General features: G+C 40.2%; 1 protein-coding gene across 3 annotated transcripts; it reads left to right on the forward strand.

The window, feature by feature from the left end:
* Positions 1-30,310: 30,310 nt before the first annotated feature.
* gramd2b (GRAM domain-containing protein 2B) lies at positions 30,311-84,376 on the forward strand. 3 transcript variants are annotated; one of them, XM_072281490.1, is made up of 14 exons: positions 44,714-45,064; positions 59,849-59,977; positions 62,501-62,579; positions 64,815-64,884; positions 65,671-65,774; positions 66,600-66,695; positions 67,318-67,389; positions 69,267-69,347; positions 70,807-70,915; positions 74,054-74,167; positions 76,454-76,547; positions 78,639-78,749; positions 83,070-83,163; positions 83,550-84,376. In XM_072281490.1, exons 1-14 carry the CDS (start codon positions 44,967-44,969, stop codon positions 83,589-83,591), a joined length of 1,293 nt encoding a protein of 430 aa, XP_072137591.1. In that variant the 5' UTR covers positions 44,714-44,966; the 3' UTR covers positions 83,592-84,376. The 3 variants fall into 3 exon arrangements, with proteins under 3 accessions (XP_072137590.1, XP_072137589.1, XP_072137591.1); XM_072281489.1 differs by lacking the exons at positions 44,714-45,064; positions 83,070-83,163; positions 83,550-84,376 and adding exons at positions 30,311-30,772; positions 79,501-81,288; XM_072281488.1 differs by lacking the exons at positions 83,070-83,163; positions 83,550-84,376 and adding an exon at positions 79,501-81,286 and having other exon boundaries at positions 44,708-45,064.
* Positions 84,377-138,565: the final 54,189 nt, after the last annotated feature.

Raw genomic sequence — 138,565 nt, forward strand, 5'->3', positions numbered from 1 at the left:
AAAACGCTCATAGGTGAATTATTAACTGACAGCTAAAATTATACCCCAAATATCTTGCACAGGCAAAGAAGCATTATTCCCCTTTCCCCTTTCCTCATGTACCATTGTTGAGTTCAGTGACTGACTATTTTAGATGACAACACAGAGTTTGGGGGAATTGTACTGGGATTATAGAGAGGTATTAATGGTTGGATCATATAAATACCCTGATAATTGATGTGTTGCGTCGTAATGAGAACTTCTGACAAGGCAATGATAATCTTAAAAGCTGACAGAAAATCACAATAGGAAGCTCACATCATATAAACTAAAACATGGACTAAGGCATAAATCTGTGTTAGATCTCTGTTCAGATTTACTGTATTTAGCACTAACATTTGTCAGTCCAATGGGCAATAGTATTTATTAATAAACATTTCACAGTTTTCCTCCCAACATCACTATGCATCTGGCAAGTACTCCTGACACACTCACTTACAATGTCCTGCATTAGCTATTTTCTTCCCATGACTTTCCATAATACAATCTTAATTTTTTTTTTGCTTTCTCTTCTTCCAATACTCTATAATCATTTGACTCCTTGGTATGTTATTCCATTGCATTCTTGTGCTTGGACAGCCCTTGCTTTAAGTACATAGTTACGCTTCAAAATGTTTTTCTTTAAACTGTAAAAAGTGCAGAAAATGTAGCAAACATTCAGTAATTTGGGCAACATCTGTGGAGAAAAGTTAACTCTGGGCTTTCAGACGAATGACTTTCTCGGAAGTATACTCCTTAACATCTTGCATGTATTAACAGCTTTTCAGCAAATACAAAGACAGAAAATATCTAAACCGTTAGTCTGTGATAGGGTGGAGGACAGATGTGACTCAGTGACAAAAGGGAGTAATAATAGAGAAAAAATATAAAGGGGTCAAGGCAAGGAGTAAATGGTTACAAAAGAAACCACAGAAATCTGGCAGTGATGAAGTTTCCATGGCCTAATGACGTGACAGTGGAAGGAGAGGTAAATCCCAGTAGTATGCTCCACGCTGTGTTGATTAATGATTCCAACCCCAAAGACAACTCACTCCAATCGCACTTTCAATGGCTCTGCAGAAATCAGTCTCCATTACCACTATCCAAGAAAAAAAATTAAGGTCAAAAGACATCCATATTCATTTTCTGTGCCCAATTTAAAAAAAGAATAATTAAGACGAGGACATGTCTGGGACAGATCCGGCTGTGCTCCTTAAAAATCCTTGGAAACCTAAAAACTGGAGTTTGAAAATAACTAACTATTCAACGATTTTTCTCATCAAGAATTTGTAGGTGATAGGCAATCCCTGAATCTTTTCTTCACCTTGAATACCTTTTGGTTCCAATATTTAAGATGCTTAGGTTCAATACTGAAGATGTTTATTTGATTGCCATCTGTTCACAGACTGGATTAGTCCACCTCGATGATCATAGTGGTTATCCAGAGTCATTAGTATCAGGGGGTATCAATCACTCTCAATGGTTATTTAGACAGTTCAATGAGGATTGAATTACATTGTGTGCAAACTTGATTGTCATCTTAATTGGACATTAATATCTCTTCAACTGTTTTCTCTCCCATGCTGTTTTGTCACTGGAATTGTTAGTATGCATAGTGAAAGAATTACGCTATTGCGATTATTTTTCCTCTTGCATGTTCTAAGTCAACAAGATAAAGTTGAATATATATTGGAAAAAAGGTTAGGTTTCCACTTTTTAAATTGAGACTTCAGTGATTAATTGTCTAAGTTGAGAAATAGACAACTGTTCATTGCAAAACTGATTAGTTACACTTAACAATAGAACTGATTGAATAGTGCAATAAAGTAATTATTTTTCCACTCCACATTGGTTATCTCAATGACTGTGAGATTTTTAATGCCCTTTTAAATATCTCAATCTTATATTCTGCCTTTTTAATGAGAGCAAATTAGGCTCTTCTTTGCTCCAGTTCTATCATTTGAGCCTAACACCCCATTAAGAGTGTATTGTACTATCACTGCCCTGGATCTGAACTGACCAAGGACATTCTTTGATCCTAAATTTAGAGCTCTGACAATGTTGATAATAGAACACATACTGTATTTGTTTTTTGGTCACATGATGTCATTGCCATGAATGGAATCAAATATAATTCTTCAGTGTTTCACTTGGCTTTCAGTCAGCATCTGAATAATTTAAGCAGTATCTCAAGTAAAATTCCACCAGAGGGTATCTAATTTAAAATATATTTGCAAATAAATCATGTTAAAGATCTGGGTGTCACTGCCATAACCAACGTTTAGGATACATCACAAATAACTGCAGATGCTGGAAATCCTGGGTGACACACATAATGTTGGTGGAACTCAGCAGGCCAGGCAGCATCTATGGAAAAGAGTAAACAGTCAATGTTCCAGATCATCAGGACTGAAAAGGAAGGAGGGAAGTAAACTCCTCACTTAGTATACATCCCTGAATTGCCATTTGGCAATTTTAAGAGGGCACTTAGGTGGTAAAAAATTTATCAATCAACAGTTTCAAAGGTTTCAAAGGTACATTTATTGTCAGAGAAATGTATACAACATACATCCTGGTTGCTGAAATGGAACCATCCATGAAAACAGAGGAGTGCACCTTAAGAACGAACGACAGTTAAATGATAGAACCCCAAAGGCCCCCCTCCCAGCTCCCCTCCCTTCTACGCGTAAGCGGCAGCAAGCAACAATTCCCCCTACCCCCATTAGCAAAAAGACGCAACGGCACCTACCACTGAGCACTCGAGCGCTCAAGCATGAGCAAAGCAACAGCAAAGACACCGACTTGCAGTACTCCAAAGACTACATTGTTCACCCAGCATTCAACATACCACAGGCTCTCTCTCTGTCTCTCTCTCTACCTAATAAAGGAGAAAGGGGTGTCTCCGTTTCACAGTGAGGGGAGACATAACAAACAACTTGCTGGTTTACGATGTTAAAAGTCCATTGCGTCGCTTTTTCCGAGCTCTGTGCCCAAAGATCTCGGGTCTCTGAGCACACAGCCTTAGATCTTCCATCTCCCACGACACACCGGTCTTCTGCTTGGACACCGACTTCCAATCCCCCCGTCTCCAGAGCCACAAAGACTCCATCCTCCGAAGGTGAGCGGAGCCCTTAGGCCGAGCCCTTGGCGTGCCGAACAACGGCCAGTTTGTGAAACCCCGAGAGCGGGTCCCATTCCCGTAAAGAACCGTAGTCAGCGTGTAACTCCAGGTCAGGGTCTACAAAAAGAACACTGGAAGGGAAAAATAGAGATATTAAAGATGGAAATAGATCTGTTTCCAAAGATGCAAGCAAAGGGGTTGCCATTAGGTGCCATTAACCCTCCTAAACTCCGTTTTACAACAAAATGGACCTCATGGCCAACGCTATCTTTTTAAAGCACTTTAATTTAAATTACTCAAATGCCTTAAGGGATTCTAATTTTGAATCAGGTCAGCCAGAATCTATGGAAGGGAATTACGAATCAATAGTCCAGTCCTCTAGATGCTAGTCCAGAACCTTAAAAATAATTCTTCTGTACATAAACGTATGATTTTTTTGGAAAAAGTTACATTTATTTTCAATAATCAATAAAACAAGTACAGTTCTCCTGAGTTCAATTTAAATATATGGTGAGTATTTCAATATGGACTACCTTGTGCAACCAAATGAAAATGACCTGTTTTTCACACTTTAGGAGAGCATTTAATATTTCATTACCAAAACACAGGATTTAGAAGCTCATCAAAAAACAAGAAATTAAGCACAATGCAAAATTAATCTTCTGAACCAATGAGGGTAGATCATTAATAATCATCAAACTGTGTCTCAGTTCGTGGTGAAATAAATTAAATCTTTCTCACAAATATCACTTTTGTTGATGTTCAGTGTTAAATATACCAATGTGACAATCAATGACCAGCTCTTTTGTTTTGTTGCTATGGCTTCATGCCACTAGACTCTCTACCTCCCTCCTGTTCTCCAGCTCATCAGTATCTTACATAAGGCCCACTGCGATGGTATCACGTATCCTGTAGATGGAGTTACTGCAGAATCTGGCCACGCAGTTGTGAGTGTATAGGCAGTAGAGTGGTGGGCTGCAGATTCAACCCTGTGGAACACCAGTGTTAAAAATACTCAAGGCAGAAACATTGCTGCCTATCCTTATTGGCTGCAGTCTGTTGATCAGGAAGTCAAGGATCTGGCTGCAAAAGGAGGTGTTGGGTCCAGGCTTTAGGAGTTTGGAGATGTTTGCGAATTATAGTACTTGAAGCAGGGCTGTAGTCAATAAGTAGTCTAACAAGGATGTCTTTACTATCCAGAAGCTCCTGAAACAATAGCATAACTGTTAGCGCGACACCATTTTTGTTTGGGGTGCCGGAGTTCAGAATTCAATTCTGGCACCGTCTTTAATGAGTTTGCATTAAACAGGTGGGTTACTAGGAAACACGGCTGGTTCGGCTGGAAGGGCCTGTTCTGTGCTATATCTCTAAATAAATAAATGAGTGCAGATCAGGGAGATGTTATCTCCCATAGATCTTTTCCAGTGGCAGGCGAATTGCAGTGGGTGAAGGTTGGCTGGAAGGCTGGAGTTAAAGTGAGCCATGACCTGTCTCTTGAAGCACTTCACGATGGTGGATTTCAGAGCAACTAAGCAATAGTCATTAAGACTCATTAACTTGTTTTTCTCAGGTACTAGGATGATAATGCTCTTCTGAAAGCAGGTCAAGACCTTAGATTGGAGCAGGGAAAGGTTAAAGATGTCTGCAAAGATATGCAAAGCAAGTTTTTCACTGTACCTCAGTAACAATAATAATAATAAATCAAAAAAAATCAATAAATACAAAGCATCTCATTAGTTTCTAATAAGAGATTCAGTAATAAAAGGTCTAACTACAAACCCCATTTCCAGAAAAGTTGAGATATTTTCCAAAATGCAATAAAAACAAATATCTGTAATATGTTAATTCACGTGAACCTTTATTTAACTGAAAAAAGTACAAAGAAAAGATTTTCAATAGTTTTACTGACCAACTTAATTGTATTTTGTAAACATACACAAATTTAGAATTAGATGGCTGCAACACACTCAACAAAAGTTGGGACAGAGGCATGTTTACCATTGTGTTACATCACCTTTCCTTTTAATAACACTTTTTAATTGTTTTGGAACTAAGGATACTAATTGTAGTAGATTTCCAATTGGAAATTTTGTCCATTCTTGCTTGATATAAGACTTCAGCTGCTCAACAGTCCGTGGTCTCCGTTGTCTGATTCTCCTCTTCATGATGCGCCATACATTTTCAATAGGAGACAGATCTGGACTGGAAGCAGGCCAGTCAAGCACATGCACTCTGTGTCTACAAAGCCACGCTGTTGTAGCCCATGCAGAATGTGGTCTGGCATTGTCCTGTTGAAATAAGCATGGACGTCCCGGGAAGAGACGTCACCTTGATGGCAACATATGTCTCTTTAAAATCCTAATATACGCCTCAGAGTCAGTGGTACCTTCACATACATGCAACTCACCCATGCCGCGGGCACTGATGCACCCCCATACCATCACAGATGCTGGCTTTTGCACCTTTCACTGATAACAATCTGGATGGTCATTTTCATCTTTGGCACGAAGAACTCGACGCCCGTTTTTTCCAAAAACTAGCTGAAATGTGGACTCATCCGACCACAGCACACGGTTCCACAGTCTTTCGGTCCATCTGAGATGAGCTCAGGCCCAGAGAACTCGCCGGTGTTTCTGCATAGAGTTGATGTATGGCTTCCTCCTTGCGTAATAGTTTCAAGTTGCATTTCTGGATGCAGCGATGGACTGTGTTGAGTGACAATGGTTTTCCGAAGTACTCCCGAGCCCAGGTGGCTATAATTGTCACAGTAGCATGACAGTTTCTTAGGCAGTGCCGCCTGAGGGCTCGAAGATCACGCACATTCAACAGTGGTTTCCGACCTTGCCCTTTACGCACTGAGATGTCTCTGAATTCTCTGAATCTTTTCACAATATTATGTACTGTAGATGTTGAAAGACCTAAATTCTCTACAATCTTGCATTGAGAAATGTTCCTTTTGAACTAACTAACAATTCTCTCATGAATTTTGGCACAAAGGGGTGAGCCACGACCCATCCTTGCTTGCAAAGACAGAGCCTTTGATGGACGCTACTTTTATACCCAGTCGTGATACCTCACCTGCTACCAATTAGCCTGCTTAATGTGGAGTCTTCCAAACCGGTGTTACTCGAATATTCTGTGCACTTTTCAATCTTATTTTAACTCTGTCCCAACTTTTGTTGAGTGTGTTGCAGCCATCAAATTCTAAATTTGTGTATATTTACAAAATACAATTAAGTTGGTCAGTAAAACTATTGAAAATCTTTTCTTTGTACTTTTGTCAGTTAAATAAAGGTTCACGTGAATTAACATATCACACATTTTTGTTCTTATTGCATTTTGGAAAATATCCCAATTTTTCTGGAAATGGGGTTTGTAGAATCAGGGTAGCTTGGACAAAATAGGTGGTGAAGAGTGTTATAGCAATTTTAATAAGGAGCAAGGAGCATCAATGTATGCCAAATTTTAATCATTATTAATACAATGGACAACAAAGGTGTTAAAAGCAAAGCCTAAAATTATACTGGAAACCTTAAACAAAAACAGTGAATATGAGATTTTTTCAGAAGATCATATAGTGCTGTGAAGAAAGAAACAGTTGATGCCACAATTAAATGACCTTTCATCAGAACTGAAAAAAATAGAAATTACACTCATATCGAGGTCTAAATAGTCTAATTTTTTTTCGGTTTCAATGAATGGACCTTGACCAAAACATTAACTTTTACTTTTCTTTCCTTAGGTAATGCCTGACTTGCTAAAGATTTTGTAGCACTTTTTTTTACGAGGGCACTCTGATAAAACATTCAGGAGGGATTAAAGGGCCACAATTTTGATCTGCTAATAGAATCCAAAGGGACCTGGGTAAATGAACTGAGAGACTGATGACAAAACACAATTAAATGCATTAAACAGAATGGGCAAAATTAATGAAGGATGGGCCAGAACTTGATAGCTTTGGCAAATTGCCTCCATTTGATGTTGTCCTACATGCCAAATACGAACTTACCTTTCTGATGAAGTGTCTCACGCATGGTAACTACTTTTCTCTACAGAGGTGCTGCATAGCCTCCAATTTTTCCAAGTAATGTCTAGTTTTTATTTCAGATTTCCAGAACCTGCAGTCTTTTGATGTTTATGAACTTATCTTTCGAATCCACTAGTGTCCACATGTTGCCAATTGCTGTCCTGACCTTGCATGTTGTTAAGACCTTGCTTGAAGCATTACGTTCACATGCATGAACCAGAAACATCCCTGACTACAAAACAACAAGACAGGCAGAAAGATCAAACCCCTGTTTACTCATAAGTGCACTCCAGAATTATCCAGTAAACTATTCAGTTCACGCACAAATAGAGATGAGCAACAAAAGCTGGCCTTGACCTCCACCTCTCAGTTCACATATTCTAATTGTCCTACAACCATCCCCAGATAGAGACTATCACAGACAACAGAGTACAAAGGGAGAATGTCGAATGAAGTGAGCATGGGTGAAGACAATTGATGTCACAAAAGTATTTGTAACATTTGCCCAAACAGGTGCACAGGCAGAATTGTGAAGAAGATTTGGTGTGGCTCTGCAAAAGGAGATAGTGAAACCTGGTAGAATAAAATCTGACAAGATTGATATCAATTTAGATCTGGCAATGTTAGGAAGGGGTAACTAACCACTTGGTCAAATACCAAAGGTCTTTTAAGAAGAAGTTTATGGAGTTATTTCTTGAATTTCACACTTTTATTGCTGAAAATATGGTCAGAGACACAAGAAAGACTGGATGTTAGAAATCCAGAGCAATGCACACAAAATGCTGGAGGAACTCAGTGGGTCATGCAGCATTTACAAAGGCTTGGTTAGATTAACCCAGCGCGTAAATCGGTTGCCGCTCCCCGAGCATACCCTCGGCCAGCGCACAGTCACTGGACAACAAGCTATGTGAGCTGAGAACCAGGGTATCCTACCAACAGGAAACAAAGCACTGTAACATCCTATGCTTTACAGAAACCTGGTTGCCAGAGGAAATACCAGATTGGGCTCTGTGTGTTCCGAATAGACAGGTCTAAAGACCTCTCTGGGAAAAGTAAAGGTGGGAGAGTATGTTTCATGGTGAACAATGCTTGCTGCGACCCACGTTGCGTGCACACCCTCAAATCCTTTTGCTCCCCGGATCTGGAGTACCTTGTGCTGCTATATCGACCTTTCTGGCTGCCTAGAGAATTCACATCTGTTACTATTACAGCTGTGTACATCACACTACAGGCCAATACCAACCTGGCTCTCAATGAACTATGTGAAGCCGTCGATATCCATGAAACCACACACCGAGAGGCTGCTTTCATCATCACTGAGGACTTTAAGCAAGTGTCGCTGACCACAACTTACCCGAAGTTCTGCCAACACATCGAGATAAACACATGGGGAGGAAGCACACTCGACTACTGCTACTCTCCCTTCCGCAATGCCAACAAAGCACCTCTCTGCCCCCCGTTTAGAAAGTCTGACCATTCCTCCATCTTGTTCCTAACCGCCTACAGGCAGAAATTGAAGCAGGAAGCGGCCATATAGAAAACTATCCACTGCTGGTCCAACCAATCAGACTTAATGTTACAAGACTGTTTTGATAGCATCACCTGGGAGGTATTTTGAGCTAAGAACATCTCTGTGTACATGGAGGTGGTCTCAAGCTTCATTCAGATGTGCATTGAAGCCACTCATCCTCAAAAATCAGTCCGGGTCTACCCAAACCAGAAGTTCAGTGCGTGTTGCTCTCAGTGCAAGCGATAAAGTCTTCGCCTCCAGAGACCAACAGGAGTTCAAGAGATGTCATCATTATGTTACACAGAGCCATCAAGGTGGCAAAATGGCAACACAGGGACAAAATCCAATCACAACTTTGTGACAATGGCACACACCGCGTATGGCAAGGGCTGCACACCATCGCGGACTTCGAGAGGAAACGCAGTAGTACACCCTGCTCCTGGACGAGTTAAGTGTTTTTTACGCTCGATTTGAGGTTGATAGGACTGAACCCCAAGGAGAGCCGCCAATGAGTTCTGCACCTTGGTCATCTCTGAGCCTGAGGTATGTAGAACTTCCCAACGTGTCAACAGCCACAAGGCAGTGGGGCTGGACGGCATCCCAGGGCACGTCCTCAAAGTGTGTGCAGAACAGCTGGCTGGTGTGTTTACGGATATTTTTAATCTCTCCCTCTCCCAGTGTGTAGTGCCCTCCTGTTTCAAATTGTCCATCATTGTCCCTGTACCTAAGAAAACCAAAGGAGCATGCCTGAACGATTGGTACCCTGTCGCACTCACCTCAATTGTAAGCAAATGCTTTGAGAGGCTGGTCAAGGACTACATCTGCAGCTTGCTACCATCCACACTGGACCCCCTACAATTCACCTACTGATGGAACCAGTCTACCGATGACGTCGTAGCCACAGCACCACACACCACCCTCACTCACCTGGAGAAGAGGGATGCATACGTTAGAATGCTGTTCCTGGATTACAGTTCAGCATTCAGCACCATAATTCCCTCCAGACTTGACAGAAAGCTCAGAGACCTCGGCCTGCACCCCACCTTGTGCAGCTGGATCCTAGACTTCCTATCGGATCACCTACAGGTAGTAAGGATGGGCTCCCTTACCTTTGCCCCTTTGACCCTCTACCCAGGGTTGTGTTCTGAGTCCCCTTGTCTACTCCCTTTACTTCCACAACTGTACTGCCACACACAGCTCCAATCTGATCAAATTCGCAGGTGACACTGCTTTGATTGGCCTTATTTCTAGCGGTAATGAGACAGCCTACAGAGGAGAGGTTGACACCCTTACACAGTGGTGCTAGGATAACAACCTCTTGCTCAATGTCCAAAAAACAAAAGAGCTGATTGTGGATTACAGGAGGAACAGAGACGGGCTCCGCCCGATCGACGTCAATGGGTCTGCAGTTGAGAGGGTGAGTAGTTTCACATTCCTCGGTGTACACATCACCGAAGACCTCACCTGGACTGTACACACAAAAAAAGCACAACAGCACCTCTTCCACCTCAGGTGACTGAAGAAGTTCAGCATGGGCCCTCAAATCCTGAAGACCTTCTACAGGGGCACCACTGAGAGTATACTGACTGGCTGTATCACTGCCTGGTACGGGAACTGCACCGACCTTGATAGCTGGGCACTGCAGAGAGTGGGATGGACAGTCCAGCGTATCTTTGGATGTGAACATCCCTCCATTGAGGACATTTATAGCAGCAGATGCAGAAAGAGGGCCTAGAAGGTCATCAGGGACACCAGTCACCCCAACCGCAAACTGTTTCAGCTGCCTCTGTCTGGGAAACACTATCACAGCATTGAAGCCAGGATCAACAGGCCACAGGACAGCTTCTTTCTACAAGCCATTAGGCTTATAAATTCACATGTCTGTACATTGCAATGGAGTCATAACACAAAGAGTTTTACTCCCTCATGTCATGGGATGGATGTAAGATTTAAATGAATTCTAAAAGGGAAACAAGCAGTTAATGTTTCAAACTGACACCCTTCATTAGGACTGGAATGGAAGAGGGCAGAAGCCAGAGTAAAAGGGTATGGGTAGTGGGATTGGAGGAGTACAAGCTGGTTGGTGATAGGTGAATCCAGGTGAGGGGGGAAAGGCAGGAAGGTGGGATAAGGTAAAAAGGGAAGAGAGCAGGTTTTTCTAAAGAGACCAAAGTGAGGGGTTCCAGATTTCCAAAGACATGTTGAACTAGCAGGCATTAACACCCGAATGAGTTATTTTAAAACTAGAAATTGTTGATCTGAATCTTCAGGGGTCAGCATGCTGAACACTACTAACTGGTGCACGTTAGGTTAACAGCTAGTAGTTTCAGATGATGATAAACTTATCCACATGCACTTGAACCAGAGTAATTTAGATCAGGGAGGGTGAGGGAAACGTCGACTCAGACCAAGAGAGGCCTGCATCAGGCATTTTTATGCCTTATAAGGCGCAGATTGGAAGTCTCTGTGGGGCACCACTCCTCGCACAGACTAGAGCAATGTGTGATTAAGTGCCTTGCTCAAGGGCACAAACACGATGCCACAGCTGAGGCTCGAACTAGCGACCTTGAGGTCACTAGCCGAATGCCTTAACCACTCGGTCACGTGCCCAACACTAAGTTAGATCAGATTGCCAGGAAGCTTTGATTTTACAGTGTGAGGATCCATTAACATACAACTTGCAGATACAAGCTGGGGCAGCAGAGTAGAATAACAGTTAGCATAATGCTTTTGCAGCACCAGGGACCTCGGTGAAGTTCCACTGCTGTCTGTAAGGAGTGTGTATGTTCTCACTATGACAACGTGAGCTTCCTTCGAGTGGTTCAGTGTCCTTCCACCCTCCATAAAGGTTAAAGATTAATTTGACACATGGATATAATGGGGCAGCTGGGCTCCTTGGCCAGGAGGGCCTGTTATATGCTGTATATCTAAACATAAATAAATAAAATGATTTTTAAAACTAGGAAGGGTGAGTAACTAGCTGCTAAAAAAGTAGAACCAGACAAATGAAAAGGACTGAGTAACTCCACTAAACCTAAATAATTATTAATGGAAAGTCTGAATTCACAGAAAGTTGGACTGAAACTCCCTTTCAGTAAATACAGCCCAGTAATAAACATCCAGCTTTTAATTATCATTCCTTTTCTCGACACATGGTTACTTGCATAGTAACTTTTAGTAAGTAGCAAGGTCACATTGGATGTGTCCGCAATTAAATTAGGAAAATGACATCAAAGCATTATGCAAAATTCAGGCATTAGGTCTGAGCAACAAATTCCTATGCACAGACGATGAGCCCCAGTACCCTACGCACAACTAATGGAATTGAAATAGAAAATGGAGGAAATTTGAAGCAGGGTAGTCATCATCTACAAAAAGGAAATACACACACAGGTTATTTGGGAAGTTTAGAAAAAAGTTATATAAAATGGATGGAATAATGAAGAAAAAGGGAAGTCATAAATAGATGCAACAAATCATCAATGAAAACTAATGGACTGAATAACATGTAAACTATCGGGAACGTGAGGGTGACAGGAATGGTGGGGTGGGAGGGGTGTCTCTGACTTCCCATACACTCTGTGGTGACTGGGCAATCAATATACAGAAGACTTCAAAAACCCATATCTGTCTCGGTCAAATGTTCACATCAAACGCACATATACACTTACAGTATCAGAGTGAATGGGCATCTTTCAGTAGGAGAATATTATGTTCCTTTTGGCCTCCAGTGGCCCAGAGTTTGTTCCAAGATCTCAGAAGCCTGTTAATTTCCATAAACTCAGAAAGTGCCCATGTGTGGCAGTTAAACAGAGAAACAGACTCCCTCACCCAATCTGTCTGACTGTACTTTTAAAAAGGCCAGCCAGGTGCTTTCCAAATATGCAAAATAGACTCAAATTATATAATTGGACTCTAATTGCAATTTTAACCTGAAGTGGTTCACCACTGTGGCAAACATATCACAAGTTAAATTGAGGGCTAGGAAACACCAAGCATGATAATTATTGGACAACATACCTTCAAACAGTTTTAAATATTCTTGTAAGGACCCAGGTGTGTTACCAATGTGGTACTATTGTTTACAAGGCATAGCAAAAACAAGTCAGAAAACTACAGAGCAGAGAGTCTGACAAAGGTGGGTGAATTGTTAGAGGGGATGATGAGGGACAGGATCTACCAATGTATGGAGAGGCAGGATCTATTATTGATAGTCAACACAACTTTGTGTAAGGGAAGCTGCGTCTGATGAGCCTTTTGGAATTCTTCAGGAAACCAGGAGGGTATATGAGGGTAGGCTATGGATTTTGTCTACATGGACCTTAGCAAGGCCTTTCAGAAGGTACCTTCATGGCAAGCTAGTCTGAAAGGTTAGATCACATGGGATGCAGGGGAGATGGCAGATTAGATTGGTGGGAAGCATGGGGTGATAATTGAGGGTCGTGTTTCATTCTGAAGGCCTATGTCTAGTGGTATCCCACAGGGGTGAATGCTGGCCCTTTCTGGTTTAAAATTTATATAAATTATTTGGATTTTAATGTACAAGTCATGGTTAATAAGTTTGCAACTTACATTAAAATAAGTGGTGTTGTAGATAGTGTTGAATATGAAAAATACAGGGAAATCTTGATCAGCTAGGTATGGGGCTGAAGGTTGAGAAATGCCTTTCATCCAGGTGAATGTGAGGTGTTGCATTTTCAGAGATCAAACCAGAGAAGGACATACAGTGAATGGTAGGGCCCTGGGGAGTGTTATGGAACAGAGGGATCTGGAATAGCATAGTTCACTGAAAGCAGAGGCACTGGTAGTCAGTATGGTGAAGAAGGCCTCTGGAATGCTGGGCTTCATTAGTCAAGGCATTGGCATTGGGTATAGGAGTTGAGAAGTTATGTTGCAATTATGTAAGATTTTGGTGACACTGCACTTGGAAAATTGCCCACGGTTTTGGTCATTCTGTTATAGGAGAGATGTTATTAAACTGGAAAGACTTACTAGGATGTTGCATGAACTTGGGGGCCTGAGTTACAAAGACAGGTTGTGTAGATAGGACTGGAATGTAGAAAATTAAGGGGTGACCTAGTGGAGAAATACACTCAATGGCCACTTTATTAGGTACACTTGTACATCTGCTCATTAGTGCCAATATCTAATCAGTCAATCATGAGGCAACAATTCAATGCATAAAAGCATGCAGACATAGTGAAGAAAATCAGTTATTGTTCAGCCCAAACATCAGGATGAGGAAGAAATGTGTGCTGAGGGACTTTAACCATGGAATGGTTATTGGTGATAGATGGGGTGGTTTGAGTATCTCAGAAACTGCTGATCTGTGATTGTCATGCACACAGTTTCTACAGTTGATAGAGAATAGTGCAAAAAACAAAAAATAAGCATCCATTGAGCCGCAGTTCTGTGGACGAAAATGCCATATTAATGAGGGAGGTCAGAGGAGAATGGCCGGACTGGTTCAAGCTGACCGAAAGGTGACAATAACTCAAATAATATCACAGTACAACAATATATAAGATCATGAGAGGCATAGACAGAGTGAAAGCACATTGTCTTTTTTCCCCAGGAAAAGGTTACTAAAAACAAAATAGCATTGGTTTAAAGTCAGAAGCAAAAGATCTAAAAGGGACATTAGGGGCAGTTTCTTCACACAAAGTGTGGTACATATTTGGAATGTGCTACCAGAAATAGTGGTTAAGGTGGGCACATTAGTAATACTTAAAATCCATCCAGATAAATACATGGATAAGAGAGGGTAAAGAGAGCTATGGGCCAAATGTGGACAGGTAGAATTAGTTCACTGAGCAACACAATTGGCATGGACTTGGAGACACATGATAAAATAGGATAAAGTCAGTATGGTTTCCTTAAGGGAAAATATGGCCTAACATCTACTGGAATTCTTTGGGAAAATAATAAGCAAGACAGACCAAGAAGAGTCGGTGAATGTTGCTTACTTGCATTTTCTGACGGTGCTGCACATGAAGCTGCTTACGAGAGCCCATGGTATTACAGGAAAGATATTAGCATGGGTAGATGATTGGCTGACAGGCAGGAGGCAAAGAGTGGGATTAAAGGGGGCCTTTTCTGGTTGGCAGCTAGTGATCAGTGGTGTTTTGCAAGGATTGGTGTTCCTTTCACGTTATACGTCAATGATTTGGATTTTGGAATTTATGGCTTTGTGGACAATACAAAGATAGGTGGAGGAATAGGCAGTGTTGAGGAAATATGGAGTCTGTGGAAGGATTTAGATAGATTAGGAAAATGGGCAAAGAAGTAGCAAATGAAATATAGTGTAGGGATGTGTATGGCCATGCATTTTGGCAGAAGAAGGAAAAGCATAGACTATTTTCTAAATGAGGAAAAAAATTCAAATATCAGAGGTTCAAAGGGACTTGGGAGTCCTCATGCAGGATTCCCCAAAGGTTAGCTTCCAGGTTGAGTCAGTGGTAAGAAAGGCAAATGCACTGTTAACATTCATTTTGAGAGGATTAGAATATAAAAACAAGAATGTAATGCTGAGGCTTTATAAGGCATCATCAGCATACTGTGAGCAGATTTGGATTCTTTGTTACAATGTGGTGACTTGTGTCTTTACTTCCAGGTCACCACTGAGATGTTCCATTCTTCAGGTTTCATGGTCCCAATAGACAAAGCTGGTGTGGTTTACAGAGACAGATGGTGCGCTTGTACAGGTTGACCTTCACTAATCCGACTACCTGTAATCCACGTGGCCAAGTGGTTAAGGCGTTCGCCTAGTTACCTCAAGGTCGCTAGTTCAAGCCTCAGCTGTGGCATCGTGTTTGTGCCCTTGAGCAAGGTACTTAATCACACATCGCTCTAGTCTGTGCAAGGAGTGGCGCCCCACACAGACTTCCAATCTGCGCCTTGTAAGGCATGAAAATGCCTGACGCAGGCATCTCATGGTCTGAGTTGACGTTCCCTCCCCTGTAATCCGGTTCCTTCAATAATCCGGCACTGATTATGCTCAATGTGATCCTTCTGTAATTCGGCATTTTCACTAATCCAGCACTCCTCAGGTCCCAACGGTGCCAGATTAGTGAAGGTCGACCTGTATTAATTACTTACCCCTCTTTGTGATTCAATTTTTACGAAAAAAATCATGGTCATACAGCGCAGACACATGAAAATAATGTCTTCTATACTGAGGAGTCTAGGACCAGAGGGGACAACCTCAGAACAGGATATACCTTTACAGGCGAGATGAAGAGGAATTTCTTTAGCCAGGGCATAGTGAATCTGTGGAATTCATTGCCATGGATGACTGTGGAGGCCAGGTCATTGGTCGTATTTAAAGCGGAGTTTGATAGGTTCTTGATTAGTAAGGGGTCAAATGTTACAGGGAGAAGACAGGAGAATGGAGTTGAGAGGGAAAATAAATTAGCCATGATCAAATGGAGAAGCAAACTCAATGGGACGAATGATCCAATTCCGCTCCTGTGTCCGGGGGGGCCTTGCACCCACCCCATGTCCATTTTTGCCCATCTACACTAATCATGTTTGCCTGCATTAAGCTCATATTCTTCTATGGTAACACACACAAGATGCTGGAGGAACTCAGGAGGTCAGGCAGCATCTAGGGAAATGAATAAACAGTCAATGTTTCAGGCCAAGACCCTTCTTCAGGACATTTTCTTCTATGCCTGCCTACTCAAGTGCCAGTCTAATGTGCCTTAAGCATAGTAATTGTATTTGATTCCACCAGAGAATTCCTGATATTAACCATTCTGTGTGTAAAAGAAAACTTGCTCCTCAAAACACCTTTAAGACTTTCTCTCACCTTAAACACGTCTTTTTGTTTTTTTATTCATAGTGGGAAAATACCCTAACTACCCATTTTTACCTCTTGAAATTTACTTTATTACTTTATATGCTTTATTGTCACCAAACAATTGACACTAGAGCGCACAATCATCACAGTGATATTTGATTCTGCACTTTGCGCTCCCTGGAGTACAAATCGATAGTAAATATTAAAAATTTAAATTATAAATCATAAATAGAAAGTAGAAAAGGGAAAGTAAGGTAGTGCAAAAAAACCGAGAGGCAGGTCTGGATATTTGGAGGGTACGGCCCAGATCTGGATCATATATCTATTAGGTATCCCCTCAACCCTTCCCCACCCGGGAGAACAAGCCCAGCTAATCCAATTTCTCCCCAATACAAAGTCCTCCAATCCAAATACCTTCCTGGTGAATCTCCTCTGCACACCCTCAGTGCTACCATATCTAACCAATAGAGTGGCAGTCATAAATGAACACATTAAATTTAAACTCATGAAATTGCTGATTGAGTTTAACCATTCTTCTTCACTCTGGATTTCAATGAATCAGTTCCCTGGTGATGTGTTAAAAAGTTCTGCAAAAAGACCAGGAAACCAGAATGATCCCAGTGTGACGTGCTGAAAAATTAATTCCAGCAACTTGTGACCCTAAACTAGCATTTAAAATAAATTGTAAAAATGTGTCCTTCAGCCATAGGAACCTGCAAGCTTTCACCCAGTTTAGTGTGCTCAAGATTCCAGTCCTGCTCCTTGTTACTTTCTACAAATGATCAGCATGCAAAGATCTCCCTTCAGAACAGAGAAGAGGAGGAATTTCTTTAGCCAGAGGGTTGGTGAATCTGTGGAATTTAATGCCACAGATGGCTTGGAGGCCAAGTCATTATGAATATTTAAAGAAGAAGTGATAGGTTCTTGATTAGTAAAAGCATCAAAGGTTACGGGGAGAAGGCGGGAGAAAGGAGCTCAGAAGGATAATAAATCAGCCATGATGGAATGGTGGAGAACACTTGATGGGCCAAATAGCTTAATTCTGCCCCTGCGTTTTATAGTCTTATTGTTTTACGGTCTTATCTAAGAAAAGATGTGCTGGCAATTGGTCCTGAAGACAGTCACGAGATCATTCTGGAAATGAAAGGGTTAAATTTGAGGAGCGTTTGTTGGCTCTGGGCCTGTACTCACTGGTGTTCGGAAGAATGAGTAGGGGATCTCACTGAAACCTATCGAATATTGAAGGACCTAGATAGTGTGGATTTTAAGAGGATGTATCCTAAAATGAGGAGTCTAGGAACAGAGGGCACAGCCTGAGAATAGAGGGACGTCCATTTAAAGCAGAGATGAGAGGGGAATTTCTTTTGCCAAAGGGTAATGAATCTGAGGACTTCATTGCCACAGATAGCTGTGAAGGTCAAGCCATCGGGTATATTTAAAGTGGAGGTTGATAGGTTCTTGATTAGTCAGGGTGTCAAAGGTTCCAGGGGGAGGGCAGGAGAATGAGGCTGAGAAGGATAATAAATCAGCCATGATGGAATGGCAGAGCAGACTCAGTGGGCCGAATTCTGCCCCTATGTCTTATGGTCCTGTGGTCTTATGGGCGTGTTGGGACAACTCTATGACTAGTCGGATGATTGGTTCAGCTGATAGCCTATCAAGCCCAATGTAAATGAAGTGCAGTAGTTTGGAAAAGCTAACTTTGCACAGACTTTACAATTTATTTGTTTTGTTTCTGTATACCAGTCAAATTAACCCTGTTGACATTCCTGAGGGCAGCAGGATATGCAGACGGACATGTCTGAACACGTACAAGATACTGTGCCCACATAACTGCAAGAGAAATGGATCTACTCATTAACCTGACTGCAAGACCAAGGAGCTGATTACTGACTTCAGGAGGAAGAAAGCAGAGGTCCATGAACCAGTCCTCATTGGAGGATCAGAGGTAGAGAGGGTCAGCAACTTTAAGTTCCTCAGTGTTATTATTTCAAAGGACCTATACTGGGCCCAGCATGTAAGTGCAATCACAAAGAAAGCATAGCAGTGCCACTACTTCCTTAGGAGATTACAAAGATTGAGGATAACATCTAATACTTTGACAAACTTCTGTAGATGTGCCGTGGAGAGTAGATTGACTAGCTGCATCAAAGCCTGGTATGGAAACATCAATGCCCTTAAACAAAAAATCCTACAAAAAGTAATGGAATTAGCCAGAGGGTTGGTGAATCTGTAGAATTTAATGCCACAGAAGGCTTGGAGGCCAAATCATTATGAATATTTAAAGGAAAAGTTGATAGGTTCTTGATTAGTAAAAGCATCAAAGGTTACGGGGAGAAGGTCTAGTCCATCATGGGTACAGCACTCTCCAGACTAAACACATCTACACAGAACGTTGCCGCAGGAAAGCAACATCCATCACCAACAACTCCATCACCCAGCTCATGCTCTTTTCTCACTGCTGCCATCAGGAAGAAGATTTCAGGAACCTCAGGTCACACTCCACCAGGTTCAGGAACAGTTATTACCCCTTAGTCATTTGGCTCTTGAACCAAAGAGGATAGCTTCACATGGCCCATCACTAAAATATTCCCACAACCTATGGACTTCAAGGACTCTTTATCTCATGTACTCCATATTTATTGCTTATTTATTTATTATTATTATTTCTTCCTTTTTCTACTTGCACAGTTTGTTGTCTTTTGCACACTGGTTGAATGCCCAAGCTGGTGCAGTCTTTCATTGATTCTATGATTGTTATTATTCTTTTATGGATTTATTGAGGATGCCTGCAAGAAAATAAATTTCAGGGTTCTAAATGGTGACATATATGTACTTCAGTAATAAATTTACTTTGAACTTTGGACTGACGATTATATTGCGGTTACGGTTCTAATTCCTGGAGCTCAATCCTCAGCAATGCCACGGTAGCATAGCAGTTAGTGCGACGGTATTACAGCTCTGGAGTTTGGAGTTCAATTCCAGCGCCGTTCATACATTCACCAGTGAACCATGTGGGCTATCTCCAGGTGCTCTGGTTTCCTCCCACAGTCCAAAGATGCACCAGTTAGCAGGTTAGTTGGTCACTGTACATTGCCCTGTGATGAGGCCTGTGTTGAATAGGAGGGTTGCTGGGCAGTACAGCTCATTGGGCCGGAAGGGCCTGTTTGGCCCTGTATCTCTAAACAAGAAAATAAGTAAGTGTCATTAATGCACCTTCAGCAGAAAGACTGTAGGGGCATAAGGAGGCAGCTCATGGACAAAGTGAGAAGTGCAGGTCTTGCTTCTGATCTCATTCTGTAAAATTATTGTTTTTTAATTAAATAGGAGACTGGTGGGAAAATAATATGATACAAACTCACTTGAAATATCAGAGAAACAAAGAATGCAGACAAGTGTGAAGTGTTCACATTGGGAAATTAAACATACGTCTCTCCCCACGGATCTCCCACCCGGCACTCATCCCTGTAAGCGTAAGTGCTACACCTGACCCTACACCTCCTCTCTTGCCACCATTCAGGGCCCCAAACAGTCCTTCCAGGTGAGACAACACTTCACTTGTGAGTCTGTTGGGGTCACCTATTGCATCCGGTGCCCCTGGTGCGGCCTCCGCTACATCGGTGAAACCCGACGCAGATTGGGGGACCGCTTTGTCGAGCACCCCCGCTCCGTCCGCCACAATAGACAGGATCTCCTGGTTGCCACCCACTTCAACTCTGCTTCACATTCCCATTCAGATATGTCCATACTTGGCCTCCTCTACTGCCATGATGAGGCTAAACTCAGGTTGGAGGAGCAACACCTCATACACCGTCTAGGTAGTCTCCAACCCCTTGGTGTGAACATAGAATTCTCCAACTTCTGGTAATTCCCTCCCTTCCCCTCCCCCAGTTGCCTATCATCTCCCTCATGGTTCCACCTCCTTCTACTACCCATTGTGTTTTCCCCTATTGCTTCTGCACCTTTCCTGCCTATCCCCTCCCCCACTCCTTTATCTTTCCCCTTACTGGTTTTTCCACCTGGAACCTACCAGCTTTCTCCTTCCCACCCTACCCCCACCTTCTTTATAGAGCCTCTGCCCCTTCCCTCTACAGTCCTGACGAAGGGTTCCGTCACGAAACATTGACTGATCATTTCCACGGATGCTGCCTGACCTGCTGAGTTCCCCTAGAGGTACAAGAATGTAGTTCATTCAAAGTGGCAACAAAGATATACAGCGTGGAGAAGGCATTTGTCATGTTTACCTTCATCGGCCAAGGCAGTGAGTACAAGAGTTGGGGCATTATGTTTGGTGACTTGGTGAGATGGTGTTACAGCATCATGTATAGTTATAATTGCCTAGTTATAAAAATGTGATTAAGTTGGAAAGCGTGCAGAAAAGATTTACAAGGATATTCTGGGTCCAAGGGCTTGAGTTTTAAGGAGAGACTGGATAAGCAAATGAAATTTTCCTTGGAGCATAGAGGGCTGAAGGATGATTTTACAGAGGTATGTAAAATCATGAAGTGTATAGCTAAAGTGAATGGTCAGTCTTTTTACCTAAAAGTAGAGGAGTCTAAAACTAGATGGCATAGTTTTAAGGTTAGAGGGGAAAGATTGGATGGGATCATCAGAGGCAAACGTTTCTTACCAGAAGACATCGGAACAGATTCAGCCCATCGAGTCTGCTCCGCCATTCAATCATGGGCTGACCAATTCTTCCACTCATCCCCACTCTCCTGCCTTCTCCCCATACCCTTTGATGCCCTGGCTAATCAAGATCCTACCTATCTCTGCCTTAAATACACCCAATGACTTGGCCTCCACAGTCGCTTCAGGCAACAAATTCCACAGATTTACCACCCTCTGACTAAAGTAATTTCTCCACATCTCTGTTCTAAATGGACGTCCTTCAATCCTGAAGTCATGCCATATCTAATCTGTTCAGGCCTTTTAACATCTTAGATTAGATTATGAGGACACACAGTCCTTTTTTATTGTCATTTAATAACGCATGCATTAAGAAATGATACAATGTTTCTCCAGAACGATATCACAGAAACACATGACAAACCGACTGAAAAACTGACAAAAAACACATAATTATACTATATAGTTACAACATTGCAAAGCAATACCATAATTTGATAAGAACAGACCATGGCCAGTAAAAAGTCTCAAAGTCTCTCGAAAGTCCCATCATCTCAGGCAGACGATGAACCTCCAGCGCCGCAAACTTGCCGATGCAGCATCCTGGAGCATCCGACCGCAGTCTGACTCCGAGTCCGCCTGAAAACTCCGAGCCTCCGACCAGCTCTCCGACACCGAGCACCATCTCTGCCGAGCACTTCGACCCCAGCCCTGGCAACAGGCGATAGGCAAAGCCGAGGATTTGGGGCCTTCCCCTCCGGAGATTGTCGATCGCACAGTAGCAGCAGCAGCGAAGCGGGCATTTCAGAAGTTTCTCCAGGTGTTCCTCCATGCTTCTCATGGCTGTCTCCATCAAATCAGGATTGTGCACGGCCCCTAGTCATACATACAATATCATTCGGAACGGCTGCGTGCGCTGCGTCGCGCTGCCATCTTCTCCTCCCTCCTCCTTTTGGAATGTTTCTAACATTCTAACATTTGGAATGTTTCTATGAGATCTTCCCTCATTCTCCTGAACTCCAGGGAATAAGCCCAAGAGCTCCCAGACAGTCCTCACACGGCAACTCTTTCATTCTTGTGAATCTTCTCTGAACCCCCTGCAATGTCAATATATCCTTTCTAAAATAAGGAGCCCAAAACTGCATGCAATACTCCAAGTATGGTCTCACGAGTGCCTTATAGAGCCTCAACATCACATCCCTGCTCCTATACTCTATTCCTCTAGAAATGAATGCCAACATTGCATTTGCCTTCTTCACAACCAACTCAACCTGGAGGTTAACCTTTAGGGTATCCTGCACAAGGACTTCCAAGTCCATTTGCACCTCTGCATTTTGAATTATCTCCCCATCTAAATAATAATAATTTATTTCTTCCACCAAAGTGCATGACCATACACTTTCCAACATTGTATTTCATTTTCCACTTCTTTGACCATTCCCCTAAACTAACTAAGTCTCTCTGGAGGTTCTCCGTTTCCTCAACACTATCCACTCCTCCACCTATCTTTGTATCATTGCCAAACTTAGCCACAAATCCATTAATCCCATAGTCCAAATCATTGACATATATCATAAAAAGCAGCAGTCCCAACACCAACTCTTGTGGAACTCCACTGGTAACTGGCAGCAGCCAGAATAGAATCCCTTTATTCCCACTCTCTTTTTTCTGTTGATCAGCCAATGCTCCACCCATGCTGTTAACTCCCCTGTAATTCCTTGGGCTCTTATCTTGCTAAGCAGCCTCATGTGCGGCACCTTGTCAAAGGCCTTCTGAAAATCCAAGTACACCACATTTACTGCATCTCCTTTGTCTACCCTGCTTGTAATTTCCTCAAAAAATTGCAGTAGGTTAGTCAGGCAGGATTTTCCTTTAAGGAAACCTTGCTAGCTTTGCCTATCTTGTCATGTGCCTCCAGGTATTCCGTAATCTCATCCCTAACAATCGATTCCAACAACTTCCCAACCACTGATATCAGACTAACAGGTCTATAGCTTCCTTTCTGCTGCCTTCCACCCTTCATAAATAGCGGAGTAACATTTGCAATTTTCCAGTCATCCAGTACAATGCCAGAATCTATCAATTCTTGGAAGATCATTGCTAATGCCCCCGTAGTCTCTCCAGCTACTTCCTTCAGAACCCGAGGGTGAATTCCATCAGGTCCAGAAGAATTGTCCAGCCTCAGACAATTAAGCTTTCTGAGCACCTTCTCAGTTGTCATTTTCACTGCACATTGACTCTGTTCTACCATTCTATCATGCGATTTATTATCCCTCTCAACCCAGTTCTCCTATCTTCTCCCCATAAACTTTGAGTCCCTGGCTATGCAAGAACTTATCAAACTCTACTTTAAATATACCCAATGACTTGGCCTACACAGCTGTCTGTGGCAATGAATTCAGCACTCTCTATCTAAAGAAATTTTCCTCATCATACAGTATCTGAAATACTTCTTATGGAAATGTTTGTTTGATGATGAAATTCAATAAAAAATAAATTACAAAAAAAAATTTTCCTCATCTCTGTTCTAAATGGACATTCTTCAATTCTGAGGCTGTGCCCTCTGATCCTAGACTCCAACACTATAGGAAATATCCTTTCTGCATCTACTCTATCTAGGTCTTTCAATATTCGATAGGTTTCAATAAGATCCTCTTCTAAATTCCAGCGAGTACAGGCCCAGAGCCTTCAAATACTCCTCATATGGTAAGCCTTTCATTCCCAGAATCATTCTCCTGAACCTGCTCTTCAATGCTCTCCAATGCCAGCACATCTTTACTTAGATCAGAGGCCCAAAACTGCTCACAATATTCCAAGTGCAGTCTGACAACTGCCTTATAAAGCTTCAGCATTACATCCTTGCCTTTGTATTCTAGTCATCTCAAAATTAATGCTAAGATTACATTTGCCTGCCTTACAACCATCTCAACCTGCAGGTTAACCTTTGGGGAATCCTGCACGATGACTCCCAAGTACCTTTGCACATCTGAGTTTTGAATTTTCTCCCCATTTAGAAAATAATACACACCTTTATTCCTTCTATCAAAGTACATGATCATGCACTTTCCTACACCATATTCCATCTGCCACTTCTTTGCCCATTCTCCTAATCTAAGTCCTTCTGCTAAGGCCCTGCTTCCTCAACACCACCTGCTGCTCCACCTGTTTTAGTATCATCTGCAAACTCTGCCACAAATCCATCAGTTGCTTCTTCCAAATCATTTACATATAATGTGAAAAGAAGTGGTCCTAACACCAACCCCTGTGGCATACCATGAGTCACTGGCAGCCAACCAAAAAAAGGTCCACTTTATTTCCACTCTGTCTCCTGCCAGTCAGCCAATCTTCTATCCACGCTAATATCTTCCTGTAATATCTGGGACCTTATTTTGTTAGCAGCATCATGTGCGGCACCTTATCAAAGGCCTTCTGAAAATCCAAATAAACAACATCCATTGACTCTCCTTTGTGTATCCCGCCTGTTATTCCCTCAAAAAATTCCAAAAGATTTGTCAGAGAAGATTTTCCCTTTAGGCTTATTTTATTATGTGCCTCCAAGTATTCATCTTTAATAATAGACTCCAACGTCTTTCCAACCACTGAAATCAGGCTAACTGGTCTACAACTTCCTTTCTTCTTCCTCTCTCCCTTCTTAAAGAGTGGAGTGACATTTGTAACTTTCCAGTCCTCAGGAATATTCCAGAATCTAGTAATTCTTCAAAGATCATCACTAATGCCTCCACAATCTCTTCAGCCACCTCATTCAAAACCCTAAGTGTAGTCCTGACGAAGGGTCTCGGCCTGAAACGTCGAGTGCACCTCTTCCTACAGATGCTGCCTGGCCTGCTGCGTTCACCAGCAACTTTGATGTGTGTTGCTTGAATTTTCAGCATCTGCAGAATTCCTGTTGCCTAAGTGTAGTCCATTTGGTCAAGGTGGCTCATCTACCTTCAGCCTTTTCAGTTTCCCAAGCACCTTCTCCTTAGTAATAGCACCAACACTGACACCTGCGACTAACACTTTTAGATTTCTGACATTCATCAAGTGTCTTCCTCAGTGAAGACTGATGCAAAATACTTATTCAGTTCATAAGCCAATTCTTTGTCCCCATTACTAGCTCTGCAGCATCATTTTCCAGTGGTCTGATATCCATTCTCACCTCTCTTTTACTCTTCACATTTCTGAAAAAAAACTTTTTATATCCTATTTGATATTATTGGCTAGCTTACAGTGGGTGGAGGGCGCATGCAATGGTCTCCCAGAGGAAGTGGTAGAGATGGGTGCAATTACACTATTTAGAAGACATTTAGAAGTGTACAAGGATAGAAACAGCTTAGAGAAATGTGAGCCAAAGGCAGACAAATAGGACTAACTCATATAAGCAACTTGGCCAACTGGCGTTTGGGCTAAAGGTCCCATTTCTATACTGTATAAATCAATGAAGCTAATGCAATCAGATGTTTAAGTTTTGAAGAAGATACTGATCTTTATATTAGATGCTAAAGAATAATTTATCATGACATGATTGAAAAAGTTCTAAACCGGTTCTAATATTTCTCTCACCAATTCTAAAAAGACCCAACAAATGCAATTACAAATTGAAATGGCACATTTACCTGCATTTGCACAAGTTTATATGATGGCAATGCTTCTAACATTAAAAAGATTTTGACCAAAACTTTCATTATAAGTTAAAAAAAAAGTAATTGATGAAGCCGCAAACACAGAAATATTTAAGCAATCTATTGTCATTCCTAGTGGGAACAAATCAGTATACATACACACTAATACACTAATGTTATCTGACTTCATGAATGTTTCCAGAATTTTCTGTTTTTAACTTCAGATATCCAGCATCTGTTTGTTTTTTGTGCTTTTGACATTTAGTCAGTTGTCATTTTGTTTTTGAGAATTATCATTTTTCTATTGTTTGACATCAGATTAAATGCATCTTCAGTTTGTATTAGTAGTTGAACTATGCTGTAATAATGTGTTGTATGTGAAAATTACCTGTTGGGCCTGGAAATTGACCACGACATCAGGTACTGTGTCTTCCCAAGTCCTCGAAATGACAGATAGAAAAGACGTAACTTGCTTCTGACCAAAGATGTGCCAGCCACCTCGCTGGGCAGGAGAAACATGAGGAATCCATTGCCACTTACTTAGGCAATTTACATAATGCATAGTTAAGCTTCCTGCAGCATTGCGCTCAGGGTGCCAGAAGCAAGTGCAATTCACAATATTACTTCAAAGCAGTTGGAAAATATGCTACTTCTGAAGCTTTCATACTTTAAGCTTACTATCAGAAATTGCTTCATGTTTATATAAAAGTACAATTTTCAAAAGTCAGAACAGACTCCTTACCCAAAGTGAAGTGGGACTCATTCCTTTGGAAAGTCTTACCATGCCTCATTCTGTTATCAGACTTTATCTAATACTGGATATAGATAGTATTTATACTATAACAACATGTGAATATACAACAAAATCCCCCTACGTGTGTCTTGAAGCATGCTGAAGTACAAAGCTGTCATAACATCCAGACATTTTCCAGTAACTGTAAATTTAAAAAATAATACTCTCACAGGATCTTTACACGGACAACCACAGGCTATCGATTAGTAATTAACCAAATAAGAACTTTAACTTTGTGATTGTAATGCTGACACAGGTTGCAGTAATCATTATTACTTCTTGTAACATTGACAAGAATTTCTGATATTTGCACATGCATAATCAAATCCAAAAATGCAAAGGTTGCTATCAGTGACTGTCTAGTCTTTCACAGGACACATTCTTGCAGTTTTACAAATGGAATCAATTAAATGGTTTGACATGGACTTAATTCTGTTTTTTAAAAATTAGTGCTATTCTCACTACAAATCTGTAGGAGTTTTAAGCTCATTACAAAAGACATTAATGAGGTTTCAAACCATATACTAAATAATAATTACTGAATGACCTCTCTGACTCGGAAAGCAGATGTAAGATATGCATCATTTATTTTTTGAAATTGATTGAAAAGTTAATTATTATCCATGATTTTTCCTGGAGGTTTGCCATCTGATAACTTCACAGTACCAACATTTCACAGTTTTATTGTTGACAGTATTAGACTGAATATCATGTCAAAATTGGGGAAAAACTGTCAGCAAGCCCATCATCTTTGTGGGTGGCTTCTGTAAGTTCAAGGGTCCTTTTCCACAAGTTATCAGATCAAGTTTATTTTTATCCTAAGATAACCACTTGTCAAAGAAGTATTTACTTAGGTACGATTTCACGTAAGCATCTGAGAGTTCATTTCTTAATTACCTTTCCCTTTTGGAAAGGCACTACAATGAAATTCATTTGAAATTACACAAAGTCAAACAAAATACAATTCTGGAACCTGATGCTACATTGAATGGGTCACAGAGAGCTCAGGAATATTTGTGAATGTCCCAAGGAGGAAACCCAAGAAAGAACTTAAGAAGCAACGAGTCCAACAGCCTGATGAGTGGACCAAATGATGGCCAACTCGGTTAGGCCCAGAAGTGGCTGCATTAGGAGTTCCACAGATTTTCTTACAGTACTTTACACCAAATGGCCAATGAACCAGTGTTTCAGGTTCAAGGATGATCCTGCAATACCCAATGCTTAATTTTACTATGTATTTACACCATTGGTTACAATATGATCCATTTGTGATCAGCACTGAATATCACAAATGGATCATTTTGCACATACATTTGTTCTATTTTAGTGAAGATGAAGCAATCAAATATTTTGGAAAGCTAAGTCAGTACATTCAAATCAGGCCCACTAACAAATTGAGCACTATCCGGCAGCATTTTCAAAAACCTGCCTTACTGCTTCCAACTCTGATGCCAATCTGAATGTGGTTTTATTCAGGTAAGCACTGGGTAAAACATGCATGGCATCTGGCCAGTTTTGTTCAGCTGAGGACCTGGTCTCTGCTTTATAACATGGGCACTGAGCTGTCAGCATGAAACATGCTCCCAGATTGCCACTGTGAATTGGAATTCAGCCAAACCCAATAAACTTACAGCAGCACCTTAAAAACAAGGTAGTTGAGTGCAAAAACAAGCTGTATCTCCACGACGGAAAAATACATTACATCTTGAAGCATTTGAAAAGCCAAACCCCAAAGTATCAGCCATGAAAACATGTTCTAAGCTTCCATTCATTTCAAGATCATTTCAATTTATTCTCTCAATGTCTGCCTCTTAAATTAACCCACCCTCATCTGAAAGGCAGGAACATTAGCAATGCAGTCATCTGATTTCTTAACCTGACCTGAATATTACATAGTTCTACCACCAGGAAAATGGTCATACAGGAACCTAACATTAAATTAATGTTCATATGCCACAGTCCATTTTGGCACAGCTGGAAGATGTTTTCAAAAGCTGCTTTTTTCCTCTCATGCAGCAGAAGTGGAATGTTTATTAAGTGACAAGTCAGGCAATTGCTGCTATTGAAAATGATGAGTACCAACTCAGTCCTTACACTATCTTGAAGGCAGTACTCTTGGAGGCAGATGCACTGAACAAGACAGACATTGTCATCTGATCATGGAGGAGTCTTACGACAGTGATAAAATTATTTGGACAGTCAAATCCCCAACACCTACTCATTGTCAGAAGCGTTATTATTTTGAAGCCTGGAGCAGAAAGGTCGGATTATCTTTCCTCCCTGAGGTTAATTATAACATTACCTTGAGGTCGCGATTAACCAGCTCAGCATATACAAAGACAATGATTTAGCTTGACTGGTTCCAGCAGCTCCTTTAAATTTTAGGTGTCTGGTCTTTCTTTAAATGATTTGTTAATATTAATACAGAACAAGTTTATCAATATAAACAAATGCACTCAGGAATAGATCAGAATCAACCTGGAACCAACCTGAGGTTTTTAATCCTGAACCCTGTTTAATAAAGCCATCTGGTTTTCTTCACACCCACTCCCAGTCCCAATGCAGGTGTCAAGTCGAAACAACTATCCCTTTCCCTCCACAAATATTGCCTGACCTGCTGAGTTCCTCCAACCCCTTGTTTCTAACTCTAGCTCCCAGCATCCGCAATCTCCTGTGTCACCAGTTCCCTGGACCTGGTCTGTAATGACAGGAGTCATCTTCTTTCAAATCATAACCAATATCAGAAATGGAACTGAAAATGTTAATTTATGTATTATAATTTGTGCATTTTATGCTCATCCAAATGAGATATATATTTTACTGGGAAATGAATCAGCTTTGATTTCAGACACCTAGATTAATAAATGTTCTTAAAAAATGTACCAGCAGAGTAATGTCACTTAGATAGCCTTTATTTAATCAGCGGTACATCTTTGACGTTACTCAAACCACACATTCAAAGGTTTCTGACTGAAAATAACTAATTTTGTCAAACTTTACACAATTGCCCTACACTAGAACATACTTGAGGATTACTCCAGTACTGGGGTTTCCACCCTTTATTATAGCATGAACCCCATTAATCAAGGGGTCCGTGGACCCCAGGTTGGGAACCCTAGCTCCAGTGTAAACATCAAAGTTTTATAATACACAACCTTCAACAATCAGGGTCAAGTGTGATGAAAGCCTATAATGGAAACAGGCAGAAAAGTTTAAGACCATCCTACGAATTCAAATACATATTCCCGTGAGAGGACAGACAGCACTATAGATACAGGAATCTGGAGCAAAAAGAAGCAACCTTTCTGAGAAACTCAGCGGGTAGAGTAGCATCTGTAGGAAGAAAGCAACTGTTACGTTTGGGGTCGACATGCTTACATCAGTTCTTCCAGCAGTTTCCATATAGGCCCTCCCCAAATGCTCAATTTATAAACTCAAGTCCATGGGAATGAGCTCCTATCAATAGTTTTCAAGTCAGAAGTCCGTCATTATGAACGAGAACACGAAGAGAGGATTAAATACCCTTCAGCGCCCAACTTTACGGATGCTTAATGAAAAGCGAAAATCATCATTCAAATATAGGAGTTTACGTTTGAGTTCGGCCTCTGTGAAGGTCCAGCAGTAAAAGGTTTGCTTTTAATAGTGTGCGTCACTTGACATCTTATAATCAACTGCAATCGAGTTGTAACTAAACATTAAATATATCACTTGCCGTATTGATTGTCGTGAGACTGGAGTGTTTTGCGCATATCCTGTGCGCACGGAAAACTACCGATGGTTGTGTTTACAATTCGATAAGGGCTCCGTGCGGGAGGAAGGCACTGAAATAATGCTAAGTCTCTGCAGGTGTTCCTCCTGAGAGATTCGCGGGTTGCTCAGGAAAAATACGGCATAAAGTTTCCACTAGTGGTCAGAGAACACTCGCAACGGCTGCTTTTACGACGAAGTTTTCCTTGGAGTTTGTTGAGCATTTTATTTTTCATTGGCTTTTACTTAAGGAAGGTTGCTTTCAGCTTTTGGGCTGGGCCCGGTGGTACGGGTTCAAGGAAGTCTGCGTCTGCCAGAAACACAGAGCCTTCCCTATCTCACTTTACTCACGTTCAGAGAATCTCATCCTTTGCTGAAGATAACTTGATGGGAGTTTAATAAATCAGTCTCAATGACTGAACAAAGCCTAAATTCTATAACTGAGGATGAACAGAAGACTACAAGAACTCATAATAAAAAAGATTCTAAAAATGTTTATCTTAAGTAAGTATCATTTTTACTCCAACACATATGATTTTTGGATGTTGTTACTGAGGTCTAAATTGTGTATCCACAAACATCTGATTTTGCATCTTGATATTCTGTTTCAGCCTAAGGTTTGTAATGTGTACAGTGTGCAGTCAGCTGTGTATTTAAGTGAATATTTTGAAATAGTGATTTGTGTTCATAAATCAAAGTCAAGTTTATTGTCATATTATTCGGTTCCTAATAAGGAGTCACTCAACTTCAGTTGTCCCATCACTGAACTGTTCTGACAAACATAGACACAGTTTCAAGGACTTTTCATCTCATGTTCTTGATATTTATTGTTTGTTTATTTATTGTTATTTTCTCTTTTGTATTTACACAGTTTGTTGTCCTTTTTCTCATTGGTTGTTTGTCCTGTTGGGTGCAGTCCTTCATTGATTCTATTCTGTTTCTTGGATTTACTGTATATGCCTGCAGGAAAATGGATCTCAGGGTTTTATATGGTGACATATATGTACTTTGATAATAAATTTACTTTGAACTTTAAGGTACTATTCACTCACAGCTTTTCCAAAGAAATATTGTTATTCAAGACGTCCTTGAAGTCCTCAAATTGGAACTTCTCTAGTTCAGAAACCCCAGACTGGTGAACATTGTCAGGCCCAGTCTGACCTCTGGGCTGGAGTTTAAATTTAAGCCATCCTCCAGCCTTTGACTTGGTTGTAATGGGTTTTAGTCTGTTACTATAACAAGGACTAAATATGTTGTAACACTCGATGACAGTCATGGTGACCACATCTGCTGCTGTGAAATGTGGGTGTATTATTGGTTGACACTATTATGTAATTGCATGATACACAGGTATATTAATGATGAGTGCATTTCTGTCTGATACTAACAGCACTTTCAAAGAGCCTTCTTTAAAGATAGCAAATGACCTGACTCCAGGTTTTAATCTTGTTAGAGAGGGATCTGTGGAAGTGAACTTCAGGGAGTTTCAAATAAAGCTATTTTTTTTCAAAAATATTTTATTAATTTGCAAATACAATCCTAACTTGGTCACTATTCACAAGCAAAGCTTTATTCCATTTGCTTACAAGATTTATACCATTGGATGACATTCCTTGTATATATTCCAGACAGAAGTCTGAAAGGATATTGTATGTCCCTCTGTGTGAATAACAAGTAGACCTTGAACTGTGGCCTTTTCCTATAGGGCCTTTCTTATGGCTGCACCAAACTTGAAAGCATCTCTCAAGATTCAGTCCTATGCCTTTAGTACTGTATTTGCCACTCTGCAACATTAGATGTGGACAGCTTGCACTGGAAACCAATCAGATTTTGTGCAGATCAACGCGCATCATTCATTTAGTTTTTGAGCACTCAGCCAAAGCTAATATTTGTCTCATTGCATGTCCTGGGTCATAGAGCACAGTCTCTTATTGTGTAGTTACATATTAACATAAATTATAACGTTTTCCTGATCTCCTTGGCAAACACGTGTTCCAGAAGGAAATTCAGTGAATTCCAGTTAGCTGGGATACATCCGGACCAGTATATTTTGGCCCAATTACAGTAGCCGGTTTCTTTGAAATAGATTTTAACAACAAGCTAATATTTAACTGAGTAATAAATCATGCATTTAAATGAAGTACAGAACAAATTAGAACACTACTACAGTACTATAACTATGTATTAGTTCCTAATAGTTATCAACAGAGGAATTAGTTCAGTGAATGCTGCCATGTTCTTTAGCTTGTAAATGAACAAAATCTGCACAGGCACCTAATGCAAATAGTAGACTGCTTTCTTGTAGTGCTTTCAATGATTACATCCTTCAAATTTTCATTTTCATTGTAACATTCAAGATGATTGTTAATACCTTCAAATTCTTCATAGTTTCTAACTTGTTGAAGTAGTGAAATTGTTTCATTTTCACTCTCAGCCTGTTCTGGTTATCTCCAACCCTGAATGCTTGAAACAGTAGTGAGCAAAACAGTTCTGAATTGCTTTAGGCACGCTTCTCGCTGTCATTGTTTTTTGCACACGAAAACACGTAACTGACACTATTTAAAAACTTCGCTCTAAGCGTTGGGTGGCGTCAAACGTCCACACAAGTGCATGCAATTGATGCTAGTTATAAACAGACAACAATCTCCTGTCCCAATTAACCAGCATAGTGTCCCAAATATATGAAGGGAATCCCAGCTATTTTCTCAATTAGTTTTTGTTCTTTAAGAGTTGTCCCAAATAAGTGGGTGTCCCAATTAACTGGAATCCACTGTAATTGAGACCATAAGACATAGGAGCTGAATTAGGTAGTAGTCATAGTCATACTTTAATAATCCCGGGGGAAATTGGTTTTCGTTACAGATGCTCCATAAATAATAAATAGTAATAGAACCATAAATATTTAAATAGTAATATGCCTATACAGCCTATTGAGTCCACTCCGCCATTCCATCATGGTTGATCCTGGATCCCGTTCAACCCCATACACCTGCCCTTTCACCATATCGCTTGAAGCCCTGACCAATCAGGAATCTATCAACTTCTGCTTTGAATATACCCACGGAACTGGCCTCCACCACAGTCTGTGGCAGAGCATTCCACAGATTCGCCACTCGTTGGCTAAGACATTCCTTATTTCTGTTCTAAAAGATTGCCCTTTAATTTTGAGGCTGTGCCCTCTAGTTCCGGATACCCCCACCGGAGGAAACATCCTCTCCACATTCACCTTATCTACTTATTTCAACATTCGGTAAGTTTTAGAGATCTCTATGCAGTCTTCCATTAAGTACGGGCCCAAAGCTGTCAAATGTTCCTCATATGTTAACCCCTTCGATCCTGAACTGTTGGTAATACTCCAAGTGTGGCCCGACTAGTGTTTTATAAAGCCTCAGCAATATCTCCTTGCTTTTATACTCCCTTGAAGTAAATGCCAACATTGTATTTGCCTTCTTTACCACAGACTCAGCCTGTGAATGAACCATCTGGGAGTCTTGCATGAGAACTCCTAAGTCCCTTTGCACTTCTGATGTTTGAATTTTCTCCTTATTTAGACAATAGTCTGCACTATTATTCCTTTTAGCAAAATGCATCATCATACATTTCCTAACACTGTATTCCATTTGTCACTTTTTTGCCCATTCTTCCAATTTGTCTAAGTCCTGCTGCAATCGCATAGCTTACTCAGCACTACCTACCTCTCCACCTATCTTCGTATCATCAGCAAACTTTGCCACAGACCCATCAATTCTAAAATCATTGACAAACAATGTCCCAAAACTGACCTCTGAGGAACACCTGTAGTCACTGGCAGCCAATCAGAAAAGTCCTCCTTTATTCCCACTTGCTGTCTCCTGCCTGTCAGCCATTTCTCTATCCATGCCAGCATATTTTCTGTAACACCATAGGATTTTATCTTGTTAAGCAGCCTCATGTGAGGCACCCTATCAAATACCTTCTGAAAATCCAAGTAAATGACATCCACTGCCTGTCTTTTGTCCACCCTGCTTGTTAATTTCTTGAAGAATTCTAACAGATTTGTCAGGCAATATTTCCCTTGACAGAAACCATGCTGACTTTAACTTATTTTATCATTAGTCTCCAAGTATCCCAAAACCTCATCCTTAATAATAGACTCCAACACTTCCCCAATCACTGAGATTAGGCTAACTGGTCTATAATTTCCTCCTTTGTCTTCCTCCCTTCATAAAGAGTGGAGTGACATTTGCAATTATCCAGTCCTCCGGGACCATACTAGAATCAACTGATTCTTAAAAGATCATGACCAATGCATCCGTTATCTCTTCAGCAACCTCTTTCAGGACTCTGGGATGTAGTCCATCCAGCCCAGGTGACTTGAGACCTTTCAGTTTGCTCAGCACGTTTTCCTTTGTAATAGCAATGGCACTCACTCCTGCTCCCTGCCACTCATGGACCTCTGGTATACAGCTAGTGTCTTCCACAGCAAAGACGGAAGCAAACGACTTATTAAGTTCATCTGCTATTTCTTTGTCCCCCATTACTACCTCATCAGAATCATTTTCCAGTGGTCCAATATCAACTCCCACCTTTTTATTCTTCATAAAACTGAAAAAAACTTTTAATATCCTGCTTTATATTATCAGCGTTTGCGTAGATATTTCATCTTTTCCCTTATAGGTTTTTTGTTGCTTTTTGTTGGATTTTAAAAGCTTCCCAATCACCCGACTTCCCACTCACTTTTGTGACCTTATATGCCCTTTCCTTGACTTTTATGCAGTCCTTAACTTCCGTTGTCAGCCACGGTTGCCTAGCCCTGCCATTTGAGAACTACTACTCCTGTGGACAAGTCAATCCTGCGCCTTGTGAATTATTCCCGGAAACTTCAGCCACCTCCGTTCTGCCTTCTTTCCCACCAGTATCTTCCTCCAATCCACCTGGATAAGCTCCTCTTTTATGCCTCTGTAATTCTCTTTATTCCATTGCAATACTGATACATGTGACTTGTGCTTCTCCCTCTCAAATTGCAGTATGAATTCAATCATGTTATGATCACTGCTTCCTAAGAGTTCCTTTACTTTAAGTTGACTAATAAGATCTTGGTTATTACACAACATCCAATCTAAGATAGCCTTTCCCCTTGTAGGCTCTAGAAAGCCATCTCATAGGCATTCAACAAATTCCCTCTTTTGCACCAACCTGATTTTCCCAATCCCCTTGCATATTGAAGTCCCCCATTACAATTGTGACTTTACTCTTATTACATGCCCTTTCCAGCTCCCTTTGCAATCTCAACCCCACATCTTGGCCTAAATATGATTCCCATGATGTTTTTTTCCCACTCTTGCAGTTTCTTAACTCCACCAACATACTCTGACCCCATGTCACCTCTTTCTAAAGATGTAATTCCATCTCTTGCCAATGGAGCTACACTAGCTGTATGCCAGAGGTCCGTGAGTGTCAGGGAGCAGGAGTGAGTACCATTGCTATTACAAAGGAAAAAGTGCTAGGCAAAAAAGATAAAGAAAAGCAATGTACTGCAGATGATGGAAGTTAAGAAAAAAAAACATTCTGGCAGTAATTGAGAAAAACAGTTAATAGTTCAGATTGATGACCATTCGTCAGTTCTGATGAAATGATGTCCTACTTTTTATTCCACCATATTCTCAATCTCCCTTGTCATCCATGGAGCCCTGGCTTCTGTTGTGGAAGTGTGTTGACCCTGTCCTGTAATCTCCTTTAAGACCTCTCCACTTTTTTTTTCTTGCCATTTTTGTAGTCAATTTTTAGTTGCATTACACCTTGGCTGGATCCTTCTTTTATCCTGTTGGAGTTATCCCACTTCCAGTTTAAAGATTGTACTTTGGTTTTTTGTTGCATTTCTCCATTACCGTTCTAAATTTGAGCATATGATGATCACTGCCGTCCAAGTGATTTCTCGTGTGCACTCAGCCAACCTTATTCCCTAATAGCAGAATCTGCAATGCCTGCTTAGCTGGACCAAGAACATGTTGGTGAGGACAGTCTCCTGAACACATTTCGGAAATTCCTTCTCATCCTTTCCCTTCACTCTGATGATATTCCAATCAAAATTTCGATAATTATAATCTCTAAAATTGCCAGTCTATAATTCTCCTTTTTCTTCCTTAATTTCTCCAGGCTGTGATATAACCATGATCTAAATGTTAGCTGAAAACCCTGACACCATAATGTCTAATGATTTCCCCTTTTCTCCCCTATCCCACTGTGAGCCAACTCCATCGCATTAGGCTCTGACCACCCGATTGAGACTATCATTTTGATCTTCTAAATTCTTAAGATTAGGTAAAGATGCAGGTTCGCCTTATTTGTCACATGCACATTGACACATGCAGCGAAGTGCATTATTTGGATCAAATCAAGTCAGCGAGGATTGAGTTGGGGGAGTGTTGCCACTCTTCCAGCACCAGCAAAGCCTGCCCACAACGTACTAACCCTAACCATATGTCTTTGGCATGTGGGAGAAAATCTGAGCCCCCAGAAGAAGCCCACGCAATAACAGGGCGAATGTACAAACTCCTTTCAGTGGTGGTAATTGAACCCCAGTCTTCAAGCTGACACTGTGAAGAGCTGTGATAACTACTACACCACTGTGCCAACCCTTTTGTGATGTATGGACAGCAGCTGACGGTTACATTTCAAATGCGCCTGAAATTAGATAAAAAGCTACATAAAAACTTGTATGATTACATTTACAAGTGCCCCACCTCAAAATGTATTTCTCAAAGATCACAATACTTTTTCTTAGAACTCATTGTGAATAGCTTTATTTACACTGGTACAGAAGTTTTTTACATACCTCATTTTATCTTGAATAGCAAGGGAATTTGTTTATATTAGATGTGGCTTTACACAATACCAAGTACTGATCGAAGGTTAAGTAAATTTTCTGAGTCAGTGTTATGATTGCTTACTAAGTTGTTTATTTAGGAACAAAGGAAAAAATGTGATCGTGGCATATGGAACTGCACATGTTGTTTGGCAGGGGGAAAAGCTTCAATTAAGATTTCATTTAGGACCCTTTCATAAAATGAGAAACATGAAAACACTGTCTGGGTACGGACATGTAGGCTTTCATTGTCACTGGGTTGTAGGTAGCATCTAACTACACTGTTTCAGTGGTGGTGGCATCCGTTAGTCTCGCGAGACCATGGATCTGCGCCTGGAAGGTCTTGCTTCAGTCTGTGTTAGAGCAGCATCTGTTGTGGCTGTTTCACTGTTTCAGTAGTTCTTTAATTACATAAACCGGGATGATTCAACAAGATCTACTGGCACTTTTGACAATTACTGGAAATACCAACTTTGCCAATGATGCCCACATTCAGGCAATTAATCAAAAGTGTAGATTAAAATTCCAAGAAACTAACAAATCCACTACTGTACAAGTTTAAAACCCCACTAAGGCGACAGTGGGCCTAGAGAATAGAATCAACAGTAGTGGCAAACCATAACAATGATAAAATGCTTCAGGTTCTACCTCTGTTCGTTGGCCTAGAGAAGATCTAACTTTTGAAGGAATTTGTAAAAAAAATTGACTACATTCTTTTAACATTATTACATCTTTTCAAGAAGTTGAATAAATATTTTAAAAGGCACACATAATATTACATATTTTTGAAGTTATTCTTGCCATTGCAAAGAACTAGTGTATATAAAATGCAGGTATAAAAATATTTATTAACCATGAAGTCATCTTATGAGCCAGGGTTAAGGTTGTGTGGTCATCTTTAAAATTTCAGTAAATGGATTCTACATATTGGTTAAAACTAAGCTTGTATACTGTATTTTCTGGATGACCTTTAAAAAAATTATAGAGAGATGCAGTGCAGAACAGGCCCCTTGATCCATTTGTCCATGCCAAACATCAAACACCTACTTACACAAATCCTGCATTAATTCCACTTGCTAAATCTCCCCACATTCTTACTGTCTCCCCCTGATTATAGTTTATGGTGACCTGATACTGTATCTTGGAATGTGGGAGACACCCAGAGGGAACCCATGGGATCACAGAGAGGGTAGGTATCTCTGGTGCTGTGAGGCAGCAGCTCTTCTAGCTGTACAACTGTGTCACACATGTTAAGCAACCATTAAAATGTCAATATAAATTATGGTCAGCTGCACTTGCTTTTTTTGTTTATTTGCCATTTTGGGTGAACCTGAGTTTGCATAGACATGGTATTCAAAACATGTCCCAAAGTCATTTCCCAATCTTTGAATTGTGAACACTATCACTAGGTACTGATAAGGTCTTGTTGATGCAACAACAGTCCGATTGAGGCACTGACGTTCTAATAGATATTCTGCCAAGAACCTCAGCTGATCTCATAACAATTACAAATACTCTTTATACTTAAAGGAAAACTGCCTTAGTTTGTGAATCAAGTTGAATCTAGAAGTATCCCCGTTATCAAAGACTACTGGAGTGGGATACACAATGCCCTACAAGACATTTTTAAGAAATACCCTTAGAAAGTAAGACCATATATTTTGGGTATGTACCTCAAGAATGATTGAAAAGAGATAAATATTTAATGAATATACTGCTGGTGGCTGGTAAAAAGACTCTTACCAGGAAATGGTTATCACAGGGGAGACCAACTTTAAACGCATGAATGGAAATTACAAAGGACATTTACAAAATGGAGAAGATAACAGCATCTGTTAATCATAAGTTGGAACAGTTTGATTTGTACTGGGAAAAATGGTTCAACTACATAACACCTCATAGGCTTGATCTTATTCTCACAAATCATGTATGAACATGTTGTAAAAAAAGATCACTCCCCACTTGTACATAGTTTTCTCCTTTTGCTTGTTCTTTCTTTCCTCTCTTCTATAGGTGTATACCTCAGATAAATATTATGTGGAGATTTGTGGCAAATATGACTATATGATATATATGTACAATATCTGAAATGCATCTTATGGAAATGTTTGTTTGATGATGAACTTCAATAAAAAATAAATTACAAAAAAAAAGAAATTACTTTTACAATACGCAATTGCCAAAGCGCAGCAAGTATGGTTTGATGACCTTTAGTCATCTGTCCTTAGCACATCAGCAGAGGTGCCAAAGAAAATCCTTGTTCAATAGCGCAAACATGAGAAAATCTGCAGATGCTGGAAATTCAAACAACACACACAAAATGCTGGTGGAATGCAGCAGGCCAGGGAGCATCTATAGGAGGAAGTACAGTTGACGTTTTGGGTCGAGACGAAGGCGAATTCCACCAGCATTTTTTGTGTGTTCCTTGTGCAGTAGGCTTGTTCAAAGTAATTACACTGAAGTTGTCTTTGGCCTTTCTCCAGAGATCTGGTTTATGGTTTCTTCGGCAATACACTGACTTGGTAATACTGTGAGATCCGATGGAAACTATAATCTCCATGTTAATATTTGTAGGGTTGTAATCAGTAGTACCAGAAAACATTGTAGTACTTATATGTATAAAACTCTGTTCCTGAGGCTTTTCCTCATTGTGAAATAGTATTTGACCAGACATAGCATTAAGTTGACTTGATAAAGCCTAGAGAACTGGAATTGAGGAGAGTTCTCTTCACAGATTGAAGTCATATCTACAATAAAAGATGTTGGTTTTGGTTATTAGAAGCCAGACTTTATGTATTCCCGGATATCACTACAAAGTACTCCACTAAGCATTGTCGTAAGTGTGGTGCTTTACCATTCACCTTCCCTTTGTCAGCTATTAAGGCTGATTTATACTTCTGCGTCAACTCGACGCCGTAACCTACGCAAGTGACCTACACACGTTGTGAGCATTTACACTTGTGCGTTGGTGTATCTGCGTCACTCTGCAATTTGGGCACGTCACGCACGCGCACACGCCTGCGCAAGGCTTCATGGTCATGGTAGTCTTTCTCGGGGTAAACAAGTTTAAAGCGAGAGTCTTTTTTCATAAAAGCGAAATGTCCTCCATAATTTCGAAGGTCTGTAAAGCTTTATGGAAAGCATTGTAGACAGACTTCCTTCCCTGCCCTTCAGTCACCCAATGGGAAGCTATTGCAGCGTAGGAGGAAATGCGATGCTACCAAGCGGACCAATCACAGCTGTTGCGGTCTGCGTTACCGCGACACGTAGTTACATTTTGGGAGAGGTGCGCGTCAGGCTACGGCGTAGGGATTGGCGTAGGCTCTGCGTAGGGTTCGTGGCTATGCTGTACCTACAGCATCGAGTTGACGCAGAAGTATAAATGAGCCTTTAGAGCCGGTGATTATTGCAGATTATACAATGGTCAGTTTCCTTCACATTTTCAGATAAGGAAACAGTCCCTGCCTGCATATAATAGGCTAGTAATCGGCGATAGCATACATACCAGTAACAGCAGTTGCCAATAGGACAGCATGTAACCATCTGCCTTTCAACTTCCATGCCATTCCCTGATCTTCACACAAATACTGTGACTCTGACCAGAGAGGTAGCGGATTATTCTGTGGGGAGTGAATCCCCAGTTAACATATGACTTATGAGCGCTTTGAGGACTGACATAGTTCATTTGCCTGGATGGGTCCAACTACAACCACACATTTGCTGTCTCCATCCCGTTGCAATGTGTGCAATCTACAAAATGCTCTACAAAAGCACAAATCCACAGCCTCAGCCATTTAGGGCCTGGGTGATTGGGTGAAAACTCAATTGCATAATTTTCAGGGTTCTGGACCAAGAACTGTGAAGTGGAGAAAAATTTAATACCATGCTTGCTCTGTACAATTTTGATGGGCAGAATGGTTTCCTGTGCTGTAAATTCCCGTGAGGCAGGAAGCAGGCAGATTAGAATATTGCCATTGAGAAAGTTCCCTGAAATCTTCATATTTAAAATGTACTCTTATGCTAGCAGCATTAGAGACCATCTTCACCATACAAGAAACAGTTGAAGAAGGAAGTCTGCAGCCCCTCCTGAAGGACCATTTGATGTTTGGTGTTTAAGTGTGTATCATGCCAGTGATGCTCCCATCACTTGTGCCCAATCTCGTAAGACTTGACCCATACACTGTATATGACATTCATAGCACATTGAATGTTTGCTCCTGAAAAGTAACATCTATGGCAATAAGCAACTGATCAGATAATTTTCAGTCTCTCATTGGTACAGTCAGAAGTGCCCATTTGCTTCAAAAGGGCAACAAACATACCAGTTCCCAGTGAAAACAGGGTGAGCTGCCTTAACAATTATTGTCCAGTAACACTCACATCTACACGATGAAATGCTTGGAGAGGTTGGTTATGGCTAGAATTAACTCCTGTCTCAGCAAGGACCTGGACCCACTGCAGTTTGCCTATCATCACAATAGGTCTACAGCAGATGCGATCTCATTGGATCTTCATGTGACCTTGGGTCACCTGGACTTGCGTCAGAATGCTATCTATTTCCTTCAGCTCAGTGTTTAAAATAACCATTCCCACACTTCTGATCGAAAAGCTCCAAACCTAGGCCTTTGTACCTTCCTCTAAAAATGGATCCTCTGCTTTTTCACTGGAAGACCACAGTCTGTGTGGATTGGAAATAACATCTCCACCTCACTGACAATCAATACTGGTGCACCTCAAGGATGTGTGCTCAGCCCACTGCTCTACTCTATACACCCATGACAGCGTGGCTGGGCACAGCTGAAATGCCATCTATAAATTTGATGCCAACACAACTATTGTTGGAAGCATTTCCGATGGTGATGAGAAGGCACACAGGAGCAAGATATATCAGCTAGTTGAGTGGTGTCGCAACAACTTTGCACTCCATATCAGTAAGACCAAAGAACTGATTTTGGACTTCAAAAAGTGTAAGATGAGGGAACACACACCAGTTCTCATAGAGGGATCAAAAGTGTAAAGGGTGAGCAATTTCAGGTTCCTGGGTGTCAACATCTCTAAGGATCTGTTCTGTGTCCAACATATCAATACATTTACAAAGAAGGCATGACGGTGCCTATATTTCATTGAGCTTGAAGAGATTTCGTATGTCACCAAAGAAACTCTCAAATTTCTACAGATGTACCATGGAGAGCATTGTAGCTGGCTGCATCACAGTCTGGTATGGAAGGAGGGGCTGCTGCATAGGATCAGAAGCTGCAAAAAGTCCTGACCTTGGCCAGCTCCATCATGGGCACCAGCCTCCGTAGCATCCAGGACATCAAGGAGCGATGCCTCAGAAGGGTGGCATCCATCATTAAGGCCCCCATCACCCAACACATGCCCTCTTCTCATTGTGACCATCAGGGAGGAGGTACAGGAGCCTGAATAATATTAAATCTGAGTTAATTTTGTAAAATTAATTTTGGCATAAAAGGCTGACTTGGGTGAACTCTTGGTAAGCGGTTTAAATTTGATAATTCCAGACACTGAGTCACTTTGTAGTTTTGCACAAACAGAAGCCAATCCTTCAGCAGAGAAACTGGTTTAAATATACAAGTTTATTGTCATATGCACAAGTACAGTGAGGTTCCAGATACAATGAAAAACTTGCAACATGGAGATTCTGATGACAGTTTATGTACAATTTAACACTGTATGCAAAAACAAAGTGTTAATACATAATTAAAAACATGTCCACGGTTGTGCAAGTGGTGGTCTGTGGTGTTCTGTTGTTGAAGTAGGATTGGGATTGTGCAGGTCATTTCAAAACTCTGATGGTTGTGGAAAGTAGCTGTTCCTGAAACTGATGGTGTTACCCTTCAGGCTGTTGCACCTCTTACCTGATGGTAGCAGTAGATACAAGACCATAAGATATAGGAGCAGAATTAGACAACTTGGCCCATTGTGGCCACTCCACAATTTCATCATGGCTGATCCAATTTTCCTCTCCGCCTCAATCTCCTGCCTTCTCCCCTGCCTTCTCCCCGTATCCCCTCATTACCTGACCAATCAAGAATCTATCAACCTCTGCCTTGAATATACATAAACACTTGGCCTCCACTGCTGCTTGTGGAAAAGAATTCCACAGATTCACCATTCTCTGGCTAAAGAAATTCCTCCTCATCTCCATTCAAGAAGGACCCCCCTCTATTCTGAGGCTGTGTCCTCTGATCTTAGACTCTCCCACCATAGGAAACATCCTCTCCATATCCACTCTATAAGGGCATTAATTCTATTTGGAAAATATATTTTTAAAAAATTGAATGCAATGATTTCTTATAAAAATCCCAATAAACTATTTGTACTTTGAGGAGAAATGGTTTGTCAACTAAAACACTCAAGCTTCTACAAATGTGCAATGGAGAGCATTCTGACTGGCTGCATCACTCTCTGGTATGGGGTGGGCTACTTCACAATATCAAAGACAGTTGCAGAAACTTGTGAAATTAGTCAGCCTCCATAGTATCCAAGACATCTTCAAGGAGTGGTGTTGTAGGAAGGCAGTGTCCATTATTAAGGATCCCTACCACCCAGGACATGCTCTCTTCACACTGTTACCCTCAGGAAGGAGGCACAGAAGCCTAAAGGTGCACACTCAGCAATTCAGAAACAGCTTCTTCCCCTCTGCCAACCAATTTCTAAATGGACATTGAACCCATGAACACTACCTCACTAATTTTTATTCTTTTTGCACTACTGTACTTATTTTAACTTCACCATTTAATAGACATATGTATACTTAATGTAATCCAGTTTTATATTTCTATCTATTTATCATTTGTTTCATTGTACTGCTGCTGCAAAGTTAACATTTCATGACATATGCCAGTGATATTAAATCTGATTCTGTACTACTTGAATGTAAACACAAGTTGTTTTTAATGACTCCTGTGCCTAACTCTGAGAGGAAAAGAACTGTATTGTTGTTTAAGCATGTGTAGAATATTAATTTTAGTCCAGGTGGTCAAAATACCCATTTAAAAAAAAATCCTCTTTTTCCCCCACGACCCTTACAAAATATATAGACATGATTAAAGGTGATGCTAAATATTTTTCGGTTCCCCCCACCCCCACGATGATTGAAAGTCTCCTTTCACACGCACAAAATGCTGTAGGGTCTCAGCGGCTCATCAGTAGAGGAAAATAAACAGTCCACGTTTCGGGCCCGTGTTGGAATGTGTTCAAATCCCACTTCCAACATTACTGCATAATAATGAGGGAATACCTCAGTTCGGGCTGAGATGTTAATCCAAGGCCCTTCTGGCCTTCAATGGAAGATCCCACTACTAACCATGGTTTATTTACTCTTTAGCTGGTTAGGCATTGCACTGCGGGCCGAAGGGCCTGTTCCTTGCTATACAGTTCTATCTATCTAATCACTGCCAAACAGCAGAACTATTCCTTGTGTCCCGGTCTACATTTGTCTTTCAGCTCGCTGTCATTGCCATAAATCTGCAGTCTGTGGGAGCTGCTTGTGTACTAATTGGCTGCCATTTTCCACGTGAGGAAACGTCCAAACAGTTTCGACTTCAAAAGAATTTCGTCAATGTAGGATACTTTTTCCGAGGTCAGAGCAGCATCAAGGTCAGGAAATAAGTGTATCTGAGATTACTGCCGAAGTGCTGCGATCGGAATAAGAACTTGGAGTTATCCCAGGCGGGAAATGCTGCTCTCTTGATGTTTTGTCCGAGAGTTTTTCCGTTGACTTGATGTGGCGTGAGAACTTGCATTAGTTCCACCTCGTGTTGCTACTTCCCTCATCCTCTCGCAACCCGGACTGCGGATCAGCTGGTCTCAAGTTTCAACTCCGATGTGATGCAACAGAGCCTGATATGCAGACGGAAGTCGGCTGAAATTTTAAAACTTGCTTCCAAAAGCCCTCGGATCGGAGAAACTTCAATGAACGCGGGGAGGTGGGTGGGAGCGCGTCGTTTATTCTTGCTCGCAATGAAAAGTTTTTGAAAGGTCCGACTTGTTCCGGTGTGTGGAGCCGGGCCTTTCAGTTTGCGTGTCGCGAATTCAGCTGAAGCCGGGTAGCCGCCTCGGCGCATCTCCGGGGGTGAGAGAAGGTAGCTTCTGTGTACGCTTTAAAGGAAGCAATTGAGTTTCGCGCCAGCTGGTTAAAGTTAGTTGTCGTGCTTTTGAATTAAAATTAAGTAATTTGCTGAAGTTGTAGCGTCCGCGTGCACTTTTAGAAAAGCTACTTAGAAATTGAGCGGTTGGTAATTGCGTTTCTGAACAACTTTTACATTGGCTTAAGTTTTGATTTTTTTTCTCTCGTAACTCACTCCCCCATCCCCACACACACACCAATATTGTGGCATATTTCTGTAAACATCAGATATTAGGAGCACATCTTCAAAATGGAGCTGTCATTTGATTGAATGACAATTGCCAGCATCTGGGATGTAGAAGGCGCATGGTAAAATATTATTTTGCACCCTTTTGTTTCACTGGGGCGTGATGGAGGTACAGCATTGCAACTTAAGTTTGTGTAGGAACAGTTAATGTCAGCTGCCGCGCACATTCACCTTTTAAGCTTTTGATTATACTTTGTCAATTGATTTACATAAACCGGACAAAGGGGCTTGTATTCAGTTGAAGGGTTGGGGGAAGAACCGGAAGAAAGTAAATCATCAGAACGGGGATTTTGTTTAGACTTGTTGATGTAAGGAATTGTTTAGATGAAACACGTTTGAAGGCGCTGTCAAATTGAGCAAGTCGATGTGTACTTTAAGTTATTTTTAGTTTGGGTTCATTTTCTACCGACGCCGACTGCAATTTACATATACTGTAAAGTTAATCCAACATTATCCAAATTCTTTCTCAACATGGTGATGGTGCACTTAAAAAAATTTTGAATTTCTACAGATTAGAATATTTGAATCTTCTTGCTAAAAAAGGAAGCCATGCATGTCCACACTAGTTAAAACGAGAGCTAACTTGCCTAGTCCCGCTTTATATATTTGATTTTTCTATCCTTTCAGATCGTGAGATAAAGGCTCCTCCAACTTTCTGGGCAGAAAAATTTATCTTTCCTGTAATCGTTCTCCAATTTAAATTTATAATCCTTCCTTCTGTTCAGGGGAAAGAGTCCTCTACTTTATCTAGGCCTCTCAAATTTTTAGTTTACAGCTTCCTGCGTCTGTCCTCAGCTTTTGTTCCAAAGAAATCAGCTGCAGTCTATTCAGTCTTCACTTTTAAGTAAAGTTTTTCTAATCATGGCAACAACCTTGTTTAAAAAAACTCTTCCATTTCCCTTCTATAATGGAACATGTTTGCTATAATGTGACAACCAGGAATGTATGCAATGCTAAAGCAGTGACGCAACAGAGGTTTACACAATTGTACTGTAATGTAACTACTTTGTTCTTATGTTCTGTGTCGTGACTAAGCAAAAAAAATCACACGTCATTTTATCTATGACTTGCTGCCTTTTTAAGGATTTCTGAAAGTGCATGCCAAAGTTGTTTTTCTCATCAATCTCCTTGCATTTAATGGGTATTCGCTTACCTTGTTGCACTATCTGAATTAAGTTCCATTGTTACTTTTCTGACCAACCAACCTTCTTTATTCTCTTGAAGTTTCAAGTTTTCCTCGTCTGTCAGGCACAGGGACAACCTGTATGCCATCTGCACCTTCTCCACCGCTATTAGATCCACCCCAGTGGACCTCCACTGCTGTCACATCCAAACCAGTGAAACTCCTCTGAACCTACTCCACCACCATCACAACCGAACCGAGTGACCTCTGTACCTTCTCCACCATTTGTGAAAGATGTAGAGAGTACATATCTAGAAAATGCTCAAACTCAGAAGGGTAAAGAGAAACAAATTCTCTAGAACAAGAATCAGCTAGAACAATGGCTCCCAACCTGAAACGTGGACAATCCATTTTCCTCCATATCTGCTGCCTGACCCGCTGCAGACCTCCAGATTTCCAGCATCTGCAGTCTCTGTATCTCCATTTAGGGTCATTCAGATTATTTATCACATGTACATCAAAACATATGTACAGTGTTGTGCTTCACTTGTGTTAACAACCAAAACACCTAAGGGTGTGCTGGGGGCAGCCAGAAAGGTTGCCACACTTTCCAGTGCAAATATAGCACGCGGATAGTTTCCACTAAGCAACACAAGCAATGACCTTACTGATCAAAAATGAGGCTACAACAGCAAAAGCACCTCTTTTCCCAGCCTTCCAACCCAACTACTGACACACCCAGAGAAGCTTCCGGTCCCCAGGGTGGGCTCCCTCCAGGCTTTCAGTCCTTGTTCCCCAATTCTCAGACTCTCAGTTATCTGGCCTCCAACTTCAACCCAGGATGCCAATCACAGGTTCGAACTTCCAGACTTGCAAGGATCTTCAACCCTAGTGACCCGGGCTTTCATGTCTCCTTTGAGCCTCTACCTTCAGGCTTCTACCTCTGGACTCGCTACGCTCTGGGCTTCACCATTTGGCTTTGCCTTCCGGACATAGTTATGTTTGACCAGCAGGCCTCTGTTTCTGGACTTGCCTGGACCTAGATTTGCACAGACCTCCAACCTGGGGGTATTACAAGCCTCTTGACTCCCACCTGTACGTGGAACTGGACACCCAATCTGGAACCTGTTTCTGACCTAGAGGTGGCTGGTCTCCTTAGTAGCCATAACACAACTTTTGGGATCACTGATGCTTGACCTGGACTTGGACTCATCCCTATCCCTATCCCTAAACCCTAAAAGCTTGAAAGCACATACCACCAGGCTCAAGGACAGCTTCTATCCTGCTGTTATAACACTATTGCATGTTTCATAGTATAATAAGATGAACATTTGACCGCACAATTTAACTTATGATCTTGCACCTTATTGTCCATCTGCATTGGAATTTATTTGTAGTTGTTACATTTTATTCTGCATATTATTATTATTATTATTACTTTACAAAGTACTACCTTGATGTATTGTAATGAATTGATTTGTATGACCATTACATATGGAAAACTTTTTCACTAACTTCAGGATTTGTGACAATAACATACCAACTCTATTTGCAAATATGAAAAAGGATTTGCTGTGTTGTCCATTCATCTTGTGTTTGCCAGTAAGTCAAAATATTGTATTTATTTAACTACCTTTTAAATTTGCATCATTTTGATTTTGCTGACTCTCAATTGAATAGAAAACTTATTAAATGTAGTTCCTTGCTTTAATATCTAATGTAACGTGCAAGTAACCAACAATGGAAGCATTACAGATGTATTTCTATTAAGAAGCTGGTGATGAATCAGCCTCTTAAACCTTTGGGAATTTTGTAGAAGAGATCACCCACTGCTTTTCTCATTCTGAGTAACAAATTTCAGGAAGTGCTGTGGATAAAGGATAAAGCCTTAGCAAGTTACTGAAGTTTAATGTGATGGTGCAGGTTCTACCTGTGCTGGAGTGAATGTTCGGGATGATGGTTCAGGTGCGAATTAAGTAAGTTGTTTTTTTGTCATTGATGTTGACAGGCTCATTGTTATTGGAGTTGAATTCATCCAGGCAAAAGGACAATATTCCATAACAGTCTTGGGCTGTTGTATATAAAGGAAAGGCTTTGGGAAGACAGGAGGTGATTTGCTTTCCACAGAAGATGCAAAAGACATTAGTAATTGATCCTCATTGGATTCTGCCGTGTCTTAGCTTTGCCATTATGAACAGTGAAAGGGACTCTTGTGATAGTAATGTGTCAAGGGACTTTGCTGATCATTGGTTGAGTTTGTTAATACTGTCAGTGTTGTCCTGATCTTGCTGAGTATGGACATGAACTACTTTGTTAACTGAGCGAAGGTAAACACAAGTGAACCCGAAGGAATTGACAGCAAAGAGCACCACTTGTGACATTTGGTGATGGTTGAAGCAGCTGAATATGTTTGGGTGTGGGATTGTACTGAAGAGCTCCTGCTACAATGTCCCATGACTCAGATGACAGACTTCGCAACAAGCCAAAACAATCACCCTTCATGCAGAGTTTGGTCCATGTGCCTCAAACTTTCCTATTCATATGGAAATTATGAAAAATCCAATTGTGGAAGCATTGCTTTGATATCAAGACAGTTGTTCTTGTCTTTATTCTTTTTATTTGAAGGAGCAACTGTCTTAATATCAAGGTTAAATGTCAGGTTATCTGATTGGCATTCCAGCTGATCTTCAGTTATTTGTATGTGGCACTTCAGTACATTTGATACTTTGTCAGTTTTCTAAGGAAGGATTCCAGAATGGAATAGTAAGATTGCAATACATCATTTTAAAAAAAACTATAAATTGCAATGAGAAAGAAGTAGTGCAAAAAAAGAAAAAGGGTAAGGTTGTGGTCATGGGTTCATTGTCCATTCAGAAATCTGATTGCAAAGGGAAGAAGCTGTTGCTGCAACTATTGAGCGTGTGTTTTCAGGTGCCTGTAACATCACCTTAATGGTAGCAGACAGAGGGAAGGGGGCATGCCCTGGGTGAATAGAGGTCCTTAATGACAGACGCTGCCTCGTTGATACATCACCTTTTGAAGATATCTTTGATGCTGGGTACGATAGTGCCCATGATGAGCTTGCTGAGTTTGCAGCTTTTTCAGATCCTGTGCAGTGGCTCCTCCACACTAGATGATGATGCAGTTAGAATGCTCTCCATGGTACATCTGAGAGTGTCTTTATTGACACTCTTAAGTCTTCTCAAACTCCTAATGGAATATAGCTGCTGTCATGTCTTCTTTGTAATTGCATCAATATGTTAGAGTCAGAATAGGTCTTTAGAGATGTTAACACTCAGGAAACTGAAACTGCTTACATTTTCCACTGCTGGTCCCTCAGAGTGAGTGTAAGTGTGTGTGTGTGTGTGTCCGTCCCTCAAGCTCTCATTCCTAGTTCCACAATCAAGTCCTTGGTCTTCCTGATGTTGAGTGCAAGGTTGTTGCAACACCACCTGATCTATCTCACTCCTGTATGCCTCCTCATCACCACTGAAATTCTGTCACAATAGTCGTGCCATTGGTACATTTCGGAAATGCCAATGGGTCTTGGCCCTAAATGTCAACTGTACTTTTTTCCATTGATGGTGCCTGACCTGCTGAGTTCCTCCAGCATCTTATGTCTGCTACTTTCATTTCCAGCATCTGCAGGTTCTCTCTTGTTAGGGAATTTCTCTGTTATGATTAGAGCACGTTAATTCAAAGTGTTGCTACTTCTCGAAAAACCACAACTAAGAGGTTTTTGGAGATCTGAAGACTTCGTTACATTCCATGTGCGCAGTTTTGTAGTAGAGAATTGAATGAAATATTTTAAGCTGCTTTCCTCAGTTGGGAGCAGATTGTGATTCATTGCTGGGCACTTGAGTCTATAACCAAGGATTGAAAGGAGTTGGATATATTCTGAAGTTCCTTCCAGGTAAATGTGAATGTAATTTTTTTCAGTCCCTTAACTCTCACTCATACAGTATTCTGGATAATGTAGGGTCATATGTAAAAATGAAGACACTATCAAGACATTTTGTATATATTAAAATACCTATTCACAAAAACAAATGGTATATTAAAGTGTTGCTACTGAATTGGTCTTTAAAATATTTGACTGCTCAGTTGCTTCTGCAAACTTTCCAATAAGAACTTGCTTTTGGGTTACTGACATTTTTAAAATGTAATTTCGAGAATACTGATTTTATTAGCAATGTTGGTTTAGCAGCAAATGTTTTGTTTACACCTGTTGTGATTCCTTATTTCTGTTTCCTCTTTCTGGCCTTGCTGACCTTAACAAAAGTGGGTTCCAGAGGAATTTGTTTATCATGGTCTGTCAGCAGTTTTTTGATTCATTTGCTGAGGACCTGACTGTCAACCATGATGCTCAAAAGGATTTGACTTTTTTTTATTAAATGTAGGAATGAAGAGAAATCTACTCTTTGTTGTGCCTCCATGCCCTGGAGCATTGAGACCAGCTTATGGCACACACTGCGACTGTCCACAGTAAAACGAGGAAAGGCATGCAGTTTTCTTGGATGTGCTTAAGGGGGCCAATCTTCGTTCCATCTCATTTTGCACTGTTGTGACTGTGAGTGAAGTCACCAGAGAGACACTGAAGTTGGTGATATAGAAGTCTTTATTCATCACAACAACCTGGCGTCACTCTGGAGACACTCTCAGTAGAGGCTCACAAACTCAGAAATACTTCACATTTTTATACCCTTAAGATCAAAGGTAACAGCAGGTGATTCAATACAATTTCAATGATTACAATGACATTTACTTCAATACTTTGGGTTGACAAATGGTTTTATTGAGATGCATAGTGGAAGCACATGGTAATTGATAAGACAACTCTGAAGGTCCAAATGCCTTGGGAGAAGCTAATGAACACAAATATTCTAAAAACCTCTAATGATACAGTGCCAAAATACCACAAGTACACAAAAAATATTGATTGCTTATACCTGTGACCATGTTTGATATACTAAGTGACAACATCCATCTGGTCTGCCAGCTTGAACTCAGTCATAGTGGTATAAATAACTTGGCCTAACTTAATCCAACCAATTAACACAAACCAATGATGTAATGTTGGCTGTTGTATATGCAATCTCTTAGTCTGCGGGCAAATTTAACTTCAATTTAATGCTTGCAATTTACACAGAGAACTGAAGGCTAATTGCAAGTGTTCTGAACTTATTTACATTTACATTACTAGTTCTTGTTTGAATTAATACCATTACTCCATAATACTCATTTAATACATTGCACAGTTTCCCTCTGTGTCATCCAAGCACATGGCGCCTGTCTCCATATTTACAACTTTGGATCATCACAGCCTTTAATGAAGACATAGTTTGCAAATTATTTGAGATCCAGTTCTGAATTTCCTTCAATAAAAATATTGGGAAGCTGGATACCAACGCCATCAGTTTCAGTCGCAAAACCTAGCCATGGTCTCTATCCACTTTCTTTAGATGCACTTGAAACTGAACCATTGTGGTTCCAAGTGTTAAATATACCTCAGATAAGCTTGCACAAGATTGCTCATTTCAACCATTTATAACTTTTATTAACAAATAATTCCTAAATTAATTGTTTAAAATTGTGGTACAAAGGTTATTGGACATTCAGTTTTGTATGAAGGATTGGAATAAATGTCCAGGATACTTGGGATTAAGGGAGGTGTGGGTACTAAATCGTATCACAGCCAAGCTAAACTATTCCTCAGTACCTAACTGTGTTTTGAGCAGTTTAGGACTCCACATTGAAGTGAAAGAGCGCAGTGTACATTCACTAGAATGGTGGAACCCAAGGATTAAAATTCAGGAAAATGTTATACAAACTTGTTGGAATGTAAAAAGTTAGGATGTGGCTCGATTAATTTTTTTTTAATGAGATGTCATGTTTAGTGACTTTATCCTGAAGAAGAGCCAACCCTTTTAGGAGTGAAATTATAATTTGTATAACATATCATCTGCTGAAATCTTTACTCTATTATCTTTGATAGCTCTTGCAGATGAAATTTCTACCTGGTCTCACTCATCCTAACCTCTCAATCTAACTTCTACATGTGATATGAATTGGGGCTGATATAAAGTCACTCATTATTAAAACATTGGTTTTGAAATTTTTTGCTAAATTTTTGCATCCCTCACTATGTAATCTTCCAGGAATATTCCCAAAATTAATACGTCCACAAATCCAGGCTATTGATAAAAAGTAAATAATCTTGTGGAGGTTGTGTTTTCAGTTGCCCAAGGCCCTAAGGAGTGGAATTCCCTCTATATGTTTTCCCCACACACACCACTTTATGCTTTTTAATACATTTCCAATAAACTAAAATTTGGTCATTTGCCAAGCTTGTCCTGTTCGTAAGACTCGGTGGCAGCTGTTGTTTACTTGTGTTTCTGTGAAGTTCTTAGAGGTACGCAGTGAGATCAGTGCAAGCCGTTCTTGTACAGTGTGGGAAGATAAAAGTATGAGGATGTGGAGTTTGAACCAGGCTTAGCCTTGATAAATAGCAAGTAATATAGGATTCATAAAAGGCTGCTAAAAGCAGAGGTGTTCTTGCTTCATAAATATAAAATAAAAGCATTTGGAAATTCTGTATTAGGATCTAAATAGTTCTAGGCATATCAAACCTACTGTAAGTACATTAGGTGTGAATCATATACATTAGAATTTTACTTTTATAAATTACATGGAATATTCCAATGGAAATGACTGCAAACAGTACTGACCTTTTTAAAATGCTTTACTACCAAAAAAAATGAAGTAGAAAGAGATGGTCATAGAAAAACTTAATTTAAAAATATCTTGCTAAATTTTACTATGTAAGAAGGAATAGAGCATTTAAAAAATCATAGTCGTAGAACATTACAACACAGAAATGGGTCCTTTGGCCTATCTAGTCCATGCCGAACTATTATTCTGCCCCATCCCATTTACCTGCACCATACTCCTCCCATCCGAGTTTCTCAAATGTTGAAGTAAATCCTGCGTCAACCACTTCAGCTGGCACCTCCCTCTATGCGAACAAGCTCACCCTCGTGTTTCCTTTAAACATTTCACCTTTCACTCTGAAGTCATGACCTCTAGTTCAAGCCTCACCCAACCTTTTACATTTGTCATATTTATACTTCTGGGAACTTTAAAGACAATGAGAAGGTCGTTATTAGGAGAGTAAATAATTAACTGGAATTTAAAGGTAATTAATATCAATAAAAAGTGAAAATGAAGAAACATTAGAGCCAGACAAATCCATTGAAACTCGTATCTTGATTTACAGCATTCTAAAAAAGTTAGCTACTTCAAAAACGGAGAAATTAATGATGAACTTTTTTAATTATCTGATTTCTGCAACAGTGTCAGCAGATTGGGAGGTAGCACCACAGCTCGTTTTCTGTCCACCCTTCAAATAATTGGTTATTTTTGACATCTATTTTGGCAAAGTGCTGGAATCCATAATTAGTGAATCAATGTGGTCTTTTAAGAGGGAAATGCTGTTTGACATTCTTTTTGAAGCTGTCACGGGGGTGGGTGGGAAAGAGAGTGAAGGTAGGGACACCTGGTTTTTGAAAGAAAGTTTGATGAAGGTGCTGCTTAAAGGTTGTTCGCTAAAATAAGAGCTCATGGTATTAGAGGAAATGTCATGGAAAGATGGTTGATTAAAGGATGGAATAAATGGGTAATTTCTTGGCAGTTTGATGGCTGTGAGATGCCACAGGGAACAACAGTCCTGATCCCTGAACTAGTCATTTTATATTAGTAACTTGGATGAGAAGATGGCATAGTGTGTCAGAGTTCATTGTCGAAAATAAAATTAGGTGGCAAAATAAATTGAGGAGGATGCCAATTGTCTGCAAAAGATGTTAAGTGGTTAGATGAGTGGACTGAGGTGGTAGATATTTGACGTCATGCACCTCAAAATGAAAAGTTTGAAGCTTAAGCAGTGAAGGACTGGTAAATGTGTACCAGGGATGTTGGTATGCTACTTAAATTTTTTGATATGAAATTTTGGTATTTTTATTTGGAAATGTTTATTTCAAATATCACAATAAAATGGATCTTTAAACAAAAAGAGGAAATGCTGACAGCACTCGCCAGGTTAGGCAGCACCTGAGAAGAGAAACCATTAAACTTTCAGGTCCAGGACCCTGCATCAGAACTGGAAAGGAGAGGAAGCAAGTTAGTTTTGAGTAGCAAAAGGAGATTTTTTTATAAAACTGAACAGACCAAGTACAAGTTACCTGAAGTTAGAGGGTTTGATGTCAAGTCTAGAATGCTGCAACAGTCCCAGAGCTGAGAACAGGACAGTGCAGGAACAGGCCCTCAGGCAGATGACGTTTTGCCAAATACCGAACTAAACTAATCCCTTAAGCCAATAGGGTGTCCATAACCTTCCACTTCCTCCACCTTAATGTGCATATCTAAGAGCCGCTTCACTACCAGTATTGTATTTCACTACCACCTCAGTAGAGCATTCCAAACACCCATCAGTCTTTTTTAAAACAAAATTGGTCCTCGTGTCCCTTTTTAAACTTGCTGCCTTTTGTCTTAAGTACATGCCCTCTGGTATTAATCATTTCGGCCTTTTGTTGGGGGGGGAGGGGAGGCACCAGCTATCTACTTGTATTTCTACCTCTCAAACTTATGAACCTCTATCAGATCTCCCTCAGACGCCGCTGCTCCAGAGAAATCAACCCAGGTCTGTCCAATGTCTCCTTAAGACACATACTTCTAATCTCGGCATTATCCTCGTAAACCTCTTTTGCACCCTCTCCATAGCCTCGACATCTTTCCTGTAATGCAGTGGTCCCCATCCACCGGGCCACAACGCATGTGCTACCAGACCGCGAGGAAACAATATGATTTGGCGATATGAAACCATATGAGTCAGCTGCACCTTTCCTCATTCCCTGTCACGCCCACTGTTGAACGCACGCGAGGTCACCAGTCGGTCACTAACCTGCAACTACTCGATGAGTAAAAAACAAACGTTGCTTGAGAGTTTCTTTGGAAGAGATGGTAGGGTACATAAAAGGCCTAACGATGATGATAACGCAGAGACAGCTGAGGCCGAGATTGCAAAAAAAAAGAAAGCTTCCTTCAACAGAAAATACGACGAGTCGTACATAAAATATGGCTTTATTGCAACCGGTGACTCGCACGCTCCAAGCCCGCTGTGTGTGGTATGTGGAGATAAACTGTCTAATGAGGCAATGAAGCCCTCAAAACTGCTTCGGAACCTTGAGTCTAAGCACCCTGCACTGAAAGACAAACCCGTTGAGTTTTTTTGAGCGGAAAATACGTGAGCAAGCAGAACAGAAGCGAGTGCTGAAAGCCACCACCTCCACAAACGCTGCTGCTCTGAGAGCGTCGTATTTAGTGGCTAGCCTTATCGCTAAGGCTAAGAAGCCTTTCACTGTTGGTGAAGAATTGATTCTGCTGCTGCCAAGGACATGTGCCGTGAACTGTTGGGAGAAGCTGCAGCTAGCAAGATGGCACAGGTTTCTCTTTCAGCTACCACAGTTTCAAGGAGAATCAACGACATAGCGGAGGATATTGAAGCACAGCTGTTGGAACGGCTTAAGGAGTCTGGTTTCACTACCCGAGTCAAAGAGGTTGCTCCTGAATGCCAGTCTACACACTGTGTCATACACAGGGAAATGCTGGCTAGCCGAAAAATGTCACCTGATCTTAACAGTGTATTGAATGACGTTGAAGTTATCAATCACATCAAAGCAAAAGCCCTTAACTCACGTCTGTTTGAGCAGCTTTGCGAGGAAATGGATGCAGAGCACTAACGCCTTCTCTTACACACTGAGGTCAGGTGGCTGTCAAGGGGAAGAGCCCTGGCCAGGGTTTTTGAGATAAGTGAGCAGCTACAGAAATTCCTTCCAAGAAAAAAGTCACTACTAACAGCACACTTCAGTGACGAGGAGTGGATAGCAAAACTCGCTCATCTGTGTGGCATATTCAACCTGCTCAGTAAACTCAATTTGTCACTTTAGGGGAGAATGACAACTGTCTTCAAGTTGGCAAATAAAGTGTCTGCTTTCAAAGCCAAACTGGAACTGTGGGGATGGCGAGTGGACAGGGGCATATTTGACATGTTCCCAACATTAGTTGGGATTTTGGGAGAGACTGAGGCTGTACCGTCCTTCTCACAGCTGGTAAGCGAACACCTATCTTCGCTGTCGACAGAATTCGAGTGTTACTCCCCAACCACAAAGGACTGGGTCCGTGACCATTTGTGAATGTCCCCGGTGAATCATCCATGTCAGCGCGAGGAGATGATCAACTCCTCGAGCTTGCAAATGACGGTGGGCTGAAAGTATGTTTGACGTAACATCTCTGCCAGCATTCTGGATCAAAGTCAAAGCTGAATATCATGAGATAGCCACGAAGGCACTGAAAACATTGCTTCCATTTCCAATATCATATCTCTGTGAAGCGGAGTTTTCTGCAATGAATGCAACGAAAACTAAATTGCGGAATAGACTGGACATAAGGAACCCCCTTATAATTGACTTACCACTATATTCATGCGAGGAAAATATGCGCTGTGTGTTCAATATTAAATTCGTTAGATAAACCCTTTTAGAAACGAAATTGAGTGTATTAGGTGTATTAGCCACTGATAAGTGACTTATAGTTGACTTATCACCTATATTCCGGTCGGGATTAACACCCCACCTCCTGTCGGCCGGTCCACAAGAATATTGTCTATATGGACTTCAGTAAGGCCTTTGACAAGGTTCCACATGGAAGGTTAGTTAGGGAGGTTCAATCATTAGGCATTAATATGGAAGTAGTAAAATGGATTCAGCAGTGGCTAGATGGGAGACGCCAGAGAGTAGTGGTGGGTAACTGTGTGTCAGATTGGAGGACGGTGTGTAGCGGTGTGCCTCAGGGATCTGTACTGGGTCCAATGTTGTTTGTAATATATACTAATGATCTAGATGATGGGGTGGTAAATTGGATTAGTAAGTATGCAGATGATACTAAGATAAGTGGTGTTGTGGATGATGAGGTAGGTTTTCAAAACTTGCAGAGAGATTTAGGACAGTTAGAAGAGTGGGCTGAAAGATGGCAGATGGAGTTTAATGCTGAAAAATGTGAGGTGCTACATTTTGGTAGAACTAATCAAAATAGGACATACATGGTAAATGATAGGGAATTAAAGAATGCTGTAGAACAGAGGGATCTAGGAATAATGGTGCATAGTTCCCTGAAGATGGAATCTCATGTGGATAGGGTGGTGAAGAAAGCTTTTGGTTTACTAAAATGTTGCCTGGGTTTCATCTCCTAGGTTACAGAGAAAGGTTGAACAAGTTAGGTCTTTATTCTTTGGAGCGTAGAAGGTTGAGGGGAGACTTGATAGAGGTGTTTAAAATTATGAGGGGGATTGATAGAGTTGACGTGGTTAGACTTTTTCCATTGAGAGTGGGGAAGATTCAAACGAGGGTATGGGTTGAGAATTAGAGGACAAAAGTTTAGGGGTAACATGAGGGAGAACTTCTTTACTCTGAGAGTGGTAGCTGTGTGGAATGAGCTTCCAGCAGAAGTGGTTGAGGCAGGTTCTATGTTGTCGTTTAAAGTTAAATTGGATAGATATATGGACAGGAAAGGAATGGAGGGTTATGGGCTGAGTGCAGGTCGGTGGGAATAGGATAGGGTAAGAGTTTGGCACGGACTAGAAGGGCCGAGATGGCCTGTTTCCGTGCTGTAATTGTTATATGGTTAATATTAAACCAGTCCACAATGCAAAAAAAGGTTGGGGACCCCTGTTGTAATGGGTGACCAGAACTGAATGTATCATTCTGGATTTTGCCCAACTAGTTTTCTAAGGTACAACATGCAACTCATTTCTTCAGCTAATAAGGGCAAGCATGCCATGCGCCACCTCAAACCTCACTGCCACTTAATGTTTGCTCCTGTCTCGAAGACTATTTCCTTGACCAAGCTTTTGCTTGCCTGCTTTAGTATTTCCTTGCCTGGATCAGTGCCAAAAATTATGTGTTAATCATACCATTGGGAATCTTTTGTTCAGTTAAATATATTTTATAAATTGGTTGTTAGCACAGGGCATAAATCATTAAAGTCTGCTCTATTGATTTAGCGTGCAATTTACCTACTAAATCACTGAGGTTTTACAATATATGATTCAATAACTTTATGAATACATCAGGGAGTATTTTGTGTGGTACTTTTATTTATCTTTCTATTTTCTTGCTGTTTAAATATTAACTGGATTATAGTTTGAAGCTACGACTAGACTGCTTATGAAAATCAGCTATGATTTTTGAAAACTTTTTTCAGGCCCAATTTTTTTAAAATTTTAAATGTCTTTTTTATTTTCTAAAGCTAGTCAACTGTGTCACCTTGATGCAAATTGTGAAACTTGTTAGGAAATATTCTGATTGAGTAGGAGTGAAATCTGTAGTTGGAGAGCTAGGTTTCAGCCTGGAACATTGACAGTTCTTTCTACCATCGCCCCCCCCCCCCAAAAATGGTGCTTGCTTCACCCACTAAGCTCTTCCAACAAATTGTGTGTTGTTCCAGGAATCTGCAGTTTCCCTTTATACCTAATTAAGTGCAGATAATTGCACATAAATGTTACGATTCAAATGTGGACCTGCGCTGAGTTTGCTGATTTCAGCCCAGAAACCTGTTGGGATATCGCAAATGTGTTCAACGTATCTGGTGTAAGGAAAGGAAAGCCACCAAAGGAGCACATTGCCCATCATTATCTGGCAAGCACTGTTGAAGCATTTTAGGATGAAGGTATTCAGGTTGCAGCTGGCTGCCCAAGATCCACATATCAACGCTTGTACTATTGGTGTAGGTCTGGTGTAGTATAAAACCAATTTGTAAGTCTGCTTCTGAAATGAGAGAGCAAGATTTGTTGGGATACGTGCCAAAAGCTAGTTCACAGATGTTGGCCTCTTGGATTGAAATGAAAATGAAGGCAGTATAAAGCAGCTGTGTTGTGGCTCATCTTGTTATAATAGTGCACACCACTGTTCAGAAAATCAATGGATGCCATTATATAACAGGATAGTTGTGGACCGTGAACCCTCAGCTTAGTGAACCTTATTAAAATTCGCCAGTGTAATAACAAAATTGCCATGGTAACCTGCTCGGAACTGGATTGTCTTTATTATATTCTCGTAGAATGTTCCTTTTGTGTTGGGTTGATCTATCTATAAATCTGTCTGCAGCTCAGAGCCGGAAAATGCAGGGTTGGAAGAGAAGACGAAGAAAAGTGGCAAGTCGCTTAATCAACAGTTACAGTCTCTGAACCTGGATGCAGAAATCTTTGAAACTAAAAAGAAAACTGGTCTAACCAGGTAAGGTCAACTTGACAGCTTCCAATGAAGCTCACAGAACAGTTCACTGTATTCAGTATTTTAATTCTCTGTAATTTTGTTTGCATTGAGGCATCTGTTCCAGAAATATTTGTTGTTTTGAAGCTTTAACCTTGTCCACTACCCATCCCTGAAAGATCAAAATTGTATCTATTTCTCTCACTCCAATCGCCAGTACAAAACTTAAGAATGGCAAATAAAACATTTGATTTTTGGTTTCTACTATCAAACAAAACTATGTGTAATCCATCTGAAAACTTGAATAGAAGTGGTCACTACCAACGCAAAAACCCCCTTTCAATAAAAGGCAACGTACATCCTAACCATGTTGATTTTAATTAAATGAAAGCCACAAGTGTTCTAATGAAGACTCTTGGCCCAAAATGTCACCAGTTTATTCATTTTCATAGATGCTGCCTGACCTGATATCCTCCAGTGTTTTGTGTCTGTTGCTCTGGATTTCCAGCATCTGCAGTCTTTTGTGCTTATGAAGTGTATAATATTTCTGAAGAACAAATCTTGACAGTGTAAAAGCAAAGTAGTCAATTGTGATACTAAATTTTATAATGCAGCATGAAGAAGTTAGTGACAGGGATGTATTAGTACATATTTCATGTGAATACGCCTATATTTTGACATTTAACTTTTCCTGTTGTCAAATTAAATTTTGCAATACCAGTGAAACTTGGTCTTGTATTGTTCCTCAGAAAATCGAACAGTTTTATTAAGTTATTTGCTTAAGTTCCCATTTGTATGATCATTGAAAGAAAACACAAACTCCGCTCACAGTAATGGAGGTCTGCGTTGAACCTGGGTCACTGGACCTATGAGGCAGTATCTCTGTTAGTCGGGCCTTTTGCCTTTGAGTGGAAACTGCCTTATTGGCTGAAGAATGGAGAAGCGAACTGAATTATGCAATCATCAGAGACCGTCTTCATTTTGTGTTCTGAAGATCGACAGAAATAACTGAATTTATTTGGGTTTAAGATACTGCTTTAAGGATTGAGGTGATTTGCATTCTCGTCTGCCACAGGAAATGTCCTTTTGGCTGAGCAGTACCTTGGATTTGGCTGTCTTTTTCCCTGAAGAAATGATACCAAGCTTACCGTAATTCTGGCTGTCTCCTCTATTGGTCTCTTTCCCCTTCAGCTTCATAATGCTTTTGGATCTTTAAAATAGTGATCTGGCAAATTGATATAATTTGGTAAGCTGAGCTCGTCAGAACCACAGATTCCTTGGTTGCTTCACCAAGTATATTGTGTTCTTTTCCTGATCATAATATCAGGATCCCGTTGTTGTGTTCACCAAATTCCCTACAATTGCCTAAAGTTCTGTTATCTTGAATCAGATGCTCTATTTGTATTTTAAGCACCATGAACCTGACTTGTCTTAATTGAATGTTCCCCATTTGTCATCTTAATCATGAATGGTTCTCTGAGTTACTGTGTAAATAAACCTGGTTGCTAAATTCTACTGTATAATTCCTCCCTCCCTATCTTGTGGACCATATTTACCATTTGCAGTTTTTCCACCTTACTGCACTGAGTTAGCTTTCTTCAGTATAATCTCCAGCAAAGGCTTCAGAGGGTTTGGGGAAAGGGAATTTGCACTGTTAGTCTGGCTTTACTGCTTTGAAATTTAGGTTGTATCTGCGTATTCTGCAGACATCTGAGTGCCACTGTTGTGCCAGTCTTCACATTCATCACTAAATGGATAACTGTTGTTTATCAGAGAATCATGACACAGAAAAAGGCTTTTTCAGCCTAGCTCAACCATGTGAACCATAATGCCCATTTACACCAATCTCTTTTGTCTGCTTTAGGCCTGTATCTCTCTACAGCTTTCCTATCAAGGTACCTGTCTGAATGCCTTTTAAATATCGTAATTGTGTCTGCCTGTTACACTGCCTGTTCATTCCAGGTAATTACCACCCTCTTTAGGAAAGCTTACCCCCTCAGATCTCTTAAATTCTCTCATCTCATTTTAAACCTGCGTCCTCCTGTTCTAGACGACCCTGCCATAGGGGAAAAGACTCTATCCATCCTATGTATGTGGCTTATAATTTTATGAACATATATAATAGCACCCTTCATCTTCTGGCATTGCAGCCTATGCAATCTTATAACTACAGTCCTCCATTACCTGGAATGGAGGACCAGCTAATCTCTCTTCTGTACTATATTCCCAGCAAGTCCTTCCTGTATGATGGCCACCAGAACTGTACGCAATATATGAAAGTGTGCTCTAACAATGATTTATACAGCTGTAACGTGATATCCTAACAGACACTGCCTTCACTACCTTCTCCACCTGTGTTACCACTTTCATTGAGCTATGGACTTAACACCCCAAGGTCTTTCTGTACATAAGGTCTGTAATTTAGACCCTCCTAAGGTCGCTGCCATTTCCAGTTTAGAACTGGTAGAAAAACTGTGTTTATTTTGGACAAAAACACCCGTCAATGCTCATCACCTGTAGAAATAATTAAAAATATTTGGTTTTCAGATCAAAGACTTATGATGCAGTCTTTCCATCCGGTCCCACAGACTATGAAACAAAGCTTGAAAGAAAAAAACATTCCAATGTGAGTAATTTACTACACCCTAGTTTCTCCAGATCATATAACCCCCATAATAAAGTAATTAACCAGCTTAAGTGCTGCAGACATTTTCGTGTGTATTTCTGGCCTGGAAATTGTTAGTTTAGTATGGCCTTTTGCATGTTGTGAAGAGATTAATATTAAAAGTGATGGACCTTAATTGGCTATACATATTTTTAAATTCCTCTTTTTGAGCTGCAATTTCTTTAACTGAACTATTCTACTTCACACAAGGTTACAGAAATATTGAGTCCTGGAAGTCAAAATACACCTGGAAATGGTTCTGAAAATGTGGAGGCTTTGGTTAGACCACACTTGGTGTATTGTAAGGGTTGCGAGCAGTCTGGACCCCAAATCTAAGAAAGGATGTGCTGACATTGGAGAGGGCCCAGAGGAAGTATACAGGAATGATCCCGGGAGTGAAAGGGTTAACGTATGAGAAGTGTATCATGGCTCTGAGCCAGTACTCACTAGAGTTTAGAAGAATGAGGGGTAATCTCATTGAAATGTAGCAGATATTGGAAGAACTAGATGGAGTGTGCACAGAGATGTTTTCATTAATAGGAGAGTCTGGGACCAGTGGGCACAACCTCCGAAAAGGAGGACATTTCTTTAGCACGGAGATGAGGAATTTCTTCAGCCAGAGGGTGGGAATTCTGTGGAATTTATTGCCACAGATAACTGTGGAAGTCAAATCACTCAGTATATTAAAAGTGGAGATTGATAGGTTCTTGATTAGTAAGGGCATCAAAGGTTACAGGGAAAGACAGAAGAATGGATTTGAGAGAGAAGATAAATCAACAATGATCGAATAGTGGAGCAGACTCGATGAGGCAAATGGCCTAATTCTGCTTCTGTGTCTACTGGGTTTTTATTGTAGTCTGAATATTTTGTTACAATGGTAATACTTCTAAGCATCTCTCTGAATATTTTTCCATTAAGCTTTTAAGGGAGTTTTGCTCAAAGAGCAATGCTGTGTACACTAGTCATTTACAATATTTCTGTCAATAGGTATTGTTTAGTGAATTCTAGTCTGTTTTAATCATTGTGAATTTAAAAATATGGATTGTAAGAATAAAGACCGATTTATTTTTTATTTCTCCCCCCCCCCCCCGGCACCCCTTCTTTCACATCTCCTCCAAAGCAAGTGTGGTTTCAACTGACAGTCCAAGGCTTCCACAGATTCTACTTAGCTGGTGGTGGCAGGGATGGGTCATATATAGTTTGTGGGTCACAGTCCAGTTTATTTGGATCATTCAGTATACTGACTAATACACAATACCCTATCGTGTTACTTTCATACTGCTTGTATTTATGAGGTATGCAATTCAACCCATCAAGTTTCTGTCTGCTCTTGGACATATCCCGCTCCTCTTATTTTCCTGTAACATTCTTTCTAACATACCCATTAACAATTCCTGATTGTCCCACAAGACAACGATGCTGAAGGTAATTTACAGCAGCCATCGTCATAACAACCAGCAAGTGTAAGGAATGTGGGAGGAAACCAGAGCACCAAGGGAAATGCATATGGTCACAGGTAAAGCATGCAGACTGTACACAATACCAGAAATCCTGGCTGAATCAGAGCTCCTGGACCTGTGTGAATGTGACAGCATCATTAGCAGAATATGATGATACATGATCGCTTCAGCATCAAACTGGTATCGTGCAAATGGATTATAAATGTTCAAAAGAATTCTTAAAATTTTGAGGAAACAGCTCCTGTGTGGCAAAATATAACGGTTGTTAAGCAGCAGTATGGAAATATCTGAAATTTGGTGACCTTTTCAAATAATTGTTAAGTTCAGAACCTTGGAAATTGTCTTGCTTGCACTGGTTCCAGGGTTTCTCAGGTCCCTTTGCATGTACAAAGATCTGCATTTGCATATTTAATGAGTATTTCATTAATGACAATACTTGAATAAGGATGACTTTGTTGCCCATTGCCCAATTTGTAAATGAAGTGCACTTGAGATGTTGCATATTGCACTAAGAAAATTGTTGATATCTTGGACAAAACCCAGGATATAGTTATGAGTAGCTCTGGTTATTTGATAGATAGAAAACTAGGATACATTGGAAACTGCTGCAACCCCATTTTTTTTTATCATCTCTCGCGCTTTCTCATGCTTGCACACATATTTCTCTCCAGAAATTTATATTGTACAGGAACAACTGATTATTTACTTTTTTTAAATCTCATTGATTTTCCTCCAGCCTTCGAAGACAAATGCAACCTATCATAAGATCTTTAAAGACATTGAAAAGGATGAATCATTAAAACAGAGTAAGCAACATTGTGGGTTACATCTTGTGAGTTTGATGTTGTAAGTGAGCCTAATAAGTATAATTGATAGAACGGTGTTTCGTATCACTCCTGCATTCTAAATGAATTTGGTTGAGTCGGGAGCTGCCCACTGTATATCCTAAATGTGCAATGTAATAACACGTGTGTTGAGCTCTACTTCTGAAAGTTTTGCTTCCATGAGCTATGATGCAACAAAATTTAGTATGTTTTGTATGCATACAACAAAAACACAATTTTCTTACATGATAAAAGAAAATCAAAATTAACAATATTCACATTTTCCTGTATTTTGTGTGGAGTTTGGCTTTCTAGCATATCTATACACAGTTAGCCAGCACCTGCTGCTGTCTTCTTGACCATTGTGAACGTACAGTGGTTGAAATGGTTGCTGTTTCGGGTGCACACCTGCATGTAACCTTGCCTTTCATTGCTGACACTAGTCACTTAGTCAGTTGGAATCATTTGTTTTGGTTATAGCTTGGTTTCCCCTTCCCAAACATAAATGTTGCATCAATTTTTTTAAACTCTTTTCACTCCAACTGAGAACTCTAACTTGCCCAAAGCCAGAATTGTGCTTTACAGTTCAGCAGTGTTAGGTAGTTGTTCTTCAGTTGATGTTGCCCTATTTTTCAACAGCAAAGTATTGGGGGGAAAATAAGCTATTAAAGCACAATATATTGTTGGCCTAAAAACAAGGAAGACAAAAGTAAATAGTTTTATTGCTTAAGGAATAAACTCTGCTCTAAATTTTATTTTATTTTCTAGGTTTTACTTGTGCTTTACAAAAGGACATTCTATACCAAGGGAAATTGTTTGTGTCTGAAAACTGGATTTGCTTTAATTCCAAAGTCTTTGGAAGAGATATAAAGGTTTAAAGCTTTTAATGTTTTCTTTGTAAGGGGAGAGAGGACGTCTTTGCTAAAACTGGCTGTTATCGAGATTCAAAATTGTTTAATGTCACTTCCTGTACACAAGAATAAAGGCGCTTAATGAGAAATGTCCATTGAGAAATCTACCACACTTATTGTATTAATAAGTGAATTATTAAGTGTCATTTATAGATATATGAAGTAATAATTATGCATTATAACTTGCTCCCTTTGTATCCATCCTCAACAACGGTCTCAGAATCAGCTAGCATATATTGTGAAATTTGTTAACTAGCAGCAGCAATAGATAATAATATATACTTTTTTAAAAAGTCAATCAATTACTATATATATAGTGCCAAAACAGAAATAATAAATTGAGGTAGTGTTCATGGGTTCAATGCCCATTTAGGAATCCTATGGCAGAGGGGAAGAAACTGTTCTTTGATCATTGAGTGTCTGCCTTCAGGCTTCTGGACCTCAGTCCTGACGGTAACAATGAGAAGAGAACAAGTCCTGGGTGATGGGAGTCCTTAATAATGGACACCACCTTTCTGAGGCACAGCTTCTTGAAGATGTCTTAGATACGATGGAGGCTAGTATTCAGCCTTGCCCTTCATCTTTTGGAATTATCTTCGATGGGCAGCCACTGGGTATGAAACCTTATAAGGTGGATGCAGAGGTCGGAGATGAGCTTTCCAAACTTTACCTGTCAAGCGAAAGAGAAATTAAAATGTAACTCAGCATAATTTACAATGATGGCAGAAAGTTGATAGCTGACAATTGTGCCATTGTAACTTTCTGTGTTGCTTTTCCCCACGTCAGATTACAATACCTACCTTTTCTGTGACTCAGATTAAGAAACACAAAACTGCTTTGCTGGTGCCAAATGCCCTGTGCATATCAACTGAATTTGAAAAGGTAAGTCTCCAGTTGTATGGCAGCATTCCACAGAATGCTTCAACTTGTTGGATAAGATTTACCACTTGTGTTCAAATCTTCCTTTGTTATTGAGTCAGGGTTATTATCATTGATGTATGTCATGAAATTTGTTGTTCTTGTGGCGGTGATACAGAGCAAGATACGGAAAAGGTACAAAAAAGATAATGCAAAAGAAGAATAGCAAGATAGTACCATTCAGGAATCTGATGGCAGAGCGGAAAAAGCTGTTCCTAAAGTATTGAGTGTGGGTCTTCAGGCTCCTGTACTTCCTTCCTGATGGTGGTACTGAGAATCGGACATATTCAGGTGGTGAGAGTCCTTAATGATGGATTCCCCTTTCTTGAGACACTGCCTTTGGAAGATGTCCTCAATGGTGGGGAGGCTGGTGCCCCTGATGGAGCAGGCTAAGAGTACACCGGCCTGCAGCCTCCATCCCAGGCGGTGATGCCACCAGTCACAATATCTCCACTGTAATTCTACAGAATTAAAATGGAAATTCTAGAGTTTTAATGAAATACCAAATCCCCTCAGACTCCTGATCAGCTATAGTCACCTCATCATGATTGCATCAACATCACCATGTTGAACTTTTTTATTGCAGTTTATGTTTGTTTCATTGCTGTCCAGGGATGCAACCTACAAGCTTCTGAAATCTGTTTGTTTACATCTGGAGGTGAGTATAGATGATCGAATATGTAAAGGTTAGGTTATTGTAGTTTGAAGAGATTTTTTTCAATGAAGCACAACATGTGACTTTGTTCACTATTATGGCAAAGGATTTGGGATGGAGATAACTTGTGCATGTCCATTGATCATCTTCCTGACTTGATCAAACTTTACTACAGTGTGAAATTGGTCCATCCTGCCCTTTGAGTCATGCCACCCAGCAACCCCTGATTTAACCTTAGCCTAATCACAGAGCAATTTACAATGACCAGTTAACCTATTGATCAACCAATTAGCCAATCTTTGAACTGTGGGAGGAAACCTGAGCACCTGGAGGAAACCCATGTGGTCAAGGGGAGAATGTACAAACTCCTTACAGATAGCAGTTGTCAGGTCAACTTGTATGCCCTGAGTAAGCATTTTACTTTTTGTTTGTTTGTTTGTTCATATTTAACCATCCCTAATTTTGATTTATCTCGAAGAGGAGAACCAACAGACACCATTACATCAAAATTGCAAAACAAAAATGCATAATGAAACTAAATAGCAGAAGCATTGTCAGAAAAAAAAAGTAGATCATTAGTAAAATACCCTTCAGTGGACATTTTCCCTATTTTCCAACAATTGGAGGAAATGAGCCAACATTTTGTTGGCTTAATCACTTGCCTTAATAGTCATGGGTTTGCCTTCCCGCTAGTGCAGTGTTCAAATCCCATTCTTTGAGTATCCATGTGTTTTTGCTGGATTATGTCACTGCAGCAATCTGCATCTCCACGTGTCAACATATATCCACAGCTTTAGGTTTGAATTCAGTAGAACTCTGTTTTCCATCAGGTTTCATCATCAGAAGTTGTGATCCGTGCACTGGATTGCTTCTATTTTTAACTTAAGAGGAGAGAAGCAAACCGTTTATCTTGCCTTTCCTTAAACATGTCTCCAGCCCTTCAGTGGAGCATATCTTTAACAAAATCATGAGTCATCTGCACCTGAACTGTGCTTTTTTTTTTCTGCTGTGATCCCAGGCATGATGTTGTGCAGGGCGGTTAGATTCCAGTATATTGACATGCGCCTTTGCTGCATAATGTAGTGGAGAGCCACTCCAAACAAGCAATTCTGTGTTGGCTGAATAGCTTTAATACATCAGTAAAGGCCCCATCTCCAGAATTGCCATCTACCAAAGCTGTCGCTGGAATTAAATGATTGCTTTTAACACTTGCGAAGGATTATCAATAAATATTTCAACCTATACAATATACTTAGATACTTTGTCTAATACTACTGTTTACTTGTCATTCTTACCATTTCTTTCCAGGAGGTCGCTGTATTTGAACTGGTTTAAGCTGTATAGTTCCATTATTATTCCTATTACAAGATTCAAGCCATTGAATTTCAATTCCTCATTTGAATTTCTTGTTGGTTAAAATGTTTATTTCTTGTTTATTTCTTTAAACTGGCCATTAAAGATAGCAGGCATGGCCATTGTAAATGTAGTATGCAAGGTTTTGAATAAATAAGCCTGTGTAGGGCATAGGACATTGTAGTTACACATATATAACTCATGACCCTTTGAATGCACCTCATTTTTTTTCAAGCCATAGTTTTCCATGCACTGCCGTAGTACTGTGAGTAAGTATAATGGCTTGGTATTCACAGATCTGAGGCATAGAATTTTTGGGGTTTGTACTCCCCCTAAGGATTTCCTTTTTGTCTCAATCTTAAATGGGTGATTCTTTATCCAGAAGCAGTATCCCCTACTTCTGGGCCTCTTATCTGTTGAAGCTTCACTTTCGTCTAGCCCTTCAAAATCCTGTATGAACTATACATTTTGAACAAAGTTTCATACTAAATCCAATATTCTAATTTTGATTTGTACATTGACCTTAGGAGCGATCTGATGATATCAGTCCAAATCCACCCCTTACTGAAAATAATCTCAGAGCTGAGCGCCCAACATCTTTGCCTATAGTAAGTGGAAATTTACTGTAATCTCTATCACACCTATCTTGTGATCTGCAGCAGAATGACTGATTCAAGGGGCTGGTTACTATAGTTATTGTGTTTTTCAGTCTTCGTGGAGATCCTTATTTCCATTTCAATGTATTTGTTTTATAATAGGTTTCCTAAAAATATTTTAGGTTAAAGTTGTTTTGAAGACTGATTTAGAAATCACTTTAAACCCGATTCTACTGAAGTGTAAACCTGACATGTGCCTGTGATTCATTGTTCAGGTGAAGGTTATTCCAATCACTTCATATAGCTATTTTCAAAGTGTTTCAGCAATCAAAAATAATATAATGTGTATCATATGCTAATGTTTTCCTCTGGTTTGTGTTGGACTCAGAACTAAATTTTTCAATGATGCAGACTCTAGACATTTAAACTACTTCACAATTCCTTATAGGATGAACTTATAGCAGTAAACTCGAAGGATTAAAGATATGTAACATAGGCTTTTTCTCTGAAAGGCTCTGATCAGAGCTATTCTTTCTTTGGTTTTTTGAGTGCTTTGGTAATATCAGAACCAAAAAAAAATCATTTGTACTTTTTTGTTAAACTTGTTACTTTAAAGATACTTCTCTATGTTATGCATTTTAATTATGAGAACAAGAAGAATGGAAGTCTTTCATAATGTGTTTTCCTTTCCTCAAGATAAGGGAGTGAAAAATATTTCTTGATCCCAAAAACTACATCAAATGGCAATCTCCACAGCAGTTCTGTGTACTTCATTTGTAGAGAAAAGCAACATGCATAAATTGAAATTAGTTTCAGATGGAGACATTTTTAAATGAAGTTAACCAGGCATATTCTCTGTACATTGTACTGTGCAAACATTGAAACAGCACACAGCAATAAGTGTTCTAAAGTCTTTTTTTTAAATCCTACTGAAGGAAACAAAACTTGTTAAAGCAACTTCTTCCCTTAAAAGAGGTGTAATTTTTCCCAGCTTTCAACAAATTTTAGTTAGAAATGTTGCATTAAGTTTGTGCTTTTGATATCAATTGTGCGTTCCTTCTGTGAACTCTCCCTGGCAATAATAGGTGGTGTCAATGTGTGCAGGTGGCTTCTAAGCTGTGCAGTTCAAGTAATCTGATGAATGGGGTAATTTCAAGATGCTGGTCGCTAGTTTGACTGTGAACATAGATATACTTGCACAATGAGACTGCAGTAAATTTCTAATGATCTACTATGTGCTTGTTTGGAAATCCTGAATCTGCATTTGGAAGAGTTTTTAATTTAAGGAAAAGTTTTCTGAAAGAGTGTTGGATTATTAATTAAAATAACATCCAGTTCAATGGAAACTGTCAGCCAGATTAATGATTTTACTGTACCTGGGATGCATATTATGCTTGGATTAATTTTTGTTAATAGATCTATGTAACTTCACAAGGAATCTAATGGAAATTATCCTTTTTTTTGGGGAAAGGATTTCAATATAGAAGATTTGACAGACTTTCCAACAGTATGCAGAAGACGGGAATTGGAGCAATTCAGCAGTTCTGGTTCTCAGACTCCAGAGTCTGAAAATTCCCAAGGTTCATTGCATTTATTATTTAAGGCAATTCTTAATAAGATGCTATTTTTGGCTGTAATAAGATCACATCAAATTCCATAAAGCCAGCAGACAAAAGGTAATACAGAAGATTCTGGTTAATTGGGACACATCGGGACCAGTACCTACCCAATTATTGAAGTTTCATGGAAATAGTTAAAAAGGACAGGCCACCATTTAACTGAGTAAAAATGATGTGTTTAAGTGAAAAACAGAACAAATTAGAACACTACAAATATAGCTACAGTACTTAAAACTGTGTATTAATTCCTAATAATTATTGACAGAGGAATTATTCCTGTGTACACTGCTGTGTTCTTTTGATTGACAGTAACTGAACACAATTAGTGCTGACATCTAGTACAGATAATGGACTTCCTTCTCATAATGCATCCTCCAAATTTTCATTGTAACATTCAAGATGATTATTGATACCTTCAAATTCCTCATGGATCCTAACTTGTTGAAGTAGTGAAATCATTTCATTTTCACTCACAGCTGTTTCTAGCATCTCCAGGTCTGAGTGCTTGAACCTGCAGTAAGTGAAATAGTTCTGAATTGTCTTGCTGCTTACTTCTCGCCAACTATCAGTGAGAAAAATTACTGCTTTTTGAACATAAACACACAGAACTGACACAATTTTAAACATTTTGCACAGTATAGTGTTTAATAGCCACAGAAGTTTCCGCAGCTGACGCTGGTTAGAAACTGTTCAGCAACAGTCTCCTGACCCAATCAAGCAGTATAGTGTCCAAATAAATGAAGGGAATCCTGGCTATTTTATAGATTTGTTTTGTTCCTTCAAAGTTGTCCCAAATATGCAGCTGCCCCAATTAACCAATGGCCCAGTTAACTGGAATCTACTGCATTTTGAATGCATATACTTCTGAAAAATGGCTAAAACAATAAAATCAAGTTGGCAAAGTATCGGATAGAATTTCAGATTATCCTACACCACCTCAATACAAAAAAAAAGACAATTGAAAGGTTCGAAAGTTGTGATGAACCAAAAAAATTAATTTAACTTAAAATGTTAGAATCTTGTGGTATATGCATTATTTTAAAAGCTTAGGAATAAAACCATAAGGATGGGAGCAGAAGTAAGTCATTCGGCCCATCAAGTCTGCTCTGCCATTCTATAATAGCTGATTTATTATTCTTCTCAATTCTATTCTCCTGTCTTCTCCCCATAGCCTTTGACACCCTCTGAGTTTGTGCCTTCTGATCCTAGACTCCTCCAGTATAGGAAATATCCTCTGCATGTCCGGTCTATCCAGGTCTTTCAATATGCAATTAGTTTCAATGAAATCTCTCACAACTGAAGGTACGAGCAGTCGTGATGCCTCCTGCAGTAGAGCAGCCCTTTATCTGATGTTAAGACTCACAAAAGCAGCCTATAGGCAAAATATTACAGATGGACGGCTTCACTATGCCAATATGTTCAGAGGCCAGCAAGGTTTGATTAACCGGAACATTTTGTTTTGAGTGGTTATGTTTGTGATTGTTGAGCATAATTAAAAAAGAAGAACCTTGTGTGTTGAAAATTAAGATAGGCAGTCATGAGCGGATATCCTGAAATCTGTGCTGCAGGTGGGCACCTCTCACCTACTTCCAAAATAGAACTCCTTTGAGGTTACTGCATATGGGTCACAGTAAAAAAAAGACTTGAATGTAATGAAGTGATCATTTCACAGAAGGGAGAGCTCAGTGAGGAGCTGTTCAACTCGGCTGATGCTACATAAGTTCTTAGAAAGTAATGATTGAATTTTGCTATTAAATGTGCTTTACCTTAAAAAAAATTATGCTAAAGCAAGAATTTTGAAGCTGCCCTATTAGCAATCGGGGGGGGGGGGTGGGTGCGCGCGGTGGTGGGAATAGCCTTAAGTCAGCCCCGGACTTGGTTCCCCATGTGCTTTGAATTAGTTAAAGTTAACTCAGAGTAGTAGATGCACAATAGGGCAAAGCATTCACTCACACCAGGCTGTAATTTGCACCTCAATCCAAAGACCTACGAAGTTCACAGATCAGAATGACCTCAAAACCACTGTAAAGGAGAGGGAGCACAAAGAGTGACAACTGATGTGGCCTCCCAAAACCATCTGAAGGTTTAACCAAATAGATGACTTTACAAAGTTCTTGGTTCACCAGTTTTGCCCGCACGGTGATCGAGATGGGTAAATATAATTGATTAGAGGAGGGAGGTGTCTGGAAAGAGGGTCATAATCTCAGGATATGGGACAAAACATTTCTGAGTGAGATGAGGAGATCTTCAAAAGATGAAGATGTGGAACTGTCTACCACAGAAGGTAGCTTATGCCAAGTTTGAGGTAGGCTGATTTGTAGACAAAAGATACTACTGATATTGGGGAGAGATATTCAGAATATAACAAATATAGAATAGAAACCACACTAAACATCACAGTAAATTCAAAGAGCTGAATGCCCAACTTCTGCTCATATGTAACATAAATGTCAAAGAGCAGATGGGTGGTCTGAAGTAAAACTACGAATGCAGTCTATGTATAAAAAAAAATTCAAAAGATGAATATTGGTTCTTCTACTTTTAATATTTCTTGTACACAATTTAACTTTAATACAGTACTCAGTGTTCACTTCTAGCAGTACAGTAAAACTAATAATCCACTGCCCAATTATTCAGAAATCCCTATGGTTTGACATTTGCCTCACTGGTTTCTTGTGTTCCTTTCAACTCATCAGTTACCCACTCCCCATGCTCCCCTTACACTGACCAGGAGCCATGCTCCCCTCACACCCTTTAAACTTGCCTGGTTCACTGGAAATGTTGTTATTACTCTGCATAACATTAGAAAAGTGAATTAAGAGTAATGGCATTTTAATAGGAAACAATATCATATATATATATATATATATATATATATATATTTTTTTTTTTTTTTTTTTAATTGAAAATTAGTGCCTAACTTGATCTGCTCCCCACAGGTTTAAAAATAATTGGCAACTTATTAAAATGCTTCATTTTAACTTTGTTTTAAGAATATTTATAATATTGAATACATAGATTCATGACATTTTCTATGAGCTTAGAATAATGCTTCTTTTGCAAAATGTTGAACTGCAAATAACTAATTTGCCTATTAAGAATTTAACAGTGCAACCCAAGCATTATTGAAAGTGGAAAAGAATGCCATTCCTGTGCGTGCTGACGTTCACGTGAAAGAAATGTCTGATGTGAGGAGAAGCTATCATGAGAGCAGTAAGTATTTGTATCTGATTTTTTTTGTATAGGAAAAGCTTTCCACAAAATGTTTTCTTCACAAATTCCTGAGTTTTTTTCCTCCTCAGAGAAGCAATTGGTTTATTGTTGTCACATGTTCTGAGAAATAGTGGAAAAACTCTGTTTTGTATGCCTTTCTCAGAGATCATTTCAAAACACAAGTTCTTCAATGTAGTGCAAAGGGAAGAACAATAACAAAATGCAGAATATAGTGTTAAGTTGGAGAAAGCACAGTGCAGGTTGATGTATCTGGATAGAATAATTTGAATGATGCATCCATAAAAACTGGGGTGTGCCAGATTTCTGTGGCCTTCTGAAGAAGTAGAGGCACTGGTGTGCTTTCTTAGCCATAGTGTCTATGTGATTTGAACAGGATAAGCTATTGGTGAAGTTTACACCTAGGAACCTGAAGCTCTCAGCCATCTCCACCTCAGCACCATTGATACATACAGGGTATGTGTTCCAGCCTGCTGCCTGAAGTCGGTGACCAGTTCTTTTGCTTTGCTAACATTTAAAGGAAAGTTTTGTGTCTCGAAACCATGCCACTAGGTGCTCTATCTCCTTCCTGTATTCTGTCACCTGGTTATTTGAAGTTTGGCCCTGTATGGTGATATAATCTAGGAACGTGTCAATGGACTTGGATCAGAATCTGGCTATACAGTAATGAGTGTATACGGAGTAAAGTAAGGGAAGAGCAATCCAACAGCAGTCGTGTTGCTAGATATCCATTCACCACAAACTTTGCAATACAACCAACTAGCTTTTGTAAAAGTAGTTGATATCTAGGTTTTTTTTTCTCACTGGATGTAGGCATTTTTGTCAAGTCAGCATTTAATGGCTGTCCTTAATTGCCCTTTAAAATGGTGATGAGCTGCCTTCCATTATGGTATATTGTATGGGAAGCAGGTCACTTGGTATAAAGCTATGACAAATTTCCAGGCTATTTAACAGTGACTAAGAGCTACCATCTTGCCTTGAATATAGTGACGATACAGTCGGGCTTCCTTCTCTGAAGGACATGAAGTTCAAGTTTATTGTCATTTGACTGTACTTTCATATAACCAAACAAAACAACGTTCCTCCAGACCATGGTGCACCCACATAGCATACAAAACAAACTATTACCACAAATAAGTTAATAAAACTAACTCTAAATGCATGTGAAGTGTGTAGCAGAAATAAACAGTACAGTAAATAGCTCGCTGTCCTAATAATGGGACTTCAGTAGTGTCAGGGTATTCATTAGTTTCATAGCTTGGGGGAGAAAGCTGTCACCCAATCTGTCTTTCCTAGTCCTGATGTTTCTGTATCTCTTTTCAGACAGTAGTGAGTCAAAGGTGTGGGATAGCTGGTAGTGAGCCTCAATAATGCTTTGTATACAATGCTCCCAATGATCCTCTCTGCAGTTTTTACCCTGTTCTGTAGGGTCTTGTGATCAATGCCTTGAAAATACCGTACAATGACGCAGCCAGACAAGATGCTCAATGGTGCTCCTGTAAAAGGTTGTTAGAATAGGGGTGGGGAGCTTTGTACACCTCATTCTCCTGAGAAAGTGTAGATGCTGCTGTGGCTTCTTGACTAACGAGGAGGTGTGTGGGTCCAAGTTAGATCGTCCATATGTGCACAGCAAGGATGTCTGTGCTCTTCACTCTCTCCACAGCAGCGCCATTGATGTGCAATGGAAAGTAGTCGACCTGCACCTTCCAGAGGTCCACAATCATCTCTTGTCTTGTTCGTTGAGATTCCGGTTGCTGTTCTTCACACCATCTGGCAAGCCTCTCTACCTCCTCTCTATATGCCAACCCATCGTTGTTGGTGATGAGGCCAGCCATAGTTGTATCGTCAGCAAGCTTGATGATGCAGTTTGAGCTGGATCTGGCAGTGCAATCATCTGCCTTCCATTATGGTATGCAGTACTGTATGTGAAACAGGCCACTTGGGGTAGAGCTATGACAGTTTTCAGGGTATTTAACAAAATAGTAAAGAGCAACCATTTTGCCTTGAACTGGTGTCCATACAGTCAGACTTCCTTCCCTGAAGGACATTTGGTTACAATTACTGAAACTAGATTCAGTTAATTAGCTGAATTTGAGATGTGGTGAGATTCAAACTGGTGTCAATAGATAATCTTGTCAAGACCTTTGCTTACAGATCAATAGCTATCATGCTGCCACACAGTGTATCCTTTGCTTTCTGCAGAGAAGTTAGTAACTGACTTTGCATTGTTGAGATGCTTTTGTACTGATATCTGTTGTATACTTGCAGGACATTCGGTGGTGTGGGGTCTATTACACAAAGTAAGAGTGAATGGTGAACAGCATCTGTCAGTAACTACCTTACTGGTGCTTTATCTGGTCATGTGAGTATTGTTTTTAATTACAAGATAAATTAGTAAGTGTTTTTAACTCTGTATATGGCTTTGAATCTATTCTGGACTAGTGCATTATGTATTTGTGGAACTCACAATGATGGGTTAAATGCATCTACTCGGTCCCAATCCAGGTTATGGCAGATTTGAATCCCAGCACCAAGATGCCCACAAAATGTGAGGCTTTTTGTCTGAAAGACTATTTGATGCAAGTCGTTACTAGCCTGTTAGTGGATAATTGTGTGGAGTTGAAATCAAGTTTCACTGAAGTAGATCATTTTAAGATGTAATAGAATTAGTCCAGTCGGCCCATGGAGTCTGCTCCGCCATTCCATCATGATTTATTATCCCTCTCAACCCCATTCTCCTGTCTTCTCCCCATAAACATTTGATGCCCTAAGCAAGCATCAATCAAACTCTGCTTTAAATATACCCATTGACATGGCCTCAGCCATCTGTGACGATGAATTTCACAATTCAGCAGCCATCTAACTAAAGAAATTCCTCCTCATCTCTGTTCTAAATGGACTTCCTTCTATTCTGAAGTTGTGCCCTCTGAACTTTGACTTCTCCACTCTAGGAACCATCCTCTCCACAGTCACTCTATCTAGGCCTTTCAATATTTGATAGTTTCAATAGATTTCCGACCAACTACCCACACCCCACCCAGCCCCCCCATGCTTCTAAACTCCATCGAGTACAGGCCCTGGGCTGTGAAGCATTCATCGTACATTAATCCTTTCATTCCCATAATTATTCTCTTGAAGTTCCTAGACCCTCTCCAAAGCCAGCATGACCTTTCTTAGAACAAACTTGAGAAAATCTGCAGATGCTGGAAATGCAAGTAACACACACAAAATGCAGGAGGAACTCGGCAGGTAAGGCAGCATCTATGGAAAAGAGTAAACAGTCGATATTCTGAGCGGAGACCTTTATCAGCACTGGAACAAAAGATGAGGTCAGGACAATAAGGTGAGCAAGAGAGGAAGAAGTACAAAGTAGTAGGTAATAGGTGAAACTGGGAGAGGAGAAGGGGTGAAGTAAAGAGCTGGGAAATTGATTAGTGAAAGAGATAAAGGCTGGAGGAGGGGGAATCTGATAGGAGAGGGTAGAAGACCATGGATGAAAGGGAATGGGGAAGAGCACCAGAGGGAGGTGATGGACAGGTGTCAATCAGTGGAGTTCCTGCAACATCTGATCATGAATGCTTTTTCCTGAGACTCGGTGACCATGGTGAGATTGGCGCTTTACATTATCCAAACATTTAATTTGCAAATGAATGGAATAATTCTTTCAGAAACAGCACATCTGTCAGTTCTTAAAATTGCCTATGTTTCTTCTGTTTGGTTTTGTAGTCTCATAGCAGTAAGGTGAAAACCTACACCATGTGTAGGACATTTCAATATGGGAAACAACAGGGATTCAGATAGAATATGGGTAACATTATACACTAGTCATTTTTTTTATCCTACTAGAATGAACACACACACACACACATCTCCTCGTATTATAGCCTCTGTACCTTCACTTAAAGTCGGTCTTTAACCTAAACCACTTGGAGTACAGAGGCTGGACGATTGTAGAACCATGAGTCACAGGATTAGGCCGAAACACAATGAAGGAATTGAATACAAAAAAAAATTGGCATTTAACTGTCAGTTATTAATGAGAGAATTTTCCATTGACCCATTCAAAATATTACTGTTCTATTAACAGTATAATTAAAACTTACTAATCTTTGTAATTGTATAATTCTTTGATTATTTTGTTTAATGTTAAGAATAATATGGCAAATTATGAAACTTCAACAGCATGTTAGTAAGCCAGTTAAGTGTTTTAATGGTTACTTTAAAAGTTGCAGTACATTACTTAAAATGTCCAGTTGTTGATTCCACTGATTACTGCCCTATACCTATGAACACTGAAGTTCAACTTGAATACAAATACATAGTCTTTGACAAAAAAAAATTGAACAGGTCAGAGAGCAAAATATAAAACCATTAAAAATTCTTTATTGCAACATTAAATGTAACTGTACCAAGATACTGTGAATGCTTGCTAAAGAACTGTTTTGTTTTGCAGAGTCATCGTGTTAGTCCTTTCATCTTTCTATATGGGCATAAAAATCTGTGCGTTGGAGCAGCGCCTAGCATCACTGGGAGCACTGCCAGAATATCAGGCACACCACAAAGGGTGAGTATGTGTGTTCAGTTTGCTTATCGATGGTCTAGAAATTGGCACAGGGAAACATGCTAAATAGTTGAGTAACATGCAAACAGTCTTTGTGTGGGTTCTAGTGCTCTTCGAATTGCTGCCAAAGACAGGATTCCATTGTCCATTGCTAATGACCCCTGAGGTGAGGAGGCAATTGGGAGTCAATCACATTGAGTCTGGAGTCATAAAGGTGGCAGGTTACTTTTCCAGAATGACATCAGAATCAGTTGGGTTTTAATAACTTTCAGAGAAATAGATAACATGGAGACAAGCCTTTTTTTTGGCCCAGCCGATCTGTGCTGACTTTCAGGCAGCTGCTTACATCAAACCTACACTAATCCTACACCACAGTTTCCTTTACTGTCCGCCTCAGCGCCACTCCTCCATGTTCACATCAAAGTCTATCAGTCCCAAGAACATCGGCAACAATGTTCAATGGCCCATTAACTCAACCAACATGTGTCCCTGGGATTTGGGAGGAAAATTAAGCACCCAGCGGAGGCACACACGGTCACAGGAATAACATGTATACACCACGTAGACACAGCTGTTGTCAAGTTTGTATCTAGGTCACTAGAACTATGGAGCCTCAGCACCTCAGAAATGAAACCACTTGAATTTCAACCTTATTTCATTACTTGGAATTTAAACTTGCATGTCTGCAACAATGATCCAGAATTCTAAAACTTAATCGCTATGGTACTGATTATTAATTCCAATTATGTTGCAGCCCAGAAGGATACAACAGCATTAAGCACTACTACAAGGTCCTTACTCACTGTACATGCTCAGCATACGAAGCGAAGACCAGTCACCAAATGTGTTGTGAAGCCAGGAGCTGCACAGACACCACTAAGAGCAATCAGGTGCTAGAGATTAGTGGGCGTACAGTGTGTTCCTGAAGGAGAGGAAGCTACCAAAGTGGGTTCCTTAATGGCCCGAGCTCGAGAGGTGCTGGGGGAGTGTCACTTTTAACAGGTGGTTGGTCTGAGAATGCCCAATGTTAAACACACTTCTGCAGTGCACCCCAAATTTTTAAAAGTTGTCTGATGCAGAAATTTGTATTATTGTGGGAACATGTTTCACCACTTTTAGTGCTATTAATCAAATTAAGTTTAATTATCATTCCAAGCATATATACGTACAGCTGAAAGAGACAGCGTTCCTCTGGGGGCCAAGATGCAAAATATTCAAAATAGCCAGCAAAGAAGCATATTCACTTGGGGGGAGGGGGAGAAAAACTATATATATATCCCAAGACCCTGGGCGACAATGTCTGTCAATCAGTGGTACAGCATCCCAGCAGTGTGCAGACGTATGCAATCCAGTATGTCATTCCACTGCTCAAACACTTGAGGGCAGCACCAATGGGGAAAGGCCAGCCCACAGCCAAGCATGGACGCCACGCTGTAAGACTTCCATGTCTTCTCACCTGGTCTGCAGCAGCAGGCAAATCAGAGGCTTGAAGTCTAATTCTCACTACATCCAAGGCTACACGGCTGCTATGTCATCTGCCCCTCCACCAGACAAGGGCAACAGACCTGCAGCAACTTATATTATCGCTGTCCAACAGAGTTTTGCGAGCGCCACTGAAATGTCTGAGACGATCTCCCATGGTTGTACTGCACCAGCTTTGATGCTTGTAAGTAGCGGGCAGCAACACGGTCTGCAGCCAGGTAGGCTCCTCCGAACACAAACCGGCACCTCCTTTTTCCTGGCAGATTGCTTTCCCGATGTCCCGACTGGCTCCGTCAACACCTCGGCTGTTCCACTGCCAGCACTGGTCCAGCAACTCCGATCAACGAGCAGCTCGCTGATGGAGTAGCCCTGCGGTACTCAAAGTTCTTGAAGCAGAGTTGTCGTCGGATGGTTAAAAAAAAAACTAATTTTACAAAGGGAAAAAAAAAGCACCTTTGGTTGGCCCCTGAGAGGCCCTGTGTTTGCAAGTGCTGTCATCTTACTGGTAGTTCTTCAACTTATGAGGGGCACAGTTTAATGCAGGAATAGACAACATTGCATTTCACTCTCAGGGTCTTTGATTTTCATTGGGTTTTCTGCTGGAAACAAAAACAGCACTTAATAATATGAATTTTACAGCTACTTGCCATGAACTTCATAATAACTAATGGAAAAGTTGGTCAACTTTACTGTTGACCATGTTGCAAGTGATTATGTATGGTACCATGTTTTCAGAAGGGATGAATATGACCTATCCACAAAAGTTAAACTGAAGAAATTTTTTCAAATTCTTATTTGTTTCCTTGGTTTATTCTTAAATGCTTAGCGAGCAGTAAACATTACAACTGAGAAGAAGAAGAATATCTTTATTGTCGTTGTTGTGGAGCAATGAAACACAGTTTAGCAGCTCAACATTTTGCAGCATGACAAAGAATACATACATAAAATAAGCTCTAAAACCTCAGGAGTGCAGTCCAAAGTTAATAATATATGGATGGGGGTGGGGGGTAGGACTATTGCACGCCTGCCATCCCTGGAAGTGTGATGCATTTTGCTGCTGCTGTCTTAGGAGGGGGGCAGGAGAAGGGAAGGGGGTGTTGTACATTTCACTGCTTGTGGGTAGAAGCTGTTAAGGAGCTAGCTTACTGGAAATATTAGTACCTCAGACTTTTTCCAGTCAATGGTTGACTGTGTCATAAACACAAGAGATTCTGCAGATGCTGGAAATCCAGAGCAACACCCACACACCCACCCCTCAGCAGGTCAGACTGCATCAGTGGAACTGAAAAAGCAGTTGGTGTTTTGGGCTGAGACCTTTCAACAGGACTGGAAAGGAAGGGAGCAGTAACAAGAATAAAACGGAGGGAGGAGCGGAAGGGTTACAAGCTAGAAGGTGATGGGTGAAGACAGATGGGCGGATGAGGGGGAATAAAGTAAAAAGCTAGGAGCTTCCCAGGATGAGGTTTACTTTCTGGGGCATAGAGATGTCATCCTCCTTCAAAGAATGGGGTTTCCCTTCCTCCTCCATTGATGTTGCCCTCACCCATATTCCTCCATTTCCTGGGCGTCTACCGTCATGCCATCTTCCTGTCACCTTGACAAGAATAGAGAGTTCATCGTGTCCTCAGCTACCACCCTATGAGTCTCCACAGCCAGCGCATCATTCTCCACAACTTCCACCATCTTCAGTGGGACTCTACCACCAAAAAGGCGCTATACCTGCCCATTCACCTCCTGCCACACCTCCGCTCGGGGCCCCAAACAATCCTGATGAAGTAGCACTTCACCTGGGAATCTGCTGGATCCAGTACTCCCGATGTGGTCTCCTCTACATTGGTGAGACCTGACGTAGATTGGGGACTGCTTTGTCAAGTAACCTTCACTCTATCCACAAAAAGTAGGATTTCCCAGTGGCCAACCATTTTAATTCCACTTCCCATTCTCACATGTTGGTCCATGGCCACCTCTGCTGTTATGATGAGGCCACTTTTGTATTCTATCTGGGTAACCGCCAAGCTGATGGCATGAACATCGATTTCTCTAACTTCCAGTAATTTTCCCATCCCCCTTCCCTTTTCTATTCCCCACTCCTCTTACCTTTTCGCTTCTTATCTGCCTATCACCTCCCCCAGTGACCCCCTTCCCTTTCTCCAATAGTCCACTCTGATCTGTCTGATTCTTCACCTCCTAGCTTCTCACTTTTTCCACACTCCTCCACCTAGCTTTTTCACATATCAATCACCTAGCTTGTCCTCCTTCCCCTGCCCCTACCTTGTTCTGCTTTCTTTCGCTCTTCCTTTCCAGTCCTGATGAAAGGTCTTGGCCTGAAACGTCGACTGTTTATTCCCCTCCATGGATGCTGCCTGACCTGCTGAGTTCCTCCAGCATTTTGTTTGAGAGTGTCAAGCTACATTCTCTGACTCTAGAACCTGGATCATTATTGATTCTGAAAAACAGCACATCTGGTAGATCAGCCATACAACAATATGGGTTATAGAATGGATTATTCAGTCAGGTTAGCAGCTTGAGATTTGCAATATAGGGAAAGTCATTATTTCTTTTGCCTCTTCAACTCCCAAACCCAGTTAGGTTTAGCTCTATCTATAGAAAGATCTGTTTTGGCAATGTGCTGGTTAGTGGGCAATATTGGGCAAGAAATAAAGGGATATTATAATTGATACAATGCATTTTATTTCCTTGCTGTACCATTCAGTTATTGATTTTTTAAAATTTGTGTATAATAATGAATGACAGAAGATCTAATGTTTAACTTTGTATTCAGTTATGACTGTTGCATTAGTAATACGTAGAATTTATTGCATTCCCCTTTCTTTTCCATAGTCCCTTCATTCAGCACAACATGGGTTTACCATACCATGTCAATACTGATGTAATCTATGATGAATTAAATGAAAATCTTGCAAAGCTGGAAAAGGTGAGCAAAAAATTATTCAAATGCCATTATATTATTGTGTCAAAGCTTTTTCTTGAGTGAAAAAATGTTATAGATGAGTTCAGTGTATGAAGTAAAGTTTCAAGTGTAGAATGGGTCAAGATAATGCGGAGTTTTCTAAATGAGGAGGAGGGTTCAAAATGCAACTGAGTCCACGGCATCATTTTGGAAAGTAGCACGTATCATTTGACACCCATTGCAAAGACATGTGAAAATAGTGTACTTGTGTTCATGTGAAGAGATTAAATTTAAATGTTTATTTTAAAATCTGAATTCCATTTCTTTTGATTATATTGGTGGAAAATTTTGCAAAAAAAAGTAAATGTGTGGCTATATTTCCCATCTTGACTCTCTCCCTGTACTTTCAGATACAGAAGAATCTGCAAAAGCTCCTTGAAGGAACTGAATGAACTTCTGTGCTTACAGCCATCGGTACATTTTGTGCCCAGCCAGGCCATAAATCTCTGGAATGTAACGTGAACTGTGCAGGACAGAGTGATGATTGTTCAGCTACGGTCCTGTATTTAATGGAATTTAGCATTGCCTTTCGAAGGAAATATGCAAGTTATTTTCCCTTGCATGTGCAAAGAAAAAAATTCCATTGACCAGCAAGTCCTTCATTTAGAAATTAAACTTTTGCAAAGCAATACTCAAAGTTGAAGGCCTTTATGTACTTCCACTGTAATGTATTTTACAAATGCCAACTAGCTAAAAGTAGTTGAGCCTTTGGCTATGACCCTCCATTGGGGTTATTATGAATAAAGTACAATATATGCAATATCCCTTTGTCTAATGATACAAAATGAACTTTGGACAAGTTAGAAACTGCTTTTGTAGCGCAGCTTTTTCCAAGAACACAAAATATTTTTTTATCTTTGGTGTCTGAGCATTGAATGGATGATCACATTAGCAATGTGGAGGGAAGAGAATCACACAGACAGGCATGGGAAGACAAAATCCTCCCTGTCTGATTTCCACCTTGACACTATGCAGATAATGCTTGGGATCTAAGGATTAAAATCCACCCCAGTGCTTCAGATTAGTAGGTGCCTTGCAGAGTGGTATTAAAAGCACTATAGACATTACTGAGTAAATGTACAACTATTGCAATCTGCTATTTATACATTGTAACTGAGATCTTACAATCTTAGATTGGATTTCACTTGTTTACAAATAAAGTTTTAGCATATAAAAATTTGTACTATTCTTTCAAGAGGTAGGTAGGCAGAAAAATGGGTCATTATAGTACTCTGTACATAGAAATGACATTCATCAAGTTTATACATTAATCATTTGAAAACCAATGTTGAATACAAGTTTGAGGAGTGAGCTGGATTGATGTGTCATGAGCAGAGGTAAATATCTTAAGGAAAAGCTGATTTAAATTTGTATTTAATTAATATAGGGTTGTCATGTAATAAGATTATGTCCAAATCTTTTGTTTTAATGATGAGTTAATTTTGAGTTAATATTGGGATCTGGGCAATGCCACTATTATAAACCAAGGCAAATTTCAGTAATATTAATGTAGAAGGACATTTACTTCTGAGTAACAACCATGGATTCCCAAACACAATTTTTTTGGGCCTATGTAAACAGTTTTTTTCCTTCACTTGCTTTAAGTTTATCCAGACCAGTTTAACCTGAGAAATTTGGTCCCATTTTTGTTCTTTTCATGGAAACACAGTCCAAGGATAAAGCAGGAAACATTTTTCGTATTGGAAAAACCTTTAATTCTGGACATGAAGGTCTCTAGGTTTTCAAAAAGAGCACGTAACCAAAACTTTAAAATTTTTCAAATTGGATTCCATTATTTAATTGGTTAATATGAAGAATTGAACCAATTTATTCCTGAATTTGTTAAATCCTTCAAGTTCTTCTCCCAAGAATAGTTTCCTAGTCAGCATAACAAATTTTCCCAACCTCACAAATCATAATCCATATATAACCTGCATTCTTCAGCCTATTTTCTTTTAATACTTGAAGGCAATTAGTGATTTAGGCCTTTAGTTTAAATGGCTAGATATGGCACACGTATTTATTTATGCTGTGACGTTCTATGATTCCCCACAGATCTGTTCTCTAATCTGCACCAACCTGCAAGTAATGGAAACTGGAGCCCTCCCTGAAGCACTGTCCCTGTTGACAGATTTCACATTTTTTTTAAATCAATATTCAAGCAATATCTTAAAAGTTTAAACAAGTTTTTAAATATACTATAAAGTGAATGTTTAATTTATTACTAATGAAACTCCCTAACCCTACTTAAATAAATATGGTCAACGTTTGTCAGCCGTAGATGACATAAAACCAGGGGCTAAGTTTGTGGTGCATCCAGCCCAGTATGATGTGGAACTGCTTTAGAACTCAGAGATTCCAGAAGCAGAGTGCAAGGTCATGTATCATCTGGTCTTGGCATCTTGTCTGCTCTGTGTCAGAAAGCTACAAACAGAGTTGCTGCCCACACAGGAGCACAGCCTAGCACAATGTGTTCAAATCATGCAATTTGTATCACGTATCATCTACATAAAGGAGGTCTAATTCCAATATAGCGTCCTCTGTTATAAGGAAAAGCTACAAATTGTTTGAAGGATTTTGATTTCAAAACTTTAACTGGAGTCTTAAAATTAACTTGACTAATTCTCAATTAGGTTTATTATCACTGACATATGACATGAAAATTGTTTTTTTGCAGCAGCAGTACAGTGCAAGGACTAGGATCTATAAAATACAGAAGTAAATATAGTGCCAAAAAAAATGACGTGTTAATAGACTGTTCGAAAATCTGATGGTGGAGGGGAAGAAGCTGTTACTAAACCATTGAGTGTGTGTCTTTAAATTTCTGTACCTTCTCCCTGATGGTTGTAATGAGAAGAGGACATGTCCCAGATTTTGAAGGTCCTTCAAGATGGCTGGCACCTTCTTATGGCTCTGGTTCTTGATGTGTTCAATGGTGGAGAGGGTTCTGCTCGAGACAGATTTGAATCTACCACCTCCTTAATATCCTGTGCACTTCAGCCTCCTTACAAGTCTGTGATGCAACTAGTCACTGTTCTCCTTTCTCTATCTATAGAAATTTGCAAGAGATTTTGTTGTCATACCCAATTTCCTCAAACTCCTAATGAAGTAGAACTGATGACTTGTATTTCTCATGATTGCATCAATGTGTTGAGCCCAGGAACTTGAAGCTGCTCGCCCTTTCCATTGCTGACGCCTCAATGAAGACTGCGTACACTCTCTTGACTTCCCCTTCTGGAAATGCACAGCTGCTTGATCTCGCTGATGTGTGCAAGGTTATTGTGGCACCACTTGATTAGCTTTATTTGTCACACATATATCGAAGCATACTGTGAGATGCATTATTTGCATCAAATCAAAGCAGTGAGAATTGTGTTGGGCGGCCTGCAAGTGTCCACAAAGCCTTAGCAGAATTAGGCCATTCAGCCCATTAAGTCTGCTTCACCATTCCGTTATGGTTGAAGTGTCGCCATCCTTCCAGTGCCAACAGTGCATATCCACAACTTGTTAATTTAACCTGCGAGTCTTTGGAATGTGGGAGGAAACCGGAGCATGTGGCGGAATCCCACTTGATCACAGGGAGAAACTATAAATTTCCTCCAGTGGGAACTGAACCCTGATCTTGCACCATTGCTGCTAAGTATTACACTAACCACTACAATACCATGCCACCCCAACCAGTCAATCTATCTTATTCTTGTATGCCATATTCTTTGTCACCATTTGACATTTCACCAACAAATAATGTCATCTGTTAACTTTCAGCATTTTAACTGTACTTTGCCTCACAGTCATGAATGTAGAGAGAGTACAGCAGAGGGCTACGTACACATCCTTGAGGTGTGCCTGTGCTGACTGTCAGCCTGAAGGAGATGTTATTACCTACCTGTACTGACTGGTCTTCCAATAAGGAAGTCAAGGATCCAGTTACAGAGAGAGGTACAGAGGCTGAGGTTGTGAAGCTTCACTATTAGCACTGATGTATGTATTGCTGTTGCCCAGGTGCTCTAAAGTAGAGTGAAAAGCCAGTGAGATTGCGTCTGCTGTTGACCTGTTGTGGTGGTAGGCAAATTGCAGTGGGTCCAGGGCCTTGGTCAAGCAGGAGTTAATTCTAATCAACCGCTCAAAGCACTTCATTATGGTAGATTTTAGTGCTATTGGGCAATTGTCATTGAGGCACCCTGCACTTCCCAGGCATTGGGATGATTGCTGCCCTTTTGAATCGGGTGGGAAGCTCAGAGTGCAGCAGTGAGAGAAGTTGAAGATGTTCCTAAATACTCCAGTCAGTTGGTCAGCACAGATTTTCAGTTCTCTGCCAGTTACATTGTCGGGGCCTAATGTCTTGAGGGTTCACCTTGGAAGATGTTCAGACGTTGGACTCCCAAGACTGAGATCATAGGGTCACCTGATGCTGTGGGGATCATAGGGTCACCTGATGCGTAGTGTCATTCTCCCTTTCCAAGTGTGCATGAAAGGCATTGAGCTCATCAAAAAGTGATCTATCACTGCCATTTATGCCTTCTCGGAATAATAGCATGTAAACCCTGCGACAGCCGAAATGCAACTGATTCTGTCTCTAGCTTCAGTCAGAGTTGTCCTTTTGCTCTTACGATGCTATCCAAAAGTTCTACCACAACTTATAGCATTCTGGATTAATAGTCTTGAATGGCACAAATCTAGCTCTCAGCAGACTGCAAATCTCCTGGTTCATCCTAGGCTTCTGGTTTGGGAAGACACAGTATGATTTTGATGAAGGATCTTAGAGCTGAAATGTTATTTTTTTTTCTTTCTACAAATGATGCCTGACCTACTGTTTCTAGAATCCCCTGTTTTTATTTCAGTTTTCCAGTATCTGCAGTTTTCTGATTTTCTTTTTTAAGAAATCTCAGCTTCTGTTTATCTCCTGACAATAGTAATTTTGACAGCATATCATTAATGAGCAGTTAATATTAGTTTTTGACTCATCCTGCCAGATAGCGATACATTTCACTATTAGGATTACATGTGTTCAGAAACAGGTGTTTAATTGAAGAATACCTGATTAGGATTTCATTTTCATTAATTACTCTTAACAGATATCCTACAAAGAGAAAATGGGAAAACAGCCATCTGTTGGCACGTATCACTTTGTGAGATGCACTTGGCTGTACTAGCAGTGTGTGTTCATAAACACCTGTTATACCATCTGTTTGAAATAACTCTAGGCATACATGTTAACAGTCAAGAAGCGTTTTGCTTATCAAGTTCAGTGTAAATTAAAATCATTTCTCCCTTTGCTTTAAATTGTTGAATACTACATCAGAACTCAAGCAATCAAATATACAACAAACAAATGGGATTTTCACATTGTATTGATTAACAATCAGGTTGGACTGTTGTGATTAATAATTCATTAATTAGACCTGTGTATTAGTGCCTCAAAGTGGTTCCAAAAGGATGCCATGCCCATTGTGATTTTCTCTTCTAATAGGAAGATACAAAAAAATCTTTGTTGGGATCCAAACTGAAGTTGGTTATGCTCCATTCACTGGAATTTACACATAGGTTTAAGGACACTGACAAAATATCAAATTTTAGCATTTTTTTAAGTAATAGATCTTGAATGTAAGGAATCTTTCACATAGCAGTACAAATGTGCATGCATTAGTTCCTGCAGGTTTGCTTTTCTATCCATTATTATTTGGCTCCTATTACAGTTTATTTTAAGTATCATATTCCATAGAGAATTTCTGGCTCCTTAGTGACTACAATCACTAATGTTTCATTTTTATGCTAAGCTTTAATGATTGTGACATTTGAGGTTTTCTTGCAGCCTCTGTAGTTTCATGAAACTCAATACAGATTGAAGATGCTCAGGAAAATAGAAAAGATGTCAGGGTGATTGCTTTGATCTTTGTAACTAAAGTTTGCATGCTTTTATCAGAACATATCCTATAAAGGATGTATAGGCAGGTACAGTGTTTTGTAATTTTTCAAACAAAAAGACTAAACTGGGCTTCCACAGTAAGTGTTCTTTATTTCAGCCGTGATTTAGTATGCATTGTATTACAAAATATTTTGAAGAATTTTATTCTCTGTATTTTTCTATTTGATGGTCAAAGCCTTGCATACATATTGATTTCCACTTCTAAATGGTATCTTTTTTTTTTGCATTTCTGTATTCGGTGTTAAATAAATACTTTAATTTTCAATGAATCTATTTTTTAGTATCTCTCTTGGACATTGACAAAGTGCACATATTAGAACCTAATTGATGATAGTCGCTTGCTATTGTAACTAAAAACATGTTTCACACTAATTTGGAGTTCACTTCTACTTGCATATATCAGAATATTACAAACAAATTTTGTACAACCATTTAATTCATCGAGATTAATATCCAACAGAACAATCGTATCTGTCTTTTTACAAACACAAGGGGTTCTGCAGATGCTGCAATCCTCCACCCCTTTATCCCCCACCCACCCATCTTTCCCCTCACCTGGTTTAACCTATCACCCAGCCAGCGTGTATTCCTTCCCTCCTCCCTCCCCCCACCCCCAGTGTTCATATTCTGGCTTGTTCCCCCTTCCTTCCGAGTCCTTTCAATTAAAACATTGACTGATTATTCTCCTCAATAGATGCTGCCTGACCTGCTGAGTTCCTCCAGCATTTTGTCTGTCGTTTGTCTCTTTGCCCAGTATCACAGTGGTAGATTGTTTTTAAAGAAAATGAGAGCATTGCTTTATCATATACAAGGTATTACAGATAGTTTTATAGGTCATTACGTGAATGAGTTGGAGCAAGAAACGGAAGAGCCAGGGTGGGTAAAAACAACTTTCAAGATGTGAGTCTTGTGATTTTTTTTGAGGAACTGGCAATGGAGAGTCAAAATGGCAATACAATGATAATAGATTTAAGCCATTCTTTTTTCTGGTCTGAAACCCAACCACTGCTCAAATCCCTCATATATAAACAAGAACTGAGAAAAAGCTCTGTTTTAAAATGCCATTGAGCCATACTCCTAAAGTTGCTTCTCCTGCCTGGGTATTTAAAAAGTACTTTTTGATTTGAAATGAATGTCAAGGTATTTCTGGGAGCTATAAAACTTACTAAAATGATAAACTAATTGGAAAAGCTACCTTACTTTGACTGTAAGGCCATTTTAAGAGTTGAGACACCTGACATACTGAAAATTACTTCAGTAATTTCACCTAGCCCATTGAGTTCTTTCTAAAGGGGACATGACCAATCAAGTTCGTTCTAAGCTTTTCTTTTAAGATAAACGTGATCCTGATAGAACTCCTCCTAAACTTGCTTTAACTGGCAGCAACAGAGACCACTGTAGGTTAATACAAATGCTGCAATATCCACTAGATTTACAATGTTCACAATCCAAGTGTATATTAGACAAACATACAATATACTTTTAAGCATGAATTAAGAGAGAATTATTCCACTGACAAGTAAACCATATTTAAAAGTTTGTTTTTGCGTTAATCAAGCTGGCTGCTGGGAGAAAATAATTTTAAAATTATAAAGGAATGCTTTTTGATTTTATTGCAGCCCAAGTGTAATTAGATTCAGCCAGTTTCTTCATGCCAGCATTGCAAATCACATTTTACAATCTTGCTAGTGTAAAATCATGACTCATCAATGCAAATGAGCAGTGCTTTCCTTTCCACTCCAATGTTTTTTTTCTCCTCCCAAGCTATCACTCAGAATTAGTGGGGTAAAAATATTTACGTTAAATTAAATATAAAATATGACATTAAGTATATAACAAACACAATTAAATCACATTTTCCTTCAAAGAAAATACAGCTGTTAAACAAAACATTTAAGGGCATTCAGCTAATGTATAAATACGACAAAGCTAATTGGAACAGAGAACAGTACAGACCTTCTGACTATGATGTTGTGTCGACCCTTTAACCTACTCCAAGTTCAATCAATTGGACCTACTTATCTCTTTCCTGCAACTCATATTTGAATCCCAAGGAATTCCATTGTCAATCAAACTCTTTCTTCACTGGGCAAGGTCAAACTTCCAAGAGCATAAATGAAACCTGCATTACAGTCCTAGGGTTTATGTCTGGACTGTTTATGAAGAAAACATCAAAATACTGAAATTACAGCAGCTTTACCGAAAACAAAATTGCAAAGGTGAAGAACAGGTAAGTTATAGCCAATGCTACTGAAAATCCATTATCTGTTTATTGCTCTTGTTAATAAGGAAGCTGCCTTACATTGGTTGAGCATAAATTACAATGTAATGACGTATTTGATCATGTATACCGTAGACAGTCCAAGAAGAACTTCTCTGAATAAATGCCAGTGTCATCCATTCTTTCCTTTGCCTCTATCCTAGCAGATATACGTTTTGTTCTCTCCACTCTTCCCTGCAAATTATACCCGTGCTAGGTTTTTAATTTTTCCTAGTTCTGGTCCGGAGTTAACCCAAAACGTTAACACTTCATCCATCTTCGCAGATGCTGCCTCAGATGAGTATTCCCAATAGCTTTTCTCTTTTTATAGCTATAGCTTATCAGCTCTCCATATTTACCACGGTACACCCTAGTGAGTATAGGAGTTGGGATGTAATGGTAAAATTGTACAAGGCATTGGTGAGGCCAAATTTGGAGTATTGTGTGCAGTTCTGGTCACCAAATTATAGGAAAGATGTCAACAAGATAGAGGGAGTACAGAGGAGACTTACTAGAATGTTACCTGGGTTTCAGCACCTAAGTTACAGAGAAAGGTTGAACAAGTTATGTCTTTATTCTTTGGAGCATAGAAGGTTGGGGGGGACTTGATAGAGGTATTTAAAATTATGAGGGGAATAGATAGAGTTGACGTGGATAGGCTTTTTCCATTGAGAGTAGGGGAGATTCAAACAAGAGGACATCAGTTTAGAGTTAAGGGGCAAAAGTTTAGGGATAACACGAAGGGGAACTTCTTTACTCAGAGAGTGGTAGCTGTGTGGAATGAGCTTCCAGTAGAAGTGGTTGAGGCAGGTTCGATTTTGTCATTTTAAAAAAATTGGATGGGTATATGGACAGGAAAGGAATGGAGGGTTATGGGCTGAGTGCAGGTAGATGGGACTAGGTGAGAGTAAGCGTTCAGCACGGACTAGAAGGGCCAAGATGGCCTGTTTCCATGTTGTAATTGTTATATGGTTATATAGTGAGCTCTTGGGCTTGAATACTGCAACATACACTTATTATAGGGACAGACAAAAGAAAATCAGATGCTACCCAAGGCAACAAAATCATATATTCAGAAATTGTACACTTAAAGGGTCTGGTGATTCACAGCAATCTCAAAGTGCAGACAGACAGTGATGGTAGTTTTATTAAACTGAAGCACACAAACATTTAAGACTAATGTTTAGATCAATGAGTGACCTTGCACTTGTTAAAGCAAAAGAGTACAAGATTGGAGCTCAGAACTTCCACCTAAAGCACAAATGCCCTTCAGCTTCTTTAAAAACACCTCCACTTCTTTGCAAAAGTAGGTGTATTTTGTTAAGGCCCTTATGCCTGTTCCTCTAGTCAACAAGTTTATAGCTGATCTTCTATTTCAGTTATTTTCCTGCCTACCCCCCACAGCTTTTGATTCTAATATATAGATTAGATTAGGTTAGATTGTGAGAACACTCAGTCCTCGTTTATTGTCATTTAGAAATGCATGCATGCATTTAGAAATGATACAATATTCCTCCAGAGTGATAGCAGAGAAAAACAGGTCAAACCAAAGACTAATGCTGGCAGAACCACATAATTATAACATATAGTTACAGCAGTGCAAAACAATACCATAATTTGATAAAGAACAGACCATGGGCACGGTAAAAAAAGTCTCAAAGTCCCAAGTCGATCGACTCCTGAGTCCCCGAAAGCAGGCGGCAAAAGGGAGAAACTCCCTGCCATAAACCTCCAGGCACTGACAACTGCCGATGCATTGGAAGCACCCGACCACAGCCGACACTGATTCCGTCCGTACGAAAACTTCGAGCCTCCAACCAGCCGCTCCGATACAGCCTCCCGAGCACCATCCTCTGCCGAGCGCCTTCAACCTCGTCCCAGCCACCGAAACAAGCAAAGCCAAGGATTCGGGGCCTTCTCCTCCGTAGATTCCGGACCACACAGTAACAGCGGCAGCGAAGCAGGCATTTCAGCAGTTTCTCCAAATGTTCCTCCGTACTCTCACGTCTGTCTCCATCAAATCAGAATTGGACACGGTCCCCTACTTGATGAATAACAGACATCACCACCAAAGTGGCCGCACGCGCTGCATCGCGCTGCCATCTCCTCCTCCTCCTCCCAGCAATTATATAAAAATAACATAATGTATTAGGTTTTGAACGGTCAATAATTCCATTGCTGTCTGGGGCAGAGAATGCCCTCCTTCACTTTATCCTATGGTCACTCTCTTCTCCTATCAGATTCCTTCCTCTCCAGTTCTTTACCTGTCCTACCCACATGGCTTCACCTCCCACCTTTCAGCTATCCTCCTTCCCTCCCCCCAACTTTTTATTCTGGCATTTTCCCCTTCCTTTTTAGGCCTGAAAAAGCATCGCAGCTCGAAAAGTTGACTGTTTTTTCATTTCCATAGATGCCACCTGACCTGCTGAGTTACCCCAGCATTTTGTGTGTGTCGCTTTAGATTTCCAGCATCTGCCGATTTTTTTCATGTTAAAGATTCTCTTGTGTAACGTATGGATCTATTTCTTTTAGAGCAGTGATGCCCCCCCCGTTAGCACTACATATTGGTCTGCTGTCTGCGCATGCGCTGTTGTCTGTGCATCACATCTTGTTCATTCTCCCTTTCATTGCAATGTGAGTTCACCTGTTAAAGCCATCTCCCACGTGCGTGCTTTTATTTAATTGATATGTAGTTGCTCACAGACACAACAAATTGGCGATGAGTATGAACCTAAATGTCAGAGAATATCACCAACTGCACCAACAGTTAAGGGACAAAACAGTGGGAGTTAAACAGCATGAGAAAGCTGTCACAGATGCCAACAAAGACATGAGTACAGTGCATAACATGTTGAATTTAAAGTGAAAATAACGTGGCAACGGCTTCAGTCAGGAAAGCTGACAAACTTGATAGAGCTAATGAAGGCTGGGAATCATATATCGAGAGGGTTGAACTGTATTGTAACACGGACAATGAGGAGGAGAAAAAGAAAGCCCTTACACTTTTAATGGGCCCAAGAACATGCAGTCTCTTCCACAAATTAGCAACCCCTGGGAAGTCAGCAAGTAAGATATTCGATGAAATTGTTACAACTTTACAAAATCACTTGAGCCCTAAACTGTTGGTATTAGCTGAGAGATTTTACAACAGGAACCATTCAAAAGATGAAAGCCTTTCTGAATACATTGCAGAAATGTGCAAATGTTCCCAGTACTGTGACTTTAGAGAAGGACTTTCTAATGCATTAAGGGACAGGCTTGTATGTGGCATGCATAGTCAAGCGCTCAAACAAGGCGACTGGCAGAAAGAGACCTAACCTCAGAAAGGACACTGACCATTGCAATATCATTAGAGACTGTAGCAAAGGATGCAGCAGAACTGCAGAAAAGGAGATTAGAATGTGAAATGCACAAAATGTCCCTGAATGGTGCAAAAAGATATTTTCAATGTGGCAAATCCTCCCATGATGCAAATGACTGTTCAAAGAAAAAGTTTGCAGAAAGTGACACAGACAAGGTCACATAGAGAGAAAGTGCAAAGCTGACGAAAAACACAACCAAGTGAAAAGTCTCAAACACAAAACTAAGCAAATGAATAAAGTTACCAAATATGAAACAGAATCAGACAACATGGAGTCTGATAAAGGCGAATGGTCATGCCTAGAACTGCAACAGTATTACTGAAGCAGATCGCAATATAATATGGATCACAATAGATGTGTCTGGTGTAAAACTGAAAATGAAGCAGGGTACAGGGACAGCTTGGTCCATAATTCCAGAGACCGACTACAACAGACTGTTTTCTAAGATACCATGAAAGGCGGCTAAGACTTAAACAGGTGAAAAAGTGTCTCCCAAAGGCAAACTGAAAGTAAATGTGGCGTAGGGAGGCCAAACACAACAGTTAGAATTTTATCTATTGAAACGTGGAGGGCCAGCATTTTTCGGACATGAATAGTTGAGAAAAATCCAACTAGACCGGCACTCAGTCAAGGCTCTCAGGGTGGCATCAACAGACAACGGCAGCACTAGCCAGAGACTGGCACAACTGCTTAATGCTAATAATGCCAATGAGAAGGGTATCGGTAAACTCAAAAGCATGAAGGCGAGAATTGAATTGAATGAAGCAGCAACACCAGGATTCCATAAAGCACGTCCAGTGCCCTACACACTACGTCCTAAAGTAGATGCCGAACTGCAGAGCTTGGAGGTGTCTGAGATTCTCTCCGAGGTTGAGTGGAGCAATTGGGTCATGACCATTGTCCTAGTGATTAAGAAAGGGAAAGCCGGAGCCGTTTGCATATGTAGAGATTTCAAAGTGAGCATCAACCCGGTGCTGTGTACTGTGCAGTATCCCCTACCAGCAATAGAAGATATTTTTGCATCTTTGGCAGGCGGGAAGAGTTTTTCAAAAATTGGCTTGTCACAAGCCTATCTGCAAATGGAGATTGAGGAGCAAGCTGGAAGTTCCTCACAATCAACACTCACCAAGGGACCGTTCCAGTACAATCATCTCTTTTTTGGCGTCTCATCAGCTCCAGCAATTTGGCAAAGAGCATTGGATCAAGTGCTCCAAGATATCCCAGGAACACAATGTTTCCTGATGACAACAATGTGACTGGCAAAAATGATAAAGAGCACCTTCAGAACCTTGGTAAAGTGCGTATTGGGCTGAGTGAGTATGGTCTGTGTGCAAAAAGAGAAAAATGTGAGTTTTTCAAGAATGAAATCACATATTGTGGACATGTCATTGACAAGCATGGCTTACATAAGTCACAAGAGAAGAATGAAGCAGAGCTACAGGCACCCAAACTGGAAAACGTGTCAGAACTCAGGTCACACTTGGGCCTGTAAACTACTACCACAGATTCCTCCCAAACACTGCTACAGTGTGGCATCCATTGAATGCACTGTTACAGATGGGAGGAAATTGAGAATGATCAAAAAGATGTGAAAGAGCATTCAAGGAAACAAAGAGACTAATAACATCTGATGAAGTGCTCACCCCTTATGACCCGTCCCAGCCCATCAGACTGGCGAGTGATGTGTTCCCTTATGGCATTGGAGCCTTTTGAAAGATAAAAGATGAAAGATGGATCCGAACGCCTGAACGCACTATGAAAGATGGATCCAAATGCACAATTACCTTTGTTTCAAGATCACTGATGAGTGCAGAACACAACTATGCACAGATCGACAGAGATGCCCTTAGTCTAGTATGGGGAATAAAGAAGTTCCACCTCTACCTCTACAGACAAAAGTTTAAAAATGCAAACACCAGGAAATCTGCAGATGCTGGAATTCCAACTAAGCACATAGAAGTTGCTGGTGAACGCAGCAGGCCAGGCAGCATCTCTAGGAAGAGGTGCAGTCGACGTTTCGGGCCAAGACCCTTCATCAGGACTAACTGAAGGAAGAGCTAGTAAGAGATTTGAAAGTGGGAGGGGGAGGGGGAGATCTGAAATGATAGGAGAAGACAGGAGGGGGAGGGATGGAGCCAAGAGCTGGACAGTTGATTGGCAAAAGGGATATGAGAGGGTCATGGGACAGGAGGCCTAGGGAGAAAGGAAAGGGGGAGGGGGGGGCAAAAGCCCAGAGGCTGGGCAAGGGGTATAGTGAGAGGGACAGAGGGAGAAAAAGGAGAGAGAGAAAAGGAATGTGTGTATATAAATAAATAATGGATGGTGTACGAGGGGGAGGTGGGGCATTAGCAGAAGTCTGAGAAGTCAATGTTCATGCCATCAGGTTGGAGGCTACCCAGACGGAATATAAGGTGTTGTTCCTCCAACCTGAGTGTGACTTTATCTTTTCAGTAGAGGGGGCCATGGATAGGCATATCAGAATGGGAATGGGATGCGGAATTAAAATGTGTGGCCACTGGGAGATCCTGCTTTCTCTGGCGGACAGACCGTAGGTGTTCGGCAAAACTATCTCCCAGTCTGCGTCGGGTCTCGCCAATGTATAGAAGGCCACATCGGGAGCACCAGACGCAGTATATCACCCCAGCCGACTCACAAATGAAGTGTCGCCTCACCTGGAAGGACTGTCTGAGACCCTGAATGGTGGTGAGGGAGGAAGTGTAAGGGCATGTGTAGCACTTGTTCCGCTTACAAGGATAAGTGCCAGGAGGGAGATCAGTGGGGAGGGATGGGGGGGACGAATGGACAAGGAAGTCGCATAGGGAGCGATCCCTGAGGAAAGGGGGGGGGGGTAGGGAAAGATGTGCTAGTGGTGGGATCCCGTTGGAGGTGGCAGAAGTTATGGAGAATTATATGTTAGGCCCGGAGGCTGGTGGGGTGGTAGGTGAGGACAAGGGGAACCCTATTCCTAGTGGGGTGGCGGGAGGATGGAGTGAAAGCAGATGTGCGTGAAATGGGGGAGATGCGTTTGGGAGCAGAGTTGATGGTGGAGGAAGGGAAGCCCCTTTCTTTAAAAAAAAATGACATCTCTCTCATCCTGGAATGAAAAGCCTCATCCTGAGAGCAGATGCGGCAGAGACGGAGGAATTGCGAGAAGGGGATGGCATTTTTGCAAGAGACAGGGTGAGAAGAGGAATAGTCCAGATAGCTGTGAGAGTTAGTAGGCTTATAGTAGACATCAGTCGATAAGCTGTCTCCAGAGATAGAGACAGAAAGATCTAGAAAGGGGAGGAAGGTGTCGGAAATGGACAAGGTAAACTTGAGGGCAGGGCGAAAGTTGGAGGCAAAGTTAATGAAGTCAACGAGCTCAGCATGCGTGCAGGAAGCAGCGCCAATGCAGTTGTCCTGGAGACAAAAGTTTACGCTAATGGCAGATCACCAGCCTCTCGTGTCTATTTTCAATCCGAGGAAGAGAATACCAGTGATGTCTGTTACCCACTAACAACATTGGGCACTGTTCCTAGGAGCCCACACTAATGACATGGAATTCAATGGTACCAAGCAACATAGCAACATTGATGGCTTGTCACGTTTTCCACCTTGTGCAACTGAGGAAGTAAAGTCTTCATACTGTGACCAAACAGAAGTGTTCCACACAGCATTGCTGGAGCAGTTGCCAGTAACAAATTCAGAAATACAAAGAGAAACAAGAAATAACCAGACATTGTCAAAAGTCTATGACAACACCATGCAAGGATGGCCAGCTGGTGGTAACCCTGTGTTTCCAGAGATCTCAACGAGACGAGACCAACTGTTGGTATGTCAAAAAATGATGATGTGTGGATTTCGTGTTGTGTTTCCCTCTAAACTGCAGAGCAGAATGTTAGAAAGTCTGTATGAAGAATACCTGGCTACAGTCAAGATGAAGTGTCTCTTCTGGAGCTACATGTGGTGGCTGGGAAGAGATAAGCCGATTGAAGATGAGAGCAAAAGCTGTTTGGGATGCCAGGAAGTTCAAAATGCACCCCTACAGGCACCCCCACACCCATAGGAGTAGCCGTCATCACCATGGCAAAGAGTAAAGACTGACTTTGCTTAGCTACTCATGGACTCCATTTCCTGATTGCTGTGGATGCTCATTCGAAGTGGCTGGAGGTTATACCAATGAAGTCAATTATCTCAGCAAAGACTGTCTCCGCTCTGCAATCTATCTTCACCAGAAACGGTTTACCAGAACAAATTATGAGTGACAACGAACCACAATACATGTCAGAAGAATTCCGACTGTTCATGAAGAAAAATGGCATCAGACATTTCTAGTCAGCTCCTCACCACCCAGCAAAGAATGGGTTAGCTGAAAGGCTTATCCAGACCTTCAAGAAGTTCATTGAAGTGAGGGACAAGGAGGACATTTCTCTACAGAACGTGGATAAAGAAAGCCAACACGATTGATACCCACAAGGTCCTTTATATGTTTATCATGCTGCTTTGTAGGAAGAGGTCATCACTGAAGTAGGTCAGGCTACTGTGGATAAGATATTGGGCGGGGTGATTACACATTCACCATCATCTCTAGAAGAAAATGTTTCGATTGCAATTAACAAAGGAAGGAAGTTCCCAAACACTGGAAGGTATTCGTAAAGTTTCCTGAGCATCATGTCAAACTCCAGAAGAATTACTGCACCAGAGAACGGATGTAGTTTACAAAGTTTAAGACTGAGACCAATGTCAAAAATTAAAGGGGGATAAAAACAAAGATGTTATTACCCTTTTGATCTCTCCAAACAAAAAATTTACTCTGCTCAGTCCTGGTATCTCTTCAAGGTGTTCTGTTATTACATCCATCATTGTACACTCAGAGGTCACTTTGTTAGGTTAAGGAGGAACCCAATAAAGTGACCACTGAGTTTATGTTTATGGCCTAACCCCAACCCTAATGCAAGATAGAGTGAAAAGCCTTTGTGTTAATCCAGGCAAATGATGCCATACATCAAGGTAGTAAACAAGAAGCTGACTGCTGATTAGATTGTTGCAGCTACAGAGCAAGTGAAGAGCAGAGCAGGTAAATAAGGTAAAGTGCGAGCACCACAGTGAGGTAGATAGGAGATTAAGAGTTCTTGGATAAACATGGGCCTCCTACAGACTAGGACAGAGGATTTATAATGGGGAATAAAGAAATAGCAGAGGAATTACATAAACCCCCTGCCTGATATTAGTGAAAATGAGGAACTAGTTATTAGTCAAAGAAGTTGGTGAGGTTGAAAACTGATAAACCGCAAGGGCCCAATATTCCACATCTCAGAATTTTAAAAGAGGCAGTTTGGATATAATTGATGCTCCAGTTATCATCTATCTGAGCTCTGTAGACTCTGGCATTGCTCCCATGGATGTGATGACACTGTTTTTAAAAAGGAAAGAAAATAGGGAACTATTGATCTGCTAAGCCAAGGTCAGTGTTAGGGAAAATGCCGGTGCCTACACTCATTGGCCACTTTACTAGGTACACCTGTACACCTGCTCACTAAAGCAAATATCTAATCAGCCAATGATGTGGCAGCAACTCAAAGCATAAAAGCATACAGACATGGTGTGGAGGTTCAATTGTTGTTCAGACCAAATATCAGAATGGGGAAGAAGTGTGACCTAAGTGACTTTGACCGTGAAATGATTGTTGCTGCCAGATGGGTGATTTGAGTATCTCAGGAACTGCTGATCTCCTGGGATTTTCATGCACAATAGTCTCAAGAGTTTACAGGGAATGGTGCAAGAGCCAAAAGACATCCAGTGAGTGGCAGTTATGTGGGCGAGAATGCCTTGTTACTGAGTGAGGTCAGAGGAGAGCAGCCAGGCTGATTCAAGCTGACATAAGGCAACAGTAACTCAAATAATCACCTTTTGCAACAGTGATGTGCAGAAGAACATCTCTGAATTTGCAACATGTCAAACCTTGAAGTGGATGGGTTACAGCAGCAGAAGGCCATAAACATACAGTCAGTGACCACTTTATTGGGTACCTCCTGTACCTAACAAAATGATCTCTGAGTGTATAATGACGGATGTAATGACAGAACCCCTCGAAGAGGTAACAGGATTGAGCAGAATGTTTTTTTACATGGAAGCTACTATAAGGATAAGAATATTGATGCGATAGCGGTCAATATCGTCCTGTAGTAGTTTGGGTCTAAGTTGGGTTTTATTTGATAAAACCTTAAAGAATCAGCATGGCTCCAAATTGCCACAATTGCACTCTGCAAAGTCATGCAGATTTGCTTGGTGACAGTTGCAAGCTTGTGAAGTTCTATATAGGACACACTGGTTTGACTTTCTGACGTTTTCTCTCTGCAAATACCATCTGCATTTGCTTTGGGCATTTGTTCTCTCAGCAACATATATACATGAATGGAACTCATTTTTTGACTTTGCCCGATGTGGATACCAGAGTAAACCAGCACACATGATATCATGTTTGTTTACTAGATGTTCTGGGCAACATCAGTAACCTCATTTATAAAAGATACTCCATTGAATTAAAAATAGTTCATTGAAAATCTCTTCATACCTTCTTGTCTGGCTGTAGATCAATTCCCTACTAAATTTATTCAGCTGTAACACTGGGTTAGAATTTTACTAATGTCAATTGTGCTTTGCACAGCAGCATTTTTCCAGGAAAAAAATTGCTTTGACCAAATATTTAGGTAGTGGTTGGTGGTTAAATGGGTTAAGAGAAACAAGAAATAATTCTCAGGCAAAGAGATAAAATTACCATTGAATTATTCAATGTAGAGAATGTGACAGGAATATTAAAAGGTCTATTATCTCCATTCTTTACTTCAGCTGGGTTCTAATGTCTGTGACATTTTCAAATGCCATGGAGACTCCATACAGATCAATTAGAATACCACAAACAGTGAATATTGCTTTGAGAGTTAAGAAATCTCATCTGCAAATGTGAAATTAAAATACTGTAGTTTCTTTGTCTGCTTCACAGTACTACAACAAGACAATGAACTTTAATAGCCTCCTAAAACTGCAGCACTGAAACAACCATTCAACCCAACAGAACCATGATACAACGATACTTAACACAGAGCATCTCTCATTATCATTTAACACTACATATATATCTTTCTCCCTAGTTGTTCATTTTAAACACATCACCCACTGTGGTGAACTTACTTAACAGATTGTAAAAGCAATATCAAAAATATTAAATGTAGATTTAACACTAGGAGTGGGGAATAGCAGCTTGGTCAAAGACATTTGTCATAAGAGTATCTTAAAAGTGGAAAATATGCTTTAGTGAGGGAATTCTGCATTGCAGGAGTCATGGAGTCATAGAGAAGTGCAGCACAGAAACAGGCCCTTTGGCCCATCTAGTCCATACTAAAACTATTTAAACTGCCTACTCCCATCGACCTGCATATCTTCATATCCCTACTATCTATGTACCTATCCAAACTTTTCTTAAACGTTGAAATCAAGCTCGCATGTATTACTTGTGCTGGCAGCTCGTTCCACACTCTCATGACCCTCTGAGTGAAAAAGTTTCCCCTCATGTTTCCCTTAAACTTCTCACCCTTATGCCAAGACTTCTAGTGGAAACCTTAATGGAAAAAGCCTGCTTACATTTACCCTGTCTATACCCCTCATAATTTTATATACCTCTATCAAATCTCCTCTCAGTCTTCTACATTCTAAAGAATACAGTCCTAACCTATTCAATCTTTCCTTATAACTCAGGTCATCCAGACCCGGCAAAGTCCTTGTAAATTTTCTCTGCACTCTTTCAAACTTGCTTACATGTTTCTTGTAGGTGGGTAACCAAAACTGCTCACGATACTCTAAATTAGGACTTTGATGGCTGAATGGATTTGGTCTGTTGAAAGAATTGGATCCGAGCCTGCAGAACGGGTGTTTTAGACAGATGGAAGGGGTGAATGCAACAAAATCAAGTGAGCAGAGCACAGTAATATTGGATATGTTATGGGCAAATAATTGGGATAATTATGGATGATCAGGATGCCATTCTTTTTTGTGGGGGGAAGGGGTGAGGTTGATGTTTCTCCCTGAACAACTTTCATGTTCTTTCTTTGCTTCTTGGCTATTTGGAGAAGACGAATTTCAGAGTTGTATATGGATATATGCTTTGCTAATAAATAGACCTTTGAACCTTTGAGTATAAGTCAGAGTAAACGATTTAAATTTTGAGACTTGGTCTGGAATAGATTATGAGCACAAGAGTTTGGATAAAGGCTGCAGAGTTGTATTCCTTTATTGCTATTAGAACACAGAAAGCAAATGAATACACTGAGTCCACGCCAGCTCCAAGAAGAGCAATCCCATCATTTCTCTCCATCATTTCCCTCCATAGCCCTGAAATATCTCTCTCAAATGTCTAAACAATTTTCTTTTGAAGACCTTGATCTGGCAGTTGATCCCAATCATAACTACCCTGCATAAAATGTTTTCCCAAACACCCATCTGTATAGTTTATACTAGTTCTCTAATCCCTGAATTTCAAATCATTTGCAAATAGGAACTGCTTCCTATGTATTTTTGATTGCTCTATAGACCAAGAAAACCTTGTCTTATCCTAGCTGCATTATGCTTAGGAGTGAGCATCATGCTCTGCCCATTTATACACTGTATCTTCAAGGATCTAACTCTGGCTTGAGATTTCATAAAACTGCACATGTCTCCTGTAGTTCATCTATTTGCTTTTGATACAGTGGCATTCAACAGTTTCAGGAACACTAAGAATCTCTTGAATAACAGGCATTTCTTTAAAGTACATGCCACTTAAAATCAGCAGCTCTATTTATACCATTGTCAGCTATCGTCACTGCTTCATTGTGAGAGAGTCCTTTGAGAATTTTGCATAAGGTTCTGAGGTTTTTGTTTACCACACATGATGAGTTACCTTAGATTCCTCTGAGAAGCAACCCTTTACAGATGCTTGTGCATAATTCAGACCTTTGGTATGGTGCTAGATCACTGTCAAACTCTTGGATTGAGGATGGTTTTCTAATCATGGATTTTCTTCATGTCACCTTCTCAGCACCCACTATATCCTGTTCCAAATCTCCAGGCTTTTTCTGTTGATTTGCTGTTCTTGTATTTCAGTCCTAATCATCAGTATTACATTCTTTGGTCATTCTGACATCTTTACCCATTTCTATTCAGGCTTTTGAATCTTATGGTTACTCTAGTTGACATCTCGGTTACTGTGACTGTCCATCCTAACACCCTACCGCTGCTAAACAGCTTTTATTAGCAAATCCTTGGCCCCAGTGTAAACCCAGTGGGATTGATTTTGCTGGCTACAATTCTGACTGTTGGAACTGCAAGTCCATTTCTTTCAAATAATGCTCTTAATGTTTGACTCCAGTTTCTAATTCTGTGCTGGTGAACAGTGAACCCAACTGTTTGCACAATTTAAACACTGGCCTGGTTAGGGTGGAAAGGCAGGGGTGTCGGGACTGGAGGCGAGGGGCGGGCTGATTTCACCCTGAGGCTGTGACACTCTCCCGGCTGCTGTGCTTCGTGTCTGCGAGCTTCGCGGTGATTTACCCTGCTAATATGATGAACTGAGACCAAGGCTTTGGGCCTTTTCCAGGAATTCAATTTAAGGACTCAATCTGGTCCAGAATGCTGTTGCTCACTTCCATTGTTCACATGATTTGTGTTTTTGTTTTCTCTTTCTCTGTGGATTGGGTGCTGGTCTTTATTTTTTTTAACTGGGTTCTTCTGGGTTTCTTGCTTTGTGTCTGCCTGTAAGCAGTCAAACCTCAGGGTTGTATAATTTATATATTCTTTGATATTAAATGCACTTTGAATCTTTGAATCTTGAACATGTTGAGTCTTCCTAGAAAAGTTTTGCATTAAATTGTCTGATATACAATATACTGATAGGGTAACACATTGTGGAAGCACAGAGTTACAATTTCCCAGCATATTGTATATATGAACTTGCAACCTCCTCCATTCATCATAATTGGGCCTCACGCATTTCTGATGACAGTGTACTGCAAAGTGTTCCATATTCTCTATCTTTTCCCATTTTTTCTTTTCTATTTCTGGGTCTGCTGCTGCTGCATTAAACTTCTTACAGCTTCTCCACGGCCACCATCTCTGCATAAGAGGTCTCATGGTTCGGGTTGTTAATCCTGCGTCCTCTACTTTCCATAACGGCTGTAAGTCACTACCATTAAACAGTCTCTCTTCAATCACTACTTTGCTGCCCTTCTTGGTTCCTTGTTGGATTGTTATTCTTGGTCACTGATCAGTCTCCCCCGCTATGCCCTTAAACCCTTTTCCCCTCGCTCCAAAAAGTACACTTTATTCATAAAAATCTTCAAGCATATAACATTGTACATTCATGGTGACAAGTAGAAGTAGAGGAGATATTCTATTTGCTTACAGGACTTGTATCCTAGCAGTTCAAGATTTCTCTCTCTTTCATATTCATTCCACAAGTGACAAATTAGAAAAAAAGAGGGCTATGCACTAGGGAAATTCTAGGCAGTTTTTAGAGTAGATTACATGGTCAGCACAACATAGTGGGCCGAAGGGCCTGTAATGTGCTGTAGATTTCTATGTTCTATGTACTATGTTGTAGGTCTGGGAGGTTTTCAGTTCTGCAGTCTTGTTACAGCATCTGCTAGACTGAGACAGCTCATTTCCTTCCTCTCCCATCCCACTGCAAAGAGTCGAAGGCAATGGTCAGACTGAAAGCAAAGTGCATCTCCACTATGCACAGAGAGAGCATGTTTCCCACCAAACCAACAAATCCAAGTTCCCTATTGCAAATTAATCCTAAAACTGTTGGTTCCTGGGAACAGTCTGCCATAATTTTTCCAGTTCCACTTCCGAATTGCAGGTTCAGACTCAAATTCAGATTCATTTATCACATGTACATCAAAACACACAGCGAAGGATGTCATTTGCACTAATCACTAACACACCCACGGTGTCGCCACACATTCCAGGGCCACAATGCTCAGCAGAACAACACAGAACACACCTAGCAACAAAGCAACAACAGAAAATCAAAACGCTGCAGGAACTCAGCTGGCCAGGCAGCATCTATTGGAAAAAGTACAGTCAACGTTTCAGGCTGAGACGACAACTGTACTTTTTTCCGTAGATGCTGCCTGGCCTGTTGCGTTCCTCCAGCATTTTGTGTGTGTTCCTCAGATTGCCAGCATCTGCTATTGTCTCTTCTTTCTGAACAACAAAACAAACCCTGTACCTCCCTCCCACGCACCCACCCATACACATACACAGTCCTCTAACCCCAGGACAGATCATCCTCTTCGTTCTCTTTGCTCTCTAACCATCAGCAGACAAGTAGATTCACATACACTGAACCTACAGCATCACTTTTGTGATATCCACCCTAACCACAGTGCTTACAGGCTAAATGTAGTCTTTTGCCACTCTGCCATCAGATGCAGGGAAACCATTCAACATGCAAATTTTCATATCCTCATTAACTTCAGAGCATCTCTCAGGGTGCATTTTGGTCAGTGTGTTTCCTTGCCTTCAAGCAGACTGGGGCTACTCTTTTTCAGTATCAGCCACTGCTTGCTTCTACAAACCAATAGCAGATGTCCAGTTTCATTACAAATGTGACAGCAGGCTACTTTAAATACGCAGACAGAACTACATGGTATCATGTGACTCAGATTTCCCATCTCTCGTATTTCTGGGACTAGCTGGTTTCTTACTAAAAGTGCCTTTTAATTTTATTTAGAGATACAACACGCTCACAGCCCCTTCTGGCACAGCAAGCATAGCCCAACCCCTTTCTAGCCCAACGAGGCAGCATTGGCCAATTACACTCATGTGACCAATCAACATGCTGGCCCATATGTCTGGAATGTGGGAGGAATCCGGAGCAGCACCCAGTCACAGGCAGAACATGCAAATTCCCTCCAGACAGAGACAGAATTGACCCTGGGTCACTGGTGCTGCAAAAGCATTAAGCTAACAGCTACTCTATCGTACAAATGTCTGCCTAACCACAGCCTGATTGAGAAACATGGCAAGTGTTGACATGACAGCCTTATAATCTCACAACAGCATCATGAGCTGACGTATTTTTCAATTCCATTTCTATCAAAACTGCTATTCTCCTTACCCTCTCAAAAATTAGATCATATGTGCATACTTTGTGACTTTTATAGAGAAAATTCAACGACAGCTTGCACATTGAAGAGCTTGGCTTGCATTTTTTTTGTCACTTAATGCACACATTACTCTGTCCCTCAGAATTTTGTCAAGAGCAAGTTCATCCTACAATACATACCCCCTACTACTCATATAATCCCAAAGTTCAAAGGTCAAAGTTGATTTATTATCAAAGTACATACAGTAGTATGCAAAAGTTTGGGCACCCCGGTCAAAATTTCTGTTACTGTGAATAGCTAAGCGAGCAAACGATGACCTGATTTCCAAAAGGCATGAAGTTAAAGATGACACATTTCTTTAATATTTTAAGCAAGGTTACTTTTTATTTCCATCTTTTACAGTTTCAAAATAACAAAAAAAGAAAAAGGCCCGTAGCAAAAATTTGGGCACCCTGCATGGTCAGTACTTAGTAACACCCCCTTTGGCAAGTATCACAGCTTGTATACGCTTTCTGGAGCCAGCTAAGAGTCTTTCAATTCTTGTTTGGGGGATTTTTGCTCATTCTTCCTTGCAAAAGGCTTCTAGTTCTGTGAGATTCTTGGGCCGCCTTGCATACACTGCTCTTTGGGGTCTATCCACAGATTTTCGATGATGTTTAGGTTGGGAGACTGTGAGGGCCATGGCAAAACCTTCAGCTTTCACCTCTTGAGGTAGTCAATTGTGGATTTTGAGGTGTGCTTAGGATCATTATCCTGTTATAGAAGCCATCCTCTTTTCATCTTCAGCTTTTTTTACAGACCGTGTGATGTTTGCTTCCAGAATTTGCTGGTATTTAATTGAACTCATTCTTCCCTCTACCAGTGAAATGTTCCCCGTGCCACTGGCTGCAACACAAGCCCAAAGCATGATCGATCCACCCCCATGCTTAACAGTTGGAGAGGTGTTCTTTTCATGAAATTCTGCACCCTTTTTTCTCCAAACATACTTTTGCTCATTGCAGCCAAAAAGTTCTATTTTAAATTCATTAGTCCACAGGACTTGTTCCCAAAATGCATCAGGCTTGTTTAGATGTTCCTTTGCAAACTTCTGACGCTGAATTTTGTGGTGAGGACTCAGGAAAGATTTTCTTCTGATGACACTTCCATGAAGGTCATACTTGTGCAGGTGTTGCTGCACAGTAGAACAGTGCACCACCTCTTCAGAGTCTGCTAAATCTTCCTGAAGGTCTTTTGCAGTCAAACGGGGGTTTTGATTTGTCTTTTTAGCAATCCTACGACCAGTTCTCTCGGAAAGTTTTCTTGGTCTTCCAGACCTCAACTTGACCTCCACCGTTCCTGTTAACTGCCATTTCTTAATTACATTATGAACTGAGGAAACGGCTACCTGAAAACACTTTGCTATCTTCTTATAGCCTTCTCCTGCTTTGTGGGCATCATTTATTTTAATTTTCAGAGTGCTAGGCAGCTGCTTCGAGGAACCCATGGCTGCTGATTGTTGCGACAAGGTTTGAGGAGTCAGGGTATTTATAAAGCTTTGAAATTTGCATCACCTTGCTTTTTCTAACGATGACTGTGAACAAGCCATAGCCCTAACAAGCTAATTAAGGTCTGAGACCTTGGTAAAAGTTATCTGAGAGCTCAAATCTCTTGGGATGCCCAAACTTTTGCATGGTGCTCCTTTCCTTTTTTCACTCTAAAATTGTACAAAACAAAAGTAATATGCTAATCTTGCTTAAAATGTTGAAAAGAAAGTTTCATCTTTAACTTTATGACTTTTGGAGATCAGTTCATCTTCTACTCACTTAACTATTCACAGTAACAGAAATTTTGACCAGGGGTGCCCCAACTTTTGCATGTCACTGTATATATCACAATATACAACCCTGAGATGCATTTTCCTGAAAGCATTCACAGTAGAACAAAGAAATACAATGGAAGCAATGAAAAAGTACACACGAATACTGACAAACACCCAATGCGCAAAAGAAAACAAACTGTGCAAGTACGAAAAAACAAATAAGAAAGAGAGAAAGAAAGAAAAGTTTAGGAAGTTCAAAGTAAACTTATTATCAAGGAACATATATGTCACTATTTACAACCCTGAGTTCGTTTGCTTATGGGCATACTCAATAAATTCATAATAGAATAAAAACCACAATAGAATCAATTAAAGACCCACAACTTGGGCATTCAACCAATGTGCAGAAAGACACAAAATGTGCAAATACAAAAAGAAAGACCCAATAATAAATAAATAAATAAATAAGAAATAAATATCAAGAATATGCGATGAAGAGTCCTTCAAAGTGAGTCCATAGGTTGTGCAATATATTTCAATGATGGGCCTAGTGAAGTTGAGTGAAGTTATCCCGTTTGATTCAAGACCCTGATGGTTGAGGGATGGTAACATTCCTGAGCATGGTGGTGGGAGCCCTGAGGCTCCTGTACCTTCTTTCTGATGGTAGCATCAAGGAGAGAGCAGGTCCTGGGTGGTGGGGATACCTGATGATGGATGTTGCTTTCCTGCAACAATATTTCATGAATACATGTTCAATGTGGAGAGGGCTTTACTAAAAACTAAAAACTAGGAGAAAGAGAGAAAGGAAGAAAGAGAAAAAAAAAGCTTAGAACATGAATTGTAGAGTCCTTGAAAGAAAGCCTATAGGTTGTGTTTAGTGATCAGTATTGTAGTGAGTGAAGTTATCTATGCTAGTTCAGGAACCCGACGGTTGAAGTGTCTACACCTGCTAGTAAGAAACCTAAAGCTCCTGTACCTCTTCCCCGATGGTAGCAGTGAGAAGAAGGAGTGGCCCAAATGGTGGGGCTCCTTGCAGATGGATGCTGCTTCCATATGGCAGCACTCCTTGTACATGCGCTCAATGGTGGGAAGGGCTGCACCCATAATTGACTGGGCCATATCCACTACTTTTGCATTCTTGGGCATTGGTGTTTCCATTGCAGGCCGTGATGCAAGCAGTCAGGATACCCTCCCCTGTGCATCTATAGAAATTTCTCAATGGTTTTGATGACGTGAGAAATCTGCACAAATCTCTAAGCGGAGGCGCTTCTATGCCTTCTTTTAAATGGTACTTATAGGCTGATCCCAGGACAGATCCTCAGATATGACAATGCCCAGGTAATTAAAATTACTGGTCTCACCTTCCACGATCTCCTAGTGAGCACTGGCTCATGGACCCCTGATTTCTTACTCCTATAGTTATAATCGGCTCTTTAGTTTTGTGCCAGTTGTCTCCACTGAAACTCATTCAAGCACCAATCATCTAACCCAGCAGCATCCAAAATATTTCAATCTTATCCTGTTCGGTTGAAAGGTTAAAAGTTTGAGAGAGCTATGGTTTTCAAGGGATATGGGTAACTTGGTTCGAAAAAAGAGAGATATCTACAATAAATATAGGCAGCATGGAGTAAGTGAGGTGCTCGAGGAATATAAAGAATGTAAAAAGAATCTTAAGAAAGAAATTAGAAAAGCTAAAAGAAGATATGAGGTTGCTTTGGCAAGTAAGGTGAAATAAATCCCAAGGGTTTCTACTGTTATATTAATAGCAAAAGGATAGTGAGGGATAAAATTGGTCCCTTAGAGAATCAGAGTCGACAGCTATGTGTGGAGCCAAAAGAGGTGGGGGAGATTCTGAACAATTTCTTTTCTTCAGTATTCACTAAGGAGAAAGATATTGAATTGTGTAAGATAAGGGAAACGGGTAGGGAAGTTATGGAAACTATGATGATTAAAGAAGAGGAAGTACTGGAGCTTTGAAGGAATATAAAAGTGGATAAGTCTCCAGGTCCTGACAGGATATTCCCTAGGACCTTGAGGGAAGTTAGTGTGGAAATTGCAGGGGCTCTGACAGAAAATTTCAAATGTCATTAGAAACGGGGATGGTGCCAGAAGATTGGCGTATTGCTCATGTTCCATTGTTTAAAAAGGGTTCTAAGAGTAAACCTAGCAATTATCGGTCTGTGAGTTTGACGTCAGTGGTGGGTAAATTGATGGAAAGTATTCTTAAAGATGGTATATATAATTATCTGGATAGACAGGGTCTGATTAGGAACAGTCAACATGGACTTGTGCGTGGAAGGTCATGTTTGACAAATCTTATTGAATTTTTTGAAGAGGTTACTAGGAAGTGGTGGATGTTGTCTATATGGACTTCAGTATGGCCTTTAACAAGGTCCCACAAGGAAAGTTGGTTAGGAAGGTTCAGTCATTGGGTATTAATACTGAAGTATCGAAAGAAGCTGCAGAAGGTGGTGAACACGACGCAGCACATCACACAAACCAATCTTCCGTCCGTGGACTCACTTTACACCGCACACTGTCAGAGCAGTGCTGCCAGGATAATCAAGGACACGACCCACCCAGCCAACACACTTTTTGTTCCTCTTCCCTCTGGGAGAAGGCTCAGGAGCTTGAAGACTTGTACGGCCAGATTTGGGAACAGCTTCTTTCCAACTGTGATAAGACTGCTGAACGGATCCTGACCCGGATCTGGACCGTACCTTTCAAATATCGGGACCTGCCTCTCGGTTTTTTTGCACTACCTTACTTTCCATTTTTCTGTTTTCTATTCATGATTTATAATTTAAATTTTTAATATTTACTAATTTTTACTATTTTTAATATTTAATATTTGTAATCCAGGGAGTGGGAAGCGCAGAATCAAATATCACTGTGATGATTGTACGTTCTAGTACCAATTGTTTGGTGACAATAAAGTATAAAGTATATAAGTAGTAAAATGGATTCAGCAGTGGCTGGATGGGAGACGCCAGAGAGTGGTGGTGGATAAATGTTTGTCAGATTCGAGGCCGGTGACTTGTGGTGTGCGTCAGGGATCTGTACTGGGTCCAATGTTATCTGTCATATACATTAATGATCTGGATGAAGGGGTGGTAAATTGGATGAGTAAGTATGCAGATGATACTAAGATAGGTGGAGTTGTGGATAATGAAGTAGGTTTTCAAAGCTTGCAGAGAGATTTAGGCCAGTTAGCAGAGTGGGCTGAAAGATGGCAGATGGAGATTAATGCTGACAAATGTGAGGTGCTACATTTTGGTAGGACGAATCAAAATAGGACATACATGGTAAATGGTAGGGCATTGAAGAATGCAGTAGAACAGAGGGATCTAGGAATAATGGTGCATAGTTCCCTGAAGGAGGAATCTCATGTGGATAGGGTGGTGAAGAAAGCTTTTGGTATGCTGGCCTTTATGAATCAGAGCATTGAGTATAGAAGTTGAGATGTAATGTTGAAATTGTACAAGGCATTGGTGAGGCCAGATTTGGAGTATTGTGTACAGTTCTGGTCACCGAATTATAGGAAAGATGTCAACAAAATAGGGAGAGTACAGAGAAGATTTACTAGAATGTTACCTGGGTTTCATCGCCTAAGTTACAGAGAAAGGCTGAACAAGTTAGGTCTTTATTCTTTGGAATGTAGAAGGTTAAGGGGGGACTTGATAGAGGTATTTAAAATTATGAGGGGGATTGATAGAGTTGACGTGGATAGGCTTTTTCCATTGAGAGTGGGGGAGATTCAAACAAGAGGACATGAGTTGAGTGTTAAAGAGCAAAAGTTTAGGGTAACATGCAGGGGAACTTCTTTACTCAGAGAGTGGTAGCTGTGTGGAACGAGCTTCCAGCAGAAGTGGTTGAGGCAGATTCAATGTTGTCATTTAAAGTTAAATTGGACAGCTACATGGACAGGAAAGGAATGGAGGGTTATGGGCTGAGTGCAGGTCGGTGGGACTAGATGAGAGTAAGAGTTTGGCACGGACTAGAAGGGCCAAGATGGCCTGTTTCCGTGCTGAAATTGTTATACGGTTATATGGTTATATCAGAGAATTAGGTTTCTGTGCTAAATTAGACCTTTCTATTACCAACGGGAGAATTGTAGATTTGTATTTGATAACCATTGATTTGCATCAATTGTTTCGTTAGCAAATTTTCTTTTCATTTTAGTGAACTGATACAATTTGGCTGATTAGATTATTTATGACTTAGTGTTTTACTGTCAAACTTATCCAAGTAGATAGCACAAGTCAATTATGACATTAGAAATATGTATTCTTCTAATCCTGCACAACAGTGACACCTTTAGGAAAAGGGAGCCATGAATCTTTTGAACAATAATCAATACAAAAGCAAACAAAAATCTTCAAAGCAATCTTGGGAGATCATGTCTTATTAATCTGATTGATTTTTTTTGATGAGATAACGAAGAAAGTTGATGAGGGCAGGACAGCAGACATGCTTTCAGACTTCAGTAAGACCTTTAATAAGGCTCCACCTGGCAGGCTGCTCTGGAAGCTTAGATCGCATGGAATCCAGGTAGAGTTGCCTAATTGGCTTGATGGTAGAGAGCAGAGAGTGACAGTAGAAGGTTGCTTCCTGGACTGGAGGCCCATGACTAGTGGTGTGCCTTAGTGATCAGTGCTAGTCCCATTTCTGTCTGTCATCTAGTATATCTATGATTTGGACAAGAATATACATGAAACCCCCTTTTTACTTGGCACCTCCAGAAAACCAGCCTGTTAGCCCCTTGCTAACAGCCCCTGGATTCTGCAGAGAAACCCCCTTTCCTCAGGCTTCGTACGTCTAGGGTGTGCGCAGCTTGGGTCCTGCTAAATCCATGAGGTTGGGATATCTCGCCCATCCGAATCCCGGTTTGTGTGAATGCTGTGTGATTTACTGCCCCCGACAAGAAATAACAGATCATACACTGCATACAACTATAAAGAAGTACATTTAAGGACATTATTTTAAGCAAACAGTTATTAAATGAAAGAAAGGAAAAAAACGAAAAGGGCCCATTACTCTTAAACAGTCAAATGTGTACTTAACCTGGAGTTCATCTTGAACTTGTCTGTCACTCGCACGCTGGACCCTCGGTCTGCATGAAAGCACACATCACCTTCCGAATGTCGCTCGAAATCCATCTCGAACAAGCAGTGTTAGTCCTTCCTCTTGTGCAACAGGGACAGCATCCTCAGCCATCTTCCCTCCTGTCTTCTCCCAGCTCCCTGCAACAAAGACCTTCAACTCAGCATTCTCCAGAACCTTCTCCAAATTCCACTATCCTGATTGGCTGACAGCACATTCCTAAATTGAATAACAAATCTCTTAGCTCAAACCCAAACGAGCTGAAAGCAGAACAGACTGCTAAAATAAAATACCTGCAGCATAGCAGTAAAAATCTTAACCAGGGTGTTACATACACTCAAGGCATGGTTAGCAAGCTTGCAGATAACACATTGAAATAGGTGGTGATGTGGACAACATGTAAGCTATCAAAAATTACAGGGGTTCTTGATCAGTTGAGTGCATAGGCCAAGGAATGGTAAATGGAGATTTTAATTCAGATCACTGCAATGTGCTTTGGGAAGTTAAATTCAGGCAGGACTTCCACAGAGAATGAGAGGGCTCTGGGGAATATTGAAACCAGAGGGACGTTGGAGTACAAGAATATTTTTCCTGAAAGTGAAGTCACAGATAGACAATGTGATGAGGAATGCTTCTGGCTTCATAAGTCAAGGCATTGCATATTGAAGTTGAGAGGCAGTTATACATACGATGCTGATAAGGCTGCACTTGAAGTATTGTGTTCAGTTTTGGTCACCCTTCTACAGGAAAGATGTTATTAAATTGAAAGAGTGCAGAAAAGTTTTACAAGGATGCTGCCAGGTCTCGGACTGAATTATAAGGGGAGGATTTTATTCTCGCCGGGGAGAGGGGTTGAGCCTAAGGCACATGTGCCCAAGATGGCATGTGCAAACAATTTGTTGGCACAGACATGCAGTGCTACCCCTTGATTATTTAAACCCCACCCATATTAAAAAGATACGTAATGATGATCTTTATTGCCAATTGAAGCAGCAAATGTTTTTTTTCACAGCCCAAGAGCAAGAGATAGTTTCTCAAGAAACACCTCATGCTCGCTTGACTTCAGTCAGACAGTTACAAAAACTTGACATTGGATGATGCATTTTGAAATTCTTACAGACCTGGTGTACAGATCCATATTTGGATAGTAAACTACTTGGCCAGCTGACAGTGGCTTCGCTCTTCTTATATATTTTTTTCTTATGTCATTTGTGAGTGAACGTTGGAACTTCAGTGATAATAATGGTAAATACTCTGTGTAATTTAGCACCTCCATGAATTTATTTTTCACAATAAAAAATTGTATTTATATTAGTAAAACCATGTTATTTAAGTTTATTGATGAATTATCTTTAAATCGTGTTTAACCTTTTCAGCTCATTCAGAAAATCAGATACACCGTCAATTAAATAAAGATAATCAAATGACAGGAGAACCAGCAAAGGTTTTCAAGAGTGTCAAGATTTGACATGATAAAATAAGTTATCATTAGCATTTTGCTAATTATGAGAAAGCATCTTATGTTCTAAAACAGTGGTGTGTAGGTCTTCCACCGTAAAGCAGCATTATGAAACTGATCATAAAACAATTTGCAATAAAAGTAAGCTAGAGCAAAAGGAACAAAGTTCATGAGAAATCAGCAACGAAAATGCAGTTGATTATTTTGATGACATTGATTTCAGGTAGTTCAAACCTGAAAGACAGATAGTTTTTAGGTTTCAAAGGTTTATTGCTCAACATGGAAAACCACCCAGTGATGGGGAATATGCTAAAGATTTATTGCAGAGTATGCTCCTTTCCTTTTTGATGGTTTTACACACAAAAATTACTAGCACATTGTGGATTTGTCAGAGAGCAGAAACACAATAACAAGTAGAATATTAATGATGGGAACAAACGTAGCAGAACAGCTAACAAAGGATACTAGTTCATGTAAATGTATTTCTATTTGTCTTAGTGCTGCATCATCAACTGGGCTAGCCTTTCTTGTTCAATATGGTAGGGGTGATGAAAGATGTGAATAACTAGTTAACCCGGTCATGTTACTTGAACACAGCAGCTGAAATATGTAAGGCAGCAGTAAAAGAATTGCCTGGTTGACAAATTAACCTTCCAAAAATAGTTTCAATGACAACTGATGAAGCACCTGGCATGACTGGTAAAGAAGCAGGTTTTGTCAATCTGTTTGCAAAATATGTTGGGCATCCACTGGATAAGCTTTCCTTGTATCGTACATGAGGAGGCTTCGTGTGCAAAATCTGGCCTTAAGGAACTTGGAGAAGTGATGCAAACTGTAACCAAATTAGACAATTACAGAACTTACTGAGCAAGGTATTTTCATCAACACGTTCATGTGAGTCATTGTTTTCAATGATGAACTTGTTCAAGTCTAATTATTGGAGTAAAGTCATTGATGGAACTAGTGCTATGTGCCTAGCTCTCAAAGCAACCAAATACAAACCTGATATGGACAAAAACTTGTCTCCGTTAGTGCAGTAACAAAAGTCTGAGAATAGAGTGTGTTTATTTTCCTTTCCTTGATCTTTTATGAATATACACCAAAGCTTATAATTGCGTTTTCACATTTCTTATGTTATATATGAGGTACAACAACTATACTATTTAGAAATGATGTTAATTTGCAATTGTATTTTAATAAATTAATACTAATAATTATTGAACTGGTTTTCTAAAATGCTTTGTTCATTTCAATCTGTCTCTGTCATACTTTCATTAATAGTAAAACAATGAATACTCAGAAATAAGCAACTGGACTCTTTCCTTTAAAAATCCATAATTATTGTTACTTATTTATTAATCAATGATAATCTCTGCCCAAGTTTACCATGATATGCAAGAGAATTTTAGAAGATGATTCCCAATTTGAGCACACGCTATAAAAAGCATTCTCAATTTGGCCGCTCTGTGTTAGAACATTGAAGATTGAGAAGTGATCTTATAGAGGTGTATAAAATAACATAGGCTGTAGATAGGGTGAATGAACTTGGTTTTCTCCTCCATAATTAGAGTATCAAGAACTAGAAAGTATAGGTTTAAGGCAAGAAGGGAATTTTTTTTTGGCATGTGCCTGCGTGCATGCGAGTCAGTGCATGTGCGTCTGCGTGTGCATGTGTGCATGTCTGTGCACGTGCATCTGCGTGTGCGTGCGTGCGTCTGTGATGATGTCTTTTTCATGGCTTTTTACAAGGCGCTGAGCGAGAGAGAGACTGTGTGGCGCGCCACTCCTCACACAGATATTTTCGCAGTATTTTTCCCTGTATTTTACCAGGTCAAGTTGCGATCTCAACACTCAACCCGGCACAGATGGAAAGCGTACTCGGGAGCAGCCCCGACTGGTTTCGAACTCAGGAACTTCCACTGCCAGGTCCGGTACCGATGTCATTGCGCCACCAGCCGGCCAAGAAGGGAAAAATTTAAGAGGAACTTGATGGGCAACTGTTTTTGAATATTCAAAGTGTGGTATCTATGCAGAAACAGCTGCCAAAGGAAGGCACAATAACAACTTTTAAAAGTAAATCAGACGGGTACACGGATTGGAAAGGTTCAAAGGTTAATTTATTACCAAAGTATACAACTCTGAAATTCTTCTCCAGATAGCCATGAAACCCAAGAAAGAAACAAATGGCAGCATGATCAGCAAACACCCGAATTCCTCCTCTCCACACAAAAACGTGAACAAAAACGGAATGGGAACATTGACCCCAAATCCCCCTATCCCCCCCCCATCCCACCCCCACACACACACGGAAGATCGAGCGAAAGACACAGAATATAAAAAACTATAAGACTGAGAAAGGTCTATTGTCCATATCCGAAATGCAGAAAACCTGGGTAACTTTCTCCAGGCACAGCAGCAGGTTCTCCCCTCTTCAGTAGCAGAGTGATTCCCCAGTGATCAAAGGGCAGCCAACACTCACCTTCCACATTTGCCTCGAAGTTTCAATCTCCCTCATCGCTTTAATCAGTAAACAATGGAAGCTTTAATCAGCGACATGAAGTCAAATGTCATCTTAGAAGGTTATGGGCCAAACGCTGGCAAAGGGATTAGCTTGGATGGGCATCTTGGTTGGCTAGGACAAAGTGTCTGTTTTTGTGCTGTTTAAAACTATAAAGAAACTAGATAATCTAGTACCTTGTTCTAGATCCTAGATAGACATTTATTTTAAGGTTCAATAGGTAGGTTTACAGTTTATAATCCCATTGATAAAGGTGGCCAATATTATAATGAATGTTAAGGCAATTATTGCAAGCACACAGAGGATCTAAAACCAGTGCATTAACTAGTACATCCACAGCTTAGCACAATCACGGAAGGAACAGACATCATTAAACAGCCAATGATCATAATAATAATGAGGAGTCTGACTAAGCAACTTGCATTACTGTAGCATTGTAAGATATTCCAACGCCCTTGACAAGTATCTTACAAGGATTTAACACCAATCAATTGTAATTATATTGATATTCTCAACAAAAATTTACCTTTTCCAAAGATAAACTGAAACTTAATTTAACAATTTTGCCCGAACCACATAATTGAACGATGGAATAAACAAACACTAGGCACGGCTTGATAATGCAATATTTTCTCTGGTCACGTTCCCAATACTGCAGCTTATGTTCTTTAACATTGTGTAAAGAAAACCTGGGGCTGAACAGTTCATTCATCACAGCTCCTATTAATCCCCACAACTGATAGGAGTAAGATAAAATAAGATACAAACGTTAATTTAGAAAATGACACTAATGTAAATGCAATTTGTAATGGTCAATTATGAAAAGATTTTTTAGTTTTAAACAGGGATGATAACAAGCATTTATTTACAATAAATACGGTCAACACCAAAAAAGTACAACAGGCTGCAATAAATTCATTTTTTAAAGATGCTGTTACATTCTATCTTTAAATAATCGCCATCTTTTTCCTGACCACATATTAGACATAATTTTATTTTCACACACAGCAAAATGCAATTGTGTATTCTGGCATCCAGACTTAATATAAATTTCAAGAAGGAATAATTTTATTTCTAATTTGTATTTTCTAAACCTCTCTCAGATAACCCTGAACCTTGAATAAATACAACCTATCTTTCAGACTTGTCTTTCCTCTCTGTTGCTCCTACCACAAAAGTTCTTATTAGCATCATTTGTTATTAAATCACAGCAGCCTGGACAGCCAGTGGCCTGTCAAGTCATCAGTTCTTTCACATCTAAATTAAATTGCATACAAAATCCCATTATGTCTGTGAATAAAGCCAGCTCTTTGTAAATGTTATCCCAGCAGATAACCTGGCCGTTTTCACTTTAATGAAACCATTAATCAATTCACAGTATGCATACTTGGACTTTAGGTGAAGGCCATTTAACATTGTGTTTAATCCAGTGCTGCAAACCATGCCATCATTTTGGCATGAATAAAATTTTTTGGGGTGATATTTGTCATGTTTGAAGGGGTCTGACACTTCATTAGTCACAAGCTGACTGCTTTGCATTAGTGAGAGTCCAGGGAAAAAGTAATCAACAATGCAGACAGAAACTATTCCATTTCAGGAATCATTTGCTGGTTTATTTTCTGACTGAAAGGCATAAGAAAATACAGGTAATTGAACTATTCCACGTGGTCATTGCACAACAAGTTCAAAACAACAAAACTGAATGGATTATTCATGAAAATATCTTACAGTATCTAATTTCAGTAGATCTGTGCAATTGCTTCACTCACATAATACTAAAATCAAATGAACCAAAATGCCAATAAATGGGAAGGAAATCTTAATTTCATTTTAATTGTCCAGCCTTGCCAAGTCTAACTAATAGTTAATGCCAATATGTTTGAATAATGCTAATATATTATATGCCGAAATATTAGTGGCATCTAATTCCTATTCAATGGAGCTTTGAATAAATTAAAATAGAATGTATTGTAGAGGATATAGAAAATTTTGAACAACATAACCTTTTTAAAAATGAAAAAGTTAAATATCTTCCGCTAAATCAGTCCTAATTCTAAAATTTGCTTTAAATTCATTTTCTGCTGCACACTCAACTGATAGTAATGAATATCCTGAGATCAAAAGCTTGTGTTGAACCTTCTATTGCCTCCCCCTAAGTCCCCTCCTCCTTTCCTTTCTCCTGTGGTCCACTCTCCTCTCCTGTCAGACTCTTTCATCTCCAACCCCTAACTTTTCCTGCCCACCTGACTTCATCTATCACCTTCTAGTTTTCCTCCTCCCCCTCCTCCCACCTTTTTATTCTGGCACTTTTCCCCTTTCTTTTCCAGTCCCGAAAAGTGGTCTCAGCCCAAAACGTCAACTGTTGTTTATTCATTTCCTTAGATGCTGCCTGACCTGCTGAGTTCCGCCAGCATTTAACAGTTGTTGATTTGGATTTCCGGCGTCTGCAGAATTACTCATATTGCACTTCTATGTTGTATTTCAATCTTCCATCAAGCACAAACCACACAAATCCATGGCTTAGAGCTCAATAAATACTTGGTAGTAATGTACTCTTGTACTCATCACATACCAGAGAAAGTTAGCAAATGAGATATATATATATAGAGTTTCATCTGTTTTTTTCATTCAATATTATGTCAATATTATGTTCACTGAGGGATAATAATTACACCACAAATGGCAAACTTGTGCTCTGTTCTCTATGGATATTTCAAAGAGTTACAAAAGAACTGTAACACGAGAACATAAGGAGCAGAAATAGAGCAACCAGCCCCTCAGACCACACTGTTATTCAAGAGGATTATGATTGACTTGATTTTGGTTCCTTAGATTCCATCGTGGACCAAAGGGTCAGTTGCTGTGTTTTGTGACTCTATCACTGCGCCTATTGATTCTTCTTTATTGAGCTTGAATGTTAAATATCCAAAGATCTCTAGCAAACTCATCAAATAGTCTTTTCTTTTTGAATGTCTTTAAATGTCCTGTGATGGTCTCTTTAATACTGGTTTCATCATCTTCCCCAGTGACAGATGTTATGTAAAATATAATAGTTTCCTGCTTTCTTCCTTTCCTTTCTCGAGCAATGCTACACAAATACTGGAGACTAGCCCCTCTCCAAATATCATGGAATTGAGATTACAACTAATCCGTCTACTGTCTCTGCAAAGCACACAAATTGCTGGAGGAATTCAGCAGGTCAGGGGCATCTACGGAAATGAAAAGACGGCCAATATTGAGGCCCTTCTTCCAGACTGAGAAGGAAGGGGGAAGATGCCAAAGTTAAATGGTTGGGTGAGGGGAAGAAGGCTATCTGGAAGATGATAGGTGAAACCAGGTGGGTAGCAAAGGTCAAGGGCTGGAGAAGAAGGAATCTGATTGGAGAGGAGAGTGGACTATAGGAGAAAGGCAAGGAGGAGGAGACCCAAGGGGAAGTGGTAGGCAGGTGAGAAGAGGTAAAAGGTCAAAGTGGGCAATAGAGGAAGTAGTACAGGGGAGAGGGGAACCCTTTCATCAAAAAGAGAAATCAATGTTCATCCCACCAGGTTGGAGGCTACACAGACGGTATACAAGATCTTTCTCCTCCACCCTGAGGGTGAACACATCTTGGCACAAGAGGAGGTTACAGACTGACATGTTGGAATGGGAATGAAAATCAGAATTAAGATGTTTGGCCACCTGGACATTCCGCATGTGGCAGATGGAGTGGAGGTGCTCGATGAAGCAGTCCCCCAAGTTGTGTCGAGTCTCTCCAATATAGTGGCCTTCAACATCCTGGGATGTAGCTGTCATATCTGGGTGTTTGTCAGCCTTGAGCGATATTCGTCTGCTTATAATATGTCTCTGGCAATTGTTTTATGTTTCTCCCTCCATATAGCTCCTTTGATTGTTTACTGAATGCTTTTGGAATCTTTTACCATGAAGACACTACGATGACACGACCGTGGTGGGTCTTATCAGCAAGAACGATGAGTCAGCATACAGAGAGGAGGTGCAGCGGCTAAAGGACTGGTGCAGAGCCAACAACCTGTCTCTGAATGTGAACAAAAGAGATGGTTGTTGACTTCAGGAGGACACAGAATGACCACTCTCTGCTAAACATCAACGACTCCTCCATAGAGGTCCTTAAGAGCACCAAGTTTCTTGGTGTTCACCTGGCGGAGAATCTCACCTGGTCCCTCAACACCAGCTTCATAGCCAAGAAAGCCCAGCAGCATCTCTACTTTCTGCGAAGGCTAAGAAAAGTCCATCTCCCACCCCCCATCCTCACCACATTCTACAGAAGTTGTATTGAGAGCATCCTGAGCAGCTGCATCACTGCCTTGTTCGGGAATTGCACCGTCTCGGATCGCAAGACCCTGCAGCGGATAGTGAGGTCAGCTGAGAAGATCATCAGCGTCTCTCTTCCCACCATTACAGACATTTACACCACATGCTGCACCCGTAAAGCCAACAGCATTGTGAAGGACCCCAAGCACCCCTCATACAAACTCTTTTCCCTCCTGCCATCCTGCAAAAGGTACCGAAGCATTCGGGCTCTCACGAGGACTGTGCAACAGTTTCTTCCCCCAAGCCATCAGGCTCCTTAATACCCAGAGTCTAGGCTGACATCTATATCATTTATTATTTATATTGTAATTTGTCCTGTACTGTGCCTATTGTCTTGTTTATTATTTATCATACTGCCCTGCACTGTTTTGTGCACTTTATATAGTCCTGTGTAGGTCTGTAGTCTATTGTAGTTTTTGTGTTGTTCCATGTAGCACCATGGTCCTGGAGGAACGTTGTTTCATTTTTACTGTGTACAGTACCAGCAGTTTATGGTCAAAATGACAATAAAGAGAGACTTGACTTGAAGATTGATCCACAATGATTATTTACAATGTACTTTTTTAAATTTCCCATTATTAATTCCCACCCACTAATGAATCAAGTTCCCTCTACTTGTGTCCTTTTTATATACGCAGAGAAACTCTTACTAGCTGCTTAGCTCTCAAACTCTATGTTCTTCGAAGTTATAACATATTTTGTCATCTTTTGCTGCTGTCCACATTTTTCCCAATCCTTGGGCTTAAATCTAATCTTTTAACATTGTCTGATATTCTTTCCATGTAATACACCCTAAACTTTCTAATTAATCGCAATGTTGCATCATTCCCATTGGGTCTTCCTTTCACAATTGAAGAAACCTTTACTGACATTTACCAGCTATTTACTGTTCTTCTCTTTAATTTAGTTTCCAGTCTGCCTCAGTCAGCTCTTGTAACTGCCTTTATTGAAGTTTAAAACACTGAAGTTCAAAGTAAATTTTTTTATCAAAATACATATATGTCACCACATCCAATCCTGAGATTCATTTTCTTGTGCACATACTCAATAAATTCACAATAGAATAGTAACCATAATATAATCAATGAAAGATCACATCAACTTGGGTATTCAACCAGTGTGCAAAAGACAACAAAGACCAAATACAAAAGGAAAGAAATAATAATAAGTAAGGAAGCAATAAATTTTGAGAACAAAAGATGAAGAATTCCTGAATGCGAGTCCATAGGTTGTGGGAACATCTCAGTGATGGGACAAGTGACATTATCCCCTTTGGTTCAAGAGCCTGATGGTTGAGAGGTAATTCTGTTGCTGAACTTGGTGCTGTGAGTCCTGAGGTTCTTGTTCCTTCTCTCTGATAGCATCAGTAAGAAGGGAGCATGTCCTGAGTGGTGGTGGTGATGGTGGTCCCTGATGATGGGTGCTATTTTCCTGTAACAACACTTGGTGTAGACATGCTGAATGGTGGGGAGGGCTTTACCCGTAAAGGACTAGGCCGTATCCACTACGTTTTGTAAGATTTTCCTTTCAAGGGTGTTGGTGTTTCCATGTCAGGCTGTGATGCAGCTAGTCAATGTACTCTCCACTACACATCTATAGAAGTTTGTCTAAGCTTTAGATGTCATGCTGTATCTTCGCAAACTCCTAAGGAAGTAGAGGCACTGTCCTGCTTTCTTCGTAATTGCACTTACAGGACTCAGGACAAGTCCTCTAAAATAACAACACAGAGGAATTTAAAATTGTTGACCTTCTCCATCTGATTCTCCAATGAGGACTGGCTCATGGACCTCTGGTTTCCTCCTCCTGAAGTCAGTAATCATCCTCGCCTTCTCCACATAAACCTGCAAATTCTCCCCTTTCAAACACTTATCCAGTTTCCTTGTAAACACTAAACTTGAATCTACCTCCATTATTAGAGAGCTTAGAATGCACAACCAGTTAAAGGCTCACTGCAGGAGGAAAATAAAAGTAGATTTTCATTCTTTTGTCAAGCACCCTCACTCTGCTCTGCCAATAGGAACAGTTTCAATGTCCTCTCTATACCATTCATGATTTAAAATACATACTTTTGTTAGATATTTTCACAACCTCCTATGCTGCAATAAGAACAAACCATCTCTTCCAACCTAGTTTTAATATTAATTTTACTCACTCCGGGGATTCCTCCTGCATCCTTTGTAAAGCCTTTTCATCTTTCCTAAACTGTGCCTTCCAGGACTGGACACAACACTCAACTCAGGTTGCCCCGTAAAGTTGTTTCAACAAGCCACTACCATTATACCTAATACCACTGCAAATGAATACCATTTTTCTATTAGCCCTCTTAACTCTTCATTGTACCAGAATGCTATCATTGTGCTTGAATCCCTAGCACATTTTGTATCTCATTTCATTTACATCACAATTAAATCTTTCATTTTTTCTTGTAAAGTGTACACTTCCATATTATACTACATCCTGCCCACTCACTTAACCTATTGAGATCATTTCGCAGTCTTATTGTGTCCTCCTCACAACACAATACACACCCTACTTTTACCATCAATACACTTGACTTCCAACTATATATAATGATGTGTCATGATTCTTTATCAGAACAATTATTCATCAAGAATAATTTGAAAGAATCTAATTTGAAACTAATATTTATTTCTATATTGTATACAGAGGTTAATTATTCTACAAGGTAACTTGCATAGAATACACAACAGTTTCAGAAATCAAAACTATTTTAGTAACCTTATTTTATCTGAAAAAATGAATACTTGAAATGTTCAAATAGAGAATACCTAATTTAGGAACTAAAATCTTTTTGCTGGTTTATAGGAATAATGTTTTGGTTTTAATTTTAGATTTTCATGTAACTAATGGTTTGAAGCTAAGATTTGACACTCTTGACATTTGACAATACAGATTAAGGACCTCAATCCTAAACGTCAGCTGCTCATTTAACCCTCATTGATGCTGTTTGACTTGCTGAGTTCCTCTAATGTTTTGCATTTGATACTCATTCTCTAGTTGGCATAGTTACCCTAGGGTGCATAGTTTCAAAATAAGGGAGGGGGGGGTAATTAAAAAGAAAAATAATCAGAAATTTCTTCTCAGAAAGTAGCACATCTCTGGAATTCCCTGTGCCAGAGGATTACAGAGGCTGGATCACTAGAGGTAGAGATAAGTCCACTTTAGAAAGATCAGGGAATCAAGAGCAATTGGGAACTTGGACTGAGGATGAATTGAGGCTTCAGGCAGATGAGCCACAATCATAGCATGTAGAATGATAGAGAGGGGGTACCCACTCCTAATTACTCGTGTTCTTGTGTATGGAATAGCCATCAAAGAAACCAGTCCTTTCAAAATAAATAATGTAAATATTGCATTAACAGTCAATTGCTTTCCACTAATCAACATCTATCTGCTTTTGTCTTTTTTAAAAAGATAATTCCAAAATATCTGTGATAAAGTGATTTTAAAAGGTGTGTGAGGAACCACTGGAGAAAGTTTAAAATAAATTGCAAGGAAACAGGTGACAAGGCAACACAGATGCCTGCATTTTATTTGCATAATCCACTAATCTACTATCTCATCAAGTCTGTGTAATGTAAATCAGCACCAGTCATCATTATTTATTGCCATAGGAAATCATTAGAGTAATTAATATTTAGAGTCTTGTGCAGTTAAAATCGACAGGGATTGTGACATCAGCAAAAGATTGCACTAAAATTGGGAAATCGTCATCCCAAAGATAAATAGATTTTTTTCCAATGTATACAAATGATTGGTGTTGATTCCCATTTTAAAAGTTTAAGCAATGATTACATTTCTTATTTCAAGTTATAGAATACCACATCAAGTATATTGAAAACACATTGAAATATATTATGAATTTGAACTTGCGATGTGCAATAGTTTTATGCATTTGCTCTGTGTATTAATACAAATTTCTTCCTGACCATACTTCAGATTTGAATGTATTAAAATCAATAGGAATATTAAAATGAAAACCTGAAACGATACAAAGGATGGCATTTTTTGACAGAGTTAACTTTGTTTCATCTCAGCAAAACTCCTTGACTTCAGTTTGGAAGAACAAAGCTTTAGTAACAGTGTGCCACATCCACTCAATATCCAATCTATTTTTGTAGGCAGAGCTAAAGGACTATCTGAGTGCCTGTTTATACAGTTGCTTCCTGTGTTATCACATTGGTATTCTAGGAAATCCTCTCACACTTGTACTGTCATTTATCGAACAATACCAAATACATTTTGTCCTTCATCTGAGGGTGGTGTGAAGACAATATGCAAGAATTATTAAATGACTACAGAGGATACAGAAGTAGAAAAAGGATGCTTCCAAAGTTCAATATTATTTAATCAACAAGGGGAAATGAAGGGTGGAAATAGGGACAGAGGCTGAAGGTGATGTGCAGTATGCAAAGAATCTGAGAAGTCAGGAAGGTAATGGGTAGAACTATAAAAAGGGGAAAAAAAAGGTTTTAGGTAGCCCATTCCTCTGTGCTCCTTTTCTCTCTTTTTGATCTGCCCACATTCTCTCATTCTATGCCACCTCCCCCAACCCCATATTTCTCAGTTTCTTTCCTCTCCCTCACGTGGTTTCACCTGCCCATCACCCACACACTTAATCCAGAGGGTTTCCTTCCCCCCCGCCGTCCATCATCCCTCCCTTGTTTGGTTCAACTCATCATCTCCACTATTATCATATTCAGACAGGCAGAGTACTGCAGGACCAGCGTTTGGCCTTAGCTTTTGACATTACGTAACAATGACTTGAATGAGGAAACTGGATATGGCATTTCTAAGTTTTATGATGATATGAAACTCTGAGACTGCAAGGAGGATGCAAAGAGTCTTCAAGATTATTTGGTCAAATGTATTCAGTGTGTCAATACATAGCAAATGCAGTGTGGTGTCCGTGGGTTGTTGGGGGTGGGGTGGCTGCACAAAGATGTGTCTCGAAACTGTAAGACAAACAATAATACTTTTGGTTTGCTCCCCTGTAACCCAAATCAGTTCTGTTTAATCGGGTATCTAGCTTCAATAACCAAACTAAATTTTAATGGAACAGGGCCCATCTTTGTCTGGGCCACAGAGGGCTTGCCTTTGAATCCAGTTCAATCCTCACTTGTAAGCCCTACCATGGGACTTTTGTCCTCCTTCAGCTTGATTAGAGTAGTAGATTCCTCTGAAAATTTTCATTTGTCATGCTCAGAAATAAAGTTCTAGAAATACCAGAACTGCATTTCAGCCAGAAGACACACTGCTCTGATACAATGTTTACCCTTTACCGATCATGTACTCCATTAGTGTCCAACTTTTGGCAATTGTCACAGCAAAGCTTTAATTTGCTTGCTCTTTAGCATGAAAGTCACACAATGTAGCAGGTTTTTACTAAGTACATATTATGTCCGATATGTAACTACTTCCCAAATTTTCTGTCTGATATATGGACAATTGCATCTCAAAAATTTCTCATTTCTAATCCCATTTAAAAGATATTGTAACCTGTCAGCACAACAGTATCCACAGTATAGACATACTTCAGCGACCATAAAGCTATGGGACATGCTTAAATCATGAAAGGCATATTAGTGTTTCCTTCCACTTTCTTATAAAGTCACTCTTTCAGCTGCATTCTTGACTCTTTCAGTGTTGAAGAAGATTACTACCTTTTTGGGTTTGTACAATCATCGTGAAGCTTGGAGTGACATCCTATCTCCAGCTTCATGCAAACTAATTCTCTTTTTAGCAATTTAATCTCTTGGCTGTAGGATGATAATTATGTTTTGCACAGGAAATGTCAATTTTCATTGCTGTCTTTTGTTTCATAATTAGAAATCTTGAGTTATGTCCTTGGATGAATGGATTTGTTATTAATTCATTTGTAAGTCATTCCTGTGTAATTGTTTTTGTCTATGAGTCAAGATATGCAATTATAATTTTATATGGACTGATTTAAATTACTTAAAAAGTGGTACAGAAAAAGACATTAACATAATAAACTGTACCAAATGTTTACAATTTTAATGTCAATTAAAAACTTGTTTTTATAGCAATTGTATGAGAATTTAGCCATGTGGATACAGTTAATTAGTAAGGAGTCAAGTGACTTTATTTATAAAGTTGCATAAATTAAGTAACAATTACTAAATTGAAGAAATACCTAGATACCCTTAATTATACATTGGATCTTGCTTAATGATCAGTGAAGCAAAAATTTAGAATGACTTTTGAAGCACAATTATCAGAATTCAAAATTAGCCCAAGGCATTCGATGTAGGTCACTTCTGAAAATAAGTCAGTTCCTAATCCAGACATAAATAAGATAAATTTGGTAGATGTTCGAAATCGAAAATAAAAAGACCAAAAAAAAAAAAACTGAGTAACTCAGCTCAGGCAGTATATGTGAACAGAAACACTAAACATTTCAGGTCTGGGATGCTCCATTGAAACTGTACTGCTAAATGTAATCTGCTGAATGCTCCTGGATCTGAAATGTCAGCTGCTTCTCTTTTCACAGTTGCTCCTAATATGCTGAGTTTTCTCAGTTTTTTTTTTGTTTTCACTCCTAATTCAAATGTGTTTGGATGTTTTTGGTCCTATCCATAAAATGGAAACCTCTGATGGACATTTTAAAAGCAACAGTAGAGCAAGACTTAAATCATTTTGTTTAATAAAGTACACTTGTGAAGTGGTTTCATTCGGGTTAAGGTTAGTAAGTTGTGGGCATCCTGTGTTGGCACCAGAAGCATGGAGACACTTGTGGGCTGTTCCAGCACATATTTGGACTGTGTTGGTCATTGACACGAAGGACATGTTTCAATATCATAATGTACAGGTGACAAAATAAAGCTTAATTTTTTTTCTTTGTGCACCTAAGATTGTGGTTTCTATTCTTTTTTTTAAGGTAGAACTTGAAGTAAACAATACTACCACTTTCTTTTTCATATCTGCCCTAGATCACATACAGAGCAAACAGCTATATTACACCAACACTAACTGGAGAACTACCCCAAAACAGGAATGTTCAGCATATAGTTAGGTGTACAGCAATGCATATGGTTCAAAAGCTCTGTGATCAATTTTACCTTTAAAATTGACAGAGAAAAAGAATGCATGCAACATGCATTCAAAATTTCTTAGCTTTTTTTCTGCTCAAGTAGTAATATATTCTAAATGTTTTGAATAAATACACTCAGTTGGGGAAAGATTATTCTGTTGTAACTTTCACAATTAAATTTAGAACACTCAGATATGATTTTAAAATATGCATGCATCAGGGCCTGACAGTCAGAAGCATCAGGTAAAATTATTGGAAGTAATTTCCCCCAGTTGTTCTCACACATTCAAGTAACCAACAGTTCAAAGATATTCAAATTATAGCAGTGAGGAAGATGGTTGTGAATTCATTTACATATGTAAATTACCATGTATAATTGGAATGCTATTTTAGTACTGCTGCTACCCGAATAGTTCGACGGCATCCAAACATTGCTAAACCAGCTGCATTAAGTGCAGCACTTTTGAATTTAGTATTCAGAAATATTTAAAAGCAACAGTGTTCTAGGTAGCTTAAGTTATCCTACCATCTCTCAGTTGGAAACAACTTAACAATATGTCCCCTATTGGCAATGTTAATCTGGAGGCGTGGTTGACGCAAAAGAGGTTTACTCAATTTTCAGAAATTTAGTGCTCAGCAGAGCAAGGAGTGAGGATATTGAAAGCTAATGCTAAGATCACAGGTATAAACTTACATATTAAAACAATACTAACCATGAGGCTTCACCTGTAACATCACTGAAAACAAAAGGTGAGCTCAGATCATCAGTGCCAAGGAGAGTACATGTTACATCCTATTTCACATGGTTGTGGATTCTACTGAAAGTTATATTTGAGACAATCAGAGTTCCAAATGGCCATGCAATTTTTTAAGATGTTTTTAATCAATCAGTATCAGGCAGTCTGCCCATTGATCGATAAGGGTGCTGCAGAAAGATAATTTCATTGGTGTGATTTTTAGATAAGATAAATATAGAGATATATTACTGAGACAACCCAAGAGTGAGAAGAATGGAAAGGAGCAGTTTGTCATATAAGTAAGATTTTTAGTTATTCCAATTCCCATTCCAACATGCCTGTCCATGACCTCCTCTTCTTTCAGGCCACTCTCAAGGTGGAGGAGCAGCACCTTATATCCTGTCTAGGTAGCCACCAACCTAAGGGCATAAATATCAATTCCTCCTTCCGGACCAAAAAAAATTCCTACCCCCTCCCCTCTTCTTCTATTTGCCAATCTGGCCTCTTGTCTCATCTTACCTGCCTTTCACCTCCACCCAGTACCTCTCCTTTTTCTTCCTGTGCCATTATCCTTTCTCCTCTCCCCTCAGATTCCTTCCACTCCAGCCCTTTACCTTCCCCTCCCACCTGGCTCCATCTATCACAATCTAGCTACATGTCTTCCCCTCCACCCCACCCACCTTTTTATTCTGGCATCTTCACCCTTCCTTTCCAATCCTGAAGAAGGGTCTCGGCCCAAAACATTAAATGTTTGTTCATTTCCATGGATGCTGTCCGACCTGCTGAGTTCCTCCAGCATTTTGTGCGCGCGCTTTGGATTTTCCAGCAGCTGCAGAATTCGTCGTGTTAATTATCTGGATATGGATTGGAATTGTAATGATGTAAAAGAGCAAAGTCTGATTCTTAAAGTGTATGCAAGAGATATTTATTGATTGGTGTCTTGTCAATACCATTGGAAAATTTTGAATCCAATTTTTGGGAATGAGTTGGCATACATGGGAAATGTTTCATTCAGAACATTTGGAAAACAGTGATCAAAACATTTAGAATTTAGACTGATGGTTCAGATAGAGCTGGGCAACAGAAGGGCAACCCTGGATATATGGGGTTAAAATAAGATTGTATTAGGTTTAAAGTCAGACATATGTACATATATTTGCTCCTGTGGACAGCTATTTACTAATTCTAGAACTGGTTGGACAAATGTTGACTTAAAGACGTCTGTAAAAATGGAACCCGTCCATTACCCAGCAACCGCCTGTCAATAGTACAAGGTTAGTCTAAAATAAAAATGGAATAATTAAGGACCATAATGACCTAACCTTGTGGAGGATTAGATCCCAGCTGAATACCCTGTAATTACCTTTACTGGAGGAAAGGAGGCTGTAAATGTATCAGTAAAGGAGAAGATGGCAGATAAAATAGATAAAAATAGTTAAAGAGAAGGTACTTCTGCAAACTTTGAAATTCCATGTGTAGAAAAAGATCAAGGCCATCCTCAAACAGCTTCACACACATTCTCTCTCAATAAGGAATTTTCTATTCTTACTGTTGTTACTATTTGACCTCTGTGTCCACAGTTTACATGCTCAGCAATAAATAACAACATTCTATTGCTCTTCTGTCACTCTGCACATATTGGAGATCAAGCCTTTTACCCCTTCGATACATAGGGCTCAGGGTAGAAACAATACTTGTAATAAAGTGAATTAGCTCTAATTTCTTAAAGCAAACTTCACTGATACCTTTTGTATCAATACGCTTAGAGTAAGAGTAAATGGATTGGCAATTTAATAATTTTCGGATTGCGTCACAATCTGATTTCATAGTCAGAAATTAGGATTGCACAAATTAGCAATGAGCATCTCCAGTTGTGCCTGCAGTTGATTTATAATCAGGCATTTTATTATGAGAACATGATGTACACTCTTCAACCAAGAGTGTGAAGATTGCTTAAATATCTATAAAATTAATTAGCAAATAAAAAGGTAATGATGTTTTGCAAAAAGCATATTTATTGTGCTGAATACAGAAGAATGTTTTTGAGTAAAAGGCAAAAATATACCATTACCATGAGCTAAAGTAACAAATACTCTGACCCAATGTTTCATTATTCAGTATACATAAATAAAATCAACTGTCGGAGAACATCTAAGTGACTAAGGCTACGTCCACACTAGACCAGATAAATCCGTAACCGAAGCTTTTTCTCTTCGTCTTGACTCTCCGTCCACACTGTAACGGCATTTTCCTCCCCCGAAAACAGAACTTTTCTAAAACGCTCTCCAGAGTGTTTAAATCTGAAAATGCCGGTTGGGCATTGTAGTGTGTACGGGGTAACCGGAGGTTTCAAAAAAAACCTGTCGTCCCTTTCATCGGTGAAGAGACGATGGCTGTAGGAAATGTTTCCAGGTTGATCCCTCTGTGGGAGTGGGGAAGATGTTGGTGGGGCCACCCGGGGGTCTGTGTGTCCATATGTGTAGCTATTGTCGTGGCTGTGAGGCTGGTATTATGGCAATGAAAAGTACTGGGGGGCGGGGGGAGCCATCATATTCTTCATCATTACAAATCCCTCTGCAACAGAGTTAGTCAGTTTTTCAATGTTTGTCATCAGCCGGGTCATACTGTCCATGAACTCCCTGTCAGTTGCCTCCATATGCTCCAGTATTTATTTATTTATTTATTTATTTATTTTTTAAAGTTTTAAGTCCTCCCACGCGAGAGCCAACAGCTGTCTGGCATTTGGCAATTTCCTTTTTAAGTTTTTAGTGTCTGTAACTGGACAAATGCGCACCAAGTATACCGTTTCCTCTTCGCTTGTTTTCTGTAGATGTGTCCTGCGCATGCCCAGTAGGAGGAGATTCGCCCAAACTCCCGTTTTAATGTGGACGGAGGTATTTTCAGAAGCAACTGTTGTGGACATCTTTCGTTTTTACACGAAACCGGCGTTTTCAAAATTATCGAGTCTAGTGTGGACATAGCCTGAGGTATTAACCAATACACAAAAAAAACTAGTCAATCACCAAGAAGTTGTCTAGTACAGCAGAAAAATACAATCTAACAGGAAACAAAGCAAAGGTTAATCCCACTACAAAATACTTTTTGGATAGCTTTCTACTTGATACTTGAAATGGTAATAAACAGAGATAATTAAATATCAAATAAACCTCATTTAGGCAAAACAAAAAATGCTTGGTACATTAAAACATTAGATTCAGGCACAAACCGGTCCAATTCAAAAAGAATGACACTAATTGTCTCGCCCTCAATATTGTAATCAGAGAAAGCTGACTGAATGTCTGGTTAGTAGCTGAAAGGGAGTCCCACAGTTTCTACTTCAAAATTTTGAACAACTATATTAATTTTTTTATGATCAATTGTTCTTCCTGCATTATCCCACCCTGGTATGAAATGCAAATTTAGTGGTTTTTACCCTCCAAATGAAGCTCTAGTTTAGTTATTAGGCTAAAATAGGTTACAAATGTTAAGTTTATGTTTATAATAAGCATTCCTGTAATACAAAGTGAAACAATGATATTGTGAAACATTGTTGGAAGTTTTTAGCCACAGGCTTCACATAGCGGACAAATGAATCAGGAGGAAAACTCCCTTTGAACTCTATATTAAAATGTTTCAGAGGATGACCTTTACAAAAGCACAGGTGAAAGATCACTTGGCATACACAAAGCATAGATTAATTTTCAAAATAATGCATTCAAACCACATTGAAACAGTCAAGGGCACATGTATGTCTGGGAAAACAAAATTAGCCACAAACAAGTGAAGGCAAGACAGTAAGATTCAATTTAAAAATAAAATAAAGGGACACCAACTTGGTCCAACCAGGAAATCAAACGGCAGCTGAGCATCAAAACTCAAATCACAGACCTTTAACACTGGGACAGGCCCAAGCAAACTGCTGCTGTAAGGACTTCTAGCATGGAAACAAATGCATTTTGGGCAACTTGATTCTTTTTATGATACTTATCCATGATACAATTTTATCTTTAAGCTTTATGTGGCAAGTAGCTTGACTACCATAACAACACAATAAAATGATTCAACAGGAATTCTGCAGATGCTGGAAATTCAAGCAACACACATCAAAGTTGCTGGTGAACGCAGCAGGCCAGGCAGCATCTGTAGGAAGAGGTGCAGTCGACGTTTCAGGCCGAGACCCTTCGTCAGGACTAACTGAAGGAAGAGTGAGTAAGGGATTTGAAAGTTGGAGGGGGAGGGGGAGATCCAAAATGATAGGAGAAGACAGGAGGGGGAGGGATAGAGCCAAGAGTTGGACAGGTGATAGGCAAAAGGGGATACGAGAGATGATCCAGTCTTCATCATATGAAAGTTCTGCCATCCCAGGAATCAATCTGGTGAACCTTCTTTGTACTCCCTCTATGGCAAGAACGTCTTTCCTCAGATTAGGGGAACAAAACTGCAAACAATACTCCAGGTGTGGTCTCACCAAGGCCTTGTACAACTGCAGTAGTACCTCCCTGCTCCTGTACTCGAATCCACTTGCTATGAATGCCAGCATACCATTCGCCTTTTTCACCGCCTGCTGTACCTGCATGCCCACTTTCAATGACTGGTGTATAATGACACCCAGTACTCGTTGCACCTCCCCTTTTCCTAATCAGCCACCATTCAGATAATAATCTGTTTTCCTGTTCTTGACACCAAAGTGGATAACCTCACATTTATCCACATTAAATTGCATCTGCCATGAAATTGCCCACTCACTTAACCTATCCAAGTCACCTTGCATCCTCTTAGCATCCTCCTCACAGCTAACACTGCCGCCCAGCTTTGTGTCATCCGCAAACTTGGAGATGCTGCATTTAATTCCCTCACCTAAGTCATTAATATATATTGTAAACAACTGGGGTCCCAGCACTGAGCCTTGCGGTACCCCACTAGTCACTGCCTGCCATTCTGAAAAGGTCCTGTTTATTCCCACTCTTTGCTTCCTGTCCGCCAACCAAGTCTCTATCCACATCTGCATCTTAATGTGAAAAAGACTAAGGAGCTGGTGGAAGACCTGAGGAGAGCTAAGGTACCGGTGACCCACGTTTCCATCCAGGGGGTCAGTGTGGACATGGTGGATGATTACAAATACCTGGGGATACGAATTGACAATAAACTGGACTGGTCAAAGAACACTGAGGCTGTCTACAAGAAGGGACACAGCTGTCTCTATTTCCTGAGGAGACTGAGGTCCTTTAACATCTGCTGGACGATGCTGAGGATGTTCTACGAGTCTGTGGTGGCCAGTGCGATCATGTTTGCTGTTGTGCGCTGGGGCAGCAGGCTGAGGGTAGCAGACACCAACAGAATCAACAAACTCATTCATAAGGCCAATGATGTTGTGGGGATGGAACTGGACTCTCTCACGGTGGTGTCTGAAAAGAGGATGCTGTCTAAGTTGCATGCCATCTTGGTCAACGTCTCCCATCCACTAAATAATGTACTGGGTGGGCACAGGAGTACATTCAGCCAGCGACTCATTCCACCGAGATGCAGCACAGAGCGTCATAGGAAGTCATTCCTGCCTGTAGCCATCAAACTTTACAACTCCTCCCTTGGAGGGTCAGACACCCTGAGCTGATAGGCTGGTCCTGGACTTATTTCATAATTTACTGGCATAATTTACATATTACTATTTAACTATTTATGGTTCTATTACTATTTATTATTTATGGTGCAACTGTGACGAAAACCAATTTCCCCCGGGATCAATACAGCATGACTATGACTAATACCTTACCCCCAATACCGTGTGCTTTAAGTTTGCACACTAATCTCCTGTGTGGGACCTTGTCAAAAGCCTTTTGTAAATCCAAATATACCACATCCACTGGTTCTCCCCTATCCACTCTACTAGTTACAACCTCAAAAAATTCTGAGATTCGTCAGACATGATTTTCCTTTCACAAATCCATGTTGACTTTGTCCGATGATTTCACCGCTTTCCAAATGTGCTGTTATCCTATCTTTGATAACTGACTCTAGCATTTTCCCCACCACCAATGTTAGGCTAACCAGTCTATAATTCCCCGGTTTCTCTCTCCCTCCTTTTTTAAAAAGTGGGGTTACATTAGCCACTCTCCAATCCTCAGGAACTAGTCCAAAATCTAAAGAGTTTTGAAAAATTATCACTAATGCATCCACTATTTCTTGGGCTACTTCCTTAAGCACTCTGGGATGCAGACCATCTGGCCCTGGGGATTTATCTCCCTTTAATCCCTTCAATTTACCTAACACCACTTCCCTACTAACATGTATTTCCCTCAGTTCTTCCATCTCACTAGACCCTCTGTCCCCTACTATTTCTGGAAGATTATTTATGTCCTCCTTAGTGAAGACAGAACCAAAGTAGTTATTCAATTGGTCTGCCATGTCCTTGTTCCCCATAATCAATTCACCTGTTTCTGTCTGTAGGGGACATACATTTGTCTTAACCAATCTTTTTTCTTTTCACATATCTATAAAAGCTTTTACAGTCAGTTTTAAACTGCCTGCTCTCATCGATCTGCACCAGGACCATAGCCCTCCATATCCTTACTATCTATGTACCTCTTTAAACATTTCCTAAATATGGAAATCAAGCTCACATGCACTACTTTTGCTGGCAACTCATTCCACACTCTTGCAAACCTCTGAGTGAAAAAGTCTCCCTTAAACATTTCACCTTTCACCCTTAACCTATGACCTCTGGTTGTAGACACACCCAACCTCAGTGGAAAAAGCCTGCTTGCCTTTACCCTATCCATACCCCTCATAATTTTGTATACCTCTATCAAATCTCCTCTCAATCTTCTACGTTCTAAAGAATACAGTCCTAAGCTATTCAATCTTTCCCTATAACTCAGATCCTCGGGACCCAGCAACATCCTTGTAACGTTTCTCTGTACTCTTTCACCCTTGTTTACATCTTTCCTGTAGGCAAGTGACCAAAGCTGCACATTAGGCTTCTCGAACGTCTTATGCAACTTCAATATAACATCCCATTTCCTGCACTCAATACATTGATTTATAAAGGCCAATGTGCCCAAAGCTTTCTTTATCACCCTATCTACCAGTGGCACCACTTTCAATGAATTATAGACCTGTATTCCCAGATCTCTTTGTTCTACCACTTTCCTCAGTGCCCTAACAGTTCATTCTGTAAGACTTATCCTGGCTGGTGCTACTGAAATGCAAAACCTCACACTCCTCTGCATTAAATTCCATCTGCTATTTTTCATCCCATTTTTCCAGATGATGTAGATCCCTCTGCAAGCCAAAATAACTTTCCTCGCTGTCCACTACACTCCCCCAATCTTGGTGTCAACAACAAATTTGCTGATCCAGTTAATCACATTATTATTGAGATCATTGATATAGATGACAAACAATAAAGCTCTCGGCACTAATCCCTGCGGCACACCACTAGTCACAGCCTCATGCAGAGAGACAACACTCTACTATCACTCTCTGGCTTCTCTCACAAAGCCAATGTCTAACTGAATTTACCACCTCATCCTGAATGCCAAGCAACTGAACTTTCTTGACCAGTCGTCCATGTGGGACCTTGTCAAATACTTTACTAAAGACTACAGCCTTGCCTTCATCCACTTTCCAGGTAACTTCTTCGAAAAACTAAGATTGGTTAGACATGACCTACCATGCACAAAGTCATACTGACTATCCTTAATCAGTCCATGTCTATCCAAATATTTATATATCTGGTCCCTTAGAATACCTTCCATAACTTTCCCCACAACTGATGTCCGACTCACCGGCCTATAGTTTCTTGATTTATGTTTAGAGCCTTTTTTAAATAGTGGAACAACATTGACTATCCTTCAATCTTCTGATACCTCTCCTGTCACTAAGGATGATACAAGTATCTCTACTAGTGCCCAGTAACTTCTGTATTTGCCTCCCACAGGGTCTGAAGGAACACCTTGATAGGCCCTGGAGATTTATCCACACTGATTTACCTCAGGGTAGCAAACACCTCCTTCTCTGTAATCTGTACAGGGTCCATTAAGTTGATGCTATTTTGCCTCACTTCTATGGACTCCGTTCGTCTCCCGAGTAAATACAGATGCAAAGAATTCATTTAAGATCTCCCCATCTGTTTTGGTTCCACACATGGATTACCATTCTGGACTTCCAGAGGACCAAATTTGTCCCCTGCAGTCCTTTTGCTCTTAACACTTCTGTAAGATACCCTAGGATTCTCCTTCACCTTGTTTGCTAGGGCAACCTCATGCCTTACTTTAGCCTTCCTGATTTCTTTAAGTGTTCTCTTGCATTTCATATACTCCATAAACACCTCATTTGTTCTTACTTACCTATATCTGATATGCACCTCAATTTTTTTCTTAACAAGGACCCCAAAATGTCTCGAAAACCAAGGTTCCTTACACTTGTTACCTTTACTTTTTATTCTTGGAAGCTTTGTACTCTCAATATTTCATTTTTGAAAGCCTCCCACCTACCAAGAACATCTTTGCCAGAAAACAGCCTGACCCAATCCACACTTACCAGATCATTTCTGATACCATCAAAATTAGCCTTTCTCCAATTTAGATCCAATTTTGGTCAACCTGCTGACCAGGCCTATCTTCGTGCATATTTACTTTGAAACTAATAGCATTGTGGCCACTGGATGCAAAGT

Source organism: Mobula birostris, chromosome 17 (genome assembly GCF_030028105.1).
Source record: "Mobula birostris isolate sMobBir1 chromosome 17, sMobBir1.hap1, whole genome shotgun sequence".
Classification (NCBI taxonomy): Eukaryota; Metazoa; Chordata; class Chondrichthyes; order Myliobatiformes; family Myliobatidae; genus Mobula; species Mobula birostris.

What these genes read in the sequence shown, in the direction of transcription:
- gramd2b (XM_072281488.1), top strand. Translation starts at nt 44,967, where the DNA reads ATGCAACAGAGCCTGATATGCAGACGGAAGTCGGCTGAAATTTTAAAA. An exon ending in AAGAAAACTGGTCTAACCAG is followed by an intron (nt 59,978 to 62,500) that starts GTAAGGTCAACT and finishes TTTGGTTTTCAG; the next exon opens with ATCAAAGACTTATGATGCAG. An exon ending in TATCAACTGAATTTGAAAAG is followed by an intron (nt 66,696 to 67,317) that starts GTAAGTCTCCAG and finishes TTTTTATTGCAG; the next exon opens with TTTATGTTTGTTTCATTGCT.